General features: G+C 32.9%; 3 protein-coding genes across 3 annotated transcripts; 1 reads left to right on the top strand and 2 right to left on the bottom strand.

Annotated features, from left to right (window-relative positions):
- Window positions 1-281: 281 nt before the first annotated feature.
- On the bottom strand, window positions 282-38,894 carry LOC143064445 (uncharacterized). The gene is made up of 4 exons (XM_076237272.1): window positions 38,807-38,894; window positions 26,800-27,409; window positions 25,605-25,814; window positions 282-1,908 (listed from the first exon to the last, which is right to left on the bottom strand). The coding sequence occupies exons 2-4, from the start codon at window positions 27,392-27,394 to the stop codon at window positions 620-622; spliced, it is 2,094 nt and encodes a 697-aa protein (XP_076093387.1). The 5' UTR covers window positions 27,395-27,409; window positions 38,807-38,894; the 3' UTR covers window positions 282-619.
- Window positions 38,693-56,760, top strand: LOC143064449 (transmembrane protein 19-like). The gene is made up of 6 exons (XM_076237276.1): window positions 38,693-39,011; window positions 41,247-41,360; window positions 46,530-46,667; window positions 48,204-48,461; window positions 49,007-49,222; window positions 53,954-56,760. Exons 1-6 carry the CDS (start codon window positions 38,924-38,926, stop codon window positions 54,118-54,120), a joined length of 981 nt encoding a protein of 326 aa, XP_076093391.1. The 5' UTR covers window positions 38,693-38,923; the 3' UTR covers window positions 54,121-56,760.
- Window positions 56,761-82,196: 25,436 nt separating this feature from the next.
- LOC143064443 (uncharacterized) lies at window positions 82,197-105,826 on the bottom strand. Its single transcript, XM_076237270.1, has 5 exons — window positions 104,886-105,826; window positions 93,744-94,232; window positions 88,168-88,343; window positions 84,124-84,378; window positions 82,197-83,546 (listed from the first exon to the last, which is right to left on the bottom strand). The coding sequence occupies exons 1-5, from the start codon at window positions 105,352-105,354 to the stop codon at window positions 83,337-83,339; spliced, it is 1,599 nt and encodes a 532-aa protein (XP_076093385.1). The 5' UTR covers window positions 105,355-105,826; the 3' UTR covers window positions 82,197-83,336.
- Window positions 105,827-121,896: the final 16,070 nt, after the last annotated feature.

The raw sequence follows: 121,896 nt of genomic DNA, 5'->3' as shown, positions 1-121,896 counted from the left end.
ATATATTAAAGAAGAAATAAATGTCGACTGGTTTACATACATAACATGCTGTAAATATGATTCTTCTTAAAACAGTAATTTGCTTTTGTTCCAAGAACTAAAAAAATACTTGCTAATGTTGACAAAATTTTTGTTGAAAAATGATTTAAATGTTAAATGTGATGTATTCTAAAAAATATATACTAATCATAACACTTAGAACGGTTTGCATTTTTTCATATATTTTTTTATGCAATTTGTAGTAATTCAAAGACTTGGGATATAAAAGAAATTAGAAATGGTTTGTATTTTGAACTTTTATGCTGTCTTCTGAAAATGCAACTTATATTGTATACAACCTGTTTATTAAAATGAAAAAGTCATTGCTTTTTTCTATGTCCTACAAAATAAAAGCAATTAGGTCCATATACACTGTCACAACACTGCCAATGATGAGCAGAAATGCATACATGTAGATGGTCTAAGTAACAGCTTATAGTAATGGCCCATCATGGCATAATTATGTCACTTTGTGATAATTGTCATAGCTATCCTTTATTGCACTGCTTCCATGGTAAATATTAATATATACAACACATCAACTCTCTTCTTTTAACTGACAATAAAGGAAAGAACAACATCAGAACCAGTTTCCTTGATCAAAATTATCCACAGAATAATCTTTAAACGGAGGTCTTATCTGGTGTGGTGGGTATGGTCTATAAAAACCCTGTGGTCTATTATGACCCTGTGGTCCACAGTGACCTTGTAATTGTGGTCTATTATGACCCTGTGGTGCATGGTGACCTTGTAATTGTGGTCTATTATGACCCTGTGGTGCATGGTGACCTTGTAATTGTGGTCTATTATGACCCTGTGGTGCATGGTGACCTTGTAATTGTGGTCTATTATGACCCTGTGGTGCATGGTGACCTTGTAATTGATGTCTATTATGACCCTGTGGTGCATGGTGACCTTGTAATTGTGGTCTATTGATGTGTGTTGGAGGTGGGGGTTGAGAGTTGTGATAAGGTGTCTGCCTGTAACCTGTCGAATCATAGTGACCTTCACCTTGTAAATTTTGTATGTAATTAGGGCTGGTGTTGTAGTTTGAGTCAGAATACATATTATTTTGAGTCATGACTTTAACAGATTCAATGTCTGAAATTCGTAAGATTTTTGAATGAGCTATATCATAATTGTCCTGATAATTAGTCGTTGATGGTCTTTTCAATCCAATATTTTCTTGAGTAGAAAAATGATTATAATCTTCATCCGCATGATATTGAGATGGCTGCTCCTTCTTCATGGTTTGCTCTTCTTTGACAGTAGCCTGAATAACCTGTCCAACACTGATTGTATGCGGACAAGCAAATTTATCCCTCACTGAATTCTCCTGTTTAATTGTACAATGGTTAACAGAACAAGCACTAGTCCCTATTTCCTGCTTCACACTATACAAAGTACATTCTGATTCATCTCTTGTATCTTCCTTTTTATTTTGAATAGACGCTGTCTTCAAACCTTCTTGGGCATTATTTGGCCTACAATTTCCTTGAAATTGGTGTACAGGAGCTATTTTTGGATATTCTAGAAAATAATCTCCAGAAACTCCAATACCTTTCATGTTGCTGTCCTCTCCAAGGACAACTTGACTTACGACGAGACAATTCTTGTTGTCTGCTATCATCTCTTTAACTAAAACATTATCATACACTTTTGTAATCTTTCTTATCTTCTTCATCTCATGACGCTCAAAATCATAGAATGCTATATCCCTTTTGCTGATCATATGTTCATTCAAAGTCGTTTGAACAGCCTCCTCAAAATGTATTTTGAATCCTGGAGGTCGAATGGGTAAATTCTTTCTGTTCATAAAGGTCATTTCCTTCTCTTGTATTTGCCCTGACTGATCAAAACTTTCTCTTCCTGAAAATTAAACAAGAATTCTGTGAGTATTGCATGGCAATACATAGTCCCCTTCCAGTTAAAAATAAAGTGTATATAATAGAATGAAATTCTAACTTGATCAATAACTTGTCATGGTGTAATTTGTAAACTTCATAAAATAATAATCAAACCGACCACTAAATTCATCAAACAAATTACTAATACCCCAGTCCCACTAGGCCTAGATTGCACTATGATCTGTGAAAAAAATGCAAATTTTAATGATCGTAGTACGATCGTGTAGATCGCAGTAAGGTTATATCACGGTCGTGGTGAGGTCTTCAAGATCGTGATGAGCGTGGCAAACTTTGAACATGTTCAAAACAATCGTGGTGCATTCGTGGCGAAATCAGGTCGTAGTAGAAGCGTAGCAAGAGCGCACTAAGATCGTAGTAAGATCGCAAAGGTCGCTGTACCATCGTAGTGAGAGCGTAGTAAAAGCATGATTCTAATCTAATACGATCTCATTGCGACGTTATTACGACCTCACTACGACCATCACGTTTTCACCGCGACCAAACTACGCTTCCACTACGACTATACCACGCTGTTCACGACCATAGTACGATTCTAGCACGCCCTTGCCGTCCTCATCACGCTCTTCTTACGACCTGACTACGTTCATACTACGACCATTATTCTCATTTTCATTTTCCCATAAAATATATTAATTCTCTCCAGGTTTTGTTTGTCTGTATGTAACTGGGACCTTCTTGTCCATTTTCTCTAACGGCTCAACCATGCTTCTTGTTTTCATATAGATTAGACCGTTTGTTTTCCCATTTGAATGGTTTAACACTAGTAATTTTGGGGGCCTTTTATATCTTGCTGTTCGGTGTAAGCCAAGGCTCCGTGTTGAAGGCCATATCTTGGCCTATAATTGTTACTTTTAAAAATTGTTACTTGGATTGAAAGTTGTCTCATTGGCACTCATACAACATCTTCCTATATCTATTGACACATCTGTTTCATATCTGCTATCGTTCACTAAAATATCGTCATTTCAGCTTTATGGACCAGCAATAGTGTGTAATTTAGGAGGTCGGATTGGTCCGTCCGACATCTCTACTTGATCAAAATTCGTTACTATCAGAGCTCCATTTGCCACTACATCAACCCTAACACCACGCCCACGTGTTCTAGTAGATTTTGGTGGCATGACTGTATTTTTTTCGAGAAATCTACGTATCAATCAGAAATAGAACTGAAGGAATGATACTGTATTGATATGGAACATGATGTTGACGTTATTGCTGAGAGTGTAGTAAGATCGCGATTTGAATGTAGTGTAATCGTGGGAAGAACGTGCTATAATCGCAGTAGAAGCGTGGTAAGATCGTGTTGCAATCGGATAATTCGTGGTATGGTCGTAGTGAGAACGTGATGAGCGTAGAAAGATCTTGATAAGCGTAATAAGGTCGCAGAATAAGCACGGTGAGAACATGTTATAATCATAGCGGGATCGTTGTAGAAGCGTAATGAGGACGTAGTAGCATTGTAAAAGCAACGAAAATTTACATTTTCTTGCCGCTCATACCGCGACCTCACCACTATTTGAATTTAATTTAGATCACAGTGAGCGTGGTGTGATAGTGGTCTAGTGGGACTGGGGCTTAAAGAAAAGGAAAAAAATCCAAAATATCATTTATCTAATACAACGTCTTTAACAAATCTTTTAGCAAGAGTGCACATGCTGAAAAGTCTCGCCTTCTTTACTAATCATTGATATTATTGTTGATAGTCCTTAATATAAAGCTTTACTACAACTATCACATAAATTTAAAATGATCCAAGAAAATGAGGTCAATGTCATATAAACCAAACAAGAAATACATGTACACCTTAAAATCTGACATTCAATACACTAAATATAGTTGATTGATTGCTAATAGTTTCTAAGAAACAGACTTAACCAAGAAACCTAAACATTGACCAATGAACCATGAAGATAAGGTCAAGGTCAGATGAACCATGCCAGGCAGATCTGTACAGCTTACAGTAAATGAGTTCTTACATACAACAAACATAGTTGACCTATTGCTCATAGTTTAAGAAAAACAGACCAAAACACAACCAGATGCTCCGCAGGGCGCAGCTTTAAACAATCGCCGAGTTTGAACCCTGAACAGTTGGGGCAAGTATGGACACAACATTCAAGCTTAATACAGCTCTGAATTCGGATTGTGATTATATAGTTGGACCCCGATTTGGACCAACTTAAAAACTGGGCCTATAATCAAAAATCTAAATACATGTTTAGATTCAGCATATCAAAGAACCCCAAGGATTCAATTTTTGTTGATATCAAACAAAGTTTAATTTTGGACCACGATTTGGACCAACTTGAAAACTGGGCCCATAATAAAAAATCTAAGTAAATGTTTAGATTCAGCATATCAAAGAACCCCAAGAATTCAATTTTTGTTGAAATCAAACTAAGTTTAATTTTGGACCCTTTGGACCTTAATGTAGACCAATTTGAAAACGGGACCAAAAATTAAGAATCTGCATACACAGATAGATTTGGCATATCAAAGAACCCCAATTATTCAATTTTTGATGAAATCAAACAAAGTTTTATTTTGGACTCTTTGGGCCCCTAATTCCTAAACTGTTTGGACCAAAACTCCCAAAACCAGTCCCAACCTTCCTTTTATGGTCATAAACCTTGTGTTTAAATTTCATAGATTTCTATTTACTTATACTGAAGTTATGGTGCGAAAACCAAGAAAAATGCTTATTTGGGCCCCTTTTTGGCTGATTTATTCCTAAACTGTTGGGACCAAAACTCCCAAAATCAATCCCAACCTTCCTTTTGTGTTCATAAACCTTGTGTTTAAATTTCATAAATTTCTATTAACTTATACTTAAGTTATTGTGCGAAAACCAAGAAAAATGCTTATTTGGGCCCTTTTTTGGCCCCTAATCCTAAACTGTTGGGACCAAAACTCCCAAAATCAATCCCAACCTGCCTTTTGTGGTCATAAACCTTGTGTTTAAATTTCATAGATTTCTATTTACTTAAACTAAAGTTATAGTGCAAAAACCAATGTGTCTTCGGACAACAACAACGACGACGACACCAACGTCATACCAATATACGACTGCAAATTTTTTTTGCGGTCGTATAAAAACTTAACACTGAGCAATGAACCATGAAAATAAGGTCACGGTCAAATAAAACCTGTGAGACTAACATGACTAACATGCACGTCATAAAATGTTTCCATACACCAAATATTGCATATAGTGTTAGAAAACAGACTAAATCTCAAAAACATAATTTTGACCACTAAACCATGAAAATGATGTCAAGGTCAGATGACATCTGCCAGCTAGACATGTACACCTTACAATTATTCCATAAACCAAATATAATAAATCTATTAAATACAGTATAAGAAAAACAGACCAAAACACAAAAACTTAACTATAACCACTGAGCCATGAAAATGAGGTCAAGGTCATATCACACCAGTCCTGCCAGTTGGACATGTACACCTTAATACAATCATTCCATACACCATATATACTAGATCTATTCCTTATAGTATCTGAGATATGGACCAAAACTAAACTGTATTCACTAATCCATGAAATGAGGTCTAGGTCAAGTGAAATCTGTCTGATGGGGATAAGGACCTTGCAAGGTACGTACATACCAAACATAGTTACGGTGTTTATATATCTCAACTTGTACGATTCGCTCGTGTATGTAATACTGTTTTAGATTTTAACGAGAGAAATTTATGTATTACTGAAAAATTATTACACCAGGGTTTTCGATATCACAAACTAGTCAAAACATTTACTAAATTTTATCATCGGTATAAAGACATCATTCGTAAATATAGCTCAACATGCAGACTTCTAATACGTTCAGGTATTTCACATCTAATTTTTTATGGAAATATTCTTTATAAAGCACAAAGGTGTCAGTATTCACCTCAGAAACTTACAAAACCTTTGAATAGACTTATTAAGAAGGGATATAATTACGATACTGTTGTCAAGTCATTAAAGATTGCATATTTTGGCGTTAATATTGAGTCACTGATAAGGTCTTTGCATCGGAACTAAACACATTTATTCTAAAAACAGCTGTTGGCATGACACGGGTTATGTTCTTCTCATATATGTTATGATGGTATGATACTAAACCCCTAGCGGGAAGGATTGTGCCTGATGTTCATATGATGAAATCATAATCTTTTAGTCAGTTTAATTGAAGTCTGGAGCTGGCAGTTAACTGCTAGTAGTCTGTTGTTATTTATGTATTATTGTCATTTTGTTTATTTTCTGTGGTTACATCTTCTGACATCAGACTCGGACTTCTCTTGAACTGAATTTTAATGTGCGTATTGTTATGCTTTTACTTTTCTACATTGGTTAGAGGTATAGGGGGAGGGTTGAGATCTCACAAACATGTTTAACACCGCCGCATTTTTGCGCCTGTCCCAAGTCAGGAGCCTCTGGCCTTTGTTAGTCTTGTATTATTTTAATTTTAGTTTCTTGTGTACAATTTGGAAATTAGTATGGCGTTCATTATCACTGGACTAGTATATATTTGTTTAGGGGCCATCTGAAGGACGCCTCCGGGTGCGGGAATTTCTCGCTTCATTGAAGACCTGTTGGTGACCCTCGGCTGTTGTTTTTTATTTGGTCGGGTTGTTGTCTCTTTGACACATTCCCCATTTCCATTCTCAATTTTATCTTATTACTCATAATAAGAGAGAAATTAACATTACAAAAAATTACAACCTTTTTTCCAAGTATTCACTGAACTATGAAAATGAGGTCAAGGACACTGGACATGTGACAGAAATCTAGTAATTAATAAGTATTTCAGTTTTGCACTATGTCTGTCAGTCTGGCAAATCAGTTTTCCAGACTTTTTCTTCATGCTTGAAGATATTGATTTGAAATTTGGTGTATTGTTTCAGTTACAGGTCAAGTTCGATTTTCAGGATTTTAGCTCTTCTCCTTTTTCAGATTGTTTCAGTTTCAGGTCAAGTTCGATTTTTAGGATTTTAGCTCTTCTCCTTTTTCAGTTGAAGCCCTTTTCCTAGAATTGAGATTTTTGTGACATACTTATTAATTACTAGATTTCTGTTCAAAGGGAAATAACTAATTTTTATACGACCGCAAAACAATTTTGCGTCTTATATTGCTATCATATCGTCTGCGTCGTTCGAAGACACATTTGGTTTCCAGACAATAACTTTAGTTTTAGTGAATGGATATTTATAAATTTTTACCAGAAGGTTCAATATCATTAAAGGAAGATTGGGAGTGATTTTATGGGTTATGATCCCAATGGTGTAGAAATAAAGGGCCAAAAATGGGGCCCAAAATAAGCATTTTTGTAGTTTTCAAACAATAACTTGTGTTTAAGTGTATGAATCTCTCTGAAAGTATACCACAAGTTTCCATACCATGAAGGGATGGTAAGTATTGACTTTGGGGGTTATGGCTCAAAATGTTAGAGAATTAGGGTCAAAAAAGGGGAAAAACTAGTTTTTTTGGCCAATGGACAATTAAGACAATTTAAAAGGAGTGTAAGGGAGGCAATTCAAAAACATTTAACATACAATGTTGGATATGTTTGGATTTACCTCCCTTACTCTACTTGTAAATTATGTATAAAGAAAGGTCAGGTTTTGGACTAATTGCTAAAAAAGAGGGGTGGTAGTAGTTTTCAATTTTTTTTTTCCATATTTCTTAAATTACAAATTTTTGAAAAGTTTAAAGAAGAAATCTTTATTTGCACAATATTGGGCAATAGATTTGTAAGATCGTGACATTTTGGGGATTTTTGTCAGATTTTTCGGAATCCTCTGGTATTTGAATGCCTTAAAAAAAATTGCCCATTGACTCCCATTTTTCTTTTTATAAATCTTTTATATGTATAATGATAAGCCATCTGTATAAGTCTTATAAAATTTTAATTATTTTTTAATAGTTTTTGAGAACCTAAACTTGAAAAGTCAAGAGAGAATATTTTCCCGCCAAAATTTCATATCTCATAAACAAACACATTGACCTATATATTTTTTTTGCTCTTTAAATTCCTTTATTAATCCCCTATCAATTTAAACTATTGTTTTGAATTATTTTGAAACTGAGAAGCGAACTCCCTTAAAATTCGGTACAACATTCACAGTCACCTGTAATTCTTCAATTAAATCTTTCATCAATGCTTATTTTTGCCATTTACAGTTTCCATCTATCCATTATAATATTTAAAATTCAAATAACAAAAAACAGTAAAATTTCATATAAATAATCTATTTCGGACAGTATCACTACAATAGGAGTGCAATTGGTCTGAAAATTTCATAGCAGATAGATTTTGACTTACTCATGTCACTTTTTCTCTAACTGCTATAGTTTTTGAGATAAAAGCTAAAAACTGCATTTGACCAATATGTTCTATTTTTAGCCATGGCGGCCATGTATGTTAATGGATCAAAACCTCGGATACAATTTATAAACTAGTAGTCTAAGGAACATTCAATTATAGTTGAGAAGTATAAGCCCCAGTAGTTTCAAAGGAGAAGATTTTTAAATGTTACTAAACATGATGAACAAATTGTGAAAAATTGTAATTAAAAGGGCAATAAATTCTTAAAGGGAAACTTCGCAAAAAAATCAAAAATTGATATTATGTCCATTCTGTATAAAAATTCTCAAATTTATAGATATTAAAGTTTTATTCCGCTAGATAAGAGATCACCATCGATTTTAAATTTTGAGTATCAATTCTCTGCGTTCCGCCATTTTGTCATCTTCTACGATCAAAAATCACGATATGTCTATAAACCACAAAGGACCAAAACTACAGTAACCGATGTAGTCGTAATTGCGTGTCGATATCTTGTCAATCGAACGGTTGTTTTATCTGACTAACTAACTTGATACGGAAAATGTTCTTATTTTTTTTTAAATAACCACAGCCTGTTATTTTTAAACTGTTAATATTGGAATTAATTAAAAAGTCAAAGTTCAAATCATAAATAAGTGTTCCGTGAAAATTGTTTTCGAAAATGTAATTCGTTCATAATTCTTTAAAGTAATAAACTTTATTCAAATAAATTCGGATCTTCCCTCATCTGATCACCAGCATGGCTTAAGGTATTACTCCCAAAGGTATTGTGAGGGGTGTGAGGTGACACGTCCAGGTATTCAAGCGATTTCCTGTCGGGCTTGCAAGTTCATGCATCGTTTCACTTCTGTAGGTATTGATCGGTGTACACGGCCGATAACTTATAACTTTCCATTTTGAACTATCAGGTTTATAATATACATCTCTGTCTTGCGTGTCCGAAAGTGATATAATATACTAGTCATTACTTAACTCATACACTTGTTTATAAATAACATTCTGGTGTAAAGAATATTATTTATAAAAATATAAATAATACATAAAAAAAAAGATTTGAAGAAATAAAAATCTATTTACATATTTTTTCCAAGGGTTAATTTAGAAAAATGTAATATAAACTCGTTGTCAATAGTAAAGGACAGATTGGAACATACCAGAAACATTGATTTTCAAAAATGTACGCATTTGCCGACGATTCGTTTATACCGTTTACGCCTGGATAGAAAGTTACGGAACTATAGCGCAATTTAAATTATATACATGTATACATTGAACATAAGAAAGAAACATATCTTTTGTGTAAATTGGGGTAAAAGTTTTGTAAATAGACTAGTCCACGTATGCCAACAGTATGTAATCAACGAATTCGATAGACTATTGTATACCAAAAGAAGAAGAAGAAGAACGAACTATACAAATCAGTTGAAAAAGGCTTTGGTTAACTCATCAGATGGATAAAAATACAAATACTATAAATACAATTGGAAGTTTTCGTTTTTGCAATTTGAGAGTAAATGATGTATCAAACGTTCAAGAATACGCATGTAATATGTGTCACTGGATAAAAAAAATCATCCTCAACACCTACTTCCGTATGGGACTTCCCCTTTCAGTGACCTGCAAATTTAACAGATGATACACTTTCTAAGATTTATATGTCCAACAACGACCCACTGCTCTACATGTGTTACTGGTAACGACGGAGAACAGATTAAATCTGTTATCGATCGCGACTTGAAAGAGCTGGATGTTTGGTCTTCTAAATGGCTTATGTCATTTAACCCAGATAAAACCGAAATTATGATATTTTCAAATATTGAGACTCCAGACCTTAGCTTTTCCTTAAATGGTAAAAATATACCTTTAAGTACATCTCATAAGCACCTGGGAGTTAATTTCAGTAGTGACGCAAAATGGAACAATCATATTGAAAGTATAATTACAAGTGTAAAGAAACACTTAAATGTTCTACGTAAACTTAAATACCGATTATCTCGAAATAATTTAGAAAAACTATACTTAGTTTTTATTCGACCCATTTTTGAATATGCCACGGAAGTGTGGGATAATTGTGGAATAGGCTACTCACATAAATTAGAAAATTTGCAATCAGAGGCCGCAAGAATAGTAACAGGTCTACCAATATTTACAAAAACTGAAACTTTATATTCTGAGGTTGGCTGGGAATCTCTTTTTGAAAGAAGAAGGAGAAGAAAATTACAGATGTTTTATAACATGAACCAAAAGCATGCACCAGAATATTTATGTAATCTTGTACCTCCTTGTGTACAAAGTACAACCAACTACCCGTTGCGAAATGGTCATGATATTATTGTTCCATTTTGTAGACTTTCCCTTACTACTGAATCGTTTATTCCCTCTACTATACGTGAATGGAATAAACTTGATTTCTAAATTTAAGAAAGAATTAAAAAACGATAGTCTATTATGTAAAATTGAAACGTTTTATTTATTTGGCCCAAGGAAATTAAATATAATCTTAACGCAATTGCGATGTTCCGCTTCATTCTTAAACAATGACCTATTTAGAGCTAATATTATAGATGATCCTTCTTGCCATTGTGGGTCCGATATTGAGGATGTCTACCATTACTTCTTCGTTTGCCCAAAATACACATTAAGTAGAAAAACCTTATTCCATAACCTTAACTGGCTATCTGAAAACTTTGTTTTAGATACAAAACTATTAATTTGCGGACACTTGGAACTTTCGAACGAACAAAATATTCAAATTTTCAAACATGTTCAAAATTTCATAAAAAGGTCAAACAGATTTCTTATGCCTTGATAGAGCGTTATTATTGCTGACACGGAACGTCATCATTGTCATCAATTCACAAGTCATCGTCACAGAATTATACGACTTTTCAAACTTTCTTTTTCTCTTTTTACTTTCTATCCTCTTTGTTCAACTATCAAAGCTAGTATTATATTGCATAAATTGTTTGTTTTATATGCATGTCCATTATATTATACTATTATTGTAACTTTATATTGTATTATGGAGAAGACTTCATAAGTATGATTTACTTGTGTCTAATCCATTTTGCTTTAATTCAGCAAATAAAATATGTTTAAACTAAAACTAAACTAATAGCCTAACTGTATAAAGATAGCAATTCTTTTGTTAGGTCAATTCTCTTACGTACAATACCAGAAAACATGGAAAATAAGTTCTTTAAATTTTGACTCTGGAATTAATACCATTTTTTCGTGCGACAAACTTTATTTCTGGCGATGAGCAGACATAGGCGGAAAACAATAAAAAGATAGGTTTAATATTTGTTCATTCATTTAACATGTATAATATGAATATCATTTAGTACACTTCGGTCTATACAAATGCAGAATATACCATGATGGTTTGATTTCGTCAAAAGATATAAGAGATCTGATAAATAGATTATCACTTCGATATTGCAAAACACCCATTTATAACTTTGCACTTTTGCATACCAAACTTTCGCAAAAAGATAAGTCATTTGATTAAATAAGAAGTTGTGGTTTGTTTTCTTGGGAGACACTTACCCAAATGAAGTGGACTTAAGCAGCTATATAAGTCACGGTATGGCCTTCAACAGTGAACAAAATTAAAAGTATATTGTATAATTCAACTAAATGTGAACATGGCTGTGAGTTAGTACATCTGGAGCTCTCCCTCTATGGCGCTTGTACCTCGGAAAACTTATACAGCTTGTTTCAAGAACAACCGGGTTCAGACAAACTGTTCTGAAATCGATATTGTCACTAATGCATTCACCCAATTCAATATTACCATCAAAGAGAGTAAATTCGGGGCAACAAAGACATTCCGTCAATAACGGCATAACTATGCATTTAGTACACGAACACCAATCCGGCTGTGTTAAACTGGCGAGGATATCTTGATTTCGGGAACTTTCTGCAGCTTTCATTTTATGGAGCTCTTCTTCGGTATACTCTGGCTCTAGTGCGTACCCAAATTGACCATACTCGTCAAAATCTGCCTCTCTTGACCGGATTGGAACCACTGTTAGTACTATCAACCTCTTTTTTTTTTACTATCAACCTCCGAACAAGACATTTTTAGTTACGATTTTATGATTCAGTGGCGGATCCAGGGGGGGGGGGGGTTCCGGGGGTGCGCACCCCCCCTTTATTTTTGCCGATCAATGCATTTGTATCGGGACATATGTTTTGCACCCCCCTGCACCCCCCCTTTGCCCTGGGTTAGCACCCCCCCTTTCGAAAATTCCTGCATCCGCCCCTGTGATTAATTTTGGGACAATATATACACTGTCCTATAGAAACAAGCACGCACAAATCATGAGAGAAATATATGTGAGTAAAAGTTAATTCAATTAGCAAAGTTAATATCCTTTGGTCTCGAATGTATGTTAACTAATTAATGTGTTTTTATAGGCTAGCTCAAATCCTCATCCAAATAATATAGTCTATATGTAATAATCCCTTCCTACTACACCAAGATTTAATGCCGAGCGGTAGACATATTTAAGGTCCTAATTAAGTATAATTAAATGAACAATAGATAACAATAATTAATCATAAATGTGCAAAGATTTAAAAACATTTTTTTCTTTATCATTACAATTATATTCCGCTTCGGTAGAGTTATCTTCAGATAGTTTCAGATATTAATTAATACATGGGTTTCGAAAGTCTAAATGTAAGTGTTCTCGTACATTTTTTTGCCTAATCAAGACAATCAAAATGATTTGGTAAAGCTATTTCTAATTTCTAAGTTCCCCTTTTTTATGAGACTTAAATCAAGGACAAGAGGTGTATATCATTTTATTCTGACACATGAATTAAGTTTCCCGTCTTTAACCGAAAACTGTTTTTTTTTCTTTTTTTTTTTTTCTTTCTTTTTTATTTCTTAGTAAATTAATTTATTTGAATTCAAATAAATAATAGCACCAAATATAATTAAATAATTCCAGGGCATTCTATTTTTATTTGTCACCTGTATTTTTAATGTGTGTATTAAATGCTCCCTTGTTTTATAATCCACTGATCCGAATAGACAGTCACACCTGGCAAGGTGTGCCCTAGAGGCGTGGTTAAATACCGAAGTGCAAATAACAATTTACCTTTAATCTACGAGTATTGCCACAGAACCGTGAATACACACATCGTATAAACCTAGTCATAGCAGAGATAGTAAAAGGTCAATAAGAGTACACCAACATATTGTCTTTACAGATTATTGTACTTTAATTTGTTCACTTATCAGTCCGAAAATGCATTAATTAAAAATAATTTTATAACTTTTTGTGTTGTCTAAAAAAATAATTTGAATATATACGTTTAACATAGAAAATTTATCTCATGAATGTGTACAATTGCACGTCTGTGCGTTTTATCTTCTTATCATCGGCTGGTTATTAGATAAAGCATAAGTCATCGGCGCGCTTACGATTACGTTAAAATATGATTAAAAACAAAGACTTTTAATGATTGTATTTTAAATCCCGGCATGCAAAAACCAGGAGAAAACGTCACGACCTACAGGAAGTAGTTAATATTTTTTCATTAATTATTGAATTTCTCCTTTATTACTGCACATTTAGCGATAAAACTTTGTGAATATATATATTATGTCATTATGAACATATTTAAACCATAAGAAAAAAATCGCGAATTTTCCCTTTAAGGGGTGCAATGACACTTTTGGTCATTCAAATTTTTTGTAGATCTTACTTATTGAATATTTTTTGCTCTTGTTGAATGCTTACTGTGACCTTTATTTGCTAAAATCTGCATCTTTGGTTTCTGGTGGATAAACAGTGGCGGATCCAGGGGGGGGGTTCCGGGGGTGCGCACCCCCCCTTTATTTTTGCCGATCAATGCATTTGTATCGGGACATATGTTTTGCACCCCCCCTTTGCCCTGGGTGCCCTGGGTTAGCACCCCCCCTTTCGAAAATTCCTGCATCCGCCCCTGATAATTGTCTCATTGGCATTCATAATGCACAATACATGTATATATCAATGTTCAGACTAGATTTAAAATCTAAAGATAATTTATTAATAACGTCTTCTCCAAAATTTAAGCAGCTTCTTAATTTCTTTTCTTTCGATTTAAGACCTAAATAGTACCATTGAAATATAAGGTTAAAGACCAAATCAGCCTTTTCCTGCCATTTTTTAAAACTCAAATATCTCCAAAAGGAGCTTCATAACCTGTTTATATTTTTAGCTAATTTTGTTCCTTAACTAATGCTCTTTTGACTTTTTAATTTCTTGATTTTAACAGCGGATGACTGTGAGGGCATTGTGCTGTATTGCTATCGCCCAGATTTCCATTATGTAATATATTTGTTTTGGGTTTTTAAGCAATCTATAAACATGATGAATACGTAGACAACATCAAGAGCAAACTAACATTCCTTATCGCTTGTTAATTCATTTCTTCAATGAATACTCATCAAATACTTTTTAAAGAAGAAAAAATAATAATATTAAAATGTTTTGTTAAATGTATATAGGTATATATATAAGTGAAAAATCATTAATATCTATGCACATGCATGCGGAAGAATATCTCAAGAACGTTTACAATCTCAAGGATCAATAACTCTGCTGGATGATTAAACATTTTTTGCGGGAAAATATGAATGCCTACTCAAATCCATTCTATTAGAAAAATCCAATTATTACAGAAGAGTGGTGTGTCCATCATGCACTTGCACTGCATTATTATTAATATAGAAGAATAGAATGATATACAAATGCATGAAAATTATATATACATGTAACTGTAATATACAAGTATTAAATATAAATTCTAATATGACGTGCTTCTTTCGCTTTGTAAACAACACCGTGATAAAATTCTCGATATATCTATACTTAGCGCAGACTCAAAGATGTACATTAATGGCTGTTTAAATATGCCTCCCTCGTAAATCCACATGTATCGTAACCTATGTGTAAACGGTTGTGGATTTCGCTGTGTTAACAATTACAATTGAATAAAACCCTACAGAACATTTATTCTGATTCTGATGCATAACAAAAAGAATTAACACATTAGAGAATGGAAAAATGGACAAAAACAAAACAAATTAAAATTCAGCGAAATTCCAGTAATGATTTTTGCGCATTAACGTCATTTCAAAACATGACGTCATACGAATGAAAACGTCAAAGCTGAAGGTTTTTCTATTGCGTTTACCTTCTAAACTCGGATACAATTGCATTAAAATAAAGTATTGAGGTAGGTGTTGCTTGTTTTCTGTTCTATTGCAATATTCGCACATTTACTGATTTCAGCAAGTCAACATGGCGGCTCCTTGGTTACAACATGTCAACAGTGAATTTGACGGTAGCTTACGATAAAAAAGGCAAATCTACAATTGCAAATGTTGGGTTTACTAAGAAGTAAAAAAAGTAATCACATTTTTTTCTAGCGGTTAGTTAAGAAATCATTCATGCAGGTTTATTAGTTTTGTTTTACATTTATCGAACAGTGGGTAAAATAGAACAGCCACACACACGGTATACCCATCATCGCTTCAGTTTTTTTCATGATCGTATTTGTCCTATTAGAATCGAAATAATTCATGGAAGCCATAGATTTGTTGTAAATTTACACATGGCCTGGGCCGTGATATTCGTTAATTTTATCCCTCGCTAACGCTCAGGATAAAATTCGAATATCACGGCCCAGGCCATGTGTAAATTTCCAACAAATCTATGGCTTCCATGAATTATTTCTTAAATATAATAATAAATCAGAGTATACTGATTTGTATCACTACAATATAATAATCATAACGGTGAGGATGAATTCCCTGTCATTAATTTACCATCCACGCACATACTTGTCCCAGAAAAAAATTATATCTGTACATTAACCTCACTTTTAGGTATAGAGATGTGATTTTTTTCTGAGAAAAGTGCTTGTAGGAACATCCACAAGAACTTGCGGTCATCAGATGTTCAGTACTTCAGTACTTTGATTTAAATTTCACCTAGGTACATCCTTATAATATGAACACCATGCAATCATTTATTAACCTACAAACTTGAGTTGATCTATTGTATATAGTATTGGAGAAACAGACAAAACCATACAAAGTTAACATTGACCAAAGAACCATGAAAATGAAGTCACGGTCAAATGAACTCTACCAGATAGACATGTTCAACTAACAATGAGTCCATACACCAATAATAGTTGAATTATTGCTTATAGTATCTGATAACATTAAAAAGGTGAAAATTTCATAACCTTGACTAATGTACTGTTAAAATTAATTCATGGTCAGGTGTAATCGACCAGACAGACAACAGTTGACACCTTTGAATAATTCCTTAACATGCTTAAATCATACACAACTGATGAAATTAACCAAACCACAAAAACTTAGCATCAACTAATAAACCAATAAAATGAAGTCAAGTTCAAATGAAACCTACTAGTCTGATATGTACACGATCACATCACTCCATACATCAAATATAGTTGATCTATTGCTTATATGGACTTGAAAATGAAAACTAAAACTTGATCACTGATCCATGAAATGAGGTTGATGTCAGATCAATCATGTCTATCAGGCATGTAAGACCTTGCAAGCAGCCCAGATATGGACCATAATTTGGTATTCGGTCTTTGGTTTCTTTTTGTATCCATTTTTATAAGTTCTAAAACTTTAACTTTTACTCTGTGGGTTGTGTTGGTGTTAGAATAGTATTAATGGAACAATTGAGTTTTTCAAGAAAAAATTAATACATTTTGATTCACTGTTTACGTGACAGGAAACCAAACAGGAAACCAATCTTTATTTTCTTTATTTTGCACAATATATTTCAAAATGAACACCATTACTAGTGTTACTTGCTTCATGTTTATATTTAAAATCTATTTTCGATGTTAAAGATTAAAGTTTTTTTTAAACGCGACAGGAAACCATAAGAAACTGAAAGCATTTTTTAAAATTTATTTTATTGCAAAATCTGCTTAAAATAATCTGAACAGTATACTTTTTCTTAAAATCCATCTTAAATGTAACAGTATTATAAAAATCCTAAATATGTGCTTGTTTTGAAAACATTTAGCACAATTTATTCAGAAATTTCCATATTTTCTTCATTGATACAGGATACCATAATTGTTGTATCTTGATGTTTTAGCCAAAACTAGAGGCTCTAAAGAGCCTGTGTCGCTCACCTTGGTCTATGTGAATATTAAACAATGGACACAGATGGATTCATGACAAAATTGTGTTTTGGTGATGGTGATGTGTTTGTAGATCTTACTTTACTAAACATTCTTGCTGCTTACAATTATCTCTATCTATAACAGTACTTTCTGTGGAAAATGTTATTGAAAATCTTCAAATTTTAAGAAAATTGTTAAAAATTGACTATGAAGGGCAATGACTCCTTAGGGGGTCAATTGACTATTTTGGTCATAGTGACATATTTAGTTCTTACTTTGCTGTACATTATTGCTGTTTACAGTTTATCTCTATCTATAATAATATTCCAGATAACAAAAAAAACAGCAAAATTTCCTCAAAATTACCAATTCAGGGGCAGCAACCTAACAACCGATTATCCGATTCATCTGAAAATTCTAGGGCAGATAGATCATGACCTGATCAACAATTTTACTTCCTGTCAGATTTGCTCTTAATGCTTTGGTTTTTGAGTTATAAGCCAAAAACTGCATTTTACCCCCATGTTCTATTTTTAGCCATGGCGGCCATCTTGGTTTGTTGGCCGAGTTACCGGACACATTTTTTTAACTAGATACCCCAATTATGGCTAAGTTTGGTTAAATTTGGCCCAGTAGTTTCAGAGGAGAAGATTTTTCTAAAAGATTACTAAGATTTACGAAAAATGGTTAAAAATTGACTATAAAGGGCAATAACTCCTAAAGTGGTCAACTGACCATTTTGGTCATTTGACTTATTTGTAGATCTTACTTTGCTGAACATTATTGCTGTTTACAGTTTATCTCTATCTATAATAATATTCAAGATAATAACCAAAAACAGCAAAATTTCGTTAAAATTACCATTTCAGGGGCAGTAACCCAACAACGGAATGTCCGATTCATCTGAAAATTTCAGGGCAGATAGATCTTGACCTGATGAACAATTTTACCCCCATGTCAGATTTGCTCTAAATGCTTTGGTTTTTGAGTTATAAGCCAAAAACTGCATTTTACCCCTATGTTCTATTTTTAGCCATGGCGGCCATCTTGGTTGGTTGACTGGGTCACCGTACACATTTTTTAAACTAGATACCCCAATGATGATTATGGCCAAGTTTGGTTAAATTTGGCCCAGTAGTTTCAGAGGAGAAGATTTTTCTAAAAGATTACTAAGATTTAGGAACTAGAGGCTCTAAAGAGCCTGTGTCGCTCACCTTGGTCAATGTGAATATTAAACAATTGACACAGATGGATTCATGACAAAATTGTGTTTTGGTGATGGTGATGTGTTTGTAGATCTTACTTTACTAAACATTCTTGCTGCTTACAATTATCTCTATCTAGTACTTTCTGTGGAAAATGTTATTGAAAATCTTCAAATTTTAAGAAAATTGTTAAAAATTGACTATGAAGGGCAATAACTCCTTAGGGGGTCAATTGACTATTTTGGTCATAGTGACTTATTTTTAGTTCTTACTTTGCTGTACATTATTGCTGTTTACAGTTTATCTCTATCTATAATAATATTCAAGATAACAAAAAAAACAGCAAAATTTCCTCAAAATTACCAATTCAGGGGCAGCAACCTAACAACCGATTATCCAATTCATCTGAAAATTCCAGGGCAGATAGATCATGACCTGATCAACAATTTTACTCCCTGTCAGATTTGCTCTTAATGCTTTGGTTTTTGAGTTATGAGCCAAAAACTGCATTTTACCCCCATGTTCTATTTTTAGCCATGGCGGCCATCTTGGTTTGTTGGCCGAGTTACCGGACACATTTTTTTAACTAGATACCCCAATTATGGCTAAGTTTGGTTAAATTTGGCCCAGTAGTTTCAGAGGAGAAGATTTTTCTAAAAGATTACTTTAATTTACGAAAAATTGTTAAAAATTTACTATAAAGGGCAATAACTCCTAAAGTGGTCAACTGACCATTTTGGTCATTTTGACTTATTTGTAGATCTTACTTTGCTGAACATTATTGCTGTTTACAGTTTATCTCTGTCTATAATAATATTCAAGATAATAACCAAAAACAGCAAAATTTCCTTAAAATTACCATTTCAGGGGCAGTAACCCAACAACGGAATGTCCGATTCACCTGAAAATTTCAGGGCAGATAGATCTTGACCTGATAACCTGTCAGATTTGCTCTAAAAGCTCTGGTTTTTGAGTTATAAGCCAAAAACTGCATTTTACCCCTATGTTCTATTTTTAGCCATGGTGGCCATCTTGGTTGGTTGGACGGGTCACGCCACACATTTTTTTAACTAGATACCCCAATGATGATTGTGGCCAAGTTTGGATTAATTTGTCCCAGTAGTTTCAGAGGAGAAGATTTTTGTAAAAGATAACTAAGATTTACGAAAAATGGTTAAAAATGGACTAAAAAGGGCAATAACTCCTAAAGGGGTCAACTGACCATTTCGGTCCCGTTGACTTATTTGTAAATCTTACTTTGCTGAACATTATTGCTATTTACAGTTTATCTCTATCTATAATTATATTCAAGATAATAACCAAAAACGGTGAAATTTCCTTAAAATGACCAATTTAGGGGCAGCAACCCAACAACAGGTTGTCCGATTCATCTGAAAATTTCAGGGCAGATAGATCTTGACCTGATAAACAATTTTATCCCATGTCAGATTTGCTCTAAATGCTTTGGTTTCAGAGATATGAGCCAAAATCTACATTTTACCCTATGTTCTATTTTTAGCCGTGGCGGCCATCTTGGTTGGTTGGCCGGGTCACGCCACACATTTTTTAAACTAGATACCCCAATGATGATTTTGGTCAAGTTTGGTTAAATTTGGCCCAGTAGTTTCAGAGGAGGAGATTTTTGTAAAAGTTAACGACGACGGACGACGACGGACGACAGACGACGGATGACGACGCCGGACGCCGGACGCAAAGTGATGGGAAAAGCTCACTTGGCCCTTTGGGCCAGGTGAGCTAAAAATGGTTAAAAATTGACTATAAAGGGCAATAACTCCTAGTGGTCAACTGACCATTTTGGTAATGTTGACTTATTTGTAGATCTTACTTTGCTGAACATTATTGCTGTTTACAGTTTATCTCTATCTATAATAATATTCAAGATAATAACCAAAAACAGCAAAATTTCCTTAAAATTATCAATTCAGGGGCAGCAACCCAACAACAGGTTGTTCGATTCATCTGAAAATTTCAGGGCAGATAGATCTTGACCTGATGAACAATTTTACCATAGTCAGATTTGCTCTAAATGCTTTGGTTTTTGAGTTATAAGCCAAAAACTGCATTTTACCCCTATGTTCTATTTTTAGCCATGGCGGCCATCTTGGTTGGTTGGCCGGGTCACGCCACACATTTTTTAAACTAGATACCCCAATGATGATTGTGGCCAAGTTTGTATTAATTTGTCCTAATAGTTTCAGAGGAGAAGATTTTTGTAAAAGATAATTAAGATTTACGAAAAATGGTTAAAAATGGACTAAAAAGGGCAATAACTCCTAAGGGGTCAACTGACCATTTCGGTCATGTTGACTTATTTGTAAATCTTACTTTGCTGAACATTATTTCTGTTTACAGTTTATCTCTATCTATAATAATATTCAAGATAATAACCAAAAACAGCAAAATTTCCTTAAAATTATCAATTCAGGGGCAGCAACCTAACAACGGGTTGTCCGATTCATCTGAAAATTTCAGGGCAGATAGATCTTGACCTGATGAACAATTTTAGATTTGCTCTAAATGCTTTGGTTTTTGAGTTATAAGCCAAAAACTGCATTTTACCCCCTATGTTCTATTTTTAGCCATGGCGGCCATCTTGGTTGGTTGGCCGGGTCACGTCACACATTTTTTAAACTAGATACCCCAATGATGATTATTGCCAAGTTTGGTTTAATTTGGCCCATTAGTTTCAGAGGAGAAGATTTTTGTAAAAGTTAACGACGACGGACGACGACGGACGCCGGACGCAAAGTGATGGGAAAAGCTCACTTGGCCCTTCGGGCAGGTGAGCTAAAAATGTATTTATATTTGGTTTTGAAATTCCAGTTATATACAATTTATTCCAAATCATTGGCAATGTAAAATTCTTTAAATCCAGTAAAGAAAAATACTTTGAACTTGGAATCAAAATCTTTAAAATAGGCACCATGTGATATTTGTGACCTGTACACCATCTACATGGTTTCCACATTTTAACCTACTTTAGTGGGCTAAAATCAATAAAGTACTTCCTTTCAAGTCATGCATGGTAAAAGTTTACTTCTCCTTTGACAAGTTTATTGCATTTCTGAAAAGTGTTTGCAGAACATGAATAAAAAAAAATAATTAAAAATTGTGACAAAGATACCAAATTTGTACATTCCAAGTGTAACGGTATATTAATATGTATTTTTTATTAAATTATCTTAATTCACCTAAAATATCTAGTAATATTTACTGCTGAAGCAAAATCAATCCAACGAGCAACAGCACAATGATAAGAGACATAATTTTGATTGAATTTTCCAAGGACCCTTTACATCATTATCCTGAAACGAAGTGTGTTATAACATCGTCAAATCTGAAATCGATTTTGTCAAGTCATTGGGCATTTATTTTCACACAAGATCGTATGTAACATTATGCACATAGGAAAAATAATAGACCCCCGGCGCAATCTCTTTGAAAATTGTATTTTCCTTTTTATAACAAGACGAAACAAGTCTACAAATTATGTTTGCTAACATCCCGTTGGAAACAAAAACAATGTTTAGACCTAGTATTTCGTATATCCGGCCGTAAGGGCGTGATCACATGTTAGTCACATGTTTCACGTATGACCGGAAATGATTAGAACTTAACGACAAAAACAATTTTAATAAAAACTAGAGGCTCTAAAGAGCCTGTGTCGCTCACCTTGGTCTATGTGCATATTAAACAAAGGACACAAATGGATTCATGACAAAATTGTATTTTGGTGATGGTGATGTGTTTGAAGTTCTTACTTTACTGAACAATTTTGATTCTTACAATTATATCTATAATGAACTTTGCCCATTAGTAACAGAGAACTATATTTGGTAAAAATTTTCATAAATTTACCAAATTAATGAAAATTGTTAAAAATTGACTATAAAGGGCAATAACTCCTTAAGGGGTCAATTGACCATTTAGGTCATGTTGACTTATTTGTAGATCTTACTTTGCTGAACATTATTGCTGTTTACAGTTTATCGCTATCTATAATAGTATTCAAGATAACCAAAAACGGCAAAATTTCTTTAAAAATTACCAATTGGAGGGCAGCAACCCAACAACCAGTTGTCCAATTCATCTGAAAAATTCAGGGCAGATAGATATTGACTTGATTAACAATTTAACTTCTTGTCAGATTTGCTCTAGATGCTTTGGTTTCATAGTTATAAGCCAAAAACTGCATTTTACCCCTATGTTCTATTTTTAGCCGTGGCGGCCATCTTGGTTGAATGGCCAGGTCATCGGACACATTTTTCAAACTAGATACCCCAAAGATGATTGTGGCCTAGTAGTTTCAGTGGAGATTTTGTAAAAGATTAATTAGATTTATGAAAAATGGTTAAATATTGACTATAAAGGGCAATAACTCCTAAAGGGGTCAACTGACCATTTTGGTCATGTTGACTTATTTGTAGATCTTACTTTGCTGAACATTATTGCTGTTTACAATTTATCTCTATCTATAATAATATTCAAGATAATAACCAAAAACAGCAAAATTTCCTCAAAATTATCAATTCAGGGCAGCAACCCAACAACCGATTGACCAATTCATCTGAAAATTTCAGGGCAGATAGATCTTGACCTGATAAACATTTTTATCCCATGTCAGATTTCCTCAAAATGCTTTGGTTTTTGAGTTATAAGCCAAAAACTGCATTTTACCCCTATGTTCTATTTTTAGCGGTGGCGGCCATCTTGGTTGGTTGACCAGGTCACGCCACACATTTTTTAAACTAGATACCCCAAAGATGATTGTGGCCAAGTTTGGATTAATTTGGCCCAGTAGTTTCAGAGGAGAAGATTTTTGTAAAAGATTACTTTAATTTACGAAAAATGGTTAAAAATTTACTATAAAGGGCAATAACTCCTAAACGGGTCAACTGACCATTTTGGTCATGTTTGACTTATTTGTAGATCTTACTTTGCTGAACATTATTGCTGCTTACAGTTTATCTCTATCTATAATAATATTCAAGATAATAACCAAAAACAGCAAAATTTCCTCAAAATTACCAATTCAGGGGCAGCAACCCAACAACCGATTGACCGATTTATCTGAAAATTTCAGGGCAGATAGATCTTGACCTGATAAACATTTTTATAACATGTCAGATTTCCTCAAAATGCTTTGGTTTTTGAGTTATAAGCCGAAAACTGCATTTTACCCCTTTGTTCTATTTTTAGCCGTGGCGGCCATCTTTGTTGGTTGACCAGGTCACGCCACACATTTTTTAAACTAGATACCCCAAAGATGATTGTGGCCAAGTTTGGATTAATTTGGCCCAGTAGTTTCAGAGGAGAAGATTTTTGTAAAAGATTACTTTAATTAACCAAAAATGGTTAAAAATTGACTATAAAGGGCAATAACTCCTAAACGGGTCAACTGACCATTTTGGTCAAGTTGACTTATTTGTAGATCTTACTTTGCTGAACATTATTGCTCTTTACAGTTTATCTCTATCTATAATAATATTCAAGATAACCAAAAACAGCAAAATTTCCTCAAAATTACCAATTCAGGGGCAGCAACCCAACAACCGATTGACCGATTCATCTGAAAATTTCAGGGCAGATAGATCTTGACCTGATAAACATTTTTACCCCATGTCAGATTTGCTCTAAATGCTTTGGTTTTTTAGTTATAAGCCAAAAACTGCATTTTACCCCTATGTTCTATTTTTAGCCGTGGCGGCCATCTTGGTTGATTGACCGGGTCACGCCACAAATTTTTTAAACTAGATACCCCAATGATGATTGTGGCTAAGTTTGGTTTGATTTGGCCCAGTAGTTTCAGAGGAGAAGATTTTTGTAAAAGCTAACGCCGGACGACGACGACGGACACCGGACGCAAAGTGATGAGAAAAGCTCACTTGGCCCGTTGGGCCAGGTGAGCTAAAAAAGAAAATAACTGGACTTCTGTTTCGTGTGAAATGTAACGCATAACCATGATAACGATAACGTCATTTTCTAACTTAATAATTACGAAGAACAAAACTAGAATGTCAATCATCTCTGATTTACCTGTTCATATTTGCATATTGATTTAAAGAATTCTGTTACAACAAAGCAGATTACATAATCTAAAATTTGCGTTACGAAATCGGAAACGAAAGTAACGCCAGTGTTCTTACACCTGCTACAGAAATACTTATAGTTCTCTGCATTTTCTTCCGACTATCCTTATTGGTCGATGTTCTTTATTATTTGAAAGCAAAAGTTACGAATTTGCCAGTGACGATTATCTATAAATCAGTCAGCATTTTGCACTTCGGAAGCAAAAAGTAAAGCGAGAAACGACACAAAAATACGGTCGTATAATCTTTGAAATTTGTTAATTTCAATTTTTTTTCTAGGGAAGAGTAGCATACACTTGTATGTTGATAAAAATAAAGGCATCTTTAGATGTAGTTACAACTTTTCTTACAGAAATACACATTTTTATCACTTTTCTATCGTTATAGGAAACGAGCCCAATAGCAAATTATGGTCCATATACCAAATATAAAGTTATTCTATAACTAATAATCATGATAATAAGTGAGTATTTTAAATGACAAAAACTTGAAGATTCTGAACACAAAAGGTGGTCAAGAACAATGGTTATATGACAGACAGAAACTTTATATCAAAAGGCATCTGAATACCATACTAGCTATATAGGTACATGTATGAAGCATTCAGGTGTTCCACCTTTTGAAGCTTTATACAAACAGTTCACCATAGCAGTAGGATTGTAGTCCCTACATGTATGTGTCACATTCTCTTCTATTTGTTTTAAATGGTAGGATTGATTCAGTTATTCTACAAGAAGTTTCCTGTTAATATTCACATTCAATATAGTTTTTTATTCTCAGACTTACTTAGCTTTTCATGTTTTTCTATTTCTAATTCCACTATTTCTCTAGTCATATTTTCTGATTTTTTTCTTTGTCTTTTTATCAATAAAGTCCAACATGTCTGTGAAAGGTATTCCAGAGATTTCTCTGCAGCCAATGTCCTTACTTTTTGTTTCTGGTCAGATGATGCTGTTGCTGTTTCATGTCCTTCAATGGCTACAGTACATGTGAACTCTATCATCAAAGAAGATGCATAATATCAGTGTTTTTGTATATAAATTTGAGAGTGGAAATGTTTATACATAAAATGCAAAGAGTGAAATTTATCCTGAATGAATCTGGACCATCAATGAAAATGAAAAAAAAGGGATTATACATTGTATAGTATACAATAATACACATTCCTCAGCAAACGTACATGATACAATACATGTAAGCCTTTCGTCGGAAGAATAACTTATTCTCAAAGGTTATTAATTTAAAATTGTAATTTGATCTTTGAATATTTTAATGTTGGCACATGTACTAACATTGAGGTCCTTAATAATGAATTAATACCTACATTTACATAAAAATGTATGGCTCTAGTTATTAATTCTTACAGTCAAACAACCTGTCAGACTCAGTACTTCCATTTTGGCATTACACAAGGTCATGTTTTCCAAGACTGTTAAGGACGTACATTTTGTATTTACACCAAATCAATTGGATGTGTACTGATTGACATTTTTTCCTTGTATACATGTTTTTTTATAGTTGTTTTTGTCTTGGTAACTGCAGGTTCTCCAAGATTGGTACTTCGTGTCTCTAGTGTTTATACTGGTTGTTTATTTTGCTAATGATTTTTAGAATTTGTTCAATTTTATTGTGCTGTTATACTAGTCCCAGGTTATGCACACACAAGGTTGTTTAACCCTAGAAGACTCTGCTACACATGTGTCTGTCTCATCTCACTTTTCAGTAGTCTGTACTAATTCAGTGGTTGTTGTTTGTTGTACATAAATCAGACTGTCCTTTTCCTAATCAAATTGTTTTACATTTCATTATATCTGGGCCTTTATTACTAGCTATGTGGTAAGGGATTTGCTCATTGTAGAAGGCTTTATGGTGAACTATAGCCGCTAACATATGATCTACATTTTGTTAATTCATATTGAATTCTGTGTGACTTTGGTTTTATTATTTTTTCAATCATTCTACATAAAAAGTATTTACTTACCACCATTTTCAAAACCAAAGTCCATTTGAAACATCATACCACTGTACAATGAACTAGACTGAAGTACTGCCATAGGTGCTGCTTCTGAGTGACTAGCACCCATAGTCCTGACAATGATGAACTTTGACAAATCCCTTTCTGTTCTTCGCTTGTCACCTAAACCTTTAAGGTTGTCTTCATGAAAATCTTCCCCACTTAAAAACTCTTCCATAGCATTAACAGGATTCAAAATTTCAAGAAATGGTGTATTGGAGGTTTCCAAGTTAAGTTCATTCACTTCTGTCTGTACAACTCTGCAGTAGGGTTTCACTAGTTTTAGATATGCATCACCAACAGCTGAATTTTGAGCTTCTTTTTTATCTTGACCAGAACCAACACCTACATTTACTCCAAGAATCCTAAAGCGACATTCACAGAGACCAGAGTCAAAAGAGTTAAACAATTTTTCGCTACTGTATTTAAATTGATACAATGCTAACTGAATCAACTCAAATTGAGTTTTTAACTTCCAATACCTACGGAATATATAAAATAGTATTTTGTGAGATATATCAGAGAACTGTATTTCTAATTTGCTTTGTTCCCTTTTAGCCATTCTTCTTAAAACTATCTGAAAGTAAAAAGTTATAAATATGTTTAAAAACAGAGCAAATAACATAACTAGAGGCTCTCAAGAGCCTGTGTCGCTCACCTGTTATGCCCATAGTTTTAGAAAAGAAGATTTTTGTACAAGTTATATATAAGTTATAGTATTCAAGATAATAACCAAAAACTGCAAAATTTCCTTAAAATTACCAATTTTAGGGCAGCAACCCAACAACGGGTTGTAGGATTCATCTGAAAATTTGTGAGGGGATAGATCTTATTCTGATGGACATTTACATCTTAAAAGATTTGCCCTAAATGTCTTAGTTTCAAAGATATAAAGCCAAAACTGCATTTTACCACTATGTTCTAATTTTAGCCATGTCGGCCATTTTGTTTGGTAGGTGGGGTCATCGGACACATTTTTTAAACTATATACCACAATAATGGTTGTGGCCAAGTAAGTTCAAATTTGGCCCAGTAGTTTCAGAGAGGAAGATTTTTGTACAAGTTACAACCAGATGCTCCGCAGGGCGCAGCTTTATACGACCGCAGAGGTTGAACCCTGAACGGTTGGGGCAAGTATGGACACAACATTCAAGCTGGATTCAGCTCTAAATTTGGATTGTGATTAAATAGTTGACACAGCATAGGTTTCTGACACAGAATGAATGTGGTCTAATGAACTTAAAAAAAAATGTTTGCCTTTGAGCAATTCACTATGCTGTTGAATATTAATACTCTCAAAAAAATGTTTGAAGAAATTTTCTTTTTATTTATGAAATCTGAAATGAAAAAAATTGACCCTCCAATTTTTTTTTCACATCCCCCTTTCCCTTATTTCAAAACTGATCTCAATTCAAATTTTAATGAAGTTTGCAACAATAACTACTCATTTAAATACATCATAAAATATTAAAATGTAAAAAAAGTGCTTGTTATCACTGAATGGTAAAGATTGTTTTAATCTATCAGTTGGTAGTAAAAGTGAATATACATTGTATATTGTATAAAACAATGATTTAAGTTGATTCAACTACTATTCTGGACAAAGAAAGATAACTCCAATTGAAATCCAATTGGAATTTCTTGCTATTGCACAATATTGTGCAATTAGATATTTCTTGCTATTGTGCAATACTGTGCGATTGAAAATATTTGCTATTGCACAATACTGTGCAATTGAAGATTTCTTGCTATTGCACAATACTGTGCAATTGAAGATTTCTTGCTATTGCTGAATACTGTGCAATTGAAAATTTCTTGCTATTGCACAATACTTAATATAATAATTTTGGATCCTGATTTGGATCAACTTCAAAACTGGGCCCATAATCAAAAATCTAAGTACATGTTTAGATTCAGCATATCAAAGAGGCCCAAGAATTCAATTTTTGTTAAAATCAAACTTAGTTTAATTTTGGACCCTTTGGACGTTAATGTAAACCAATTTTAAAACGGGACCAAAAATTAAGAATCTACATACACAGTTAGATTTGGCATATCAAAGAACCCCAATTATTCAATTTTTGATGAAATCAAACAAAGTTTAATTTTGGACCCCGATTTGGACCAACTTGAAAACTGGGCCAATAATAAAAAATCTAAGTACATTTTTAGATTCAGCATATCAAAGAACCCCAAGGATTCAATTTTTGTTAAAATCAAACTAAGTTTAATTTTGGACCCTTTGGACCTTAATGTAGACCAATTTGAAAACGGGACCAAAAATTAAGAATCTACATACACAGTTAGATTCGGCATATCAAAGAACCCCAATTATTCAATTTTTGATAAAATCAAACAAAGTTTAAATCTGGACCCTTTGGGCCCTTTATTCCTAAACTGTTGGGACCAAAACTCCCAAAATCAATACCAACCTTCCTTTTATGGTCATAAACCTTGTGTTTAAATTTCATAGATTCCTATTTACTTATACTAAAGTTATGGTGCGAAAACCAAGAAAAATGCTTATTTGGGTCCCTTTTTGGCCCCTAATTCCTAAACTGTTGGGACCTAAACTCCCAAAATCAATACCAACCTTCCTTTTGTTGTCATAAACATTGTGTTTAAATTTCATTGATTTCTATTTACTTAAACTAAAGTTATTGTGCGAAAACCAAGAATAATGCTTATTTGGGCCCTTTTTTGGCCCCTAATTCCTAAACTGTTGGAACCAAAACTCCCAAAATCAATCCCAACCTTTCTTTTGTGGTCATAAACCTTATGTCAAAATTTCATAGATTTCTATTTACTTAAACTAAAGTTATAGTGCGAAAACCAAGAAAATGCTTATTTGGGCCCTTTTTGGTCCCTAATTCCTAAAATGTTGGGACTAAAACTCCCAAAATCAATCCCAACCTTCCTTTTGTGGTCATAAACCTTGTGTTAAAATTTCATAGATTTCTATTCACTTTTACTAAAGTTAGAGTCCGAAAACTAAAAGTATTCGGACGACGACGACGCAGACGACGACGCCAACGTGATAGCAATATACGACAAAAAATTTTTCAAATTTTGTGGTTGTATAAAAAATGACGAAAAAGTTGTTAAAATTGACTATAAAGGGCAATAACTCCTTAAGGGGTTGACTCACAATTTTGGTCATGTTGACTTATTTGTAGGTCTTACTTTGCTGAACATTATTGCTGTTTACAGTTTATCTCTATGTATAATAGTATTCAAGATAATAACCAAAAACTGCAAAATTTCCTTAAAATTACCAATTCAGTGGCAGCAACCCAACAACAGGTTGTCCGATTCATCTGAAAATTTCAGGGCAGATAAATCTTGACCTGATAAACAAATTTACCACATGGCCACAGACCACAATTAATTCCTCTATCAGTTCTTTATAACCTTTTGCATCATTAAAAAAATTACACCATGCACTTTTGTCAAATTTTTTGTGTGTGTAATGTACAGTCCTAGTCCAAATATATATCCAAAATTCAGAAAGATTGTAGCAATCACTTTTACAAATTTAGCCAATACACATCCATACCCCTATTGACAAGTCAAGAGATGTTCCGAAAACTGTAAATATTACCTTTTTGCACTTGGCCTAATCACTCATTCCAAATCAAAATCAGTTAAAATACAACATCCAAAAATTTATTTCACCTCTCTTCTTTCATTTCCACCAAAAAAAATCTAAGAAATGAGTGAGGAAGGGAAAGAAAAAAAAATAAGGAAAAATACACTCTAATTAAAAGGAACTATATTCGTGGACAACAAAAAGCGGGGTCATTAATTGTGGTCTTGGGCCACATGTCAGATTTGCTCTAAATGCTTTGGTTTTAAAGATATAAGCCAAAATATACATTTTACCCCTGTGTTCTATTTTTAGCCATGGCGGCCATCTTGGTTTGATGGCCAGGTCATCGGACACATTTTTTAAACTAGATACCCCAAGGATGATTGTGGCCAAGTTTGGTTAAATTTGGCCAAGTAGTTTCAGAGGAGAAGATTTTTGTAAAAGTTTATGGACGACAGACGACAGACGCCAAGTGATGAGAAAAGCTCACTTGACCTTTCAGGTCAGGTGAGCTAAAAATGGTCCTATTAATATTATAAATTCTTCACAAAAATCAATATGTTGATAGATCTGTCAAATGCTCAATGAAACTACTCAATACATCTACTTCCATGATCTGCATTCAACATGTTCAAACTAAATAAAGCTTCAGAGCTTTGTTTTCCCTTTTGCCGTTTTCTAAATCCTTTTTTGTACATGTAATTTGTAGATGGAATGGTTTGCTGGGATAAACAAAGTTATTGCATGGGCGTTGGGTTCCCAAATCATCTATTGGAGCTTTAACATTTTCAGTAAGGTTAATTCATTTGAGGCCTTACAGATTATATAAGCATATATATATATCTGGATATATATCTTAAATGGTTTTTGCCAAAGTGAATCTATCTATCATTAGGTTTCTTTAAATTGGTATCTTTTTTTTCTTAGACTAGCAGAGTAGTAGAATACAGATCAACTTACTTTAATTTATCCTTTTTTTCTTAGACTAGCAGAGTAGTAGATTAAAGGTCAACTTACTTTAATTTACATTCAATATCGGTACTGACATGATTCATAACATAGATATCTTTTTTAAATTCTCTGAAGATATATATTTATAAATTGTAAAGAAACCAAGGTTCCAACTCTCTTAGACCATAATAGTGAACTTGGTTTGGGGTCAGCCACTAGGTCATTTGTAGGTTGAGCATTCCTGGTACAGATAAACAAAAATATGCACAAAATTTATTATATAAGTTCCACAGTGTGCAATTGTCCAAATACCAGAAATTATTGGGTCAATAAAATTCAAATCCGCTGAGGCAAAGCCAAACTCAATATGAATTTAATTGACCCGATAAATTCCGTATTTAAAGAACAATAGACAACTTTCAAGTTCGATGCATTTCCGTCAAAAACTCGGGTTTTAGTGAACATCATTGGTGTGTTGAGGGGCATCCTCACTTCCGTTCCAAAAATGAGCAAATGGTTGGAAAACGATTATGCTATTTTGTAGGAATTATTCGGCAAATTAAATTCTCATAATTGACAATCAGCACTGCTGTCATTAGGGAATCGTGAGTAAGTACAAATGTACTTACAAAACAAACATTGCCTATAGTTTATCCTGCACAATGACGATCACTAAGACGCTTGATGAACCTTAATAGTGCAGGGATACAAGCAATCCCCTCTATCTGGTAAATGACGTCAGAAAGGCGTGCATAATTGAGGAGTTTTTTCCAGTGATGGATGAACTCGAAAGTGGTCTATTGTACACTGTGTAACCAATTTATCCTAATTTTGTTATATTACAAATGAGTATATTCAAATATATTTAATCTAAAAGTCAAACAAAAGGACTATGAAGCCACTCAAAACAAGAATGTGTCCATAGAATATGGATGCCCCACTTGCACAATCATTTTCTTTGTTCAGTGGACCGTGATATTGGTATAAAAACTCTAATTTGGCATTAAAATTAGAAAGATCATATCATAGGTAACATGTATACTAATTATATAAGTTTCAAGTTGATATGACTTCAACTTCATCAAAAACTACCTTGACCAAAAACATTATCCTGAAGTGGGACAGACGGAAGGACAGACGAACGAACAAACGGACGCAAAAGACCAGTAAACATAATGCCCCTCTACTATCATAGGTGGGGCATAAATATAGTTTTTTTTATTAGGTCAATGATATAAGGGAGATAATCCCAATTAATGTAATGAAAATATAGTACAGAAATTTATTGGGACAATATCAGCCAATCAAATTGTGAGATATTAGAGGGGGGCAGTATGGGGTCTAGCTGTTAACATGTTAACCCCACCTCCTTTTTGGTACAAACAGTTAACAACAAATTTAAAATACTGATAACAGTCAACACCAACTTTAAGGGTATACAGTACAGTTACAGGGGAGGTAATGACCTTGCTAACGTAAAATGTTATTTTCATGGACCCCTATTTTTTAAAACTACATTTGTTTCATTTTGCAGGGAGATTAAATGGACCAAATTTTATAAAACTGTAAATAGTGCAATTTTTTTTTAATCTGATCAATATTAATATACAGCAAAAAATGACGTTTTCTTTCTCAATTTATGATCATTTGATAAATATGAGTTATTTCTGAATAAAAAATGCATGCATTTTTAGGATAGTTATAAAATACAGAAATTACAAATCATTTAACAAAAAACAATTTCTGTTCATCTTTCAAAACAAAAAAGTTATGTCTTTCTTTTGAAAGGGAAAATACGGCAACAAATCCAAATTCTGAGCAAATATACAAAATTTTGACCTCATTTAACTCAAAAAGTAGCACATGAAGGTATATTTTTTATTACATATTTGATTTAATCAGACAAAAAATAGCCTACATGGAAATTTATCAAACTTTAAATACGGGATCAAAACTGTATCGTACAGACAGGGATATAACTCTATAGGGTTATTACAGGAAAATAACATACATTTGTTATTGTGGACTAAAAAATCAAAGAACTGTGATAACATATGTATGTAACATGTTTCAAAGGGACAATATACATCATTAGTTTAGTTAAAATGTATAAAAGTTCTATTGATATTACTTTTTTCCATATGTATACTTAACTATTTAAAGATATTACAGTTCATAGTTTGCCAATTTTGCATAGTACACCTACAGAGCTCCAGATAAGCTGCGTATTTGCGTGATCACGCAATACAAATAATAAAAAACCCAATGCAATTGCCCATTGCAGGGTTCAATAACCCAATTAATTCAAAGGAAAACCAAATTATATGCCCAAACCATGAGTTCTCAACCCTTTAATTGGCTACTGTTTGCGTTATTTACCCCTATCTGTTTACAGTCGTCGCGTAAATCTATGTTTATAATATTTATAATTGGAAATTTCCTTTCGTTCTAAAAATAGATCCCTGCATCAAGTAGCTGAAATGGGTCCCTGTTGGAGTTTTCCGTTGCTCAATAGGTACATGTACACGTGTTTTTGAAAACATTTCGGTCTTCTCTGCGATTATCCAATTAGCGTGTGTCATTTAGTCATATTTTTTTTTGCATTGCTCTAACTCGAATAATTCAAGCCCTTTCCGTGTCCGATTTTCTCCCACACTGAGCTGAGGGAAAGTTATGATAACAAGACTCAGCCAGTGTTTTAGGAAGCGTCCATCGAAAGCACGGGCGTGTGTGCGTACCTTCTAACGAGAACATTGCTAATAAACACGGGGTTTTGTCAAAAACGAAATCAGTTGGAAAAAGTGAAAGGCCAAATCAATTATGACATGATAAAGCATGAGAAACCAAAAGTTCTAAACCCAGATTTATATAAATTGAATAAACCAAAATCATTCAAGTATGATTAGAGTTTATGTAGTATTTTTTTTTTCATTTTACGGTTAATTAATGAATACACACACAGGCACTGGTCTCAGAATTTATTATATAAAGGTGCAAGACGAGTGCCTGTGAATACACATATCCGTTTTTGTGAGAAAATACAAAACTGGCAGAAGGTTTGGAACGGGACACAAATTAAACCTACAATTGCTCCTCAGTGAATAAACCAAATAAAACAGCTAGCAAATAACCCTAACCCTAAACCAGAGACATATATTATAATCATGACATTATATGTCTCTGCCTAAACCAAATAAAACAGCTAAACAAAGAAAGAAACATATTTAAGATGGAAAAAAATCTGGGGTTGATATTGCCTAAATATTCAATATTGTGTTGATGAAAAAACCCAATACATTCAGGAGCTTGGTGGTGAAAAACCCAATTTGATATTAACATGAGGGGTGAATTGGAATTGATAATGCAATTAAAAAACTTTATCACCCAATTATATAAGAAAATGGTAGGTAAAAAACCCAATTTCTGAATTCTTATCTGGAGCTCTGGACCTATATGTTATTACAGAGAAAATATGCCTGTAATAACTAAAGGGTGTTATCACAGCTTCTCTATATCACTTCAAAGCATTTGCTCAGACATACATCATGCTTAATAAGTAATTACAATGTAGTTTGATTTATTGTAAGAAATAATAACCAGAGCATGTAATGAGGTTCTGTGCAAGTTTCTCAGTAATTCCCAAGTGTCTTATATAATAAGTTACATTTCTTTAATAACTGAGCCTTGTTATCACAGCTAAGTTTATCCCTTAATAGCCTCGACTCATTGATATCGATTTACCATGGTCAATCAGAAATGTATTAATCTAATTAAAAAATTAGTTATCAAGGCTATGCACTTAGTTTCTGCGCAAAGTCTCAAGAGTTCCCTAGAGCCCACTATAAATGAAATAATTTTACAAATAACAAGCGTATGTTATTACAGATTTGGAAAATCTAAGGAATAAAGAGTAGACAACTCATGAAAGTATCTGTAATAACTCACGTAAGTTATTTTCTTGAATAACCCTATAGAGTTATATCTCTGACTGTCGTATGCCCTTAATATACCCTTTTCCCCAAAATCAAACCAAAAGCAATGAAAAGAGGAAATGCACACCTGCAATGTGTTCAGAACAACTGTACAAAGTCGCAAAATACCAAGCTCTTATAAAGCTAATCAAGTTTCAGATTACACACCTAAGTATGATATTTTTATGATGGACAGACAATTGAACGGACCGAATGGCAGACAAAGTGATTGACTCCAAGAAAAATGACTAAGTCATGAAGGGCCTCACCAGCTGAAGTCCAACTTTTCAGACATAAACAGTCTTCACGCTGAACTGCTAAATCTACAGGCCCGCAGCTCAATTTTTGAAATTTTTTAGTTAGATTCTGTTGGCCTGTAGGTCTGATTTTTACAGGCCCGAGAGCAATTTTACCAGCCTGGGCTGCCTGGGCTGCCACTCGTCGTGAAGACTGCATAAATAATCGATAATTCTTCATTGTATTGTTAATTATACGTTTTATTTCAATCAGTCAAAGCACACTTGGTGCGACGTAGGAAAGTGTGACAGACAGACAGATCTGATAGAGTGATTACTATAGGGCGCGACCAAAAGTCCAGAACTTCTGCTATTTTATTATAATTTTAGTTCATTTATATGTTTCGTAGTATATTGTGATGTTCATTTTATATGAACTAGTACATATTTTGGTTCAGGAAACGATCATTTAACTTCTTTCCCCCACCAACTTTTTTTAAAGTTAAATGATTGCTTTCTTAGGAGTCAGCTTCAGCCCGCCTACTGGTGCAGTATTTTCACCCTGTGTTGAAGGCTCTTTTTTGTCGAGCATGCGACTTTTGTCACAAAAGCGAGACATAGCTATCCTACATTCCGTCGTTGGTTATGTGTCAGCGTCATTGATGTCGTCTACGAATATTCACTCTGAAAATGGGGGGAGGGCGGGGCATACATCTTATCGCTAATCCCGGCTGACCCGGCCGCTTGAACTTTTGACATCAACAACAATGACTTTTCCATTGTCAGTCAGGGGTACTACTTGTACAAGTGTATTTTATTTACTTGAAGAAGTAAAAAAAATATACACATATAAGTAAATTTGTAGGATATTTATACAAGTGAATTTTATTTACTTGTATAGGTAAAAAAAAATAGGCTTAGTTATGTCCCTTAGGCATTCAGATTGTTTTACTTGTTACTTGTATAAGTAAAAAAATAATTCTTTCTTCTTTTCTTGAATTCTTAAGATTTCTATGTTCTAATTGAATTTTAAATTGTGTACCCTTTACAGATGTCTTTACTAATCATTTTTTCATGGACAATGAAAATCCCATTTGTCTGATATCTTCATAACACTGCTCATTTACAAGCCCCAAAGGAACAATTTTTGATTGCCTTGCGCAAATACCTAAGATCTTTGCTCAATCAGTTTCTTTGATGAATTAATGAGATGAAACATTGAACTTTAATGAAAAAATTTGAGCAAACCTGGGAAAAATCATAAAAGGCACGATTTTACATCTCAAAACTTGAGGATTTTTGTGGGATTGTAAGAAAAATTTACTTATACACATGTACAAGTAAATTTTTTAGAAAATTAAGGGGAGATTATTCAAACATTATTTATTTACTTATATGTGTATGTTTTTTTTACTTCTTCCAAGTAAATAAAATACACTTGTACAAGTGGTACCCCTGACTGATTGTGGTGTCAGATATTTTGTTTTATGATGTCAACATTTAACGGGAACCTGTGTGATATCCAGCAATGGCAGTCAAATAGCGATAAGGTGTATTGTCCCAGGGGATTTATCAGGTCAGGAATAACCACCAATTGGTGGATTATACCTCAATTGACGTATAATCCACCAATTGACATATAATGGTATAGACCAATTGGTGTATAATTCTTTGTTTTCCAGAACAAATTATTCCACCAAAATGGAGCATTGTTTTCTTAAAACCATATTATGGTATGAGAACTTGTCAACATTTCTTAGTTAAGTATAGTCACATAACATATATTGCATTTAAACAAAAATTGTATTTGCAGTTTCTTCTATTGTTTTACCTGTAATCACCTGTCAATGGACATCAATACTGTCTGCAGTCATGACGTGATCATGAGTACAACTCCAAAGGTGAATGGAGCTCTTTGTTAATACTTAACTTTTATTATCAAAAGTCAATCATGGTCAATAGTACAAATGTTTCAACAAAAGAATTGTTGTACATATACATTCTCAAGAGATGCAGCAGGCTTTGACAAAACTGAAACTTTCGGAGGACTCAATAAGGGTCATAAATTGGGTTGCAAGTTGCAAAATCATGCTCCTATCTCACACTAGCATTTTATTACAAAAAAATTGCATTATACGTCAATTGGTCTATACCAATATACCTCAATAGACAACTTTTGAGTTCGATGCATTTCCGTCAAAAACTCTGGTTTTAGTGAAGTCATTTGAGTGTTTAGGGGCGTTGTCACTTCCATTCCAATGTTGAGCGAGTGGTTGGAAAACTATAATTCTATATTGTACGAATTATACGACAAATTGAATTGTCAAAATTGACAATCAGCATTGATGTCATTAGGGAATTGTCATTAAGTACCTACAGAACAACCATTATTTCTAGTTTATCCTGCACAATGCCTATCACCAAGACGCTTGATGAACGTAAATAGTGCAGGGATACAGGCGACCCCTCTATCTGGTAAATGACGTCATAAAGGCGCCTTAAATTGACGAGTTTTTTCTGGTGACGGATGAACTCGAAAGTGGTCTATTAGTGGATTATATGTCAATTTAGGTATAATCCACCAATTGGTGGTTATTCCTGACCTGTTTATGGTCAAATCTAGGGCATCTTCATGTTAGGGAGCTACCATTTGATTTTTATGGGGGGGCTAGGATGAAATTTGAAAAAAATAGGCAGGACAGGAGTTTTGAGTAAAAAAAAAGGCAGGATGAGCAACTTGGTAAAAAAAAAAGGCAGGATGACAATTTGTGTAAAAAAAGTCAGGATAACTAGTAAAAAAAAAAAGGCAGGACCGAATAGAGTAAAAAATAAAAAGGCAGGACAGAGATTTCAACTAAAAAAAAAAGCAGGACAAAATTTTTCATCCTAGCCCCCCCCTAAAAATCAAATGGTAGCTCCCTTAATTAAATTTTTTTTTGATAGCATTTTAAATTTGTCAATATGATGTTTTTATCGAGCTTTTTTAAATAATAAATATAAAGTATGGGTCACCCAGACCAGAGACATATATACAGGTGCTGATTTGACCATAAATTCACTAGGGACTATACCCTCCACCTTTTTCAAAATCCGTTGTCATAAACATGATAAATGAAGTAGGACATGAAAAAGTTTCATGCGATGCGCTTGCAGATATAATTGTGGATTAAGGACACATAAATGTCATCTCGACTGTGTCATTTACTTGATATAAATATTATATTTACATGTTGGAAGTTGTACTACAAAAGTTAGCTGCTATGTGTTCCCGCAACGGAAGTCAACAATAGTTACCACCCCTTTCAAGTTAAATTGAAAAGTTCTGAAGAGTCAAGAAATTAAAGATGATTTTAGCAGTAATATTAGCTATTGGCATTCCAATCAGTTTGGTTTTATGGTTAACTAGTGTTGTTTACTCTTTCATTAGTGGAGGTAAATTAGTTTTCATTTGAGTAATAAGTAGATTGAATATTATAAATTATTATAGTAGCCTAGCTAGGCCAGGCACAGGCACTTGTTTTCTATCCATGACTATCTCTAGACATTTTTTTTCAAAATAAGTTAATCACATTCTAGAGGATACAACTATAAACTATTTATAAGTGTCTGCATCAGATGAGCCTCAAATTTTTATCATCATTTGTCGAATCACATTCTGTAGATACTATTTATAGGGGGTCTCATTGGGGGGGGGGTTCCGATCCAGGATCCTGCTTACTGTTTTGACAGATTCCTCTATCCCGCTTACACTATGTACGTAAGCAATTCTATTTTTTTTGTCATTTCCCGGGTCCCGCAAGACCTCATTACCCGTTTTCACGATACAATAATTTGACTTTCACGTGTCACGCTTACAAAAAATCGGCAATTCCGCGTCACACTTAAACCCCAATGAGACCCACTTTATATCAGCATCAAATGCAGGAAATATTTTATGATCATGATGATAATATTATTTTAACAAATATTTTACCGTCATTTCCTAGCCTCATGTATGCATTACTATACAATATGTAGTATAAGTGCCAATGAGACAACCCTCCATCCATTTGTAAAAGTAAACCATTATAGATCAAAGAATGTGCTTCAACATGGAGACTTCAAAATGGCTCACACCGAACAGCAAGCTATAAAGGGCCCCTAAAATAACAAGTGTAAAACCATTCAAACAGGAAAATCAACGGTCTAATCAATATAGAACCCAAGAAACAAGAAACACTTATGAACCAGATCAACAAACGACAACCACCATGACCACTGAACATCAGGTTCATGACTTTAGAAAGGTGCAAACAAATGCAACAGGTTTGAAAGTTTTATCTGGATCCATCTTTTTAACCTAAAACATTTCATGGTGTAACAATACGACATAAAAGGACACATTATATAAACATGATAAAACATTTATTGAAAAAAGGCTCACCTCATTAAAGTCATGAAAGTATGAAAACTAACAGATTTTAGAAAAAAATTAGACCATGAAAACCAAATTACCAAAAATTTAATTATGAACGACAGAAAAACATATCACAAAACCAATATGAAATAATTTTGTCCCCCAAATATCTATTTTGTCATTTTTTTGGTAAAACAAACTCTCATTGATGTATACTCCACATGTCCTTAGTACTGTCACGTATAAATAAAATAGTGAGTATATTGAAATTTATTGATATTATAGCATTATATTCATTAATTGGCAGTAACATTTCTTACCAACAAAAAAAGGAAATTCTGTTCATGTCTATAGCCAAAAAATTGTTAACTTACAATGTTACATATGTTGGCAAGTGTCAAAATGATTTGTTTCTGACAAAAAGAAGATGTGGTATGATTGCCAATGAGAAAACTATCCACAAAAGACCAAAATGACACAGACATTAACAACTATAGTTCACCGTACGGCCTTCAACAATGAGCAAAGCCCATACCGCATAGCCAGGTATGAAAGGCCCAGATAAGAAAAAATGTAAAACAATTCAAACGAGAAAACTAACGGCCTTATTTATGTGAAAAAAATGAACGAAAAACAAATATGTAACACATAAACAAAAGACAACCACTGAATTGCAGACTCCTGACTTGGGACAGGCACATACATAAATAATGTGGCGGTTAAACATGTTAGTGGGATCCCAACCCTCCCTCTAACCTGGGACAGTGGTATAACAGTACAACATAAGAACGAACTATAAAAATCAGTTAAAAAAGGCTTAACTCATCAGATGGACAAAAACTTTTGGTCAAAAGTATTTATTACCTGAGGCATGGCAGTCACTGACATGACTGAAAGATTGTGTTACATTCAAATGGAAATTGCAGATTGAAATTGATTACTGTCCAAAATGGATGTGCTCATTGCTGCATCAACTCCTTGTGATTGCTGCCTTTAGTGGTGCTATCAAATGTACATCAGCCTTATTAAACCATGCATCAAAAGGCACATACTGGATGTGCAGATTTTGTCATTGTTGAAGGCAGTACAATGACTCATTATTGCTTATAGCTTTGATCTTTGTCATTTAAAATCTGGTGGATTTGCCTCATTGGCAATCATACCACATCTCCATATTTTTATACTCAACATTATTTTCTTCTCTTTTTATTAAGTTTTTTTAAATACAAGTTCAATGAGGCCTGATTGAAGCTGTAGGCATTTATTTTTAGATTACAGTTCCTACATCGCAGCATGGAGATGGTTGGTAGCTATATTTGCATCTTTACTATTGGCATGGTATGGCTTGAGAAAGAAAAGTTTGGATAAATCTGGTGCAGTAGCAGGTAAGTTTATTCTGATTCACTTAAGAAATGAATGCTTCTTTTTGTAAATTTATTTGGGTGTAAAAGCCTTGACTGAAGTAAATTTTGTATGAAGCGCAGATTGATGTTAGCCAATCAAAATAACTTATTATAATGAAATATCAATGTAATGTAATTATTATGTGATGCTTGATGTGTTAGAAACTATTGACAACATCATAAGTTTGTTTTTGTAGTATGAAAAAGATGAGTTAAGATAAATCTGAATAAGTAAGTTTGATGATTTATTATGTATCCACTTTTATGTGTTTGAAATTTTAAAAGTTATTTCTTGCTGGTTTTATAGAGATTTGATTGAAAACTGCCTTCAATCATATCTTTATATAAAACCAGCAAATTTAGACAACTTTTCCTGTAATTGGAATGAGAGGAGCTAGGTTTGAAATTATGGAAATTTAAGTCAACATCAGGATGCAATACATCTTCGCTAGCCAAGGGTTACGATCCACTACTGTTCTCTTCACCCTTGGCAGATTGAGCCAACATTTGTGAAAACAATGTTGCGCCATCTATAGGAAGATTAAAGTCACGCCCATTCCGAATATATTATTCTTGACCAATGGTAGCACTTGAACTCTTCAATTTGGAGGTAAAAACACGGTAGCGTCTAGAACCTACACACTTGATAAAGCCGGAAACGAAAAAATAAGTCAACATTCATGCATCTGTGCATGAAACATACACAGGAACTTCTTTTTATTGATTAAAAACATTCAAGTTGTCACTAAATATAGTCGTATGTTTATAGAATGTAAAGACTTGTTGCACAATAAACATGTGGCAATTGTTTACAAACACTTTCTACATTTACACGTGATCATGTTATAGGCACTTTTTGATTGGATGCAGGGAGTTTCGACTGCAACCAATAAAAATCCTTACCTTGTGTCTCCGAAATTTTATCTCAATCCGCCAAGGGTGAAGAGAACAGGAGTGGATTGTAACCCTTGGCTAGCGAAGATGGATGCAATAATGTCTGTGGCAGATTCAAATAAAAAATGTACAAAAAAGTAAAATAAAAATCCTGAACTCCGAGCAAAATTTAGAAGGTCCCTAATCAAATAGCATATTCAAAGGCTGAAACACACCAAACGAAATGAGAGAGCCCTGGTGTAGTGGTTAGTGCATCGGACTACTAACACAAAGGTTCCTGGTTCGATTCCCGTTTGGGATGAAAATTTCAGGATCTCAATTTTCGGCTTTCCCTTGACACCATCTGCGAGTATGGTCTTGAGGAAACTATGATAGTCCGTCGGAAGGGGACGATAAATGGCTGACCCGTGTTAAGAGAGAGCCATATCTCTTGCACATTAAACACACCCTTGTAGATTTCGAAAAAGAGTAGGCTAATGCAGCTACAAGGCAGCACTCGCACCCGCAAAGTGGAAAGGGACTAATATAAGTTGAAAAACTTGTTTCCCAATCCACTGTAAATAAATATGTTTAAACTAAACCAAACGAATGGATAACAACTGCCATATTCCTGACTAGGTACAGGTATTTTCTTATGTAGAAAATGGTTGATTAAATCTGGTTTTATAGCTAGCTAAGCTTCCCACTTGTATGGAAGTCACTTCAAATTCCCCAAAACATCTAGATTGGTTTTGCAAATTGAAATGGATGATTGTACAAAGGCAGTAAGGTTTAGGATGTTGTTGTGTACTACGGTAACTTATCATTGCCATATCAGGTTTGGTATATTATAGAAGACACTACACAGCAACAAGAAGATATGATAAATTTTCATTTTTGTATCCTCACCTAGCTTAAAGTGATAACTACTATAATGGGAAAAGTTTTTATCACTTGGTTTCCATCTTCTGTAATCACTGATTAACATCTATTAAATGTTATCCTCTTAAACCAATTCAGACCTTTGATGCTAAGCGGACTAAGAAGTTCATCTACAGTGATCAAGTGCCTGATAAACACTGAGTTTGTGGGTTTCCAACCACAATCATGGCACAAATATTTAATTTATATCTAAATTGTCTGTGAGTGCTAGTTTTTCTGCTAAATGACAGTGGTTTTCTCATGCTTCCTCCAACAATTAAAAGTGTAAATTAATTGCCACAAATGGGCCAAGAGCCTAGACAAATGCTAGAGGATGAAACAGGTATTATCAATGACCTATAGTAACAACATGTGTCTTGTTATTTCAGGTATTGTAGCTGGTTGGTGTTGACAATTAGTAACATGTGTCTTGTGATTTCAGGTATTGTAGCTGGTTTGGTGTTGACAATTAGTAACATGTGTCTTGTGATTTCAGGTATTGTAGCTGGTTTCCTATTGACAATTAGTAACATGTGTCTTGTGATTTCAGGTATTGTAGCTGGTTTGGTGTTGACAATTAGTAACATGTGTCTTGTGATTTCAGGTATTGTAGCTGGTTTGATATTGACAATTAGTAACATGTGTCTTGTGATTTCAGGTATTGTAGCTGGTTTGGTGTAGACAATTAGTAACATGTGTCTTGTGATTTCAGGTATTGTAGCTGGTTTCCTATTGACAATTAGTAACATGTGTCTTGTGATTTCAGGTATTGTAGCTGGTTTGGTGTTGACAATTAGTAACATGTGTCTTGTGATTTCAGGTATTGTAGCTGGTTTGATATTGACAATTAGTAACATGTGTCTTGTGATTTCAGGTATTGTAGCTGGTTTGGTGTAGACAATTAGTAACATGTGTCTTGTGATTTCAGGTATTGTAGCTGGTTTCCTGTTGACCATTAGTAACATGTGTCTTGGGATTTCAGGTATTGTAGCTGGTTGGTGTTGACAATTAGGAACATGTGTCTTGTGATTTCAGGTATTGTAGCTGGTTTCCTGTTGACAATTAGTAACATGTGTCTTGTGATTTCATGTATTGTAGCTGGTTTCCTGTTGACAATTAGTAACATGTGTCTTGTGATTTCAGGTATTGTAGCTGGTTTGGTGTTGACAATTAGTAACATGTGTCTTGTGATTTCAGGTATTGTAGCTGGTTTGGTGTTGACAATTAGTTACATGTGTCTTGTGATTTCAGGTATTGTAGCTGGTTTGGTGTTGACAATTAGTAACATGTGTCTTTTGATTTCAGGTATTGTAGCTGGTTTGGTGTTGACAATTAGTAACATGTGTCTTATGATTTCAGGTATTGTAGCTGGTTTCCTGTTGACAATTAGTAAGATGTGTCTTGTGATTTCAGGTATTGTAGCTGGTTTCCTGTTGACAATTAGTTACATGTGTCCTTTGATTTCAGGTATTGTAGCTGGTTTCCTGTTGACAATTAGTAACATGTGTCTAGTGATTTCAGGTATTGTAGCTGGTTTGGTGTTGACAATTAGTAACATGTGTCTTGTGATTTCAGTTATTGTAGCTGGTTTGGTGTTGACCATTAGTTACATGTGTCTTGTGATTTCAGGTATTGTAGCTGGTTTGGTGTTGACAATTAGTAACATGTGTCTTGTGATTTCAGGTATTGTAGCTGGTTTGGTGTTGACAATTAGTAAGATGTGTCTTGTGATTTCAGGTATTGTAGTTGGTTTCCTGTTGACAATTAGTAACATGTGTCTTGGGATTTTAGGTATTGTAGCTGGTTTGGTGTTGACCATTAGTAACATGTGTCTTGGGATTTCAGGTATTGTAGTTGGTTTGGTGTTGACCATTAGTAACATGTGTCTTGTGATTTCAGGTATTGTAGCTGGTTTGGTGTTGACCATTAGTAACATGTGTCTTGTGATTTCAGGTATTGTAGCTGGTTTGGTGTTGACAATTAGTAACATGTGTCTTGTGATTTCAGGTATTGTAGTTGGTTTGATGTTGACCATTAGTAACATCTGTCTTGTGATTTCAGTTATTGTAGTTGGTTTTGTGTTGACAATAAGTAACATGTGTCATGTGATTTCAGGTATTGTAGCTGGTTTGGTGTTGACAATTAGTAACATGTGTCTTGGGATTTCAGGTATTGTAGCTGGTTTGGTGTTGACAATTAGTTACATGTGTCTTGTGATTTCAGGTATTGTAGCTGGTTTGGTGTTGACCATTAGTAACATGTGTCTTGTGATTTCAGTTATTGTAGCTGGTTTGGTGTTGACAATTAGTAACATGTGTCTTGTGATTTCAGGTATTGTAGTTGGTTTGGTGTTGACCATTAGTAACATGTGTCTTGTGATTTCAGGTATTGTAGCTGGTTTGGTGTTGACCATTAGTAACATGTGTCTTGTGATTTCAGGTATTGTAGTTGGTTTGGTGTTGACCATTAGTAACATGTGTCTTGTGATTTCAGTTATTGTAGCTGGTTTGGTGTTGACAATTATTAACATGTGTCTTGTGATTTCAGGTATTGTAGTTGGTTTGGTGTTGACCATTAGTAACATGTGTCTTGTGATTTCAGTTATTGTAGCTGGTTTGGTGTTGATAATTAGTAACATGTGTCTTGTGGTTTCAGGTATTGTAGCTGGTTTGGTGTTGACAATTAGTAACATGTGTCTTGTGATTTCAGGTATTGTAGCTGGTTTGGTGTTGACAATTAGTAACATGTGTCTTGTGATTTCAGGTATTGTAGCTGGTTTCCTGTTGACAATTAGTAACATGTGTCTTGTGATTTCAGGTATTGTAGTTGGTTTCCTGTTGACAATTAGTAACATTTGTCTTGGGATTTCAGGTATTGTAGCTGGTTTGGTGTTGACAATTAGTAACATGTGTCTTGTGATTTCATGTATTGTAGCTGGTTTGATGTTGACAATTAGTAACATGTGTCTTGTGATTTCAGGTATTGTAGCTGGTTTCCTGTTGACAATTAGTAACATGTGTCTTGTGATTTCAGGTATTGTTGTTGGTTTCCTGTTGACAATTAGTAACATGTGTCTTGTGATTTCAGGTATTGTAGTTGGTTTCCTGTTGACAATTAGTAACATGTGTCTTGTGATTTCAGGTATTGTAGCTGGTTTCCTGTTGACAATTAGTAACATGTGTCTTGTGTTTTCAGGTATTGTAGTTGGTTTCCTGTTGACAATTAGTAACATGTGTCTTGTGATTTCAGGTATTGTAGTTGGTTTCCTGTTGACAATTAGTAACATGTGTCTTGTGATTTCAGGTATTGTAGTTGGTTTGGTGTTGACAATTAGTAACATGTGTCTTGTGATTTCAGGTATTGTAGTTGGTTTCCTATTGACCATTAGCAACTTGTGTTTTTTCACTTCACTGTTGACATTCTTCCTGTTAGCTTCAAAGGCAACTAAATATAAGTCATTGATGAAGAAGAAGTTAGAAGAAGATTTTAAAGAAGGTTAACAATCTTGAATATTCTATAAATAGTGATAAAATTATACTTATTAACACAGACAAAAAAATTATTACAAAACGTTATTCCACTATCTTTTGAGTATAAATGTAATTCAATTTAATTATACCCCCGCTTTGAAAAAAAGGGGGGTATACTGTTTTACCTCTGTCTGTCCTTCCGTCTGTCCATCAGTCCATCAGTCCATCAGTTCGTCAGTCCGTTAGTCTGTCAGTCAGTCCGTCCGTCCCATGAATATTTTTCGTCACATTTTTCTCAGGAACTACACTACCAGGATTTCTGAAATTTGGTTTCAGGCTTGATATAAGTCAGCTATACTTTGTGATGCGTTTTCAGATTCATCACTCGACAACTTCCTGTTTACCGAACACTTGTATTATTTTACACATGATAACCAAGTTGAAAATTTTTGTCACATTTTTCTCAGGAACTACAATACAAGGATTTCTGAAATTTGGTTTCAGGCTTGATATAAGTCAGCTATACTGTGTGATGCGTTTTCAGATTCATCACTCGACAACTTCCTGTTTACCGAACACTTGTATGATTTTATATATGATAGCCAAGTTGAAAATTTTCGTCACATTTTTCTCAGGAGTTACTATACAAGGATTTCTGAAATTTGGTTTCAGGATTTATACAAGTCAGCTATACCGTCTAATGCGTTTTCAGATTCATCACTCAACAACTTCCTGTTTACCGAACACTTGCATATTTTTACACTATTCAAATTATCCACTTGGGGCGGCGGTATCATCAGTGAGCAGTAGCTCGCAGTTTCACTTGTTTTATATTTATTTATAATAAAATTGAGAATGGAAATGGGGAATGTGTCAAAGAGACAACAACCCGACCAAATAAAAAACAACAGCAGAGGGTCACCAACAGGTCTTCAATGTAGCGAGAAATTCCCGCACCCGGAGGCGTCCTTCAGCTGGCCCCTAAACAAATATATACTAGTCCAGTGATAATGAACGCCATATAAGCATTGAACTACTAAAGTTGAAGTTTATACAGGGATACTGAAAAGGGTATGGACTTGTGCATAAAGAGTGACTCTTTTTGAAAAAAGGATAAAGTTATTATACATTGTAGTTTATGATAATGATTGATTTACAAAGAATAATAGGAGAAATATTTTGGTGGTACATGTATTAATCTCAAGGTTCTGAACTCTCATCATTCATATCAAATAGAAGAATAAAACACAATCAAATTGCAATAAATCTATGGTATGCATGTAAATACTCAATTCTTCCTGATTCAGAATTTTTGAAAAATGATGCAGTAATTCAAATGAGTAGAATATCTGAACCTGGTTTTAAAGTTATCATTTGAGTCTTTCATTACACTGGTATGCTATGAATCAATATTATGCATATGTATTAGTTAACAATACAATTAAAACATTATTTGAAAAAAGAACCAGCACAGTTACATAAAATAGTATAACAAATTTGTTTATGTATGTAAATTTGTAGTGCCCTGAATTAACAGGATATGTATGGTTTTTATTGACAGGTGGACAAAGAAACTGGGTACAGGTTATATGTAATGGCGGTATAGCATCAATGTTTGCTATGATATACATGTTAGACAATGGGGTAGGAGAAATGCCAGTAGATTTTTCTAAGAGATATACACCCTCTTTCTTCTCAATGGCTGTCCTGGGAGCACTAGCTTGTAGCTGTGGTGATACTTTTGCATCAGAGCTTGGGACTGTCTTTAAGTATAATACACAACCTAGACTTATAACAACATTCAGAAAAGTTCCTAAAGGTGGGTATGATGTGTATTTGTTTCTCCTGTTAAAGGAGGTTGAATTATATATTAAATTATTTAAATATTTTCTGAATATAGAGTATTATACATTTCATTCAAAGAAATTAAGTTTGAGCAGTGTTGTTACTTAATTATAAGAAGACGTGGTATGAGTGCCAATGAGACAACTCTCCATCCAAGTCACAATTTGTAAAAGTAAAACATTATAGGTCAAAGTACGGTCTTCAACACGAAGCCTTGGCTCACACCAAATAGTAAGCTATAAAGGGCCCAAAAAATTACAAAAATTACAAGTGTAAAACCATTCAAAAGTTATTGTATTGTGGGCATTTTTCAAAAAGTTATTACATTACAAAAATAGAAATTGCTCTATGGCACTGGATTTAAGGGATTAATTAATTGATTTCCATTTTATTCTCTTGACCTTCAGTCATTATTGAGTATCACCTTCACAAGTGAGTTACATGTAGTTTGATAAACTGAAATATGTTTTTTCATCCATGTCCTTTTTTTTGTTTAATATATTATAATTATTCCTGCAGGAACAAATGGTGGAGTATCATTAGTTGGAACTCTTTGCAGTTTGATTGGAGGATTAGTGGTGGGTGTGGCCTATTATTTGACACTAATATTTTCTCTGTCAGATGTATACCTACAGAAATGTCCACCACAATGGCCTATCATTCTTTTAGGTACTATAGCAGGAGTTCTAGGATCCACTATAGATTCATACCTTGGTGCTATATTTCAATATTCTGGTAAGTACATAGTATACTGTGCATAGTGCACTTAATTTTGTTATCTCAAAGTATTGGTACAGCTTTATTCACATGTATCCACAAGTTTGAAAGGAGTTTACTTATTCACTATAGGCTAAATTTACAAGGCCACACTTAAAAATATTTTGGTTTGTCCAAACCCTACCCAAAGGTTGAGACAGTGGGTAGGTAGGCATTTTTTTTTTTTTTCAAAAAAAGAAATTGAAGTATCAGATGTTTATTAGTCTTCATGTCTATTTGATTAAAAAAAACTTTCAAATCAGGACAATAAAAGAATTTGAGTAGGCATCTTTTTTCTGGGTAGGTAGCGTTTGGGCAAACAAACCTATTATTTATTATGGCCCAACCATTTTGTATTATTTAAAAAAAATCTTAGGATGATTTTATATCATCTTGAAGACTTTAGATAACATTTTACTTGTAAATAGAACTCTTGTTTGAAATAGAAAAAAGAAATATTAACAGATGGCAGATTAATTTCTTCTTAAATAGAGATCATTACACACAAGGAAAGGAGATGCTTAAATAACTCCTAATTTTGGCCCTAAAAATCTGAAATTTTCACTATAAAGAAGTGTTGAAAATTTGATAATAACATATGCTAAAATGTCCAATAGTTTTGCTAACGAACGTCTGGCATATTAAATTATCAGCCTGATACATTTGATAACTGTTTGCAGCCAAAAAAGGTTTTCACCAATCATGTCATTAGTGAATTTCTAAAATCTTGAATTTTTGTAGAATTCTGCATAATATATGACAGTTTTCTGAAAAATTAATAGTGGCGCCACCCTTTGCCCACAGATTTTTTGGCTGAAATATGCTATACTCTATTTTTCAACAAAAAATTTCAATGGGCGAGGGTGGCACAACATATAAAATACTGATTAAGGTTGAAAATTTGAAAATTTCTAAGAAAATGGATGAAAATGAAATCTTTTCCTTTATTTGGCTTATATCTATGTAAGTATTTATACTGCAACTAGTTGTGTTTATTTCCTAAATATAGAATGAAATTCAAAACAGTGTGGCTGTGGCCATTGATTGACACATTAAATTCATCCATTGACTGAGACAATTTACGTGAACGTTTGTCTGTAACGACCACTGCTCACGACGTACCTACGATAGACATTTAAACTGTGGGGTCACCAAAGGTTTCTTAACGCCTTTAATTATAAAATAATTCGAAAAATTAATCAGGAATAACCTTTATGTTTTGATTTATATAATTGATATAAATCAAAACATCGTATTATTTCTGATTAATTTTTCGAATTAATTTATTAAGGTGTTGAGAACCTTTGGTGACCCCATAGTTTAAGTGTCTTTAAAAAGTACATAGTGAGCAGTGGTCGTTACATACAAACGTTCACCTAAATTGTCCCAGTCAATGGATGAATTTAATGTGTCAATCAATGGCCACAGCCACACTGTTTTGAATTTCATTCTAGTAACATAGCTATATTTTGTATAATGTCAATTTCATCATGGATCACTTTCTCCACAATCATGGGTTCATTAAGGGATGGAAATAAGTTGGACATCTGTGTTACTATTTAAAAAGCAATCAATGTATTAATTTAAGTTGCAGTATAAAAACAATATTAGGTCAATGTCATAAAAATATAAACTTGTTTGTACACTGCGCTAAATTGGGGAAGGACTCAGTAGAACCTTGTCCTTCCCCAGTTTCTCAGCCTCATACAAAAAAGTTTATATTGAACTAATATTGTATATGAAGCGGATGAAAAACTTTTTCTTAATATACTTTCAAATATCACACATCAAGCAATACTTACACTTTGATTTACTTTCATAATTAGAGTTTTTTTTAAAAAGAACACCTCTACAGGGCCATATTTTTAAGTTACCTGCTCTAGTCTTGTATGTATTAATAAGTCATTAAGTTTTACCAAGAAGACGTTTAAAAGTTCTATACCTTCCAATAGTTATCCTGGTGTAACTTAGTGAAGGAACCTGTGTGCATAAATAATTCTTATTTTGTCCAGAGGTTGTTTTTTTTTGTCCTTATGGCTTAATATGCATGAATTATTTGTTAACTAACATTTATTTGTCTTTTACAATCATTCTAACCTAATGAATGTGAATACAACAATTGAGAGATGTGGTATGATAGTAATAGTGACAACTTTCCTTAAGAGACACTTCACTGTACACTGTTCGATAATGAGCAAAATTAATAAAGCATATGAATGTGATGCACAGGATACTATATGATTTCTCTTCACTATAGACTTCTTTGTTTGATTTTGTCTGAATGCAAAAAATTACAAAAGAGTAATTCTTTCATTATGATAACTTGTCCAGTTGTCATAACTATTTACTCTGATCATACCCGTAGCCAGGGGGGGTTCTGGGGGTTCGGACGAACCCCCCTTGAAATCAAATAAGCACTGTTAAAGTCAACGTTTTGTTCAAATTGTGACTGTTAAAGTCAAGTTCATGAGTCCAACGAACCCCCCCTTGGAAATTCCTGGCTACGGGCCTGCTGATACTGACAGATGTTTTGAAAATAATTGAAAGACTCATCACATTGTCATCACATTAAAAAATCAAATAAGTGGCAAGAACTGTTGCTGTTTCGGAACTGAAATGATGCTTTTATTTTCCTGAAACCTTTACAACAATGTGAACCAATTTTTGTTGTTATAATGTTAGAAAGATTTTCTTTATGAATCTTGCTTGATAGAAAGTAATACTTATACATCTTAAGCTGAATTTGGAAGGGGCAATCTTTTCCTGGTCCATTAAGTGAAAAATTTGCCAGATAGCAATTGAGGTTCCTAGGCATCTCGAGTTAACCCTGTTTTAAAACTGATATTTAGTTTAATGTTCAGATCTTCTTTCCTTAGGTACCATTCCATTTATATATGGACAATGCTTTTTTTTTGGGGGGGGGAGGGTAAATCAGTACCCCTAAAATAGTTGGTTATTGTGGCCTTCAGTTTCATACTTCTCTGACTCTGAGTTTATGTTCAATTTTAAATATCACTCACTTGAATGCATTTTTGGGAATATAGTAGCATTTCTATATAAATACTTAAAAACATTACATTGTTACAACACCCTCACACTTACATTTCTTGTCACTGGAAAATCACTGAAATTAGCAATCTCATGCATACAGTTTTGTACATGAAAGATATTTTTTAAATTGTTAAAATACATTTTAAAAAAAAGAATTATTGCCCTTATATAGCATATAAAATATGTGCAACCATCGGAGACATTGGAACCCTGTATTTTTTGTTCAAATGTCTATCAGATAGGGAAGGTTTGACCTGGACCATCGATAATGGAAAGTTTTTGTGATATATGTGGTTAGACCTTGATCTTAATTTTTTTTTATCATAAAATTCAATCTCAATCATTAATCAGGCAAGGCATTTCAGCATGTGTACTCTTCTATTTCTTCTTTGTAGAACATTTTAAAGTATAATTTTCAGTGAGCAAAACAGTTTAAATATAAAATCATTGTTAAAAATACCCATTAGAGTAATGATGAATTATTTTTATTTTAATGCAATACATGCAAAGAAAATAAATTTGGAATTGCTTAATGTCCAAAAAATATTCTGTTTATTTATAAGTGTTCTTAAGCTTTGTTTTAACTGGGCAGAAAGCCACAAAAAAGATATGTTTCAGTTCAAGAGTAGTATATATCATGTTTAATGTGGAATTTTAATTTAAGTTGAATTGGTGTATTGGTTTTTAACATGCAATAAAGTTCATAGCTGAATAAAGTTCATTAAATACTAAATTTATGGGAAATTAAATATATTGTTTAACATTTTGCACTCTAATGTATAGGAAAAAGCATATCTTGTAGTTAGTAAATATTATATCCTCCTGTAAGATTTATTGTTTACAATCTCTGAGCCCATAACCTGAGACTTGTAAAGTTTATATAGAAATTTAGTTTTCACTAGATATTTTCTTAATTTTATATTTTTTTTTATAGAAATATAGTAAATTTGTTCCAAAATTTCAGCTTAAGATTATTAATTTTTTATTGAAAAGAATCTTTTTAAAAATCTAGTGATTTGTACTTCCATACTGGAGGTTCAGGTGCATTTATCATGTCCTACAAATATCGTACAAATGGCTTTTACACCATGATTTTAGTTTTGAATATCTGTATAAAAACATTTAGAAATACATATACATGCATTGGCAGATATTTGGGGAGGGGGGGTCTAGGGGTTGGAACCCCCTTTTTTTGGAGAATCAATGCATTTGAATGGGAGCATATAGTTGGAACCCCCACCTTTACTCAGGTTTGGAAACCCCTCCCCCTTTTTAAAATGGCTGGATCTGCCCCTGTACATGTATATATTGTTCATGGTAAATTTTAATGCTTTGTAAATTATAATTCAAAGTCTTATTTCATAAAATATTGACGGCTTATTTATTGTGTAGAAACCAATGACCATAGATTTAGGTAGATGTGGCATGAGTGCAAATCAAAATTAATTAAAGTAATTATATCTAAACGTCAAAGTACAGCCTTCAACACAGAGCCTTGGCTCACATTGAACAGCAAGCTATAAAGGGCCCCAAAAATTACTAGTCATTTTATACTTTTCCAGATCATGTAAAAATGATTAAAGGTTGATGAGATTAAAGGTTAACTAGATATTTCAGATGATAACAGGTTGATGAGATCTATATTTTTTTTATTTCCAGGATACAACAAAGTAACACATAAGATTGTAGAAACAGAAGGTAAAAATGTGGAATATATCTGTGGCTGGTCACTGTTAGATAATCATAGTGTTAACTTATTATCATCCTTATTCTGTGGCTTGTTGACACCTAAAGTGGCATTTTATTTGTGGTGGTTGTTATTGTGATAAACAATTGATCTATGTAAAGTTTAGTTATTCAAACTAAGTATAATCACCTTGAGATAATCACTAATGAGTAATATTAACAATTACTTCATTTTCCTTTTGATCTTTAATAATGCCTGATACTTTTCCAGATCATGAACAGGATACATAATACTCACAAAATGTTAAGCAATGAAATTAGGCATTAGTGTAACAACGTCACATGTTCATGTATATTCACATTAATACGTGTGACCTCATTCATCCCCAACCAAATGCTATGAAATCTATACACAATGCTTATTACTACAAAATGCAGATCAAGTATGAATTTTGGGTGTGTCACTTTAACTGTTCTAGAGTTATACCCCTTTACAAATGAAAAAAATGCTGAATATTTTAGTTGGTATTCTCAAACTTTAATGTGCCTCAACCAAATGCAATGACATGTATACACAATGCTTATTACCACAAAACACAAATCAAGTTTAAAGTTTGAGGTTGTCACTTTGACCATTCTAGAGAAATGGCCCTTCACAATATGAAAAATTGCTGAATTTTTCGTGTCCGTTCTGTAAAATCTGTTTGCATTTACCAAATTTTTGGACACTTATACAATATACTTATTACCACAAAACTCAAGTACGGTAGGGTCACTTTTACTGTTCTTCAGTTATGTCCCTTTATTATTGTATATGATATGCAAGTGAGACACATTCCCCATTTATTTGATACTGACTTTAAATATCAGCTTGAATATAAGCTAATTTTGATAGTTTTTTTTCAGCATTATCAAAACATTTCTTGTTTGAATGTTATTATTTTGAATCCAATAATTTTATTTTGAACAAAAATTGAAGATTCATTATTTAAATTTTACATGATTGATTTTCATAAGAAATATTTTTTATAGTAATTTTTGAGTTATGCTTAATTTGTACCAGCATTTTTTTTTTCATGTATTTTTTATGATGCTTCTTTTATTATCTATGATTTGAACCACACCTTAATTTCACTACAATATATATAGTTAGCATGATTTGTCACTTGACTGTAATTTCTAGCTCACTCAGATATTACAACCTAGCTATTTAAAATTACATTTTGTATCTTTTACAAGCATTTCCTAAATTTCAACATCTGAGCTGTGTCTGATAGCAATCGACCTTATGCTAATATGAATGCATTTGTAAACTTATTTCGGGTTGAGAAAAACTCTATGCAAAGTTTTATACTGTTTTGAAAATTTAGTTGAACCCCACAAAACAGACCAAAACTAATCTTTTATTACAAAATCAATCAAAGTCTTATTCATGTATATATATATTGTTGCAGAAAGCTCGACATAGGGATAGTGATCTGGCGGCGGCGGCGGCGGCGTTAGCTCACTTCTTAAAAGCTTTATATTTTAGAAGGTGGAAGACCTGGATGCTTCATACTTTGTATATAGATGCTTCATGTTACGAAGTTTCCGTCAGTCACATGTCCAATGTCCTTGACCTCATTTTCATGGTTCAGTGACCACTTAAAAAAAAAGTTCAAATTTTTTGTAATGTTGAATTCTCTCTTATTATAAGTAATAGGATAACTATATTTGATATGTGCGTACCTTGCAAGGTCCTTGTGTCTGTCAGACAGTTTTCACTTGACCTCGACCTCATTTCATGGATCAGTTAATAAGGTTATGTTTTGGTGGTCAAGTCCATATCTCAGATACTATAAGCAATAGGGCTAGTATATTCGGTGTATGGAAGGACTGTAAGGTGTACATGTCCAACTGGCAGGTGTCATCTGACCTTGACCTCATTTTCATGGTTCAGTGGTTATAGTTAAATTTTTGTGTTTTGGTCTGTTTTTCTCATACCATATGCAATAGGTCTACTATATTTGTTGTATGGAATGATTGTTAAGTGAACATGTCTAGCGGGCAGATGTCATGTGACCTTGACCTCATTTTCATGGTTCAGTGGTCAAAGTTAAGTTTTTGAGTTTTGGTCTTTTTATTATCTAATGCTATATGCCATAGGTCAACTATATTTGGTGTATGGAAATATTTTATGATCTTTATGTCAGTCGAGCAGGTTTTATTTAACCGTGACCTCATTTTCACGGTTCATTGCACAGTGTTAAGTTTTTGTGTTTTGGTCTATTTTTCTTAAACTATAAGTAATGTGTCAACTATATATGTTGTATAGAAGCATTGTTAGCTGTACCTGTCTGCCTGGCATGGTTCATCTGACCTGGACCTCTTTTTCAAGGTTCATTGGTCTTTGTTTAGTTATCTTGGTTAATGTTAAGTTTATGTGACAGTTGTAATAAAGCTTAGCTTTACACTTAGGACTATCAACATAATATCAATGATTAGTATAGAAGGCGAGACATTTCAGCGTGTGCACTCTTGTTCATAAAAGGAGTTAAAATCGGTTTGTAGATTATTCAGAAAATAAATTTTGAGAGAATATATTTATAAAAATATTAAGGGACGACATCAAAAGTTCAATGAAGGATAAAAAACTTAATTCACATAGTTTTTTCACTGACCCCCACACCCCCCCTCTTAACTTAATTTGGGAAAAATTGATTGACCAATAGGGATATATGTAAAATCGATTTTAGATTAACAAAACTTGCAGCAATGTTGACCCCCCCACCCCCAAACTATTTGATTTAAGTTTTTTATCCTACATCGATCTTTTGATGTCGTCCCTAAAGCAAGTAGAAATTGGTTTAAATTAAAGATTTTTTGGTATATTGTGAAAATTAAAATAATAATTATTGCTAATTTACTCCTGATTTGTAGTATTGACCTACCAACGTTCATTCATAAAGATTTAGCTAGAAAATATTGTGTGATTGAGGTAGGATCTGTTTTTTTTTTCCTTTCAAAATTATGCTTTTATTTACACCATGTTTGTATTAAGCTAAGGTCCTTAGATAGACCATAAAACAAATTTTTGGTTATTTTATATTTTAAAAAATGAATGAATTGTTTATACTCATATACCTTCACTTATGTACTCATATACCTTCACTTATGTCCCCTTAGTTATATGTGGGAAGACATATTAAATATGTCCAGCAGGTGCTGATCCAGCCATTTATAAAAGGGGGGTTGATAACCAAGGATAATGGGGGAGGGAGGGTTGGGGTGTCCAAAAATATGTCCCCATTCAAGTGCATTGGGTTTTTTTCAAAAAAGGGGGATTTAAAAGCAAAGAATTGATAGAAGTTTTTTAAACTTAGTTTTATTGGTTGTGAAGAAAAAATAATTTTGATTGAATGTCCATTTAAATAAAATCTTTCAAATTTCAAATTTCAAATTTCAAATATAAAGCTGCAATTTTAACTAATTCTGTATGACATACAGAGCAATTATTGCCATTAACCAATGTTTTTAGCCTTTTTTGGAACAAAATAATGAAGAATAAAAAGAATAGCGAAAGCTTAATTTTGATTAATACTCTTGATTCAAAAATCTTCATTACATTTGTTGAGGTCAAAGTTTGAAAATAATATTAGTTGAACAAGTTATCTCAGAGACTTGCTTTTGTAACAGATCTTGCATTTTTATGTTTTTGTATAGTAAAATATTTTGCTGTCACAAATATAACCTTTTTAGCTCTCCTGGCCCTTGGCGTCCGTCGTCGTCGTCGTCGTTAACAATTTTTCAAACATCTTCTCCTCTGAAACTACTGAATGGATTTGAATGAAACTTAAAATGATTGTTCCTTAGATTATCCTGCACAAAGTGTGTGCTTCGATTTTTGATCCGTCAAAAAACATGGCCGCCGTTACTTAAAATAGAACATAGGGGTCAAATGCAGTTTTTGGCTTATATCTCAAAAACGGAAGCATTTAGAGCAAATCTGACATGGGGTAAAAATGTTCATTAGGTTAAGATCTATCAGCCCAGACATTTTCAGATGAATCAAACAAACCATTGTTGGGTTGCTGCCACTTAATTGGTAATTTTAAGGAAATTTTGCAGTTTTTGGTCATTATCTTGAATATCATTATAGATGAAGATAAACTGTAAACAGCAAAAATGATCAGCAAAGTAAGATCTACAAATAGGTTAATATGACCAAAATTGTCAGTTGACCCCTTAAGGGGTAAATGTCCTTTAATGACAATTTTTCACAATTTGTTCATCATATTTGCTAACTTTAAAAAATCTTCTCCTCTGAAACTACTGAATGGATTTGGATGAAACTTAGTATGATAGTTCCTTAGATTATCCTGCACAAAGTGTGTGCTTCGATTTTTGATCCGTCAAAAAACATGGCCGCCCTTACTTTAAATAGAACATAGGGGTAAGTTTTTGTGTTTTGGTCTGTTTTTCTTATACTATATGCAATAGGTCTACTAAAATTGGTGTATAGAATGATTGTAAGGTGTACATGTCTAGCTGACAGGTGTCATCTAACCTTGACCTCATTTTCATAATTCAGTGGTCAAAGTTAACTTTTTTAGTTTTGGTCTATTTTTTTAATACTTTATGCATTAGGTCAACTATATTTGGTGTATGAAAATATTTTATGATCTATATGTTGGTTACGCAGGTTTTATTTGAACTTGACCTCATTTTCACAGTCCATTGCTAAGTTTTAAGTGTTTGTGTTTTGGTCTCATTTTCTTTATTTATAAACAGTAAGTCATATATATTTGTAATATTGAAGAATTGTTAGCTGTACATGTTTGCCTGGCATGGTTCAATATGTTCAATAAGGCATTGTTTACCAGATGAGCGATTCAGGCTCTTGAGAGCCTCTTGTTTAAGCAGATAAAAGTTATTTGATGTGTTTATATATACAGAAGTATTGATTTGTTATTATTATTTAAACGAAGCAGACATATTTGCAGAGAATTATAATTATTTGATTATTTCTATATCAGATATCCAGCCTTGTTATATCTGCTTGTTACAGGAATTGTTACAAGATTTTATTTGTGTGTTAAGAAAATGATATTTGTTTATATATAAATTTGGGCGTTACATAAATCTTATTATTTAGAAATCAGAATGAGTGGGTAGAGTAGACTTTATGTTTTGATTTTATATTACATTACGTAACAATTAAAGTTGAATCTCTCTGAGTCTATTCCAACAAATTAATACAAAGTGTCTTAATTTAACCAAAAAAAAGGTTAATATTCTATAATGTTCTTTTCTCCTTCTTGGTATGTTCTTGTGGTGCGTTTGGTTCTTCTGATACGCTTAGCGCCCTTTCTCTGCCACATAGTGTACCTTTTCTCCTATGTTTGGACTTTTCTGCATTTCCTGACTTTCTTGAGGATTCGTTTCGGAAGTTGATGCTTCCATCAAATCTTCCTCTATATCAGCACCTGTTTCATTAAGCTTGTCATCAGTAATGACAGACTTCACAGGCGTTTTGGAAACAGTTCAACTGGGAGTCGCTTTAATGTCTTACTTATTACCTTGGGTGTCGTTCTCTTTCTAATGACTCTCCCTACCTCAGGGTCCGTCGTGATAAGACGGCGCAACTTAGCGAAAACCACAGCAGGATCTCTCTGACTGATCTGTTCTGTGAATGCGGTAACTAATTAGTCGACTTCTGAGGCGTCTCACTCATCACGCCTTGCTCTAAATCCGACAATGGCGCTAAAATATCTATTACTGGTCCAGGATCCTGTCTCTCCCAATCAGTTTCACTATCCCGCCTGTCACTCACTGTCTTTATGTACATCCTTGCTACATGCCTTTTGATATCTGAAGACTTGTGAGTAGCATACAAGCAAGCTTCACACTTAAATTTCTTAAATCTGGTTCTTGTGATATTGCCAGGACACAAATAAATGTTAATAAATCCGGTTTGCTGTCGTTGTTGGGATAATACTTTAAATGGTCCTTGCCAGAAACTCATCAAATTAGGTGTTTTGGCCATTTTTGTTGTCGGAAAATATACCAAAACTTTGTTGCCTCGTTCAAAGGATTCCCATTTCAAGAGAGTTGATTGTCGTGGTACTTCTTTTGTCTTAGCATTTCTCGTTTGAATACTCTCTTGCTAATCTATGCGCTTTTTCCAATTCATCTCTTTTGATAATTATTTGCACCACTGGGTCGATGCCACTGCTAGTAGACGTTTCGTCCCCGAGGGTATCACCAGCCTAGTAGTCAGCACTGCAGTGTTGACATGAGTATCAATTATAAGATAGAAGACTCTTATCTGCCCTTGAGTATGAAGGTGTGAAAATTTGAGGAGACTAAAAAGAGAGAAATTTATATCCTCCAGTGTAATATGTTATGATATTTTTTGAAAATTTATTAGACATTATGTGAAAAGTATATTATATTCGATCGAACAGATTCATTTATGACCAAATAGTGACTTTTGCTAGATTTTTCATTTATATCTGTTATATATCGGAGTTCACAACACACAAGATGGCTGACCAGGTAATTAAAGAAAAACAACAACAATCTAACATTGTCAGTTACTTTAAAAATACACCAAAGCACAGTGCCAAAAGAGACCAACCATCTAGTAGTCCTGATAATTCATCCCCGTCAATGCAACAAGTAGAAAAACTTGCCAGACTTGTCAACCTTGATACTTCACTCAGTGACTCTAGCTTGCCCAATTCTGATAGTACTGAGAATATTATGTCATCTGTTGAAAAAGAAACGGTTTTTAAATTGTCAGATGTTGTATGTGCTACTCTAAAAAATCAAGAGTTTATGGATTCAATCATCCCTCTTATCACAGAAAAGGTCATTGAAATGGTCAAACCCAAAATTGTCCAGATAGTTGATGAATGCATGCAGCCTCACTTGCTAAATATTAAACACAACAAAGATGCTCTTATTCTTAATACCGTAGAACTTAACAAATATAAAGAGGAAATGAAAATGTTAAAAACCAAATTAGACAAGGTCGAGGCCAGAATTGAGGAACAGGAACAATATTCGCGAAGAACAAGCTTAAGATTTCATAATGTTCCAGCTCCAACTGACGATAATGGTGACATAATTAAACCTATTAACACTGATGCACTTGTACTTGATATTTGTAATAAAAATCTCAAATTGAATTTGAACACAAGAGACATTGGCCGGTCACATCCAATTGGTGACATTAAAGATGGCAAAATTGCAATCATTGTACGTTTCCTGTCATACCGTCAGAGACAATTAGTCTTCAACAGCAAGCGTTATTTAAAAGGAAACAAAAGCAAAATTTTCATTGCTGAAAATCTCACCAAACACAGGTATGATCTGCTACATAGATTAAACACTTTGCGTGAAAAAGATATCATACACTCCTTTTGGACACATGACGGGTCCATAATAGTAAAAACAACAGAAAATGCTCGTCCTAAAAAGATTAACTCAAGGCAAGACATATACAGACTTGGTGGGGAAGTCCTTGAAGGTGATGACCAGAATGAGGATTAGACATTCCGTTACCATCATATTCTTGTTTGTTTTGTCTAAATAAAGTTTACAAATTCACAAATTTACTCGGAACTGTATGATCTAGTTTAATACTATGTACAATATGTAATTTGTCAATATACTTTTTCAAGAAAACTAGTAAGGACTATGCGTGTTTACTTAATTTTTAATAGTAACTGTTGTATAATACACGTGTTTAGAAACACGTGGTAGTGTTTACATACACTAAAATAATACATCTTTGGCAATGTCAATAGGTTTAAATTCTACTCTTATATCACATGAGTGATAATCAACGAAGTGTCCTTTAAAAAACATTGTACCACGTGACAATCGTTACGGTTATTATGTCCAAGCTAAATTTGTAGTATACCTTACCTTATTTGACAACAATTTATATGCAAATCAGTTTATTACCACTTTCGATATAATTCAGAGAGGCGCATAAAAATTGGTCACTTAATTGGGATTATTTCATCTTAGTATGTTATTAAAGTATCATTAACACAAAATCTTTGTTAAAAATTCAGCTCTCTGATATTTGCAATATCAACATCGAATATTTACGATGTTGAAATATTGCTTTTTGTACATGTACATATTTTTCTTTTTTTCTTTACTTTTTATTTTTCTGAAATTCATGAAGGGTCATTCGAATTATAATTGTCCATGCTATGTATCATGTTTTACAATGCAGTCCTATATTGTTATCCTTTTCTATTGTATTGTATTTGACAATGGGTAATGATATTGTATCGTACAGGATAACAATAGGACTGTTTTATCACAAGACTAGTTTGGGTTGTTTGAGAAAAACAGTTTACCGGTATTGTTTTTCCTTAAATGATATGCTGGCAGAATTAATAAAGATGATATCAAGATTTAAACTAAGTATACGCAATTTATATAGAACTTGTAGTAATTTGATTGCTTTTTATATATTGCTTTTATGTTTATTATTAATATGTGGTGACATTGAACCGAACCCGGGTCCTGAGCGCACACACGAGTATTCCGAGAAAACATTGTCAATTTTCCATTGCAACATTAGAAGCCTTAGAAATAAACTGAACTATATTGCCGATATTATTGAGGATTATGATGTTGTATTTTTCACAGAAACACATTTAGACTCTAATATTACTGATTACGATATATCTATTATGGGGTTTGAAACTCCAGTTCGAAAAGACAGAAATTCACATGGTGGTGGTATTATCATGTATTTTAAAAATTACGTTCACATAATCCGTCGACAAGATTTAGAGCATGATGAAATTGAGAGCATGTGGTTTGAGTTAAAGACCAAACTTCGATCTATTTTGATTAATATAAATTATAGGTCGGAAAGGCAATCAACAGTTTATTTCTGGCAATACTTTGATCAAATGTTGAAAAACGCCCTTGATGAAAATAATTGTATAATTTGCTTAGGTGATCTGAATAAAAATTTTATGTCTGATCTACCGTCAAATATTAGAGATATTATTTTTATTAATGGCCTGATTAACATAATTGACAAAGCCACGCACTTTGACACACGAACAAGTAGCTCGTCACTACTTGACCCTATTTTAGTTACAGACTCTATACCAGTTTTAGATAAAGACACAATACCTATTGATAGAGGTATAAGTGACCATGATGGAACATATGTCACAATTGATTGTGGTTTTAGTAAAAGTCGAACATATATTAGATCAAAATGGGATTATAAAAGAGGGGATTATGACTTGATGAAAAAAAAAGTACTTAATACTAATTGGGAAATTTTGATTTCTGATGCAAGTGATGTTCATGTTGCTGCTACAAATTTCACTAACACTTTTATTAATATAGCATCTGCGTGTATACCTACAAGGGAAGTAACTATAAGATGTGATGATAAAGTTTGGTTTGATTCAAATTTGAGACGGGAAACGAGAAAACGGGACAGATTTCGAAAAAAATTTATGCGTTCACATAGTACATCTGCTGAACATAAATATAAGCAACAAAGGAACAAAGTTAATAATTTAAAAAAGCAAGCTAAAAAGCATTTTTATGCGACTATAAACGAGAATTTGGATGAACTTAAAGTTGCAAACTGTAAACAGTATTGGAAGACCATCAATATGCTAATTAAAAGCGACAGACCAACTCATGATATTCCTCCGCTAAGAGACCCGGATCATAACTTTAACCTTGCGTATGAAGGAACAGAAAAGTCTGAGATTTTAAATAAATATTTTTGTTCTATTTCTAATATAAATGATGCTAATAAAGATTTACCGGAATTTGATGATCGCTGTCATGATTTTCTTTCGCAGATAATTGTTAGTGAACAAGATGTACTTGATATTATTTCCACGCTTGATCCAAATAAAGCGGTAGGACCAGATATTGTTAGCAACAGAATGTTACTTGCTGTTAGAAAAGAAATTTCAAAACCATTATGTTTACTTTTTAATAAATCACTTCATGAGAGAGTATTTCCCGATCAATGGAAAATTGCATATGTTATTCCCTTATTCAAAAGTGGTGACAAATCACTACCTTCTAACTACAGGCCTGTCTCCTTATTGTCATGTGTGAGTAAATTATTAGAAAAAATTGTTTTCAAAAATATTTTTAACCATTTACATGAAAATAAACTGTTGTATAAGTATCAATCTGGATTTATTCCAGGATATTCCACTACGCACCAATTAATTGAACTTTACAACAAAATTTTATTGGCGCTAAATGATAAGCTAGTTACTAGCATTACATTTGCTGATATAAGTAAAGCTTTTGATACGGTTTGGATTAAGGCTTTACTATACAAACTTGAAAAATATGGTATAAAGGGAGACTTGCTGTGTTGGTTAAAAAGCTACCTATGTAGCCGATCTCAGAAAGTTGTCTTAAAAGATTCACTTTCAAAATTTGGAAAATTAAACGCTGGTGTGCCTCAGGGTTCGGTATTAGGACCGTTATTGTTTTTGATATATATTAATGATATAGCTGATGGTTTTTCTGGATTTGGGAGGCTTTTTGCAGATGACACTTCAATAGGTCATACTGCTCCTAATGAATCCATCTTAAGAAATTTAATCAGCACAGATCTTGTTTATTTAAATGCATGGTCAAACAGATGGCTAGTGAAGTTTAACCCAAATAAAACAGATATTATGATATTCAGTATGAAAACTATACAAAGTAATTTTTCTTTTGATTTTGATGGCACTACATTAGAGCCAGTTCATACGCATAAACATCTTGGTGTCATATTTAGTAGTGATTGTAAATGGAGTAAGCATGTTGATAAGCTGATAGAAAAAACTTCGAAGCAGCTTAATGTTTTACGAAAACTAAAATTTAGACTTAAGAGGGAATATTTGGAAAAAATTTATATGACTTTTATTCGGCCTATTTTGGAGTATTCGTCAGAAGTATGGGATAACTGTGGACAAACAAATTCTGATCGGTTGGAAAATGTCCAAATCGAGGCTGCTCGAATAGTTACGGGATTAACAAGTTACGCTAGCCGGAACAGTATCTATTTGGAGACGGGATGGGAAAAATTAAGCGTCAGACGGGAGGTTAAAAAATTATCTATGTTTTATAAGATTATAAATAACCAAGCGCCAGATTATTTACACGATTTGGTTCCGGATTTTGTATCAGATATTTGTAATTATAATTTGCGTAACAGTCAAAATATTACTATTCCCGTAAATCGTTTATCAGCTTATCAACAGTCTTATTTTCCGTCATCTATTGCACTGTGGAACTCTTTAGACTTAAGTATAAGACATATTCCTACATTTTCCTTTTTTAAATTAAACTTGCACAAACTATACTATAGAAATAATAAATCTCCGAGATTTGGTTCTTTAGGAGATCGTTTGTATTCTGTTTTACACACAAGGCTGCGTAACAGATGTAGCGGACTGCGTGCTGACTTGTTCAAAGCAAATTTGATACAAAATGCATATTGTGCATGTGGTTTTATTAATGAAAATGTTGAACACTATCTATTATATTGTATTAATTTTTCAGCTCAGAGAAATCTGATGTTAAACGAAATTAATGTCTTAAATGTAAATATTACTATAGATTTATTATTATTTGGTGATCATGCTTTAAGTACTGAAGAAAATGATAATATTTGTTTATCTGTTCAAAGGTATATAAAAAATACCAAACGTTTTTCTCTGCATTGACAACCTTAATTCTGTTTACAACACATGTGATTAAAGATATTTCTATATACATGTAACGACAATAATCGAATGATCTTGGTGAATATTTACTGTTATGTTTTGTTATCAATAACGATTCAATGGATTTTAACGAAAGAATATAAGAATAAGTTTCAAATCTATACTTACCATTGTGCAGCATACATCCTTTTCGTAAACTTGGATTATATGTTAAGATCCCACGCTTTATTATGAGAAAAACACACACACTTATTTAAGTTATGTCCACAAGAACAAAATTTGCGCATAGGTAATTCCACTAACTATTCGGTGTGTTTGTGTCGTATTTATACAGTAAAAAGATGCACTCGATTAAAATCCATTGATTCGCTTCAAAGTTTCCTTTTGTTTTCATGTCTTTATTCTTAAACTATTTGTTAGTATGAAATATTTGATGTGTTCATTAATTATTGTGTATATTTTGTTTTTGTTTTGGAGAAGACGTTACTAAGTTGTAAAACTTGTGTCTGATCCTTTTGTCATTTTGAACAATAAAATATGTTTAAACTAAACTCACTGTCTTTATGTACATCCTTGCTACATGCCTTTTGATATCTGAAGACTTGTGAGTAGCATACAAGCAAGCTTCACACTTAAATTTCTTAAATCTGGTTCTTGTGATATTGCCAGGACACAAATAAATGTTAATAAATCCGGTTTGCTGTCGTTGTTGGGATAATACTTTAAATGGTCCTTGCCAGAAACTCATCAAATTAGGTGTTTTGGCCATTTTTGTTGTCGGAAAATATACCAAAACTTTGTTGCCTCGTTCAAAGGATTCCCATTTCAAGAGAGTTGATTGTCGTGGTACTTCTTTTGTCTTAGCATTTCTCGTTTGAATACTCTCTTGCTAATCTATGCGCTTTTTCCAATTCATCTCTTTTGATAATTATTTGCACCACTGGGTCGATGCCACTGCTAGTAGACGTTTCGTCCCCGAGGGTATCACCAGCCTAGTAGTCAGCACTGCAGTGTTGACATGAGTATCAATTATATGGTCATTTTTATAAATTTCCTCTTGACAAAACTTTCAATTTTTCCAAAAACTAAGGATTTTCTTTTCCCAGGAATAGATTACCTTAATCGTATTTGGCACAACTTTTTTTGGAATTTTGGTTCCTCAGTTTAGCTTCATTACTATTTTCATCTGAACGTCAGTGATGAATCTTATGTAGGCAAAACGCGCGTCTGGCGTATTAAATTATAATCCTGGTACCTTTGATAATTACTCACTTCCCAAGACCACATGTTACCAGGCATTGACTTTTCTGTTTGTGGCAGCGCATATTGGATATGCAAGGGTGTCCAAAATTCGTGTCCAAACATAAGCATATTCGGGATGAATTGTGTTGTCTCGTACTCAGAAGATTGGTACGCCATTCCCACATATGCCAAATATTCGTCCCAGACATGCTGGTGCTCGGATACGTATACGCTTACTATTGTCATAACAGTTTGATTTGATCACTCCAATTCCATCTAACTTTGGATGGAAGGCCGTTAATTATTCTTGTCTTGTGTATATCAAGCAAGGTGCACAGTTCTCTGAAAACAACGCTTTCAAAGTCCCGATATTACTTCATTTGCTGGAAGGGGTCCCATTATATCAAGAGCAATGCGCTCCATTGGATACGCGGATCCTTCAATCTACATTGGCACATATTTTGCTTTCCTTAGTTTCTTTCTCTTCATAAAAATATAACAATCCAGAACATTCGGGCGGACATCTCTGTAGTCCTGGTCAGTAAAAACTTTATCTCACTCTAGCCAATGTTTTCTTTATACCAAGATGGCATGAAATCTTGGAGTCATGGCACATTTTAAGAACATTGCGTCTCTCCGACAACAGTATAACTGTCTGGCGTTTTGTCCGATTACCATCAATCAGCATCTGTACATAATATCTTTTTCAACGAAAAGTGTTTCGAAATTGTTTCAAAGAGCTCTGATTGACTGACTTTTCAACTTGACCGATCGAAAGAAGGCTTTGCACTTTCACGTACCCACTGTTTGACCTGCTTCACATCCTCATCTGAATCCTGCAAATCTTGAAAAATGTGGCATTCAGGTTCGTCTTGTTTACCGGGCAATACAGCGTTAACAATTTTCTCCTCGCAAATGTTATTGGTGCATCCGTCTAATTTAGACGACGGAATGCGGCTCTGCGTCTGCATTTTGAAGTCTTACACCAGGTCTGTGTTCTATTTCGAAATTATAACAACCCAAGTCTTCAATCTATTTGCTACCTGCCCTTCGGGGTCTTTAAAATTGTAAAACCGTCTCAATGCGCTGTGATCCGTCCAAATTTGAAACAGTTGCCCAAAACAAATAAAGGTGGAAATACCTTACAAACGTTACAACGGCCAACAGTTCTTTACGCGTGACGCAATACTTTCTTTCTGCTTTACTTAGAGACCGGCTCGCATACAACCCCGTGCTGATGCATAGGTATTTGAGTAAGTACGGCTCCAACTCCTACCCCTGATGCGTCTGTGTCTAATATAAATGGCTTATTCATGTCTAGATGACAAAGAATCGGCGCTGATGTCAGCTTTAGCTCGCGCCCCTTTTCGTCAAGTGGTGTAATGGCCTAGCAATAATAGCAAACTGAGAAATGCGTTTTCTGCAATAGCTACAGAATCCTAGGAATGAACGGACTTCTGTAACATTCACAGGTCTTGGCCACTGTGTAACAGCTTTGATTTTCTCCCCGTCTGTTTTGATTCCTTCATCAGTGATGATACAGCCAAGGATAAGAACCTCTTTCTTAAATAGATAACACTTCCTAACTTTCAGTTTTAGACTGGCGCCGCTCAGTCTTTTTAATACCGAATCTAGATTTCTCTGCACTCTCTCAAATGTCTTTCCCATCACAATAACATCATCTATGTAGACTTAACATATATCTCAGTGAAGTCCGACAATACACTTTTATTTCCATCAACCTCTCAAATGTCGTGCCATTGTTACATTACCCAAAGGGCATTACCGTAAATTCAACTGAACAATCTCTTTCTAGTAGAGAATGCAGTTTTCGTTCTATCTTTTCCCTCCATTTCCACTTACCATTAGCCTGCAAACAAGTCCAAAGTGGAAAACCATTTGGCTCCTACCAGAGTGTCAATTTAATCATCAACTCTTAGTATCGGGTACGCATCCTTTATCGTGACATTATTCAGGCGCCTATAATCACCGCAAAATCCAAGGGCTCCATCCATTTTCGTTACTAGAACTACGAACGATGACCAAGGACTGTATGACGGCTGCACTTTATCCAATTCTGCTAACACTGCTTTCATCTTATTCTGTTATCACTCCATACGTCTATTTCTGCTACAGCTCCTTTCATCCGATTCTGCTAACACTCCTTTCATTTTTTACAGCAAACCGTGAATCGTTTCATCTTATCATGATAACCCTCCTTTCATCAGATTCTACTATTTCATCCTATTTCGCTCACATTCCTTTCATCTTATTCTGCTTATACTCCTTTCATTGTATTCAAATCAAGGTAACACTGCTAAGTGCTTTCAACGTTAAATAATGATACCCCTTTCCAGGTATTCTGCAATCAATTCTTTCATCGTATTATGCTATCAAAGTCTCCTTTCATCTTAATCTGCTTCCACTCCTTTGTCCGTATTCCGGTAACATTCCTTTCATTGTATTGTGGTAACACCATTTCGTTGTTATATACTGATACTCCTTTCGTTGGAAACGGCAATCAATTCTTTCGATGTATTGTGCTAACTTTACTTTCATCGCTTTTTTGCTAACACCTATTTCGTTGTATTCTAATAACACCCGTTTCATCGTGTTCTGATCTCGTTTGTAGTGTATTTTTCGAAAATCTTAACTAATTAGACATTGAGTGCTTCTTTATACATTATGTGGCCGATAAGTCTATAAAAAATCGTACTTCAATAGGTCATCATATTTTATCGGTTTTGTAAAATCCAGAGGAAGGAATGAAATATTTCGGCTTTGATGTTTGTGTGGGTGATATTTGATTTTTGTCCTTGGATAGAACTAAAAAAAAATATCTGGACAATTGTTGTTTTTTGGAATGACGGAAGTAAAACGTTAAGTGGTGGTGTTCGGCAATAATCAATGAAAATAATATGTTAATGAATATCTGATATAATTAAAGTAGTCACTAACATAAATAAATTAAGTACAAAAAATAGACCGAAGATGACCTTATCTAGTCTGATATAAGTGATTAAATTTCTAATGGAATAATTGAGATTTTTAAAGAAATCAAGGACAAAATTAAGCTGATTTTGAATGATTTTGCACTTTTTATAGAATTTATAAGCATCATACTTAAATCAATGACGCCCACAAAATTAAAAAGGTAATTGATAAAACTTCAGAATAAAAACAAAGTTCAATCGATATCTGACACTGGATTTTTATGTTCCCGTATTTTTCCATTTCAATGTAGCAACATTTTAACAGCGACTACATATATGGATTATATATCTACAATTAGATATATATACGTAATTCGGGGCTTAAAATTCCTATTTTGATTTCTTTGACAAAGCTATGTTGTTGATCACGGGGATTCTATAAAACCAAGGGTTCGTATTTGTAATGTTGAGGACATTTCTTGTCGAAAATTTGACCGTCCTCATCAGTTGGTTGTATGTGTTACAGATGACTACGGTTTGTTATAATTGTCGTAGCCATTGTGTTTTATATCTCGATTGGGACATCTGTGTGATCGGATGCGACTTATCATCGAAAGTTACTTGATTGTGTTGAACAAGACGACGTCGCAGTATGCGAGACATACAATTTACTATCCGGAGGGGGCGAGGGTAAAATATTTGTCCTAAGCTTTATATTTCAGAAGTCATAAAAACCGTTTCATATCTTTATGCAATTACTTTATGGTACTAAGTTTCTGTCTGTCTGTCATTGTCCTTGACCTCATTGTTATAAAAAAAAACCTTGAGATTTATATGTCATGTTAGTTTCTTAGTTTCTTAGTTACTTGTTATAAGTAATAGGATAACAATACTAGTATTTGGTAAATGAAATCCTTTGCAACATCTACAAATCGGTCAGATAGGATTCACATGTCCTCGACCTCATTTAATGGATGATCATCAAGGTTAAAGTTAAGTTATTGGGTCTGTTTCTCAAATACTATAAGCAATAGGTCAACTATATGTGGTGTATGGAGTTATTGTAATGGGTACATGTCAGTCTGGCAAGTTTCTTACCTTGGCCTCATTTTCATGGTTCATTGTTCCATGTTAAGTTTTTGTGGGTTTTTTTTCAAGTACTTTTAGTGTTATGATTGTAAGGTATGCATGTCTATCTGGCAGGTATCATCTGACTTTGATCTCACGCTTTTGGTTCTTGATCAATATTTATTTTTTTGTGGTTTGGTATTTTTTCAAATGCTAACAGTAATAGGTCAAGTATATTTGGTGTATGGAGTAATTGTAAGGTGTTCATGTCTGTCTGGCAGGTTTAATCTTACCTTGACCTCGTTTTCATGGTTCATTGGTCAATTTTTGTTTTGTGTATTTTGGTCTGTTTTTAAATTACCATGAGCAATAAGTCAAATATGTTAGGTGTTTTGTGTATAAATAATGTATGGTGTATTTGTCTATCTGGCAGGATTAATCTGACCTTGACCTCATTGTCAGAGATCTTAAAAATGTGAAGTTTATGTGATGCTGTTAGTAAAATCTTTATCTTTAAGATTTTTAAAATAAAATCAAGGGTCAAGGTTTCCTATTTGTGATTTGTTATTGTCCTCTGGTATCTTCTTCATCTTTTATTGATATTCAACCAAATATACTAACATATACTAAATACTTCTCAATTACGGAGTGTTTTATTTTAAAAACACGATTTGCATAAGTTTTCAATATATCTAGTACATAGTTAAGCAGAACAATTAGATTTCAAGTCGACGACATGGGTATCTTTCAAGTTGGATGAAGAAAATTCATAACCTCCGATTTTTTTGAAAAAAATTACCAAGGACGGAAAACATATCAATCTATTAGTTCAAAAATTTTCGTGTCTGCCCTTTCATTATGTGGCTCAAGAAAAAATTCCATTGTGTAGATAAATCAATTTAGATTTACGGCATATTAAGTTTAAGTAGGTTTGACAACCGAGAAATCGAAAAATAACGGGAATTCGGGACTGGGGGTCATTTTTCAAAAAAATTAGTTAAGTACCTTGTGTTATATTAAGGTATATAGGAAAAAAATTTTATGAGACAAGTGCCTGTGTGCTCATTGGCTAGTTGATACATTTGTCTTTTAAAATACAACTGACATATAAGGATCGTAATGGTGCAATGTGGATAAATTTATCGGTTTCCAAGAGGAAAATTGGTAGCGCGTCATCCCTACAATGGCTTTCATTTCTACGATTGTGAAATTGAACTGGCGTAATGGGGAGATAATTCTGACGAAGTAGAATCCTGACTGGTATTATTGATGACAGAACTTTGATGGTTTCGGGTATTTTCTAGACTCTGGGCGATTGTTATATAGGCTAACGCTTACCTTTTGTCCAGGATTACACAGTGGACCCTTAAAGTCATATGAAACGAGTGACTGGTGAAAAATAATGTTTATTCTATTCTTGAGTCAATGCATGTTTATATCATAAACTTAGTTTTCTGTGCACGATGTTATTTTTTTTTTTACGCATCCATATCGTATAATTGGCCAACAATGTTATGATGTGAACATATGGCAGCTAATTAATTGTCGTGTTTTAAAGCCAACACAGAAGCATGGATTTTGAGCACGTGTATAACATGCACAATACGAAAATAGTTTATTTCAATGACAGATCCTTGCGTATTGCGACCATCGGAGTTTTACGAGAAGGTCACGCAGAGTGCATACGGAAAACATATCGGCGAATTGTTTACTGGAAGCAAACAATAAAAAAAGTAAATTTCTTCTAAATTTTGACAACTTATAGAAATTTCTTGAGAAAAAAGTATATGTACAGACATTAAGTTATAAAAACATATGCATCATTTTTTTTAATTTGAAGTTTCATATGACTTTACAGTCTTATATGTTTGCCTATTTTGAAGTATACTCCTGGTCATCTCTTTTTATTCACTTGAAAGTCAATAAATTTTGAAATTAAACATGTACCATAAAACAGATATATTGCAAACAGATATTGTGTGCATCTTTAATACATGTAATATGGTCGATGAGTCTAAAAATTCGTACTTCAATAGGTCATCATATACTTATGATTTTGTAAAATCTCTAGGAAAGAATGAAATATTTTGGCCTTGATGTTTGTGTGGGAAATATATGATTTTGTCCTTGGGTAGAACGGGGGTATGTTGAATGACGGAAGCAAAACGTTTAATAATGGTGTTCATCAATAATACATATATATCATCAAACGTTTATATTGCAGAAAAGTTTAACAAAATACAAAAAAAAAAAATGACCTTTTAAAAGATTGAGACGGAGTGTTGCTAAAAGGTACTAACACGCGGTGTGTGTACCAATTGTCCTTATTTTTCTAGCTTTTCATGAAATAGTCTCACATCGGAGAAGATACTATTGTTCTATCTATATTGTAAACAGTGCTAAAAAGTAAGTGGTCGTATGTTTTAAAAAAATGAATACATGCATTAATCTAATGGAACTATTTGCAAAATTACATGGCATCTGGGTTTTTTTCTCACATAAATGCCTACTTTACAACCCCAGTCTTTAACAAAAATAATCTTAGAATAAAATTGAGAATGGAAATGGGGAATGTGCCAAAGAGACAACAACCCGACCATAGAAAAAAACAACAGCAGAAGGTCACCAACAGGTCTTCAATGTAGCGAGAAATTCCCGCACCCGGAGGCGTCCTTCAACTGACCCCTAAACAAATATATACTAGTTCAGTGATAATGAACGCCATACTAATTTCCAAATTGTACACAAGAAACTAAAATTAAAATAATACAAGACTAACAAAGGCCAGAGGCTCCTGACTTGGGACAGTCTATATTTACACAATTCCACATTGTTTAGTTTAGAAGAATAACATAAACTATTTTATATGGATTTCTGTATAGTCAACTCTTAGTTGTTCGGTGAGATAAGCAATATATTATGTGATTTTCGGGTTTTCTACCGATGTCGTCTATATAGTGCTAAATGGATATAAAAAAAATCAATTTTATCTAACTTTTTTTCTGTATTCATAAATCGCATATTATTCAACAACCTTGCCAATTTGTACACCCAGTAAATTATGGAAAGTAAGCCTGTTGCATCTTAATGCTATGTTACATCTTTATTTTCCCATGCAGTTTAGTGCATCTTAAGATTTAAACATGGTTCTTAACCAAGTGAGAAGCTCAAGTCAGTGATCAAAGTCGTCGTTCTAATGCGATTTATGGACAAGAATGTCGTGTTTTCTATAACGTATTTACTGTTTACAACGTCTATAACAAATATCGTCATGAAAATTCATGTTACATTTCATGCAGAATTTATAGAATTACACAGGTTTTCAAAATCTACACAGCGTTTCAAATCCGCAAACAAAGTGGGTGGACGGAACGAACCGACTTCTATTGTATGAACGACGAAGGCGTAAAATCTTAAACGTGAACTTAATTTATAAATTTTCATGTATTCAAGAACTGTATCAGCAAGATGTCCATTTTCAATATTTAAATACGATATGATCAATAAGAGTATTGATTTAAACATGAATAAAATAGAAGCTTATTCTCTTTCATTTTTTCATTAAGGATGAGGAAGTTTTTTTTTTTTTTTTTACGTTTGCTTTAAAAAAAATGATACAAAATCAGTACACTTTATAAGATACAGTTCACGTCCGAGATATTGCTGATGTTAACCTTTAATATAATTTTTATAAACATCTGGTAAGAATTGTACCCGTGAGAGCGCTAACAAAGTCATTTTCCACAAATTTAATATATATGCAAGTGACATAACTATTTTTTAAAAGCCACCATTATAAAACTTGTTCGCGATATTGCTCATATTAACCTATGGTATAAGTTTGATAAAAATCTGGCAAGAATTGTACCTATGAGAGTGCTCACAAGACAGGAAGGATGGATGGACACACGGACTCGCGGTATTTCCATGTCACGCGCAACGTGTTAAGCGGGGGACAAACATAGTAATGAAAACAAAACAACCGATGGTCGCCTGTATGCTGACAGACAAAATTTTAAAAAATGACAACTAAATATTGTTAAGCTCTTGAGGCACCGAGAATAGAATATTTTGGTAAAGTTCTTTTCAAAATGCACAATTGTATGAATAGTTGTGACGGACAGTAATGTATAAACAGTAAAATGAGAAAAATACTGAACTGCAAGGAAAATTCAAAAAGGAAAGTCCCCAATCAAATGGCAAAATCAAAAGTTCAAACACATCAAACGAATGGATAACAATTGTCATATTCCTGACTTGGTACAGCGTGGAAATCGATACGTTTAATTTTTCACAATCCTTAAAGCAATAAGGCAACACAAAAAAATATCTACCTCCGCTCGTTGGATACATCCATCCGACAATCAAACAACCCTTTTAACCTCGTCCTTAATTATCTGAATGCGCATTTTACCTAATACAATCATATTAAACTGACTGAAATTCCAACAATGTATAATGCTGTGCAGGTGAGAAAGAATGTATAAATTAAGACAAATTAATAGTACCATTCAGACAGGTTAAGAAGTACCATGTAATCAAGATCTACAAACAAGTTGTTAAAAATCTTATGTTCCTTTGTTTTACTATTATACATATGTAGGGTGGTCTATAAACAAACAGTCCCAATACAAAGAATATTTACTTTTGTTTCTGTGAGATGAAAGTTAAACCTCAGACGTTATCTATCAAGTTTGTTAATGTCTAACATAGGTCAAGATGTGTAAGTAGCTGAATGAGAATCGGAAGACTTGCACGAGGAGGGAGTATTTACTGACAGTTATCGTGTATGGTTGGTGCAAAAGTACATTCTCCTTTCTGTAATACATCATATCTGAAATGCATTTTAGAGATTGTGTAGGTTCAAGTGGTAACGATCAAAATTGGAACTTTGCAGAAGAAGCAAAACCAAATCGTGTACCCAGAGCTTATGCAGAAATAACAAATGAAATTAAGTTTTACGGTCGCCACTATGATTTATTTGATTTTTAAAGAAAAAAATAATATAACAAAAATACCACTCTCCAAAGGAAATTCAAAACGGCAAGTCCATTATAAAAGACAAAATCATAAACTGAAACACATCTAACGAATGGATAACAAGTAATATTCCTGACTTGGTACATGCATTGCCTTACGTTCAAACTGGTGGAATAAATATGGTGATATATAGCTAGCTAAACATCTCACTTGTATGACAGTCGCATGATATTCCATTATGTTAACAACGTGTGAGCAAAAAAAAAAAAAACAAAAAACAAAAACCGAAGATAGTTTCTGATATGTTCTATTTGTCATACCAGCACTGAATCCCGACGTTGCTGAATGCGATTTTTACCAGAATTGTGTTTATTCCTGGAGAGTGTCACTTGTGGAACAGAAACTTCATATCAACAGGGATACCCGTATTTGTTTTTTTTCCTCAATCGATTTATGAATTTCGATCAGCGGTATTATACTGTTGCCTTCTTTATTCATATCACTCAGATCCCCGAGGCTGTGAAATGTCTATCATCTCTTCATGATAATTATGTTGTTGTTCCTGCGGACAAAGCTTTGTCTGTAAATCGTACTACTAATAGTGCCTTATAAAGAATTAGGAATAAATGCACACTCAGGTAATCCCACACACAAAAACATATAATTTTACAAGGATGAAATTTTGGCGAATGTCCTTCATGGCTTCAATGAACATTACATTTAACAACAAATCGGAGGACTTACCTTGTTATCCTCGGATACCTAAGCTTCACAAAATTTTGCTCATCGGCATTTCCGACTAAAAAAAATGTCCATTACATTGCCATGAATTCTGTCCTCAGTGGAAGAGGGTCTTCATTAATACTGTGAAACTGTGGACTCGCGTAGTGGTATTAACCATGTGTAGGTTCTTAAAAACTCTAAAACTTCTAGAAAGATTTCATGCGCGTAGCTACGTTTACGTCAAAACGCCCGGGCGTACACTTGAATTTGGTAAAACAAAATATTTTCATCTAGATTTATTAAAAGAATTGGTTAACAGTACATCAACCTCCTAAGTATTTCTTCAATTGCTTGTAATTTCGAATAAAAGTGACAAAATTGGTGTCATATTTATAAATTTGTTAATTTTCTGTCAAAGTCTAAATCTACCTTGATTTCTATACTCGCGTTCCTTTTTTAAAGCAATTCCTTATGTACTTAGATTCGAAATGTAGTTTGCATTTTTTTAAATTATAACTGTGTAGATGTAGGTTCAGTATGTGGTTAAAGTTTTTATATATTTTAAGTAACTTTGTCAAACCGTCGTATGATTTTACGATAGCTGGACAAAAACTGTTTATGGTCAAAAGAGTATCCAGCGCATCATGACGAAATTATATATGATGAATTTTCCCGTAATTTATGGATTTTTTAAAGGAATTTCTTGAAGAAGTTACATTCTGAGGTTAAAATTTGGTACATATAAATTATTTGTAAACCGCGGTCAAAGTTAATGAAACTTTCTTGGAGGAAAACGCGTATAGCGCAAGAATAAATTTCCATCCTGGTATCTATGATGTCGAGTTAATTTACATGATAAATTTATAAACCTCCATATTTTGTTATGAAACTTGTGCAGAAATTAAATGAAAATATTTGATTTGTTTAAATCCTGTAATGGACTGATAAATAAATAAACTTTTACGGGGAGAAATTTCAGGTGAAAACCAGGGTTCTATTTACACATTTTAATATTGCACCTGAACAACTCAGAAAATTAATCATTTCATGTTCATTTACGATTCTAAATAAACAATGAATAGATTAAACATAAAAAAATAAGCATTTTGAATCTAAAGAATGTTGTTATTGATATGAGTTTCTACTACCAGCTGTTTCATTGGCCTGGATCAAATAGGGACTTTAGGCCCTGACCGAGGTTCGGGCGTACACTTGAAAATGACCTAGCTACGCCACTGGATTTAAATCTCGATCTTTTTCTGAAATAAGTTCTATTAAAACTTTTGATTTTTCAACCCTGTTTACTACCATTCCCAATGTAAAATTGAAAAATCGTCTAAACAAATAATCTAAAATGCTTTTCAAAAAAATGATAGCATACACTATAAGTTTATTACTTTGGGATACCATACGGCATAGTTTTTAATAGTGAACAAAAGAGTAAAACATGCTACACAGAGGAACAAACGATCAGTATGCTGGAGTTTCTTATTGAAAACATATTTGTTAAATTTGGAGGTAGACTTTTTCAACAAAATGTCGGCATATGGGAACGAACTATGGGCCTCTCCTTGCCGACATCTTCTTATAGTCTGTTTTTGGTGATGTCTGTTTAGCGTAGCTATGTGCTTGTGTGTCCCATCGTTGTGTTATGTTCAATTATAATTTTTGTCTTTCATTTTTGCTACTGTGCTTTGTCTGTATGCCTTTTTGTGTTTCTTTGATACATATGACGTGACTCTGTGCTTATACATCCCGTCATTGTGTTATTATGCTATTGTGAATATTTGAATTCTTGTCTTTCATTTTTGCTAATCTGCTTTGTCTATATGCCCTTTTGTGCTTCTTTATTACATATTTGTTTGTTTTTATATTGATTTAAGATTATAACACAATGCTGACTGCTGTACCCCAATTTTGACATTTTTACCTATTATGTCTGTTTGTTTTGTTCACACATCGTTGGTCAATATAATAGAATTGGATGATGCGACTGTTATATACTAGTGAGAGGTTTAGCTAGCTATTAAAAAACAAATTTAAATCCACTATTTTCTACATAAAAAAAAATGCCTGTACCAAGTCTAGAATCGTCAAACCGTCCAGCTAACAATGGACAGTGGTAAAACAACACAACATAACATCGAACTTTAAGCCAGTAGAAAACGCTTCGACTTGACTCATCAGATCGATGCCAATGTTCCCCTATCAATTATGCACTTTTAGTCTTGGATAAATGATTTTTTTTGTATTTGTTGTTAATGGCTTTGAACTAGCTGTCAGTAACTTCGAGTACTCTCAGATCTGTATTTAGTGTCTTTTTTGTTGTGGGGATTATTTAAGTCCTCTGCTACGTCTGGTCTGTGTTTATGTTCTTTTTGCTTTGTATCAATCGGATGAGTTAAACCTTTTACTACTGATATTTATAGTTTATTCTTATGTTGCACACATGTCCCATGTTAGGGGAAGGCTGATACCTTCAATTTAATTTAAACCCGCCAAATTATGTATATAGGTGTCTGTACATTTTTGCCAAAATAAAAGTCTGCATTTAATGCGCAGTGATTGCTAAATTTCATCGACATCCTATTCATATTTTTGAAGTTTATGCGTTTACAAAAACATATCACCAGATTTTTTATTTTTTTCAATTTTCAAAAAATGTGTTTGAGAGTTTTTACAAAGTATTGTAAATATGCCCAACTAAATATTTTATACAACAACTGTGCAAAATGTCGTAAGCACCATTATTTTTGAAAAGTGTAAAGCAATATGGTCCTGATTATGACAAATGGCAGCAATGTCCACCACTGCACTACTGGATTCGAGCTTTGGGACTCGCATCTAAATTATGCAGAGGAGTTAAACATGTTTCATAACTGTTAACTCTTCCTCATGAATTCATTCACGGTTTATATGAAAAGTTTTTACTGTAAAAAATCTAAATCTTTAAGTTTATGTTCTTTTACGTCTTGTCTATTGTCAATTTATTTTCGTCTAACGTGTTTGAATGTCCGTCTGGTACCGTTTGCCTCTATTGTTTGTTTTTTAGTTGTCATAATTCTGTTCCAGTTATTTCTCAATATTCTGTAATATCGTCAACGTCTTGGTACTTCATCAATGAAATAAACAGGAAACATCTGAATTGTACTTTAATTTCGATGTGACTACACATAAACTGTAACAAACTCATTGTCAATTGAAATTCGAATAGTAACAATCGTTGTATTTTGTGTGTCCAACGACATCAGCAGATTATTTTCATATAATGTATATACATTATTTTCTGTTGTCTGTGTAGGATTTAATAGTGTCCCCCATGAAAAAATGTCCACTGGACACATTTTCATAGTAAATACTGTCCATGGACAATATTTACTTATTTAAATGTGTCCTGGACACAATTTCCTATGAAAATATGTCCTCAGGTATGAAAAAGTGTCCATGAACATGGACATGATTCACAACCATAATATTGTCCAAGGGGACATTTTTTCACAGGACATTGTGTCCGCTAGGGCATTTTTGATATGATTAAAGTATTAAATGATATTCATTGCCTTGTTATTACTAGACGCATTTACTTTTAATTGCGACCTTTAATTAACTTCGACATAGAGTTGTCTCATTGGCACCCATATCATCCTTCATATCTATATCTTTTAATATAATATATACATGTATAATTCAAACTCAAATACATGTTAGTAACAGATGCTGTCAGTGTTATTTTCCTTGGGTGACACAAGGATTTGTATACTGATACAAATCCTTGGGGGACACATTTTTTTAACATTCACTACAAAAATGTGTTCTGTAGATTGACCATTTTTCATAAATGTTGCTGTAAAATGTCGTCCACTTAGGAGACAATATTTCATGGCAATGGACATTATTATTTATTTTCAATTGCCTTCTTCTCGGACATAATAAATATAGTAAAGATCTTCAGATTAAAACTTCCTTCTTATTGTTATTCTTTCATTGTCATTTAACCATTTGCTGGAAATTTCTTAGAACTTAAATTTCTCTAGATTCACTTCCATCCATTATTTGTTTGTTTACATTTGTATATTATTCAATTTCGCATCAATCCTTCACATTTTAATTAAAATTCAAGTATAATAAAACTTTTTAATGACCTTTGTATTACTTCCCTTGAAGGACACAATTTAATAGCAACTATTATGAAAATTTGTCCAGTGGGTGGACACTATTTCATATCTTTTGCAGTAAAAATCTGTCCATTTGAGGGACACTATTCCATGGCAATGGACATTATTAAATACCATAATTCTATGAAAAACTGTCCTCATGGACACTTTTTTACAGGACACTATTATGTCTTACAGTCTGCTCTATGATCGGGTTGTTGTCTCTTTGACACATTCCCCATTTCCATTCTCAATTTTATTAAATTTTACATTATTTTCTAAATATTTATAGTCATATTCAGTAGTTGTCGTTTGGTGATGTGGTTCATATAAATGTTTCTCGTTCTTTATATAGATTAAACCGTTGATTTTTCCGTTTTAATGGTTTTACACGAAGTCATTTTCGGGCCCTTTAAAGTTTGCTGTTCGGTATGAGCAAAGGCTATGTGTTGAAGACCATACTTTGATCTATAATTGTTTACTTTTATAAATTGTGACTTGGGTGTAAAGTTGTCTAATTGACATTCATACCACATCTTCTTATATCTATATTATGTTTCTTATCATTCACCGGCGTTAGGTAGTATGGGTGCCTTTCGCCATCTTAGATTGTAAGTAACCGTGAAACTAAGGTCCATATGTTCAATTAAGTTAGCAAAATTCGATGCAGGAATGCAGATAACTATATTGAATTTTCACTTAAAAGAACAACTATATAAGATTGATATTTTTACAATCATAGATTATTTTTTCTTGATTTTAAATGTTTTCAAATTGGCATTTTAAAGAGAGGTAACTTCAAAAGTAGTGCATTTTTTTTTTTATTATTTTATATTTTAGCCGGCGAAAACGCATGATGACCTATCTTTTCTTTAGATACTCTCAGAGCATTTTGTTAAAGCTATCTTCTCGTATTTCATTTTACAATTCCATCATTTGTTTAGCTTCTAATCACATAAATACGTGATGTTTTTTCCTGTATAATCCATACACAATGTGTCATTTTGTCACAACCTGTCGCTTTTATTATATTTTTGAACATATATCAGTATATAGTAAGTTTTGGCAAAGTATAAACACATTCTATCTGTTCTAATCGTAAAACATTTCCTTTTCGAAACAGTGTATACAATTTGACAGGTAAATATAAGTTAAGACGTTGTGGTATTAATGCCAATAAAAAACACGCCAAAGCACATTGTTTTTCACAAAACAAATTTCGCTATGTCAAAAGAAAATCCCATGTCAAAATAACTGCAGAAAGATTTATGGTACCAAAGCTGATCAATATATGTAATACTTGGCGAAAATATAGTTAATGCTCCTGTTTGCTGATGTCATTCAGGACACTGGGCGAGACTCAGTTACACATGGGTTAATGTAGAAATTAATATATATTGTCAGAGTATTTATTTTTATAGATAACAATAGTACAACAATACATGATTTTGATGAAAATGTAAAAAATGAACAATTCAATGATGTACAACAATATAAATAGTTCCATATGTACAAATATTACATAAATCACAACCCGTTTATTCATCACAACTATGTACCCGTTACAATGCGTTGTTAATCTCCATACTAGCCTTGTATCCAAACATCTAGTGTTTCTACTTTATGTTTAACCATTGAAGGTGCATTCTTCTATTTTGGAATTCTGAATGTTTTTTTAAATAACACCAACACTAACATTTTCCATTGTAACTACGCATGTCGTCTGCAGTATGCCTGCATTCTTCATGGTAACTTTACTTGTCTCTCTGCAATGTGTAAATCTCACATATCGATTGTAACTATGCCAGTCATCTATAGTTTGTATCTTTACAAACATAGTTGTCTTTTCAATGAAACACTTCACATTCTACTGCAAAAACTGCAACTATCTTGGGAACCTCTGTTGCAACAAATGCTATTCAGTGTACCCGTTACATGTTTCATGTCTCTTCAACTGGAATGATTACAAACCGCATTAATAATTTAAAGTATTTATTAATTGAAAAAAAGTCATCATCTAGACTTTTGTTGGTTGTTTAATGTTTTCCAGCACGAAAATTCCTCAACATTTCCTTTTATGTTATGTAACCGATTTCAGCTTTGTCGATTTATATCGTCTTTGTATTGTGTTTTTTAATTGACAAAACAAGCAAATAACACAAAAATGTCAAATCAATATTGTTCACTAATGAGCTTTTCAAATAATAAAAATGGAAACAAATACGCGTGAAACATTCAATGTACTTTCAAGTACATCTAAAAGATGTTTTTGTATTTACTGTGAACATTCAATATTTCAAACATTATTGCATGATACGTATACTAAAACGTTAATACGGACTACGTAACAATGACGACGACAAAATCACAGTTATTATAACGTCGAATTTCTTTCTTGTGTATGGTACCATGGATTAATATCATTATTTTAATTCAATCTTATGCATCATGTCTTATAAGCAGATCACCTATTTTGATGTAAAAAAAAATATAGCCCCATCATAGTATTGCTGTGTTCGATAGCAGTCCTTCACTAATACCGCCATGGATTCTTATCCGCAAATAATTTTTTTATCCACAATGCCGTTGGGAGAGATTGACAACCCAAGTAATCATGGCGTAGCTCACGATTAGAAAATGGAGGAATAACGTGACAAGGTGCTCCAAAAATGGTCGTTCTAACTTCTCCCCTTTGACCTTCATGGCTTTCTGGAGTTGATTTGCTGGCTTTATTTTTGATTTGCTGAAAACAAAACAAAAACAAATTTCACATTTCGAGTTAAAAAATCGCTATTCATTTAATCTGCCTGATAAAAATGATCATAAATGAGTTAGAAAAATGTAACATGATGATTTAATTGAAAATTTCCTTCCATCCGATGTACTGTTCCAAAAAGTCCAAACTTAAGATATTTTTTTTTTCTCAAAAAGAAAGTACCTGTCTTCTTACATCAAGTTTGACGTTTAATGAAAAGTATAAAACTCAGGTCATTAGTAAACGCAACAAAGAAAAATGCTTGGAATGAACACTAGAAGTAGTTAAAAGGTAAGTGTATACTATTGGTTTATAATTACAGCAATTAGAAAGCGCGAAAGCTACTTTATTAATAAATAACAAGTATAAGGTTACCATTGAGCTTGTCTGGAGTCATTTTATCGCAAGACACTGATTTTTTTTAATGATTAATGTGCACGATATTTTTCAAATTTTTGTGTAGAATTTCTTTCATTTTAAATTTGTCTAACCAAAAATTGGGTAGAAAAATTTCTGCTTCACATTAATGCCGCGTATTTTTCACTTTATTTAAAGTAATACTGACCTTTTGTACCTGCCAAGTACACTCCGTTGTATGATTAGCTTTAGCCCAGTGACTTGTAAATTCATCATCAAATGCATACTCATGATCTTTTCCACTAGCAAATACAACAACATTCCGATGATCATTCGAGTTTTTGAATGCGTCAGCTATATTTCCCGAGAAACTTTGATCGACTATCACATGGACGTATTCTGCCTGACAGTTACTTATATCTTCTTTGAATTCTTTTAAGTAATATTTCTCAGCATCTACTGCCTGTAAAATAAAATAGTATTAATAGAATTACATGCTACCATGCACAAAACTACAGATTATTTGTTAAACCTGTAAAGATGAAATGAGAGAGCAACCTCAAATTATACCAAAAGGCCTCTGCAATAAAAATGTATTAGATTTAAGAGAATTAAAATTATTTTGCATGTAATTGGTAGATTTGAAGTCAAAGTACACTCAGAATCGCTTCGTGAACTGGGTTAAAATGACCGCGAACGGTAACATTCTGTGTTCCATGTTATTGGCAGATGTACAACTGACACCTCCTTCTTCAATTTTGTTTTCTTTTCTCATATAAATCTACTTTAAAATGTATACTGTCAAACAGTTTCAGCCCTGACGATATTGCCGATTTGTACAATTTCGTCAATATCCGTCGATAAACAAGTTTTGGAAGTTTTCCTCATAAAGTTAGATTTCCTAACCTCCGTCAGAAGGTTTGAAAAGCAAACATTATCATATCAGATCGATTTATAGTCTAAGTATTACATAGATATAAGAAAATGTGGTATGAGTGCCAATGAGACAACTCTCCATCCAAGTCCCAATTTGTAAAAGTAAACCATTATAAGTCAAAGTACGGTCTTCAACACGGAGCCTTAGCTCACACCGAACAGCTAACTATAAAGGGCCCCAAAAATGACAAGTGTAAAACCATTCAAACGAGAAAACCAACGGTCTAATGTTCATATATTGATTTTTAATTTGTGTCTTATTTATACAGTATAATTTTGGGTTGCTCAATTGATTTAAAGTTACAATACAAGTCAAATATACATGGATATATCTTTATCAGATGTCTCTTAATAAAAAATAAGTTATCTTTGTCAGACAGAATTCTCCAAACATGTAATAACCGACCACCCATAAAGGCAGTGTTAGTAGATAAATAATAAACACTTCACACAGTACTGTCAAAAAAGGTTTCTAATAAGACTACTGGATTACAGTAATTATTTTACAAATCAACTTTAATTACTTTGCAAATCAATTTGTAAAAATTTTCGCCTCAAGATCTGATATACCTTAGTTAGTTAATATGCATAACAAAAATAATTTCTAAATATAAAATGAAGAGCGTTCAGAGATTTAAATAATTTTGATATTTCTTTAAAGAAAAAAGATCAACTGTATATGATAACTGTTTATTATATAAAATTATGGACACAATCTTTATATCAATTATCTACTATGAGTTGGCATATCTTAACATGACGAAGGGAAATCTAGTAAGTTTTATAGTAAAGGTAATATGGCTAATTGTTTGATGAGCCGATGTAGATCATATTTCCAACCTTGAGATTGTTTGAAATATAATTAAGATGATGATGGGGGGAATTATAAGTATTGGTGTATGTTAGTCTCGTCTGTCCCATTGCATTTGAAGCAAAGAATCACCACAAATACAGTTTCTATAAAAAATAAAATGTGTTATATTTGCCAACGAGATTACTATATCTACCAAAGAGCAAAAGAACAAAGGAACAGTTGTAAAAATGACCTGTCACCATCTAGTTTTCAACAAGAAGCAAAACTAACTAGAATTGCCATTGCAAGCAATAGCGGATGTCACCCTTCCCCTATTGCCACTAAGCGGCATCCATTTGAAAACAATTTAACAGTGAATGCAGATCAACGCATTGCGATATATCTTTCTGTAAATTTTCAGTACATTTTGAGCATTGTCAAAAGTTTCACATTTCTTCTGTTTCCATGGCAACGGTAGCCATTTTGAAAATTCCGAAGTCAAAAGTCTCATCTATACATGCCAGTTAACAATAATATTAATTTTCATTAAGTTTGGAGCATTTTGAAAATATTTGACATTTCTGCAGTTTCCATGGCAACGGTGGCCATTTTGGAAATTCCAACTTCAAAAGTCTCATGCAGACTTGACAGTCAACAAATATATCAAGTTTCATCAATTTTGGAGCATTTTGAATTTTTTGAAATTTTTGACATTTTGGCTGGTTTCTATGGTAACAGATACCATTCCAAATTTCTAATGGCAGATACCACATTGGTACATGGGAGGGAACATACCATCAAAGTTTCAATGGATTTGACCTACCATTTTAAGAAAGTAAATGCCACTTTAAGGTTTTTGAAGCATTTTTACCATTTTTGACTTGTTTCCATGGTAACGGCAGACATTTTTGAAATTCCAATGCCAAATTGCACATTTACCAATGTTGCTCATCGTTCCTGTGGAGTTTTATAAAATTTGGAGCATTTTGATATTTTGGAAATTTTTGGTGTAGTTTCCATGGCAACATTATAGTTCCAATGATTGCCAAAATCATCCAAAACCAGTATATGCCCGGCACCTACATTGTATCAAAATATAATGATTCTAAGTTAAAGCAACTCCAAATAATTCATTAAAACCAAAAACTGGAATTTTTCACAATTGTTCCGTTTCCATGGTAACGGCAGCCATTTTTTATGGTCTTAAGACCTACTGCAACCCGAAATTTTGTGTTCCTCATTATAGTTAACTATCATTAAGATTGGTTCCATTGGCTCCGAGAAAACTGCCGGACAAAATAGGTGGAAGAATAATAATTATAATACAGAAAAAGAAACAGAGGAAAAGCAATATGTCACCCGACATTGTCGATCGGTTGACATAATAATATATGTTACTTTAAGTATATATTGATGAAGCTATGGGATATATATGTCATAGATGACTACGAATTTGTTACATTTATCGTAGTGACGATTCTTTTTCCTTTTCGTCGATTGAAACATCAACAAATATGACATTTCACTGAATATTTACTGGTCTTGAGACACACAACGTGTGACACAAAATGAAGTGCTTAATCTTCTGGGGCAGAGTTCACCCCAAGTTTTAGTTGTGATTCGTTTTGCTCAAACATTAGTATAGTTATAGAAGTGTTTTATGGACGCTTGGGTTTTGTTCTTTTCGTCGTTTTTCTTTAGATAATGTTTTAGGCTTTTCTGTATTTTTTTTTTATATATATAAACCCTACATTATCTCGCTGGTCTCATTTTCTGGTCATTGTTGTGCATAACCAGCGTATATAAAAGAGACGAAAACCTTTTCCTAAATCCCAAAAAATATTCTTCTGAAATCATGCAAGCTCTTTATAAAAGACGTCTTGTTAACGTTCTTTATTGATATGACTCTTATGTAAATATCAAAATACTTATTGGAAATAGCAGTGTCTATTTTTACAGAAGTGCAACCTACAGTTTCATTACTTAAAACAAATAAATGAGCCATAACTAATATGTACATATATATATATTATAACTGGTATCAAAGGGACTAATATGATATGCAAATCGGAAAGAAAACAACATTACTTAGTAACTGTAAAATAGTGTTTTTTTTTATGGCATCTAATTTATAAATTTAAACAATCAAAAGATGAATAACGCAATGAAAAATATATCAGAAATGTATCAGTGGCAAGACACACTTTATGAAAACATCGTAAAGAATTCTATGGAAATGTGTGATGGGATTGAAATACAAAGTATTTAATAATTAACGTTTTCAAGGTAAAGCTGCATTTCCGAAAGGCAACGTTGAACATTGTTGTTTTTTTTTGCTAACCTTTCATACTTTTTATCGCTCCAAATGGTCATTTATTTGACAACACAAATTTTGTTTTTTAATGTAGCATATGCGATGAATGCTATTTCAGAAACACGCGTCTGGCGAATTGGTATTGCTCTAATATTTATTCTCTCTTTTAACATTACGCAAATCTTTGTATTTTTAATTATTGAACTCACCAGTCCATCCGAGTTTATGTCCCATAGATACATAGTTCCATCACTTTTAGCAGGACTGTTCATGTAAAGAACCAACGAATTAACACAATGAGGTGATCTACACATAGTCTGTATGTGGTACCTCAGTGCAAGCTTCATAGCAGCAGGGTGGACGTGGTGGGCAAGTTCACCGGGCACTACAAAATAAAAAGATAAAACATTTTTGAACAATTTGGTGTTGCGTTATAACATCTATAATACTAAAATTACGAGGTCCAATTTGTCAGCCGTCATCGGGTAAAAACGACAAATCAAAGAATTCAACTCTATATGGAACTAATATAGGACAATGGTGTAGATTAAAAATTACACCACTCCAGACCCTTTTGTTTTCCACATAATTGATATAGCCAATAATTAACAAGTTCCGGGTCGAATCCGATACCGATACCAATAGTATATTCACCTGTTAGCTATTACCTTATCTGTACGTTCCGCATTTGACAGGCGCACCACCAAACGGTGTATTTAGGATTTTGCTATATACACGGGTCATAATCAAAGGGCTGAAAATACTCCATTCCTGGATAGCCAGGACCTTTTGTTTTCCAAATAATTAATATTACCAATAATTGATAAGTTCCAGGTCGACGGGTTCAAACAGAAAGATTTGAAAGCTAAAAAACCTGTGTATCTCATAATCGACATGACTTTATCAGATGACAATACCAATTACTAAAATAAGGCTTAGGCATAGTTATATACTTTAAGTCGGTCACGAACCCGCGATATCACGGGTGTGTACTTGTAAAATCCAATAAACACGGCATATAGATAGAGAAAGTGTAAAGCAATACCAGCTAGACTCTATTGCATGTATAGAAAATACAGTGCTTTCAAAGTTGCAGGTTTTTGTGTTGTGAAAGTAACAACACTACATTGCAAAATAAAAAAAAAGAAAAAGAATCCATACATTACGCAGAAAAATCTAAGAATGAGCAACATAAACCCCACAAAATAACGAACGTTAACACAGTAGCTGCGAAAACGTAGCTCTATTGTCCTTTGAATTTTTTTTTGCCATAGAGCATATGGTCCGCAAATATCAAAAATCATCAAAAGGACCTTAAGAGCTACGTTTTCGCAGCTAGTTAACACAGGTACTCTGCAAGATCAGCAGCATAAGTACCACAAGTCGGACATCCAATATAACTATTTATTGCATAGCACTATAATATTTCCCACAGAAAGTAACCAAATGTTAGCGTGCAATAAATTCTAATATTGCACTAGTGCAATAAATCTTCAAAATTCATGACGTCATCAACGACAAAATCTTAGTTTAAACAATTTTTTACTTTCAAATATTATATTGCTATACAATAAAAGGGTTATTGCATGAATATTGGGGAATATTCATGCAATAACCCTATATTATCATATGTTTAGTAGTAAATACAGTAAATACAGTGGTTTTGCATATGTGATAAATAGCCTGCTGTTGGATCCAACTTTGATGCGCACCCTTTATCACAATGAGGTGATCTAAAGGCCCTTGGGCTGATATTGGTGTCTCGGGATGATACGACATATGATACGGATTTTGCCATGTATAATTCTCTATATATCATATACATTATACATAATGTATATTAATGTTGACCTCATGACTGTGCAGAGTTTGACGGATAACTAACATGCACATGAAACAGAAGAATAGAATTAAGAATTAAATTAGGGAATGTGTCAAAGAGACAGCAAAGGCCCGACCAAACGGCATTAAACAGCCGAAGACATCAATGCCGGGGTTTTCAAATCAGCGACTGAGCAGTTCATTAAAAGTGAAGATCGGGAATACTGTATTTTTTTTCAGAAATAATTAAAAAGGCAAGCCTTTTATCAACCGATGTGATTCCCATCCCATTAGACTTCGAATACATAATTTAACATGAACAATTATCATCATTGATTAAAGCTAACTTCAAAAAAATATATTTACTTTTGAAGACGACAAAATGAACTTGAATTATTTATATTTTCATTAACTAAGGATACATTTTGTCGTGAGAACTAAAGTCTCTTTCAAAGATTAATGAAAAACTTGTGATCCGTGTGTAAAATTTCACATCAATGATCAATTAATCTTTGACTTTGAGGACCACAAATATATGTACTTTGATCCAACAGTAAAGTTAAAAGTTGAAAGTTAATGATGATTTTGATAAAGGTAAACATTGTCGTGTATCGGTGAAAATCAAAACGTTTCAAGAACATAAAAACTCCTAATGAAAACTAAATAAAATAATAGTATCAACATGTCTTTGATGTTTCAAATGTTATGTCTTAATGATCAATTACCTTGGATTGACAAGATTTCAATGCCGCTTTACATTTATTTTCCTGTGATTTTTTTAAATTAACTAACAAGTCAATCGAGTATTATCGTTGTGGATAGTATTGTTTTTCATCAATAATATTCAATAAATGGAGCCAGCAAAGAAATTAAATTTCCTGTTGATCAAACGGCAAATTTGCACGCATGCGTGTCATTAATCTTTTTCAAACAATCGCTGTAAGCAGCATTTTAGCTTGCATTTACTTTGATCTTCAAATCAGCAAAATTGAAAAAAAATATTTTGCATATCAATGTTAATTAGATTAATATAAGATATAAATAATTTGAAAATATACTGCTATTTTTGAAGTGATGGACATTAATTAACAATGGTCAAAGAACGATTTCAACAACATTGACTTATTTGCAGATCCTTTTTTATATTCCAAAAAAGTTTATGTCCGTCTTTAAAAGTTTTCAAGTTGAAAATGAAAAACAAAAACACAAAGAAAAAAGTTAAAATATCGTCAATGAAGCGCAACAAAAGACGACGGACGCCAGGTGATGTATTAGCTTACTTGGCCCTGTAGGTCAGGTGAGCAAAAAAAATCGATAAATCGTTTAAACTGTCCCATTACGATATTGGAAAAAGAATGACCACTAGTATTTCCAGTCCACCAGTGTTTTTAAATATGTAAATAATATTCATTTTAGCATCGTGGTAGGAGCTGGAGGGTAGGGCGGTCCACCAATGTATCAATATACATTACTGAAAGTCATATTGGCTTGATAGTAGGATTGGAGGAAGTGTAGGAAGATACATAGACAATAACTGTTTAGTGTCTTTAAATATCAGCTGTATTTGTACGAGGCTAGGATACAAGGTGTATGCGAGCTTTTAGCGAGTTACTACACCTGTTTCGAGCCGAGTACAAATACAGATGATATTTAAAGACACTAAACAGTTATTGTCTTTATCCTGCAATTATTTCTATATTTTATTTGTATTTCGAAAGACACAAAAAAACATGTTTTGCATTTATTTTCGATTTGAAACCCCTTGAGGCCCGTGTAGTAATGCGATAAAGTAATCACACATTCAAGTGAAGACGGGTTCGCAAAAAAAGAATCTCGAATGGTCAACAATAATACATTGCTCAAGGTGAATAATTATCTATTTTAACATAAAAACTAATTTCAACAGTAAAAACAAATAACAAACATTGTCCAATTTGAAACAGGAGAGTACGAGTTGTCCTACGCTTCAGACTCGACATTCACTAAACATGAATGCTGAAAGACATGGTTGTTTTGTTACACAATCATACACATTCAAGTTTTGAAATCGATAGTTGTCATCGTAGAAAAGACTGCTGTTCATGTGTGTATGTTATCAGAAAATTGGTGTGATTCTTATTGCTCTAAAGAAATGTTTGAAAACATACAGAACGTATAAAAGTAATACGTCATTTGAATGCGAATGCAATACACATTCTGAGGTCACGCAGTTTCATACAATACTCAGTCCGGCAATGGGCGGAGCTTAAGAGCGATATCTGAATAGTATACAGATACAGCATAGCGATATCTGTAGGGCTGTATCCAACCCAATTGCAGGATAAAAAGGAAATTCTGCAATTGTCTATCGGTATTAAAGGGGACCATATTTGACGGAGGTCGATTGACGAAAGTCATTATGGTAATATTCATTTAGTTCCAAAAACGACGAATGTTGTACTTTACCCAAGGTCTTTGAGGTTAGATATGAAATTGATAGTGTTCGAGTTTATCGTTACGTTTCATATTCTATAACTTTCAAATATTACACAATTTTATATTATATCACAACATTTCTGATTTCAGTCAGTTACAATGAAATCTTTACATATCTATATGATATTTTTCAGTATGTAAAATTATTTAACCGGAAATGCCTTCTATCTTACACATATAAAGATTTATTTCAACTTCTGCTTTAGGGGAGATTCTTTAATGTATAAGAGTTACGACCTGTGAAAAAAAGATGAAAAAGTGTAAATTGAATTTAATCATCATGTACTGGTTGATTAATGATAGTACAAACTTATCAATTGAAATGGGAAACTTTGTATTTGAATGAAAACTCTACGCCGTAAATCAATGATTAAAGGGTTTGCTGAAAACAACAAGTAGTTTCTGAAAAAAGAACGAATGAACATGTCAGAATGACTTGACGGTAGGTTGCTAATTAGAGGGCGAGAATCGAAAGGGTTGGGTTAACAACAAAAGGCACCTGCATGTTAATACAACAACTGCTGGTGTTTATACCTTAGATGAGAAAAAATATTAGCCGAAGGAATATTCTCACGTATGAGTTTTTCATGTCTTTTCTGGTTTCACCCACCTGTCCAAATATAGAGAAAGAAGATGTGGTATGATTGCCAATGAGACAACTCTCCACATTAGACCAAATGACACAGAAATTAACAGCTATTGCTTACCGTACGGCCTTCAACAATGAACAAAGCGCATACCGCATAGTCAGTGAAAACACAATAAACCGTACTTAATAAGATTTTTCATTTTTGGTTCTGTTAAAAGTCCGACATGACCTATAAGCGCCAAAGGGATCAGATCGGTCTAAATATCAATCCTAGTCAGTATATTAAAGCAACCGAGAACGTTCAACCAAAATGAAACCAAACGTGACAGATGTGTTTTTTTATTCTTAAAATTATGCTTATTTTGATCCGATTTGAAATGAAAATAAGTCGTCAGTGTGTGTAAAAGTTTATCTTAAAACCCAATGAAATATGTAATTTTTAAAAAAATGTGATAAAGTGAAATGATATCAAATTACTATATAGAATTCTTATATCGCACAGAATGGCCATAATGTGGTAATAACCCTAAGAAGAATTAGATTGTAAGTCCAACTTCGTGTCTTATTGAACATAGGAGACAGACAGGTAAAAGAAGTACACCAAACGAAGAGAAAACAATCCGTTCACATATTATAGTGAGATATTTATTAAAATTTAAATATCTTGTTAGTGAAATTGCTCATAGCAAAATTAAAAAGGTAGTTTTAATATCAATATGATATTTCTTTCGTTTTTTACCGTTATTAGGTATCCAGGTTAGCGATTGCGCTACTTTGAGAAAATGTTATTCCTTTGAGAAAACGTTATTCATATTGAATGTTACATAAAAAAAATATTTTGAAACAATATAATTACCGGTATAAGAAAAAAAAATCACAAAAAAAATAAATCAATCTTACCATTTATACCAGTGGCTCCATTTGCGAAGAATGTCTTAATATGGCTTTTCTTAAATCCATTTTTTCTCAACATCCAGTAAATATTCTCCAAATTTCTCTGAGATCTAACACCTGTAGTTTGTCTGTTCCATCCCCCTGAAATGAGGACTGCCTGGTCACATATTTCAAACATATTACAATTAGTGTGGACCATCTCGTGTGTTGTTGTACATCTCTTTGTATTATCTCTTATAGGGTTACAGATTAATTCTGTTGTTACGCTTTCGTCTCTTAATTCTGGACATCGGGAATATCCTGCTAAACCTTGCCAACATCGTAAGTAATTGTAATGTTTCTGCTGATTGTAACTTTTCGAAGGATTTGAAAGATAAACGAAAGGTAGAAAGTTAATTTCACATCGCCTGGCATGGTGTTTTCGTCGCCCATGACGTTTTATTGCGTTCTTACATCGGCGTTTCAGAGCCAATGTCATACAGTCACCATGAGTATCTAAAATAGAAAAGTATTTGATTTAGAAGATCGATCGATGATTTGGTTGGTGTTTTAACGCCACTTCCTGCACCTTTGCGCTATTTCGTGGCGGACAGTTTTTAATGCCCTTTTATGAGTGGAGGAAGCCGAAGTGCCCGGAGAGAACTGATAGTACTAGTCGACTAAGATACAATAGTTGACTTCTTAGACCCCTCGGCCACGCGTATTCTAATTTCATTTAAAACGATAAAGTGTTATAAAACCATTAACCCTTGTCGTGCGGGGGCCGTAATATTACGGCCGTACCCAGAATACCGTTATTTTGGCATCAATGGCGCTCCATACATTTAGAGGTCATCGTAATACCATTTATTTCGTAGTGTATGAACGTTTCCTCAATCTGAAACTATTCATGTCATGTTTCTCACTTTAAATATTCATTTTGAGCTCAAATACGAACTTCAAAATTTGATATCGGACAAAATTGGGTTTTTTGGAGGGGTGGGCTTCCCTTCAAGGTCTGAATCACGGAGTTCAGAGGATTGAAACCTTGACAAATACCGTTAACCTAAAGGCACATAACGACTGGTCGTGTCTATTATCAAAATACGCCGAGGAAACGACTACTTCCGGTTGCAAGTCCAGTTAAAGTTCAAAATTGGAAAAATTCCGAAATTTGGTGAATTTTGGTGCAAATGACCTTCTTTACACTGATGAACCCAGATCAGTTTTACTCCGACCTAACAACTGTTGTGATAAAAGTGTTCACTGGTGTCCACGCTACATGTAAACTACAGATGGATGCATCTATTAGCATCTCTCGGACTTACAGGTCGAGAAAAAGAACGAAAAAAGGTCAAAATTGACGCTTTTTGTACCTGAGGACCAACTTTGGGGCAAATTCCCCACAAAAAAATTCCGCCTCCTCACTCCGACCACCCCACCCCGTGATCACCTATTTTAGATTTATTGTAATCAGTATGCATCAGCATCAGGGTACAGCTCATTTGCATATCATTTGCATATTTTTGCAAATACTCGAAATTTAGACAATTTCTGAAAACAACTCAGCATGGTAAGGGTTAAGAGTGGTTTAAGATAACGTAATCAATGCGTTCATGTAAACCGCGGACAAACAACATTCATCATAACACCAGAACAGTCATATATCAATATCGAAATCAACTTGTAAAAGAATTTAATCGATTTATCTCATTCAATTGCCGCTTAATTACGATTAAAGCAACCATAATCACAAAACAACACAGAGCCCCTTTAAAGAATCGCCGTTTTCCAAAACCACAAAGTTAAAAAGTTATAAACAATTTAAAAGCCTTTATGTTTATCGTTGTTTTATTTACACCCTGTTGACCCAGAGAGAGAGAAAACATTGTATTTGTACATACCTACCGCTACATCAAAGACGTCAGTCGGTGAACGTACAAAACTTTGCTGTTTTACTAACATCAAAGAAGAGTATTTGTTTCTATGAAGAAGATAAGTTTCACTTGAAAGCAATTTTCAACATGTATTTGTATTAATTTTTACATGTGATTTTAAAAGATAATGTGGTAAGTTACTGTTAAAATAATTGATTTTTGCTTCAAACTGTGCCAGGTGAACAAATTTAAACATTTATACATTGATAACGAGTAAATGCTTTTCTTGAACATCAATAAGTCGTTTGCATCAGTCAGTAACATAAAACAAACACAAATAGGGCCGTTTAATATGAAAATGTTACACCAATAAAATAAACCTGATTAGCAGTCAGGTGTTGAAAATGCTGAACATTATAAAATATTTTTTTTTATTGCACCATTTACACATTTATCAGTGTTTGAAACCAAATATAAGAAGTCAAATTGGTAAAGCTGGAGCCTTTAGAGGAACAGCAACTAACACTAACACTAACACTAAGGCACGAAAACCAGCTGTGGAAAATCTGAATTAACATTAATCAATGTCTTCAGAATTAAAATTTAAATAGGAATTTTCTCCTAGAGAAAAAACTGTAACAACCTTAAGGACTTTATTACTAGGAAATTAGTTTTTTTTTCTATTACCTAGGAAACAAATTTCGGAAAATAAAGTTTACTACCGGACCGAATTTACTGTTACAGTGACAGCTATTGAACTGCCGGGACCGGATGCACCAGCAGTTTTACCACTAGTACTATCCTGCTAGTCATAATGATACCATATGATGCATGAAGTCCCCCAGCAATATACCTTATCTGGCTGGGTACCTAGCTAGTGATATCACCCTAGGCCTGCAGTCCCAATAATTGCTTTATTTAATTTGAAGATTGTTTAAATTGTGAATCTTATAAAAACTTGAAACCATCCTTGAAAAAAATGTGTTTATATCAGGGATCAGTGCTTATTTAAATATCAAGAAATTTCTGCTATAAGATTAAAAGGTTAGGAAGAACAATTGTCATCAGTCATCTTCATTGTACACTTTAAATTTGATTGTTATGTAAACAATACATGCATTATAGTGATGCCTGACATTTAATTGCTATTTTCCTATTACCATACACCTCTTTTATAATAAAGTTGAGTCTTTATATGTAATTGAATACAATTATTTGGCTTCATTTCAAAGTCATAATAAGAAAAACTCCACATTAATCATATATATATATACACCTCGCAAAAAGTTAAGCAACACCTAAATGTTTTTGCTTCTAATTTTTGTTTTACAATTAAATTTGATACTGCTTTAATTTGTTACCATATATTTTGTTCTCTATTGTTAATCTGCTGGTAAACAGTCAGGTCTGAATTTTATTCCTAGGTACATTAAAAACGGGTTTTCGAAAGCTTCATGCACGTTTTTTCTTCCAAGTTTAGTGCAATGAAATGTAACTGTTAACCGAAGACTAAATTAAGCCAATTTACGTGCGTGTAGACCAGTCAAAAGACCATTTCTGACTCGTAGGCATCGTCAGACTCGACATCAGTGGTCACGTGATCACCGCAATTGGACTTTGAGACAATGTCGTCAAGTCCATTGGTCTGACGAGTGCAGATTCCTCCTCCATCATATTGATGGGCACATGCGCGTATGGCGTCCTCGGGATACAGCATACAAGAAACATCACATCCTTGTAACTACAGCGTTTTGTTGGGGGGACAGTTTGGGGATGCTTTGTTTTCGACTGAAAAATTGACCTTTATGGTCTGGATGGGACTATAACGGGTTAAAAATATCGCGATAAAATCATATGAGATATCGTTATGTCACATTTTGACAATAGCAATCTTGCAACTAGACCGATATTCATGGACGATAATGCTAGACCACACAGAGAACGCATTGTATCAGATAATTTACGTCAGGAGGCAATTGGCACGATTCCTTGGCCACCGATACCACCGGATATGGTTTCCATTTAGCATGTTTCAGATGATATTGCTCGAAAAGTCAACAACAGGGTTCAAGCTAGTAAGAACTTCAGTGTCGGATCCAGAACTTTGCCTAAAGGGGGGGGGGGGCGCTGACTGACCTAAGGGGGGGGGGGGGCCGCTCAAGTCATGCTTCAGTGATTCCCTATTAATCAACCAAATTTTTCCCACGAAAGGGGGCCCGGGCCCCCCAGCCCCCCCCCCCCCCTGGATCCGCCTATGAACTTACAGGAATTACGAGCAGCCTTGATTGATGAATGGCAAAGAAATTTTGTTAGAACATTACGACACTTAGTTCAAAGTACCAAACGACATGTGGCTGATTTTTTCCGGAAGCGTTGAGGATACATGCAATCGCTAGTGACCTAAATTGTACTTTAATTTATTCACAAATTGTCACTCTCGAGATTTGAAAAGAATAATGTGTATAGTGAAGAGCAAACTTTATAAAAACTTCAGTTAAAGTTGAAACTTTATCTTGTATTTTATTTTGCCATTTTACAACCATTAGCCCAAATAAAACAGTCAAAAGTTCAATCATGAAAACAGTCCAAACTTTCACTTTTCAATTAACATATGTTTTCTTATAAAAACACAAATTCAGTTATTGTATCAATAATTCGATAAGTTATGAATTTAGTAAAAAACGATTATGGAAAATTATCAGGTGTTGCTTAACTTTTGGCGATGTGTATATATATATAAAGACCTGTTGGTGACCTTCTGCTGTTGTTTTTTCTATGGTCTGGTTGTTGTCTCTTTGACACATTCCCCATTTTCATTCTCAATGTTAAGAAGTATTTGAGAAACATAACATAATACAAACAAATGTTATGTCAGACTTGATGCTGGTAATAACAATAACAATGCTATATGTCAATCAAAGGTTTTGTTACAAGAAATTGAAGTTATGTGTTGAAAGCCGAATCAGTTACGCTTCGTACAATAAATCAGTTACGCTTCGTACAATAAATCAGTTACGCTTCGTACAATTAAACAGTAACACTTATGGTCATTGATAAAAAAAATATACGAAATACCTATTTTGCCACACCCTTTTACATAATTCAATATGCAAAGAATATTAATAAAACTTTATGCCTAAACCCTATAAATTTAATCTATAAAATCGTATGAATATGGAAACAAAAAATACTAAATAGAAAAAATTCTATTAATTGTAAACACGATTTTATCATTTTAATTCTTTTTATTTTTGTATAACTTGATTCTTTTCTCTTTTAATATTTTTGTACTTTCTAAACAATCAAAGTTAATTTAAAAACAATGTCACGCCTTAAATTTTAAATTCGATTGACAGCTGTACCCAGTGAAATACAAAAACTAGCCGAATAAAAATCAAAATGATTATTGTTGCTGTTTTGAGGTCATGTCGAATGATTTAGTGTCGACAAGGTTTCGAGAGAACAGACATTCCATGACAGAAATAAAGAAGTACGCGATGAACTAAAACAAATCAAGTAGTTCACATCAAAGTCAAAGAAAAGGACCAAACAATCTTTTACTTATACTGATCGTTGAAGAAATGATTTCTACTTACATTCCCCACAATAATAGGCTTTTAATAACTGCAACATGCAATCTAGCAATAAATGGTCAAAGTAAATACATATACAATGTTTATCATTTGATCAAGTTACACTTTGTCACACAATATTATCAAATGAAGTTGAAAGCTAAATTACTTCAATGGCTCTTTTTTCATCACTGAATATCTAATGTGATGTCAATCAAAACATTTTATAGGGGTAATATATATACATTTATTTCACTTTATTGAGGGAAATATGAAGATGTGTTCGCACAATAAAAGTCATATTTCCCGAGGTCATCGCCCGGGGGAAATATGACTTTTAGAGTGTGAACATATATCTTCATATTTCCCCTTCCCATGGAGGTTTAACTGTGCAAAAAGACCATTTTTAATAATAAAAAAATATATTCCTATGAAATAGAGTTTTTACTTGTATTTGAGTTATGTTTGTCTTTAGGTTAACTGCTTTAGTTAGGTCTAGTTATATATATCCTTTTTTGTAGTTACCAATTATGTCAATCGATTGTATCTGATTTTATGCACTTTATGGGCACTGTAATTTGGGAAATAAAACTATTCTATTCTATTTTATATAAACGTTCCAACTTTTTCTGTTGTTGTTTTTTTTTTGTAAAAAATAAGCAGATGTGCATGTATACCAAGCAATTCTATTTCAAAAATAAACTTGGAAGTAGCATATGACATGATAAAATGGCTTAGCCTTATGTGTTACATATTTGTTTTTCGTTCATTTTTTTGTACATAAATAAGGACGTTAGTTTTCTCGTTTGAATTGTTTTACATTGTTATATCGGGGCCTTTTATAGCTGACTATGCGGTGTGGGCTTCACTGGCGGATCTAGAAATTTTTATAAGTGGGGGCCCACTGACTGATCTAAGAGGGGGCCCGCTCAAGTCACGCTTCAGTGATTCCCTATATAAGCAACCAAATTTTTTCCCCAAAAGGGGGGCCCGGGCCCCCTGGCCCCCCCTCTAAATCCGCCTCTGGGCTTTGCTCATTATTGAAGGCAGTACGGTGACCTATAGTTGTTAATGTCTGTGTCATTTTCCTCTCTTGCGGACAGTTGTCTCATTGGCAATCATACCAAATCTTCTTTTTTATAGCTGTTCATCTGAACAAATCTGGAATGTTCTAATGAGGTCAACAGAATGATCATTCCATTGACTTGTGATAGTCAGTTATCATTGATTTTCAAGTAGTGGTGAGAAAATTACCAAACAGAAGAAAAGAATTGTAACAACAAACAATGTACCGTTGCATTAATATTCTTTTAGTGGTTTCTGTATTAGTGTATTTAAAATTTTCTTCGGGTTTTATAATTGGGTTTAAGTTGTTCCGGACATATTTTCCAATTGATTCTACCTATTGCTGTGGTTTGTTTGTAAATGCTATTTTAATTGGTATTAATTTGTATTCCAATACTATTGTGATACATGTTGTGTGCTTAAACTCTTAGAAGAACTTTCTATGGTTTGCAGTTGTGTTTGTATTTTGTATTAGATAACAAATTATCGTTTCTGGTGTTGCATTGTTTTATGCTTTTTTTGATGTTCAAGAGTGCTCTGGTTGTATTTTTCCAAATTTATCTTGATATTTACAACACGCCTTACTCTTTTGACTTTTTTCATCGTATTTTTTTTTTTTTTGTTGTTGTTTTATTTAATATTTGCATTTTAGATGTTTATGTTCTTTAACTTTTATATAATTGCCTGTGCCATATGTTTTCGCTATAATAATATATTTCGTTAATTGTGTGTCCTTGTATTATTTAAATTGAAGGTTGAAGGTTAATTCGTAAACAATACTTTATACAATATATACCATCAAATAGTACTGAACAACCATATTGAAATGTTATGTTACTTAGTGCTTTGAGCATCACCAGACATCTACTATTGTTTTCACATTGCGTTACCACTTTAGATTTAATTACCTGGAGTACCGGAAATCTGCTTTTCACGCGAGAAATGCATCAACATAAGTAGATGCAATTATAAATTGTGTACTTTTATCATTTTTGCAATTTGAATAAAAAGGATTTGTAGTAATGAAACAACAAGATAACAACACTGGAACACAAGCAACAGAATAATTTCAAAAGAAATACATGTTAGTCAGTAGACATCAAATTTCCAACATGGCATGCAGAAATCACTCTGTTCAAATGGACAGGCAGAAATAATTTATTTCAAATGGACAGGCAGAAATAATTTATATCAAATGGACAGACAGAAATAATTTATATCAAATGGACAGGCAGAAATAATTTATTTCAAAACTGACATCATATATGCTTTACTTTGTATTTTTTAAGCAGGACAGGCAGAAATCATCTATTTTACGCTAACTGCTATTTAAAGACTGCATTAAAGCACGAATGCATCCCAAGAGTCAATCAATAAAGTACCGTTAAAATAGTAGTTTGATATTCAAACTTTTTTTTTTTATTTTGATCATATATTCATTAGTATATGTAACCGTGAAAAGGATTCAATTTCTGTACAGAAAATGAGTGGATATTAAACATGCATGAGATTAATCTCTAAACAGAATGATTTCAAAACAACCATGTAAAGGATTAAACTATCTGTACAGAAAATACAAGTTCACAAGACCACCCTGAATATGTTTTAAAGTAATTAGAATTCCTTTAACCTGTTGTATGTTCCCTTTTTCTCAATTAATAGCTTACAAATCTCTGTCACAGTGGGTCACACCACCTGTTTAAAATCGGCGAGAAAGAAACGTGAATACAGACTTTTGTTAATCTGAATAGAGAGCTGCTACATACATCTTATGTGAATGTTTATAATCTAAAATTGTAATCATACAAGGAAATATATTTGTTCAAATTATTTATTTTTTATGAAACAATCTTTCTTTCTTTCTTTCAAAAACAATACCTACAAAATATGCTGTATATTACTTTTTAGAAACTGTAAAACGTTTAGTCTGAAATCAATTATTAAACAAAGTAGTGGGTGTATTACCTGCTCAGCAACAAAATTGAAAAAACGTAACATAGATAAAAACAATTACTTCAAATTCAATACATGAAGCATTACTATGAAGTCAGATGAGATATTGCCGGGGATGTTAATGTAACAGCATTTCAAAAATTATGAGTGACCCCTATCAGAATTTATTTAACGGTGTAAATTTAATGCGCTATAGATGGCTGAAGAGAAGATGCTTCATGTCAAACTTAATTTGTGGTCAGTTTTCCTGAATCAAACTGTCCTTCGTTATTAAGCTTAATATAAAATTATTATGAAATGTATAATGCTTTCAGTCAATAAGTAGTTGCGTATTCAATAACATTTAACTGATATCAATTGTAAATGTATCCAATAGTAATAATATATTAGTATACTTGGGTTAAATATGAGAGAAAAAAATGCTGAAAAACATGACGCCGATATTAACAGCAACGCCAGAAAGTGATATCTGCTTTATTTTTCGCGACATGATAGAAATGACCTTATCAACAACATTTCTGAAGATAATTAAATTCATTTGAAGCCGTTTGTTTCTTCAGTTAGGAACATTGTTTTCAGTAACACAATTGTACATTCTCACTATTAAAGTCCTTTGGATATTTTTTTAAGAGTTTTGTTGTATTCCATAGGCGCAAGTTTTCGCACATACATACACACGTTCTACACGTTGATCGAAAAAGAAATAAAAAAAACAAAGAATGATCGCTTTTAATAAAAAACAAAAGCTCACAATATACAAAAATACATGAACATATCGGTTTTAGAAAATAAGGATTTTTACAGTATAATTTATAGCTATGTAAAATTGATGATCGGCGGTTTAAAGAACATCAAACGTTTAGTGAAAAGAGTTTTACCTTTAACACCTGTATACATTCCTAAGTTACAATCTCATTACATACACAAGCTTGTTAAACCTTTTGATTTTATACCGGCTTACGTATAAATCCCGTTAAGGTATTCTAGAAGCGGGATCCTGTTTTAATTTGAGGGACACCTGATACTATTGTTTATCGTTACTTTTCAGTAGTCAAATGCATAGAAGTATGTCATTAAATTAGATTCTGTATTGCAAAAAGCTTCAATCAAAATTTTTATAAAAAATGTGAGGATTTAACTCTCAATACGCGGTTTGAAACATCAGTTAAGCTCTCTAACATTTGGTCCACTTTTATTTATCTTACTGAAATAAAGAATAAGTTGTATGTCATTGTTATTAAATAAATGATAGTACGGAATCAGTTTTATATCGACATGTTATGGTTAAATGGGAAGATGCGTGGTCAAGTTTATTCAGAGCTAATTGTATTGAAGTGCAGCTAAAATTAAAACCATTCCATTTGATTCTTCTCTATTTCAATGCTGTGCTTATTAAATAGCTATCAATGTTTCCCAAAAATAGTACCGTATGTGTGGTTGACCTTGAAGACTTGCAGAGAATGCTATATAGTGATAGGTCTATCTGAAAATTGGCATATTCAATTTAAAGTTTTAGAGAGATCGTTTTTTAAGTTCATTGCTTTTAAAAATAAATTTTGTAAAGCACAGATGTTCATACTTTTAATACCATGTTTTCATTATACATATATAGTCAACATTCAAAATATAAATGATTTTCTATTTTTGATGTGCTGATTCATGTAATATACTGAGGTCGAGGCAAATGTACATTTGGATTACGATATAGATGCGTTTTCATTCACTAAATAATTTGAGTATGAATAAGAATATTAGCTAGATGTATTAACAATATGTAAAATGTAACTTATGTAATAAGATAAATATCTCACGAGTGGAATAAAGTCACCAACTGCTTTAACATTTTCTTCAGCGATATTCTGTATTCGGCGATTCAAAATTATATTTTTATTTTACTCCAATAAATCACAATGTTCTATAAAAAGAAAGTTTGCTTAAAAAAAGATATGACGTTAATTTTTTTTCTACCTAAAATATTTGTACAACCTAGTCTGTTTTTAAGCCAAAAAGGTATGCGCTTTTTAACCTATGTCTGTTTATAAATTGATTAGTCAACAATAACAGTTGTGATTCTAATAGACAACAATTTGACATACAAAAATAACATTGCAATTTCTATACACAATGCTGTGAAAATGTTTACCTACATGCAGTATAGATAATACATAGCGTTACTTCCGGATATAAATCAGATTTTGGTTAAGAATGTAACTGTAATTGCTCTAAAGGAACGTCTAATTTTTTGTTTGTTTCAATATCCTTCTAAATTTTCTTGATCTTTTTTTTTCAACTCGAACGTTTTTTAAATGGTTTAATATTTACAGTCTTCAAGTTCATAATCAGAAATACGCCATAATGTTTAAAACATAAATTACACAATTAAAGAATTAAAGAATTAAGGGGAAACATTGAAAGACTTTTTGAAAATGGCAATGGTGTGAAATAAAATCAAAGAAAATAGGCACAACCTATTTCTTGACAATCTTAAATCCATATCATTTGGGAGAAAACAATCAACATTTTAGTGCTATCTTTTCCATTCTGTGATCTAGTGACATTTCAATAACATATTATGAACATCAGATGTCCTTGGAGTAGAGAGCACATACGAAACGAAAGAACCCAAAAGAGCAAAAAATAGTAATGCATTAATCTAATCTTATCATTGTTGACATCAGTAATACATTATATACTAGACTTACCTAGAAATATTCCGTTTTCAGAATCACACGTAAGTTTATCTTTGTAATCAATGAAAAACACTATCACAAGATGTCCAAAATTAGCTGTGGGATACGGGTCTAGTACTAAAACACCCTGATGGTTATTGTCTTTTCTTGTTAATACCTCTTCTGGCAACACTGTTTCGTAAGTCCGATGACCACTAAATGGTGCTACATGTACAACATAGGATGACTGAGTTACTGTCAATAAAGCCAAACATTCTTTTTCTGTTGTAAAAAATACATCTTCACATTTTAAATTTTGAACATAATTGAAAGCACCTTTAACCCATTCGCTTTCTCTCGAGTCTCTTGGTCCGGACCAGTTTCCATCATCAAGTCTTAGATTTTCGGAACTATTATCAGTAATGTAAGGAACAACACAAACTACGGAATATACATTGAAAATTCCAATTAAAATTGAATACAGGTTTTTCACTTCTTTCATTTTATTTATTAATTATTTCAAAAAGCGAATAAAAATTAAAAAGAGATAAGTCGTATTTTTCGCGCATTTGTTTACTTTGTGAATCTGAAGATGTAGTTATCCGATTTAATTTCCATGTGAAAATCTATCATTAATTTCCAATTGACCTGTAAAAGTTAATATTCAAGATAATTGTCAAGTCTCCTTTCATAGCAGTTTCATGAATGAGCATATAACGTATTCCAATAGGTGTGATAATATTTATTATCCGATACAGATATCTGTGCGGGTAACAATCTTTGAATAATGATCTCGTGTCTCGGAGCTTAAAAATCAAAGTTTTCGACAATAGAAAAAATAATCGAATAGAGAAGTGACCTTTAAGGTCAACATCTCTGTCCAATGGAATACGACCTTTGTAAATCTAGTAGATCTAATTGGATGGGTTTTCAATCCATTAATCACTATTGGTAAACTGCCAGTGTGTTTATATGTTAAAGCAAAGTGCGGAAAATTGAAGAACTACAACACGAAATCATTAATAAAGTAGCAAGTATTACCTATGCTCAGGTAATACTTACCTTAGTATATCTATACGGAAAACATAGGTAAAACTATTACTGTAATCAACATTGCTATTAAACAGATACAGCGATTTCTTTACATAACAAGATCTGTCATTGGGTTAAACTGACTTTATTATATGACATATTTACATATTTGTCATTTATAGATACTTATTATAAAGTTTAAGAAATTTTATTAATATTTGTTGAATTTAATAATGAATTTATTGCCAGTAGTTAGATTTATATTACAGATGTTGATCGTTATTATAGTTTCATAATTTCATTCGTCACAGTAAAATCCTACCGTTCAGTTCAAAGTTCAACTGTCAAAATTTAAATGATTTATAGACAGAAAAAATCAAGTATTTGTGGAATTTTGCAAGTGCGAAATTTGAACCCTTTGTTGACCGATACATGTTAAAAATACATAATTCATTTGTCAGTATAATATTTCTGTAGTCTGATTGGATTTCAATAATTTTGTCCTTATAATTAATTACAATGTAAAATGAACAAGGAGGAAATTGGATCTGCTTTCGTTTTTCTCTATATTCTATTATATGCTTAGTTATGAACAATAAGAACACAATAGGATTAAGTGATTGGGTAATTACAGATACTTCAGACCGACACTTCTTTGGTTCTCTTTGAAGTAACCGCCGGATATTGAAAGCCATTACCTGAATGTGTATTGGATTAATCGTCTCTTCAGTATTATCTTACTTCAAAGAAGCCGACAAAACAATTTCTTTTGTTCTTCCTACATATTGGCAATTCAGTGTTAATATGATCAAACCTAAGATTAGTGAGTCATTTACCCTAATCTAACACGGAACTACATTTGTTTGTCAGTTGTAGACATGTACTGCAAGTTTGTCATACTGGATCTGTAGTGAAATGCAATGCATGCATCTGTTAAACAAACACTACTCAGCAATGCAATTAAAGGAACACCGCCTTACAACAGGCTGTTGTGTAACCTGTTCTGCTAATCTAAATCTATCAACCAGAAGCGGACTGATTTTTAGTTGCTTAACGCCTAATGGCAAATATGTCATGCATAGATGATATTGAGACATAATTATATAGTAACATCATTAGTTCGAGAACGATGACAAAAATTAAATAATGACAACAGCATTAAAATCAAAACTATAATCATACTAATTTATGCACTAAACATTCATTGAGCAAACCAGGTGGTATATACAGTTGATTACATGATTCATTAAACAAATCAAGCAATAAAATTATCGAAAAATTGGTTAATGGCAATTTTTGTCAGCAAATATAGTTTGCTATTTCCTATTGGCCATTGTTTGGGATATAGTATGCTTAGGGGTGTCAATAGGGTTGGAGTTTTCTTCTATGAATGCATCGCTCACCACGCGAACCCACAATCAGTCAGAATTTCACTATCAGCATTAGGTCAAAATCAGTAGGTCAGATTAGACGTCTATTCTGGTGTATCTGAACATCTGAGATCGCGAACACATATCGCTATAGTGAGTTGAGATCGCGAACATATCTCGCTATAGTGAGTTGAGATCGCGAACATATATCGCTATAGTGAGTTGAGATCGCGAACACATATCTCTATAGTGAGCTGAGATTGCGAACACATATCGCTATAGTGAGTTGAGATCGCGAACACATATCGCCATAGTGAGTTGAGATCGCGAACACATATTGCTATAGTGAGTTGAGATCGCGAACACATATCGCTATAGTGAGTTGAGATCGCGAACACATATCGCTATAGTGAGTTGAGATCGCGAACATCATTATATTGCTATAGTGAGTTGAGATCACGAACATCATTATATCGCTATAGTGAGTTGAGATCGCGAACATCATTATATCGCTATAGTGAGTTAAGATCGCGAACATCATTATATCGCTATAGTGAGTTGAGATCGCGAACACATATCGCTATAGTGAGTTTAAACAATAGGAAACATCGTATTACTCAGCCAATTCGTAATACGGACAACAAAACGGGCGTCGCGTCGATTTTATTTGGTCTTCCTCAAAATTCTGTTGGATCAGTTTTTGTATCAGAGCATATCCCTTTTAATGAATTATATAAAGACAGAGAACATGTATAAGCGTAACATATATATTGAGATGTGTTAACGCCGCATGATGTGGCATGCCATGTTACTTCTGAGAATGCGATATTCTTGCGAACAGTCAACAGTGAGGTCAGATTTTGATCTTTAATAGCCAGTTTTATCAAAGAGGTTGTATAAAAGAGATAGTTTGAGTAATTGACTCATTGCTGAAGTTGTTTCTAATGTATATGTGACGATATTTCCGCATGTTCATTGCCGAATAACATAAATATCCTTATCAGCATGCAGTATCAATGACATTGAAATGAAGATTTTATCTCCGATATCAATTTGTAGCTGAATTGGTAACTTCTCCGTCATTTGGTCTCTTTGTAGGAAAGATGATGTCATCGGTGCCTGCTTCGCGATACATGATAATAACATATATTCATACAATGCTCTTCAACTTCAAACTGATTTGGCCTTTTTTAAATGTTTTGATTTGATGAGTCTTTAGTAGACGAAACGCGCGTCTGACGTACAAAATTTTAATCCTGGTATCTTAATGACACCGCATTTTGACTATTTAAACAGAACGATTACAGTACAAACTAGTCTTCAACCAACGTGCAATATGCATCAACAGAAAGAACATTCAAATACAGTCCATGGTTGAGAAAAAACATCACAAATAACTTTAACCTTAAAGTTTATTAATACGTCTACTTCAGTCAGACTTACGATTTAACGAACAATTCCTAAACTGTGTACAAAACTCGTATTAACTTTAATCTGTTCTTTTGTTTTATATCTGAATAATTACATTAGATGTATGTTTCATTATAATACTTTATTCTGATTGGCTAACTGCACATCACGTGTTATTCCGTAAGCAGTTGCATTGCTCAATACAACTTTTCATTCATGATAACACGTGGTCCAACAATAAAGTGCACAGGTGAATTAAACAAAAAAATATATAAAATTCGTGTTTTCATGATCATAGCTAAACAATGTAATTATAAGTATTGAATGCTTCTTTTTGAAACTTTATAGGGTTGTAAAAGCGTTGACCGTGCGCATATTTTTAGAATGAAGCGCTTCCGCGCTTCAAACAAAATGTACTTCGGTCAACGCTTTTACACCCCAATAAATACAAAAAGAAGCATTCAATTCTTAAATTTCATTATATGAAAAACGTTATTATTACATTTTTTTATGCCTATGTTCAATTTTCGATTTAATTTTTGTAACTTCTACCTGTATTTTACTTAAATCTTGTTGAAATCAGGTAAAGCAAAATCTTTTAAATTTAGCAGTATAAGTTAGGTGTAACACGTTTTAGTCAGAATGTGGGAATGTTTTGATTGTTCAGGAAAACACAGGGCTCAATATAGAAGCAATACAGTTTGAATTGTTCTGAAATCGTGTATATTCCATATAAGTTTAGTAGGGAGGGCCTATTTCAATACACGGTTAGAAGACAGTGTAGTTATGTCCCGTTATAAAAACAATACGGCAATGAGAAAAAATGATGATGGAAGATTTAATTAAATTCACAAAACATATATATTTAAAGCTAACAAGTTGTTATTGTTGGCATTTGTTTTGTACGACCAATGGAAGTATTTTTTTTTCACTGCTAACGATATTGAAGACTTGCTGCTCACTACCTCCAAATTAAACAAATATATATATATATATAAAAAGAAAAAGAAACTCAAGCGTCATACTGATGACTTGTTCCGCTATGTAAAATGTTTTATCGTTTGGTTCACTTTTAACAAAATATGTTGTATGGTATCCCAAAGCAATAAATTTATAGTGTATGCTACCATTTTATAGCAGTAACATTCCCGGGCTTTGCGTCTCCGTATGGCGAATATATATCTCAATTAATACATTACGCTCGTGCATCTTCAGACTATACAGACTTCATTTATAAAATTGTGCTCGTGACACACACAATTATCACTACAGAATCACGAGGAATTTATATATTACAGATTTCATACAAGTGAGAGGTTTAGCTAGCTAAAAAACGAAGTTTAATCCACCATTTTCCACATAAGAGAATGCCGGAATATGACAGTTATTATCCATTTGTTTGATGTGTTTGAGCTTTTAATTTTGCCATTTGATTAGGGACTATCCTTTTTGAATTTTCCTCGGAGTTCAGTATTTTTGTAATTTTACTTTTTGCAAACTCAACTTATAATTCGACAAGACTAACACCCTTTGAAATTTTTCGTTTTCTATGTTCCTTAAATTTGTATTTAATTTGGTAAAAATGGTCCTCCCACTGTTTGATTTGAGCAACACCTATGAGTCTTATGAACACGAAACGTATATCGGTGTACCACATGATAAACTGGTTATCATAAATGATTTCTACAACATTATCATGAACAATCATAGAAATGTTTACTATTCTTTTTGAAATATCGACCATAAAAGCAACATTCCAACAGTACCTGTAAATGAAGTGCATATTTACTAGTAGATACCATAATTCGTTTGGCTTTATCATTTATTTGATAGATGGTTGCTTTTTACAAGGAAGGCATTGAACCAAAGGTCCTGAAAGGCGAAGATGAAGTCATCCACTAAAGAATTCGCTATCATTATTTGGTTAACTGTTATTGTATATCTGCGTCACTTATAAAGACTGATATTTGACTTGTCGGAGCAACAATCCCGTCCTCTTTCCTCATAAAGTGCAACCCATCGCTGGGTTTGTAAGTGAAACAAGCATCATGACTAGTGCCGTTAGTACAGCAGAAGAACAGCTTACGCGCATTTGACGTATTAAATGATAAGCCTGGTACCTTTGATAACTATTCACACCACTGGGTCGATGCCACTGCTGGTGGACGTTTCGTCCCCGAGCGTATCACCAGCCCAGTAGTCAGCTCTTCGGTGTTGACATAAATATCAACTATATGGTAATTTTTATTAATTGACTGTTTGCAAAAGTACGAATTATTCGATATACTACTGATTTTCTTCTCCCAGGCATAGATAACCTTGGCCGTATTTGGCTCAACTTTTTTGGAATTTTGGGTCATAAATGGTCTTCAACTTTGTACTTATTAGGTTTTCTAAGTATTTTGATCTGAGCGTCACTGATGAGTCTGACGTAGACTAAACGCTCGGCTGGCGTATTAAATTATAAGCCGTCTGACGTAGACTAAACGCTCGGCTGGCGTATTAAATTATAAGCCTGGTACCTTTGATAACTAATTACCATTTCAGAGTATGTTTGGTGGGCTTCGTAAACTTCCATACAAGTCCAATGTACTCCAACTTTTTCTAGAAAAAAAGTAGGACAATTTAGGACAATAAATGACGATGCTCATTCCCTTTAATAAATCATATATGACCAGTGACACATCAATTTTTATATATACTCATGAGAGGATACTTGACCGAGCCATGTGCAAATTCATAATATAAAAACTAAAAAACGCGATATAGTACCATATTTTATCGGAAAACAATGAACAAAACCAGTCCAATGTTAACCCGATGTTCACTATGATTATTATTACGTATCACCTCTCTAGCTGTTTTGTTCGTATAAGTTCCGGTTAAGACCGTTTTTAGAATTTGTTATTGGTAACTAATAAATACTCCTTCAATCTTATTCTTTTCAAAACAGAAAGCACACATTCATCTTTATCATTATATATGACGCAACAACTTATCATTGTTTGTTGAAATGACATTCCGGGCCAAGCACTTATTACATCATTTCATCATTGTACGGATTTCTTTTACCAGATTTGTTTTTATGCAGCAGCTTTTGGTTATACGCCTCACCTTCTATGTATTATAATTTGTGCACAATGCAAGGGAAGGATATAAGGATTAACAGTATTAAGCTAAAATACGCCTAATAGTAATTTGGTCCACAAACATGGTCCATATATTATTAATTCGGTATTTTTGCCTATGTTTACGGACAAACATTATTAAAATTGTGCATTATGTATATGTTGGCAGGTGGATACATCATATTTGAAAATGGTTTTAAATTTCAGCATGCTCATAACCAAAATATTTCAAGATTTAAAATGCATCCTGCTACTTCAAAGTCGGATATAAAGACAAGTGGTCTGAACAGAAAATATTCTGGTTACACCGAATATTTATATATATTAAATGCCAATACTTTTCCGATATTGGTATTTGATGTTAAATTTGATAACCATTAGTAGAAAACTGTTAAATCTTGTGTAAATCCAAAAAGAAAATTCATTTGAAGAAGAGACGAATGAAAGTAAAAAAATTCTAAAAGAGAAAATTAACAGTTAGAATTTTGTCGACAATAAAAGTAATTTTTTTCTTTGACATACCTTGTAGTCAATGTTAAAATGCTATATAAGAACCAACACAGCGACTACTTGATTTGAAATAATACCCCATACGGTTAAACAAGCTAAAACGTTCGTTATCTATATTCATCTCGCCCTTTGTAAATCGTGTGAAAAATCATCTAAAAAATGTAGTATGTAATTTGTCGTTTATCAATATTTAGACCCAATATGCAGATTATTAAATTCTTCAGCTTCCAGAATGATATTCCATTCATACAAAATTACAGCTTAGCAACAAAAATGTGAATATGATTATAGATCATTGAGTATAATTTCTTTTGTCGACTTTGAGGAGGTCTCGGAATGTTTTCCAATAGCCGTAATGGGTCGAAAGATATTATTGTAAACTCCAATGTCAATCCGCACCGCGTGGTGTAGTCTGATAACATGCTAATACACCATTGATCTTAAATCACTTGACTTTCCGTCTTTGGAAGATTATTAACATCAAAGTTCCCTTGCAAAACTTTATACAAACATTCATATATACAAATAAATTAAAGTATTAATTTTGTTGACTTAGGATTTAATTGGTGATAGATTTTTGGACGTTTTATATAATTTGAATTGACTTTCTAAATTTGATTATACATTTATCAATGTTTGAAGTAATAAAAGAGCGATGGTTTCTGTGTATTGAACGGTGGACTAGATTTTAAGATATTTGAGTGTAGACATTCTTATTTGTGATAATGTCATATTAATTCAAAAACAATAACGTGAATCATTCATGTTTTTGCGACATAGTTTTGTTAAGACATTCTTCAAATTACTACATTTTTTCCAGTGGAATATCTTATTTAATAAACAATTCTTTTATATATCTGTTGGGATACACCAGGGGAAAAACTGTAATCATCCGTTTCTTTTTTAGATTCAGATATTATTCAAGAAAGAGCATACTAATTGAAATAACATTACACAAATATCGATAAATTAGTTCTTTTTTTTTTCTTTTTTTTTTTTTTTTTTTTTATCAAAATAGTATTATCTATTGCGCTTTTTCACTAAAAGACCTAAAGATACATGTTCTAATTATCATACTAATTTATTACAAAATTTCGTGTTAAAAATCATTATTCTTAATACCTGTTTTCTAAATCACATTTTTGAAGTTTTTATCTTTGATGTTTGCATGTAACAATACAAATTTCATAACATTTTAATAGATCAAAAGAATTTTACAGATATATAATATGACATTAAATATCTTTGAAGTTTTATGTAGATAATAGAAATAAGATAAATCGTACTATTATGATTTATAATTTTGAAATGACTGTATAAAATGTTATATCTTATGCACCTTATACTTCGAGGATCAGTATGGTTATGCAAAAGAAATTTATTAATTTCTTTGCCGTAATGGAAATGAAAAGCTATAATATGCTATTAATGAAACAATGATTTTAATTATACAGTGCATTAACGAATAAGAAACAATTTTTAGAATAAACACAATATTGGAAAATATAAATGTCTATTAACCTGGCATGATCCTCAATGAAAGGTAGCGATAACATTGCTATATCCTCGTAAACCAAATACTACTGTGAAATATAAAACTTTGAGAAAATTAATGAATTGCGCGTTTTAATCGTCAGTGAGGTGTTAGACTCATACAGGAAATAATCTAAATGCATTGTCAATATCGTCTTTGTAAAATGACAAACTTGTCTCGCCTCCACCAGATATCGTATTCGGGGTATATAAGAACATGAATCATATAAAAGGAGTTTGTTATAAATAATAACAGGTGTCAACATTGACTTTAAGTTTATCATATTTCATAAAACATATTCAATTTGATTTATTTTACGTGTTTATTTGCAGTATATTTAATTAACAAATTTCTAGAATAACTTTTCTTGGTGCATCTGTCTTGGTACTTTCGCGGGGGAACGGAAGCCTGTAAACTGACTGCAGATGTACAATATACAGACTCCACTGTTTAGATTTAGATTATCATACGTTAGGCGTTTTGCCTTTGACGTCATCCGTAATAGTTGACTCATTTTATTTGACAGAACAGATATGATTTGGATAATATTTGTAATATCAAAAGCAGAAACGGATCTCTAAGAGACATATATAAATGTATGCTCAAGTAAATAATGAATAACTATCTTTTTAACGCAACGTAGAAATCTTCTTCTTAAGTTTAGTATGTTTACTTGGAAGAATCTGTGGGCTTGATTTTTGGTTTTTGTTTAGAAAAGGTATTACGTCCTTTATTTTGGGGTTCTCGTTTCTCTATTTGTCAAAACTTGTTGCAGTCTGAACAACTTGCCGTTTTTAAACACTGATCTTTTATCTCGTGAATACCATTAATTGACCGAATGATTACCGTATTTTGGTATGTTTTAAACGCACCCATGCATACTATGCAACCCCGTTTCAACATAGAAAGTTGAGTTCATAGTTTTTTCTCATGCTTTACACGCAGGGACTTTCTGAAAAACTAAATTTCTGGGACTAAATTGAACTCCAGTCCTGGTTTTTATTTTTAATAAACAATCGACGAATTCTTCCAAAGTTTAACAGTTTTTAAATTAATAATCTTGATTAAATGGGGTTTATTCCTATTATACAGTATAAGCAAACGACACATCAAGAGGTATATAAAAGAAAAAAAAAAATGACCGTACATATTTACATTTACTGTTGTATCTGATAGCAAAATGAGAAAACAATCTAATATGTATTGGTTGCACCTAGCAGATGATAGATGAAATTATTTATATCATAGTTTTTGTATATTTATGTGATTGCTCAATTAGTATATGATTAGATATTACATATTTTCCTTTGAAGTCTAATAATAGCAAATAATGAGGTAATAAATATAAGAATTCTCATTACCAATTTATGGGGTACTAAAACCACAAATGTTCTGATGTTGAGCGCATGCCATGATAACAATGTTTGCATAATAAACAATATATATATATATATATGTAGTTGTCATTATATGCTATACAAATATATACCAAAGAGACATGCAAACTCTTAAGTCGAAAACAGACCATCAGACAAACAACTATATATAAAACATAACTAAGAAAACTAAAGACTGAGCAACACGAACTCCACCAAACATTGGGGGTAATCTAAGGTCTCCGGAAGTGAGAGCAGATCTTCTCCACATAGAGCACTAGTAATGTTGCTCATGTTAGTACAAACCTGGAATTGTATAGCATCAAATTTTAAAATATTCAACACCAATTTATAGATTTCAGTAGCCGTAATTGACATAACCTTTCTATTATTTATGCTCTTCAACATCTTAATACTAGTTTTGGCGTATAAAACATTTTGATTCGAGCACCACTGATAGGTAGATGAAACGCGCGTCTGGTTTCCAAAGTATGAACTTGATATCTTTGGTTTCCGCAACCACTGGGTCGATGCCTCTGCTGGTTGATATAACAAAAAACGTGTGCGCTACAATGGAATGCATTGATAGGTTTTCTATCCCAATATTTGCAATAGCCGTATTTTGCACAGGTTTTCAGAAATTTCGGTTATCAATGTTCTTCAGTATCGTTATATTTATTCTGATTTGCAAGTCGAGTGCCACAGATAAGTCTTATGTTGAAGAAATTCGTGTCTGGCGTACCAAGTTATATCTTATACCTTATATCTTTGATGAGGTTTTTTTCTCGGTTTATCACAAACAAAATGTAAATATAATGTAAAATAAAATCTCTTTTGTTTATTTTGATTTATAGAATTTACTTTGTTTTTTAAGAAATTGGTACAAAAGAACATTTAAATTCTCAATAAAAAGAACAGAGACGTCCGTATAAGAAAGTCTTGTCATTTGGATGGGTCCACTTATCAAATGAGAAACGACTTGGTTCAATATTGACATTTCAGAGAGTTTCAGGTGCTTCATTTTTCACTTTTGATGTTTAAAGAAGAAAACAATTCCCACTGAACAATCACTACAAATTTATCATACTGATAAATTACTTCCATTTTGAAACCTAATTTGTTAAACTATAAGGCCATATTTTCATAAGGATTACAAACTAGCAAATTTACGCTAAATGAAACATAAACAGTACAAAACAATCATAGGAAAGAATGTTTATTTGATAACAAACGTTCTGATCCTTTGAAGTTACTTTAAGCATCTCATTAACGACTTCTACCATTAGATTGATAAATAGCGATGGCAAAGTGTATGTCGATTTTCTACCTCAAACCTGTTATTAAGGCGTTCCAACAGGTAACTTAAATAAAAGAATTAAAATATTTTACAAATTCATTGTTACTGAGAGTTTACTTTTTTGCTACACTACCACATGCCTTAGCAATCGAACATCTTAAACATATATTTACAAATAAAAAAAAGTATATTGATAAACTAGTCAAACAAATACAATGAATAACAGTTAGATATCGACTTTTTTGTACGATGTACTTTATTCTGTGAAAATTAAGGGTTTGTAATTTTTTAAGTAAATAACATACAAAAATATATATTATATGTTAATGTAGTAGTAATGAAAACAGCTAAAAAATATCGGAAGCTAGAAATATATTCCATTATTTTCTATCAATATTTATATTTGCATTGCTTTGTGATAAAAATTCAAACATATGTTTTTATTTAATTTAGCTTTAATTTGTATTCTATTTATCACGACATAGAAGCCATCATTTGAGTACTAGAAAGGTAAATGAATTGTAATTAACATACTTAAAAAAATTAAATCAATTTTATTCATTATGTAGTGGTAGACATTGTACAACTCAACATTACATGTACAAGGTATAAATCATATATTAACAACTGTATCTAAAATACATTTAGTTTTAGTGGATTAATGTATGCTACTTGTGAGCATAAACGAACAATTACTTATTTACAGTGTTAATTACACAATGTTTATTATATTCAAGTATGTAGGTTATTTATTATCATTTAGCCAAGTATCTTGAGACATGTATATATCAACACCATTTATAAGTCATTCTAAATATGTAGTACCAATAAGATTTTAAACAATTACTAAGCATACTTAGTTTAATACATAGAATAATGTTGAAAACAAATAAATCAAACAAATTAAACAAATTAAAAAAATATTTCCACAAAGACATGAGTGTTGTGAATGTACTTCTGAACAGATTTGTATCAACCGAACTATTTCCAAACAGTTATAAGTAGAATTCTTTTGCTATGCTTTTTTGTGCTTTTTGCATAATAAGTTATTCATATATACTTAACAGCACAAGATAACGCACCACACATCTTAACATGTATAGTAGTTCTTTATATATATTGACTTTGCTACTAATTTGTAGAAATTCAAGCATAACATTGAAACTTGTGCAGTGTTTACAGAGATATTTTCATTTTAGTAGTGGCAATGGAGATTTTAATAAAAAAGTAAAAAGACTAAACACCGGAGATTAAACATTTTCAAACAAGAATTCTATTGAGAAACTAAGAATCTGCGACAATTTCGGAGTTTTTCGGTGAATATATACACACTGCTTTCGTTTTCACAAATTTGGTAACATTTCTTATTATCCAAAGAGTGTTTTTGAGATGTCAAAAATCAAAATAAGAAACATTGGTTTTAACAGAATTTTACCTACTATTTCAAACTTTAAAATATAATCTGGTGTGTTTGATATTCTTGTCTTTTTGAAAGTGACTTACGGAACTCCGACTCATATGAAAATAAATCAAAAGGCCGGCAATGAGAGGTGTACAGTTGATTCGCGTAGGAAAGCGAATTACTTTTGACAAACTTTGACAAAGGGTTGTTATATATGTTCATTATGAAATGTTTGTGGTATCAGCGTAAATCACAAGTTGCACTTAAACATCCATGCTTAAAAATCTTCGTCGTATATCAAACATGTTGACACAGTATTGAAAAGAATATAAAAGCTTAATATTACCATGAAACCTTATCATTTCACCATTCAGGTTCTACGAGCATGGATGGGGAATGCTATACATTTCAAGAGACGATGTTTTCTTGTCGACGTAACTTGATTAGTGTTTAAGCGATTTCGTCACGTTTTTTTTTTTTTTTTGCTAACGGTCGGTATCAATCTCCGGCGCAGAGTTCATATCCGTTCCATACATGCTTTGCAATACTACACTTATTGTGTGTAGTGTTACAAAGTATTGAATGGAACGGATATGTGATCTCTGTGCCGGAGATTGGGTCGGTATATTCCAAATGGATTCTCGAGTTTTGAACATCAATAAATTATTGTTGCCTCTTTTTTGACATGAATTCCCATTAACGGTTAAAATATGCCTATGGTTTCTGTATAATATCAATTCTAAACTGCTGAAATTAACATAAATCAACCCATTGGTTAATTTTCTAGTCTGAATTGTTCACAAGTTGTCATATTGGAGCCTTTTATTGCTGACCTTACGGCAGTTATACAGTTCCTTGTGTAATTGGGCAGCCAAAACGTAGAGGTGTTTATCATCAGCTTTCAAATCAGTCTTTGTTCAACCCATCTTATTTAAGAGTGAATCTGTTTTAGCAAAATATATAGTATCGTCAGTTGTAACTTGCATGATAAGAACGTATATCGTAACGTGTAACTTTCGATTAACCCAACGATAAACGACGTCAACATATTTTTGTTAATTCAGAATTTTACTCCTATAATATTACAAGTCTATTAAAACATATTACTTCATTACCCCTGTATCGTCAATGCAGCTTATAATAATTTTGCGTTGTGGCATAGTGGTTTTATCCTTGGATTGTTACATATTTTGAAAATGACAAAAAACAAGGACCAATGAGTAAAACAAAAACAACAAAACAAACGATAACTAATCAATAAACTCATCATAGATACCAGGACTAAATTTAGTATATACGCCAGACGCGCGTTTCGTCTACAAAAGACTCATCAGTGACGCTCGAATCCAAAAAAGTTAAAAAGGCCAAATAAAGTACGTAGTTGAAGAGCATTGAGGACCAAAATTCCTAAAAGTTTTGCCAAATACAGCTAAGGTAATCAAAATACACTTATGTTTATCAGATTTCAGTGTTACGTTATCCTTCTATATCAATGATAAACATAGAAAACTTTGAACTTAGAAATTTATTTATTTTTGTTGCGTTAATACAAAATTTCTGTCAACTTTATCATAATGGTCTGGTTGAAAATTCCTTTATTTATATGAACATCAAAGGGAAACATTTTTTGATCATCCGATCGCTTTACTGACTAAAGCGATATGGGAAAATTTAACAAAGTTTCAATTAATGAAACAAATAAGACTAGGTTCATGTTAATTTACGTATATTTGATCTTTAGGACAGAAAAAATCAAAACTCTTTGAAGTTATAATTGTTAGCAGCCGAATCACATTAATGTAAGGGACATTTTAGCTTAAAGACATTTTTAATTTATAACTACGGCTGGAAATTAATAGATGTATTTGCGAATTTATTTGTTGAATTCCTCCAAGTAGCATCATATAATGATAATAAACAGGGACATATATGGTAAAAGATGGGACTTTCTCCCTTTCATGATATTAACGATTCTTTTAGAAAATAATAAGAATGAAACAATGGTCCTGTGGTCTTTTCTCAGGGTTTTCTTATGGTGTAATACCATCAAATCATGGTGCGTCACATCCAGTTGTATAGGTAAATAGGTAAAAAAAAATATTCCCATGAATTTGACCGTTGTAGGTAATTAATCCTACATTTTATTGGATTAAAACATTTTCTGTTTCATAAACATATGTCTTGGTTATTTCAGAAAACCATTATTTTTTTATCTGGGGTTTCTATATAATATTTTGGAAACTTGTAGTTACGTAATCATGTACACATGTTAACTAAGGGGGGAATTTGATTGGTTAACTTCCAGTGATGGTTATTTTGACATATATATGCAATGAAATGTTATGTGAATTTTTTTTCTATAGTACTGGACATTAGTATTTCTTTTTTTGAAACAAAGATAAATTCTGCACCATTTTTTGAAAAGTGCAAATTTAACAAAGACTAATAGGGGATTAGTAATTTGGGGTATCACGTCTTAACCAGAAATGCTTAAACCTTAAAATTTGAAAGCAATAAAACCTATTCTAAAAGCCATATGTGATGAGTTATTGCTCTGATATCAGAAATAAAAAAAAACTAATTGTATAACAAAATCTGTAACATAGGAATAAATTGTATTTAACATAAAAATGCCAAATGTATTAACAGATATTGAAAAAAAAGAGAAAAACTAACATGGTAAAATTTCATAACTATATCGTTTTATACAAGATCAATCTCTGCATATATCATTATAATTTACTTAATTTAAAAAACTACGATCATATATATCTATGACAGTGAAACTTGGTTTAGTCACATTACGAAACCCCTAGATAGATGAAATGTTCATTGACTATTTAAAACCTACTTTATAATAATAAAGAAATTATAAACTATAAATATATATTTTTACCTAAAAGTAGTAAGGTAATTTAATACACGTTGAGTCTTTTGTAACATACTGATTAGATAAATCCTACAAATATTTTTAAAAGAAATTTCATTTCGTTCATATTTCCCCCTTGATTTTTTTCATTCACAATTTTGATTAAGATTTTTACCAACTCTACGATTTTAATCATTAAGAAAATTTGTGTAAATAATTAAGAAATAGTGATTTCAAAAGTCGACGACCAACTGATCTGATGACAACAAAGAGACTTAATTTCCCCCCCCAAAAAAGATAAAAATGAATTATTATTTTGAATATATAAGAGTCTGTAGATGATTCAATGACATAAAAAAGAGCAGTAAATCTGAAGTTATGGCGACTTAAGTAATTAATAAGAATTATCATGTATAAAACTTAGAACCACTTGTAAATTGCGACACCACTATTAACTTAGCTTAAGGAATGTTTCATTATTGTCTAAATATAGGTAGTTCTAAAATTCGGCTTAACAGCAGTTAAGTAAAGTCGATCAGAGTTGAAAAATATCTCGACCAAATCTAAAGTATTGATACATAAGAAAAAGTGTAATTTGATATATTTTGCCTAAAAGCAAAAATGTGCAAACATTAGTAGTACGGCTATTCCGTTTATGCTTGGAGCAGGCTCTGACCGATAAATGAATAAATCTGTCTTTTTCTGTTAAAAATGTAGTGGAATGTTCAATCACTTATCATTTTCAAATTGGATCATTCAACAACTTTTTCCACTCTTGTATATGATTGTATTTATTTTCTTGTTTCTATGAATTTTCAATAGCTGAGTGCTGAGATTATGCTTTCATTCAATTCTTATTTCGCCTATATCATTAATTCCGCAGATAACCTATTATCAAATTGTGTTCGATGTGGGGTTTGTAGTCCACGAGTTCTTAAAATATCTCAAACATTACATTGTATTATTCAATTCCTTATTAAACTAGTCTATGTTTATACTTGTACTTTATGCTTAGATTAAAAAAGACTATATATAAGTTTAAAATGGCAAATCTTTCGGAATTTTGTGTCCTCATAGCACTTTAGCTTCGTTTTTGGCCAGATTAACTTTTTTATT

The sequence above is a fragment of the Mytilus galloprovincialis genome, chromosome 2 (assembly GCF_965363235.1).
Source record: "Mytilus galloprovincialis chromosome 2, xbMytGall1.hap1.1, whole genome shotgun sequence".
Classification (NCBI taxonomy): domain Eukaryota; kingdom Metazoa; phylum Mollusca; class Bivalvia; order Mytilida; family Mytilidae; genus Mytilus; species Mytilus galloprovincialis.
The sequence above is the reverse complement of the archived record's forward strand: the minus strand, read 5'-3'. Positions and strand labels throughout refer to the sequence as shown.

What these genes read in the sequence shown, in the direction of transcription:
- LOC143064445 (XM_076237272.1), bottom strand. Translation starts at nt 27,394, where the DNA reads ATGGCTAAAAGGGAACAAAGCAAATTAGAAATACAGTTCTCTGATATA. An exon ending in CTTTGGTTTTGAAAATGGTG is followed by an intron (nt 25,815 to 26,799) that starts GTAAGTAAATAC and finishes CTTTGATGATAG; the next exon opens with AGTTCACATGTACTGTAGCC. An exon ending in AGAAAAACATGAAAAGCTAA is followed by an intron (nt 1,909 to 25,604) that starts GTAAGTCTGAGA and finishes TTTAATTTTCAG; the next exon opens with GAAGAGAAAGTTTTGATCAG.
- LOC143064449 (XM_076237276.1), top strand. Translation starts at nt 38,924, where the DNA reads ATGATTTTAGCAGTAATATTAGCTATTGGCATTCCAATCAGTTTGGTT. An exon ending in TTACTCTTTCATTAGTGGAG is followed by an intron (nt 39,012 to 41,246) that starts GTAAATTAGTTT and finishes ATTTATTTTTAG; the next exon opens with ATTACAGTTCCTACATCGCA. An exon ending in TGCTATATTTCAATATTCTG is followed by an intron (nt 49,223 to 53,953) that starts GTAAGTACATAG and finishes TTTTATTTCCAG; the next exon opens with GATACAACAAAGTAACACAT.
- LOC143064443 (XM_076237270.1), bottom strand. Translation starts at nt 105,354, where the DNA reads ATGAAAGAAGTGAAAAACCTGTATTCAATTTTAATTGGAATTTTCAAT. An exon ending in TGAAAACGGAATATTTCTAG is followed by an intron (nt 94,233 to 104,885) that starts GTAAGTCTAGTA and finishes TTTCTATTTTAG; the next exon opens with ATACTCATGGTGACTGTATG. An exon ending in TGGAGCCACTGGTATAAATG is followed by an intron (nt 88,344 to 93,743) that starts GTAAGATTGATT and finishes TTTATTTTGTAG; the next exon opens with TGCCCGGTGAACTTGCCCAC.